The sequence below is a fragment of the Toxotes jaculatrix genome, chromosome 10 (genome assembly GCF_017976425.1).
Source record: "Toxotes jaculatrix isolate fToxJac2 chromosome 10, fToxJac2.pri, whole genome shotgun sequence".
In the NCBI taxonomy this organism is placed as follows: Eukaryota; Metazoa; Chordata; class Actinopteri; family Toxotidae; genus Toxotes; species Toxotes jaculatrix.
Genome location: NC_054403.1, coordinates 12,481,120 through 12,592,789, shown reverse-complemented (window position 1 = coordinate 12,592,789; position 111,670 = coordinate 12,481,120). Strand labels below are relative to the sequence as shown.

Below are 111,670 nucleotides of genomic sequence, written 5' to 3'. Positions count from 1 at the left end.
GCCATGCCAACCCTGAAAATATAACCCTGTGCAGACATGCATGTCTGCATGTAGTGGAATTCACTATTTGATACTAGACTGATACCATTTATAAGAAATGTGCTAAAAGCCATCTCTTAAAGTTTAAATATAATTTCAAAGCTAAAATTCTTGAAGGGAAACATTAATGAAAAACTTAAGAAAAATAATAAACTATAAATGTTCACAAACCTTTTCAATTAAAATAAATGAATATTATTGTTAACATCATCAAATTCTTATCACTGAAAAAGATTGGATAATTTTTTTTTCATAATAATAAAAACACATTCCCATGGACCCCTTGGGCAATACAGAGGCTCCCTGGATGTTTACTTTTTGCCAAAAGAAGAAAAGAAAAAGAAACTGTTATCTTTAACAATATATTTTAAACAAAATGTTCTATCAATTATAGGGTGACAATTAATATTCTGATAATTTTATAGGGCCCTTACAATTGTCGTCAGAATTTCCAAGATTAAAGTGGTAAATTTACGTGAACAAAACTCACACATTTACAAAAAATAAAACTCAAATATTCTCTGAGATGAGAAAGTTATACATTTGTGAGAAAAAACAGAAATTCTCAGAAATTTTGTGATTGAAGTCGCAAAAAAAGGAAATGTAGTGTTTTCTTGTTTTTTTGTCAAGGAACTAGATTGCTTCTCTTTGCATGGTTGCATCACACCATAGATGCCAGACAGATTTTTCTTTTTCTTTACCTACAAAGACCCTAAAACACTGTCCTAAGTTACACAGTTCACAGTAGGCTATAACCAGTATTTGTGACATTGCCTTTTTTACTCAGAGAAAATGTTACTTAACACTGACTTTCTACAGTATACTGAACAGCAGAAAATGAAATTTTTTCAGTGACTGATTGTATTAACCAAACAAATATGACCTCCACAGATAAATTTTGTTAATTAATGACATGAAAGACCTCTACATTAAATGCTTATCAGACAAAGCTAGCTAACTTCATGCCACAGAGAGGAGGGAGACTCTGTAATCAGTCCAGCAGCAGCCTGTCCTGCAGCCTCCTTCCCCCTCGACACTGGCTCTCACTAAGTTGAAAGAGGCGTTGGGGGGAATGACCTCAGCTTCCTCTCTGCTAGCTCCTAGAGCCACAGTGTTAGTCATCCATAATTCTCATCCATTTAAACAGTCGACAGGGGAAGCAGACCCTACAGTGAAACACTTTCACCATGCTTTTGTCGCTTGATGTTTATAACTAAACGAAAGTTTCCAGCTTTAAAATACAAGTTCATGTTTATTGTATTTAATACTGACACACTGCCAGTCAGTGGTTAAAAAGCTAAGACAATTATATTAAGCCTGAGAAATATCTCCAGTACGATTAATACATGATATTAAACCCATTAACGAGACATGTTTACATTGTAGTGTTAAAGTGAGTTTTTCTTGATTTTGGTGTAATCAGTGATGAGCAACTGAAGTAGTAAACAAATTCAGTGCAGATTTCAGCTGCTTATTTTCTCTACTGTTTTTTTTTTTTTTTTTAATTCCTCACAGATCTGTCTACGTAAAACAGATCACTTCTTATCTGACGTTAGAATTTTCTTGGCAAAGCTTAGCGTTCAAGTGACAAAGCCCTCCAGTGGTTGTGGTAACTATGGTGGAGACACTGGATGAAGTGAGGTGGCATTTTTGCAGATGGATGGGCCTTTAACACGGGATACCACTGTCCCTTTCTGATATTTTAACATCGGTCAACAGTTTTTCATGCAGTAGAAATGCGTGAAACGTTCCTTGGTCTTGACCAAGTACTTATGTTAACCTAAAACTTATCTTTCTTGGTTAGGTTCAGGAAAGGATTGTGGTTTGGGTATGAGGACCTTTGTTGTCATGGTTACAATAATAAACATGGCTGTGCTAAGGTTGTGGAACAGTCATGGAAAAGAAAAACAATATCGGTTTCACATAACAAACTCATCATCCTCCCCAACCCCTAACTTCTGATGTAGACTTTTTGCTTTATATACTACATCACCTGACTTCCTCCATTGCTCCTGTCAGGAACAAAGGTCACCTGACAGTAAAACATAATAACCTGCTTGCACAGACAACCGGGCGACAGAAGGACTGTCTCAAATGGACTACGCCGAAAATTCATCGTCACTGTTTTTTCTCACAAACTCATGAACAGTTGAAATTGAAATACGTGGGTTTCATAGGACATCTCTGTTTTACATGTCTGAATTTCTATTTAAACCTGCAGGAACAGCTTGAGGTAACTCGTAAACATAGTGAGAATAAATGTTATAAAGTGGTCAGGAGATTAAGCTGTTCATGTCCTGAAATGTCCTGGAGGAGCATTCAGAAGGATCTCCCATCCTAGCTGTCATTTTCTCCACATCTCTTTCACCATCACTGAGCACGAGGAGAGAGGATGTGAAATAGGATGTTGCCCGTGCACGCAGCCATTAATCACAGGCCCAGAGGTAGTAAACACTCTTTGATGGTCATTAGAAAACAGTTCTATTACAGAGGTTACTGTGTCTAGCGGTTAACCTTCTCCTCTTTGATGTATAGCAGCGTGGGTTTTTAGAGGGGGAGGAGGAGGAGGAGGAAGATGGGGGAAATATCCTCACCTAGACTGGAATGTCCCCTTCAGCAGCTTTTTGAATCGTTGTGCAATCATCGTGCAACCTTTTGTTTCCCCTCCCCTAATGCCCCACCACCACCACCACCACCCCGCCATCACTTGCTTCCTCCCCTTTTTTTCCCTCCCCCCTGTCATCTGAAATGTGCCCTGCATAAGTGGAGGCAGCTGCTTAAGTGCTGAGAGAGGGAGGAGAAGGGGAGAGTGGAAGTGGAAGGAGCAAGGTAAGGGCCAAAGAGAAAGAGAGAGAGAGAGGGAGGGAGAGAGAGAGAGAGAGAGAGAGAGGGAGAGTCTGACTCATAGTTAGCTTTGCTTTCCCTCCCTGAATGCTGCAGCATCTACTCCTCCCATTGCACTCAAGGTCTCTCTGTCTCTCCCTTTCTCTCTCTTACACACACACACACACACACACATACATACTCTCACATACGCATACACACACATGCGCGCCTTTGCAAGCATAAATAAGCTGGGTTCAGTGTTTTGCTTGAGGTTTCTGGGTTGTTGAAAATAATTTTGTGTTGTACTGCCTTGGCGCATTATTGACTTGAGAGCCTTTATTGTCATCTTGCTTTTTTTTTTTTTTTTGTTATGAAATTTTAATGTGAACCCTCATAATTAGGGTGACTGTGTTTGATGCAGTTACCAGCCTTATCTCTGTTGTGCTTCGGTGTTGGTGGTGGTATATCCTGGGCTACTGATGCAATAACACACAGTTAGAATAGTGACAATTGTGTCTGTCAATAAAATGTCAGATGAAATGTCTCTGGAGCTTAAGGGCAATTTGGCGAGGGTTTGTGCCTGTGTCTTTAGTGCTCTTGTGGCAGTGGGCTTCATAGCTAAAAGCACACTCCCCTGCAGTGGAATTACATAGTGGCGGTGATGCCAGCAAAAGCCCAGGGCTTTTATCAGCTGTCATTCACACAGCAGAAGCTGGATACAGGCAGCAAGGCCACCACGGTATGGCACAGGACAAAAGCCTAATACTGGACTGTAATTGTCAGGGGAAAAAATGGCATCTAACAAGGTCAGAGAGGCACTGTGATGAAGCTGACACACTGTTCCAATGATAAAGCTGTACTGTAGCCTTGATTTGGATCGGCAAATGCACTTTCAAAGAAAATGCTGATAATAATCTCACATCCATCACATAGGTTGGTGGATAATGTGTGGACTCATCTAAAATGTTGTTTGATATATGTGCAAAGCCCTTATACCAACTTATATAATATTATATACGTATATATCCTGATTGAAACAGGGTATTATGAATTATAATAATAAAACTGACTTATGTGGAAAATACCAACAAAATGCTGTATTTCAATACTTATTGTGATACACTAAGTACTTATAATAGTAAGGGATTCTCTGCATTGACAGGTACTTCCTGTCAATAATAATAATATGTCATATTTTATTTTTGGATCAAAGACTGTAACAGGAAATTAATCAGCAACAACTTTGAGAATCGATTTGTTCTTTGATTCACCTTCTTTTTGTAGTTGTGAGACTGAACTGAATTCCTTTGGCTGGACAAGACACACTTCAGCTTTATATAACTGATAGGTTTGTTTTTTTTGTTTTTTTTTTTACTATTTCCAGACAATTTTTAAGGCAACTGATTAATCAGTTAATCAAGAAAATAACTGTGAGATTTATCTATCATGGAAATAATTGTTAGTGGTAGCCCTACAAACTGTTTATTTTGGATGTTAGAATTAATTTTATCACCTGAATATGTATGTCATCTGTTATTATCTGTCGTATTGATATCAGTTACTTTGTAGAAGAGAAGCATTTAACTCTGAGTTCGCAGAAAAAAGACAGGTTGTTGTCAGTCTATGGCTAGAAAACCATATTTTTTGTTTTGTTGGTCGGAGAGTGAATGTGTGTTTCTCCTCACTCACCACAGTTTGGCACAGAAATCTCATGTTTATCACTAGATAATAAAAACAGGCTCCACATGCGTTTGACCTCTTCAGCCTGCTGGTGTCCTGAATCGCTGTCAGTGTTCACAGGTCTGCAGCTGTAAACCATTTAATTATGCCATTCATTAAAATAAGCCAATCAAAATTGTCAGCTTTTATGTCTTTAAAAGTTGTTGCCGTGAAGTTGACACCACAAATTCAACATGACTGTGTGGAGTAGCTCTGTAGAAACTCTTTGCTGAGCATCTTATGAAAAATTCATTTTTACAAACTAAATATGCAACAATCTAAAATCTTTTCGATATAGATTCAGAGGAGCAGAATTTGTGGATGTGGCATGAGTGTTAAACCCAGTTTGGGAACAGTATCATGGATGTTGCTCTGTTCGAACTAATGTGTTGTGAATGTCTGTATTCAAAGTGTATTTCCTTATGATGATCACATGCTAAAAGAAAAACTTACAACTATATGAAATATAGTGATCGTTTCATTGTAGGTTTATTAAGCTCATATTTTTTTTTAGGCTAAAGGTGAATTTAAATTGACAGGCTGACATTAACATTAATGTTTTGACCCAAGATGATTAGGGTCAAGGTTTCTGACTATACAACACTCAAACAGACATCCAAGCTCTGTGTGATATTGTTGTGGATGCCTTTCCTGTCTTTCTTTTCTTATAAATATTAATGATCTGGGGGCGGGCCTGCAGGTCAATGTGGGCTATGAGGTTCTTCTCTGAGATCACTTAGAAAGAAAATTCATGAAGCAGATGGAGAAAACTGTAAATATTCATTCATTTTCATCATTTTACATGCCAAGGACTGTGACACACAGTCATACACCTCTACAGTACAAAGAGATTTTTATTATTTTTTTATTATTATCAGTACAGAAATTCAGTTTTAAAAAATATACAGAATTCCTGGCAGCAACCCTGTTTTCTTGAAACTGTGTATAATTGCAAAAATACAAGAGCAAACTCCAGGTATCCATGGGTGTGGTCCAAATACATCAGTGCTGCAGAGTCTGGAGATGGGGTCTGCAGCGGGATGAATGCAGTGTTAGTTAGGAATAAATTATCAGCAAGGCAGCTTCAGTAATGGCCAATCAAATCAGCTCCTCTTGTCCCATTCAAAAGCAGGCAATAATTTCCTGATGAGCCCTGAGGGCAGTACAGGTTGTCTTCTCCTACGAGGAATAACCCAGATATACTTACAAGGACAGATGATGCGTCTTTCCATGCGTGATGACGTACAATAAGCTATTTCGAGAGAGGGATGCTTGCAACGTGTCTGTCTGTAGTTTTTTTTTAATTACTAAACCGGTTAATAAGAAGGCTGCATTCAGTTTGTACTGTCATATATTCCATATGTTTGTGTGTTTAGATCCCCATTAGCTGTTGTCTGCTGTATCACAGCAGCTACTCCTGCTCGGGTCCGTTTACGATATGGCGATGATACAAATAAATGTTTATACATAATTACATACCAATATTTGCAATACGAGGCTCACCTATATCCTGTATCCCATGAAATCGGTTACTTGTTTTACTGTAATAGTTTGCATTCTGTGGTTCCCGTAACAATCATGTTTTCATGTTGGAAAAATTATGTATTATTATTAATAGTCTGAATAGTTTTATTCTTTAAAAATAATGTTTACAGTTTTGATTTAAGAAAAAAAAAAGTCCTCAGATCTTTTGTGAAGCTCAGGACCCCTCTAATACTGTTTATCTCCATAAGAGCTTATGTGGAACAGTTTATCACTCTGGTGTGTAGAAAAAGTTCATTGGTTTGTGTAGTTGTTTTCCTAGAGCTCTGTGCCTTTTTGCAAAGTTTTACTGAGCGAGGCCTGTATAACCGACCTAGCTTTGAAAACCTACAGCCCATCCTCAAATTATAGACGGTATAATGTACTCAAAACAGTCCTGCTGCTGCCTGGTTTCTGTAATCAAGTCAAAGAATAAGGTCCTTTACTGTGAATACTTGACATACATACAATAAGAAGTCTTTATGTGATTTTGGAGGGGGTTTTATGTGTCTACCAGCTAATGCCATGGAAATTTCTCTTCAGCCTTGCGTTAACAATAGTAAAATGATAGAGCAGGCAGAAACATAAGTGCAGTTTCAAAAGTGACCAATATGGCACCACTGTGGATGTGTCACTTTGCTCAGTAAAGGTATTACAGTCGAGACTAACTGGTCAGAGCTCTCTGGCTTGAAGCCCTTCAGAACAACTGACTTGCTGTTTTCTGGTTGGCACTGACCTGTGTTATTATCAGCCTTAGTAATGAGGCTGATTGGGACAGCCAGCTGATTAGATGCTTCTGGATGTATTCTCTCTCTTTTTTTCTCAGCAACTATAGTGATCATGGTTGTATTCGGCTCTGTGTGTTTTGTGTAAGATTTTCTGTGGCACTCACTCACAGACACTCAAATACTCACTGACACGCCCCCTCCCAATCTTGAATTAAAATATAATTTGTGACTGTGACAACAGGAATTGAGATGTCTAAGGTAACATTAAAAAGCCGCATGCTTGTGACTCTGATATATATTAGGAATGCAACAAGCACACAATCGATACAATTGAAATACAGGAAATTAAAAATAGACAGCATCTTACATTCAAATTAGGGAAGGAATCCACAAAATACAAATCTGCATCTAGACATGTAAAGTTTCAGTTGAATATTTAAGGTCAAATAAATCCACAAATAAAATGAATTGTATTGATTCCTTCTCTAATTTGAATCTAAGATATTGTGTAGTTTTGACTTTTAGCCTGGATTTATCGAGGTTGTGCTTGCTGATTCCTTGGTATGTGGACGTTTTTGTTTCAGACCCTGTATCGGTTTCTTAAGTTGACCACCGTGATTTGAATCATCTGTTATAGTCGGATGACTGTGGAAGTGAATAATTGCATCCTTTTATTGAGTTTGCCTCATTTCTATTCTATTCTCCCTTTTTTTTCCCGTCTGTCAGTGAGTTTGTTTTTTTTGGCAGATAAATTGTAAACAAAATGGAGATTAGAGAAAGAATGGAAGGTTAAAAAAGAATTAAATTAACAGAGACTAACTGCTTGACATATTCCATTTGCAAAAGAACTCGCCGACAGCAGTGTTTCTACAAGTGCAGCGTGGAGAAGATATATTTTCATATCACTGCTTCTGCTATTACTATCACCCTGAGAAAACAGTGCACAGAATTACTATCAAATAGACACCGCCCCAGTGACAAAGGTTTTTGTACCTTTTTGACATTGTGCCACCACCATTACTGACTGAATATATTCAATGCTAATATTAGTAATCTGTTAGTAATCTATATTTACATGCGCATTTTAACCCAATTAATGAGTAAAACAGAATCAATTAAAGCTTTTACACAATTAGTAAAAATGTTCCCCAGTAACTTTACATGATTTTTATTTCTTTATGATGAGGATTGGTGACGGAAGGGTTTGTTGTAGCTTTATTAGTGCCACAAATTAAGAGACGGCTAAAAGAGAGGCCATTGTTGTTGTTCATTGTGTTTGCCGTCTCTCAAAGAAGGCTATTAGTCCTCCTGCCAATACCTGTGCAAGTGTTGTATGGAAAGTCACTTTTTGAGATCATGCACATAATCAGAAAATATACAAGGGTTAGACTAAGCTCTATACATGTTACAATAATTTACAAGATTGACAAGTAATCCAGGTTAATCGGGTTATTCCTACCTTAATTTGACTAACATGAGCCTGGATGTATACATGACAGTTGAGGTAATTGTAGTATCGCCTTAATCTGGTTATAATGATAATGGAAGGAGGCTAAGAAGGAGCAATTACCTACTGCCCTACATTTTTACATTATAAATAATTGTAATAATAGCAAAAATATAAAAAGCCAGCTGGAAATGCACTCAGAAGGGCTCACTGCTAATGACAAATAATGTCGCAGTGAAGAAAAATGTGAGCCTTCTTGAATTTCTTTACCCTGGGTGTTTTTTTTTTTTTTTTGTAAGGGCTCATCAGCAACAGTGCTGTTATGTTGCAGGACCTCTGTTATTTGGGATATGAGAGTCTGTGCTGCTACTGGGGGAGCGTCTCTGAATGGCTGCCCTGGGCATTCAGCAAAACAAGGCACAGAGTGAGCTGCAGCAAGCAGCTCTGGAGAAACAGCAACACTGTTATTCAGCCCTTGGCCTGTGCTCCAGAACATTGTGTGTACATCTGTAATCTTACCTACCCCCTGGGCTCACAGAGGACCCCCCCCTCCCCACTTCTCTCTTTCTCTCGCTCTCTCTCTGTGCCATCACCACCATGTTCTCTCTGCCTCCCATTCGCTCTCAGCCCTCGTGTCCATATTCTTTCGCTCCTTCTCGCTCAGTCGTTCTCATCATCGCGTCATTCCCTTTTTCTCTTACACAAAGATATAGTCAAGCAAATACACCCACACACTTTCTCACATTGACACCCATACACAAACACACCAAGGGCCTTGAAGATACACCCATGTGTGAAGATCATACAGTCTTAATGTGTCAGAGCCACTACAGCTTGCTCCATGTTTCTGTTAATTAAAACGAAACAATGACGTAAAGTAAAATCTTTCCATTTTGGGGTCAGTCGCGGCTTCGACTTTCCAGCTCACTGCTATGTGAGGCTCATCCTGATCGTTCATATATGTTTATGTGTGTGTATGTGTTGAAAAAGCAAACGTTTTTAGCTGAAATTGAACTGGAGTTGCGAGTGTTTAAATATACATGAAGGAGAGGGCTACATGAATGCGATCCTGTCCTGGATGGTGAGCAGTTATGAGCTGTGTCATGTGTCGGCGCTTTCGACTGCTCTGTGCAGGGCTTTCATCAGCCTCTGCCTCTGTCACTGAGACATTCCCCTCTCCCTCCCTGCTCCCAGCTCCACTTTACACACTGTAATAAGGCATTCATACTCTCTCTCTCTGTTGCCTCGGCTGTTTTGCTGCACCACTACATTGCAGTCCAAGTGTAAAAGCCTGCTGTTGTGTCAGTGAACGTGTGCAGCTCTTTGATGTGCACTGATGTTTATATATATATATATTTACATCTATCTATATATATCTATCTATATCTATCTATATCTATCTATCTCTATATATAGATATAGATATAGATATAGATATTGCATTTTAAAGATTTGATTAAGATGTATTTGTTTGTCTTTCAGTCCTTTGTCTTTTCTTTGACACTCCAGCTGTACAAGGTGATCGGCTTGTAGCAACAAGGATATCTTGTGCATTGACATGTTGTGATAATCCATGTGATATATTGTCATCTGCTGGTTAATACATACTGCTGTTTCCTTGGGGATTAGATATGGCTGTCATGCTCCAGCTTGAAGATATCATAAGATCACGCTGCTGCCTGCACTTTAATAAATCTTTATTGTTTTCATTACATTACCAATCAATCATCATTTGATGCAATTACTGTTGCATTTTTTTTTTTAATTTCAGTGTATACCAAGTGTAATGTTAACTATTTGTCTGCTTTTAGGGTTTGTGTGTTTACCTCTAATGGGAGGCATTATAAAACACATCTTTTAAGCTCCCACAGAGTTCAAAACAACAGGAATGTATTTTTCTCTCACGTCTTTTTCTTTTCTCAGACAGCAGCAGCTTTCACAATTGAATTTGAATGCCATGCTTTTAGCGCCAGGGTTGTTTGATTATCCACAGACAGGGAGCTGTGCTGGATTCCATTCCTTTCATCATGCTTTAACCAGTGTGAGCTGGCTCCCCTGTCGTATTTTATGAGAGGTGATTTTAGTGCCTCTCCTTTATGCAGATGATTTTGGCTGCCTCTCCCCAGTCTAGTCTTCAAGAGGTGGATATTGGTTTTGACAAGAGAGCTAACCCTGCTACCTTCGCTCTCACCAGGCTGTCTTCCTGACTGCTTCACCAGGCTGGATATTCTGGTCCATATGCTAATGCGAATTACTCTTAGTGAAAGGGAGGATGCTGGATGCATCTACAGGTGTTTTCAGAATGAGGCTCAGTGACAGGAATATTACACCGGGCGAGAAACCTCATTGACCCTTCGCACTCCCACAGGGATGAGAGTGGCTTTATATGCTGCCACTGAGCCATATATGGTCTTTATGTGCAGTAATACTCACAGTTAATATCCACATCAGATGACAGGGGTTCAGTGTATTCATCCAAATATATGAATTACAGGTGGGGGCAGAGTCTCTATATGGGATCATGTGCTGTCATTTACAGGATTTTTTTCCTTCCACTGATAGGTGTTCATGCTTCCTTTGCCTAAAGCCACTGAATGTGCACACGCACACTATGCAGGGCTTGCTCCTATTAGACATAGCCCCTGGTAAGCTGCACATCTCCTTCATGTCATTACACAGGAGGCACCAATGGCTGGATGTAAGTTTAGTGAATGGGGATAATGAGGAATGTTAATGGGGTATTTCTGGTCCTGGCTCAGCTCTGCTATGCTTAAAGCCACATATGCAAACTCTTACAAAAGTGTATTAAATGTACTGCGGAGCTCTTTTATACAGCGACCGAACTTGCAAAGTCGCGTTTGCATACTTGTGCCTCTAATTCAGACAGCATTGTTGAAGAATAGACAGCATTCACACAGGACGGCGATCATGTTTTTGAGTTGATGCTGAAGCTTGAACTATGAAGTCAGTCGTACAGCGTGTGATAATCATGTCTCTCTTTCACTCTCCCTCTTTCCTGTTTCACTGACTAAGTAGAGGGCTTTGCATGATTGTCTGGATGAGTGTTTCCCCTCAACGCTGCATTGCTATTGTCCACTTGTCCCTCCTTCATCTGTGTAATTGTATGCATGAAGTTTCAACTGTAAATCCCAGCTGTTGGCAGGTTGTCTGCTCCTGCAGTGCTGGGTATTCTGGTAAGCCATTGGCTGAGGGCTATTGGTTTTTCTTAAGCTGGCAAACATCATGAAAGATAACACAAAGAGGAGCTAGGTAGGTCGTTTTTTTTTTTTCCCTCTGCTTCTCCAGTCGAATAGATTGGAAAAAAGCAGGCTGCATTTGTCTCTCCTCTCTCCCCACTGAAACAGATAGAGTAGCTGTGTAGAATAAAGGAGATGCTTCTCTCTCTATCACACTCCATCAGCATTATTTACCAGACCTGCCAGTTGCTTTGTACAGCACCTCTCCCTGCCAAGTAGGCGACTGGCGTACGACCAGGGGCTAGTGACAACAGGCTACAGTGGAAAGCAAGGAGAGCTGTGTGGATGAGCCAAGTCTATTCATTCCCCTAGGCCGCTGAGTGAAGCACAGAACTCTATCTGCTCTCACTGCAGAGAACATAGCACTTTATGGATTTTTTTTTATCATAGTCTATGCTAGAAATGATCATAAACCTGGCCTATTTTTTTTTTAATCAGAGTAGAAATGCCACACAGTGCAGGGTTGTAACATTAATAGGTTTATAATGGCTGCGAATAGCCATATTTATTAACCCTGAACTGAAGTTAAAAGGCTTAGAATAACCACGAGGCTCTGAGCGTGTTACGTGTAATGTATGTACTGTACTGGAGGTGAATCACACGTGTCAGAGAGGCTGTAATAAATGCACGTTTTGTTTGTCATTCCCAGGAACACTCCCATCAACCCTCCTCACAGAACCTATGGAAACATCAGCACTCGGGGCTTGGAAACAGAAAAGTGATTTTTTTCCACTGTGTGTCACAGATGGTGGGAAAGCCTTTGTAATGCTAATATAATATCACACTGTGTCGGCCTAGCTCTGCAGTTCGCTCTGTGCACCAAGCAGCCTGGCTGTGGAGTGATTTACCAGTATGGAGAGAAAAAGACCTCCCTCGGCTCACACTGAAAAGGCTGCGTGGTTGGCGGGTCCTGCCGCTCGGCCTGCTGCGACTGGGCCCGCCTTGACTTTATTGATTCCGTGGTCCGTCCAGCGCTGCATACTGTTAATTAACTCTGTCTCCGAGTGTTTGTCACATTGCGTACGCTTATGAAAAAGGATATTACTAAGAGGACTAGGCATTAAAAACAGCAGGAAGGATATAGTGGAGGATTTTTCAAGGACCAATGCACAGAAAGGAGCTGCATATTTGGGGCCGTTATTTTAGACAAAAAAAAAAAAAAAAAGCACACCGTATCGTAACATAAATACACAAATGTTCTAAGATAAAATAAGTGTGCCCTCTCCTATGAAAAGCAGCTGTTAGCAATAAAAGGAACCTGACTGTGTAATATTGTGCCTCTTACTACCACTGTTATGCCACCTCCCAACAAACAAGCCAATAGGAGACCACTTCCTTTGGTGTGAACCAATGACTTTGTGCCTCCTTCCGTGGCAGCGAGTCAGCTGCCAGAGAGGAGGAGACAGGGACATTGATGTCTTTCTCTAGCTGCGCCACGTCACATTGTTGTCTATTCGATTTCCAGCCCTCATCCTTGGTATTTGAATCACAAGGGGGAGCGTTTCATATCCTTGCTGGGAGAAGAAGGGGGATCTTGTCTATCTGAAAGAGCACGCTGGATTAAGGGGGTTATTTCCCCAGAGGGGGGGATATGAGAGTGAGTGTCACTCAGACAGCACTCACTCTCACACTGCCTCTGCCTCTGCATGTTGCCAGGGAGCCCCGGCTTTGACTTCTTCCCCTCTCCTCCCCTTCCTCTCCTTCATCATGTAATGCTTAGCTTTTTGCTTTCTCTCCCTGTCCTCTCCCTCCGTCTCATATACATCCGCTTCCTCATTGTCGCTACCATCTCGTCACGCTCCCTTCCTCCTTCCCCTGCTGGTTCAATGCTACAGGGAATGGAGAATTGCGTGGTTCGGAGGATGGTTGTTATTCCAATCACACCTCCGATGCAGCGAGGGTCCAGTAAAGTACAGAATAATTGGCAGGTTCCAGCAGCTACAGACAGCCATTCTATTCTAGTGTGTGTGTGTGCATGTGTGTGTGTCTGTGTGTGTGTGTGTGTGCATAGCTGTGATGAGAGGTGGCTGCTGTAGGTGCAGCATTCAGAGGTCATTTCATTAATTACTAGCTCTTGTGTTACGTGCGTGTTCTCACATTCTGTTTGTCAGTCTGTGTAGTGATGACATGTACGTGCTGACAAAAGAGCTGATAAAAAAAAGCGAAGTATGAACCAAAGGATAAACGACCGCTGATGTAATAACTAAACCCACATTTGCACTGTTTCAGTTAAATGAGCCAGTACCGTAACATATTGAGTAGTTGAAATTTGGCTGCAGTTTTTGTCTGTTTTTTTTTTTTTTTTTAATCTTGCTCAATATTTAGCCCACCTCTGCGTCATAACTCACTAATACTATTTGTGTCTGTGTTGTAAATACGATTCCATATTTGGTGCAAGAGGAGCAGATGTTTGGTAAACACACACACCTAATTAACTGAGGGTCATCCTGGGTCAGAGGGCAAAGGGCAGAGGTTGTATGTGTTCACCCTCTGCCTTCTGAGAGCCACTGAGTGATAGGACTCCGGGGGTGACCAGTGATACACATCAATGGAGTCAAGCAGGGCAGCTAATCAAGCATGCGGGGTGTGGGACTGGGGACAAGCGTCAGGGAAAATAAGCCAGTGCTATCTGCTGGCAAACACATTGACCCGCAGACTTAATGGAACATGTCTCCCATAGGTGCTCTGCTCTATTGATTAGCCATTGATGGCAGTTGTAGCCAACACTGATATTGAGTGTGATTTTGCTTTTTTTCCTCCACCGTCTCTGCTGTAGGCGAGTCTGTTCTTGCAGAGGTTGAATTAAAATGGATACAGTATAGCTCTGTGTTGGTACATGTGCTGTTTTTTTTTTTCTTTTCTCAGCTGTGATTGGCTACCGTGGAGGCCAGCACCATAGCGACCATCATCACTTCTTGTTCTGATGCCCTTTCCCTGTGATCCAGCCTCACCTTTAAGGGCTTCTCATTTTGAGACTCTAACTTTAAGCTCTTCCACGAACAGACAAGTGCGGCATGCACACGCTCGCACACAATGTATACACAATATCAAACACAGACACACGCGTGCACAGATCGACACACATGCGTCTGACTCCTGCACAGTCAGACGCATAACTGTCTAATACATAATCAGAGCCAAATGCTGCCACATGTTCGTTTATAGTAGGGAACACACACACACACACACACACACACACACACACACACACACACACACACACACACACACACACACACACACACACACAGTCACACATATGCTCACTTGAGAAGAAAAGAAAGGCAGTGGCCCCGAAAATTGCATAAATGTCAATTATTCTGGAGCTTATGTGAGAGAGGTAGAACAAAGTGGTGGTAATAAAAAATATTGATCACTTCAACCCATAATGTGTCTGACAGGCATTGTTGTGGCAGAAACAGGCACTGACAGAGTGCCTTTGCAGGCATGTAAACCTGCAGGACATTATGTCACTGTACTAGCACTGATCACTGCAGTGTAATGTGCCCCCCGCCTAGATTCAGCAAAGCAAATGAAGCATAGCTCTAATAAATGCACCTGTTGGAAATATGATAATTACATCTCTGATGGCTGACCTTTTTTTCACTATTGCAGTAAAGATTATTTGATGCATGCAATGCAAGTGTGTGCGGCTTTGTGTGTATCAGTCAGGAGTTTGTAGGGCTGGTCATGATCAGTAGTTTTGGCTCCGTGTTTCTGGGGGGTGGATGCATCTTCTGTATTTATCAGCACTTACTCATACATCAGCATCTTTTTAACTGTACTGAGTGGGAGCGCTGTGTACGTAATGAGTGTGTATGGGAATGTGTGTGTGTGTGTGTGTGTGTGTGTGTGTGTGTGTGTGTGTGTGTGAGAGAGAGAGCTTGTGCAGAGCTGCTTGTATGCAGAGCCTCATTAAATACGCAATCGTTTCATAAGACTGACCCTTCATGAGCAGTGGGTGGACCAAACATAGATTTGCTCAAATGAGCAAATGAATCTGTAATGTGAAAGTTTATGGTGTGTTAGCCCATGTACGTGTGCGTACGTGTGGGTGCGTGCTGTGTGTATAAGCATGCATAGACCTACAGTGTATTTCCAATTTCTGTGATCGAATAATTAAGCTTTACATGCCTCACCCAGTCTTCCTCTGTTCTGTGTGTTCTTGTGCGCGGCTTGTTATAGCAACCTCAGGCTAGTTCAGATGTGTTTTTGTTAATGTCATCACATTAACTGGGTACTGGCGTGTACTCTCATGTACCATAAGAAGATTGCGGTACATGGGAGCGGGATATATCCATATGTTAGTGAGGATGCCATTGCTTCTGTCTCATTAGCAGCTGTGCTGAGGCCCCGAGCTGCTTCTCGTGCTCCATTGGGACAGCTGATGAAGCCTGACTATGTGACCTTTAACAACCTAATCAACTTTTAACACCTTGCCTACTGCCTGCCTTATTGCCATTCTTCTCTCTGCCATTCACCGGCAGGGCCCCCGTCCCCATTTAGGCTCCATCACTTTTTTTTGTGTGTGCATGTTTTAAGCAGGAGCCTTGTTTTGACTGATCGTCTGTACATGTATGAATGAAGCAGTCCTGTAAACACATGCAGCAGCAGCCTCTGGAGGCATGCAGTGATGTATTGCAATCGTCTGTCTCTCTCCTCACTCTTGACCTTCCCTCCGCTTATTTCTCTCCTCTCCTTATCTCTCCCTGTCCTCTTCTCATCGCTGTTGAAGAGCTCAGGTTGTGCAAATGATAAACAGAGACACACACACAGTTATCAGGCAATATATAGCAATTTAAAAGATATATGCCATACAGTATAGGCTTGTATCTGCACATAGGTTATTATTCATTAATTGTTGTGCCTGCATGTGTGTAAAGTATGTAACTTTGAGAATAACAAATTTAACTGCCCTCTTCTCCTGTTAGAAAGTGCATATTTTTCATGATAACAAATATCACCATGCAGTGTCAGAGGCACGATATCTTCTCCAGTCTGAACAGTTGCAGCAGCTGACTGTGCATTGATTAATCAGATGGATGCACTGCAATTTTAAAATAACAAAAACATTTTTTATGTGTTTAAAGCACACAGTGTCTCACTTCTAAAAAAGGGTCATGCAAAGGATTTTTTTATGTTAAATGTCTGATAACCAACAAATACAGACCTGAATTGGAGCACTAACCTGACATGACTTTCCCCCAACACAATAACACAAACACTTGTAAAATACGGTTGTTAAATGAAATGCGTGTTAAAAACCTTGCTATATCATGCTGGTCCAATGACATATTCAACAAAACATTATATGTGTTTCAAAGGTAGCATTTTCTCCAGCGATATTGCATTGTATTGTATTGTATTGAGTCATATTTTACAGGTGTTCATGTTTTAGTGTCTTGCTAGCTGGTGTACTGAAGACACAAGTTACACTTTGTTTGCAGTGACTTAATGTTGTTACAGCCAATTACAATGTCATTAAAAAGTTTATCAAGTTATTTGCATTTGAAAACCTCAGTTAACCCATAAAGTGTAGCTTGAACCACTGAATTTTCATTTTCTCGCAGTCTTGTGATGTTAGGGATCATAAGTACTAGAGAATTCTCAAGGTTGAAGCTTTAATATTGAGCTTGGAAACAGCAGCTACAAGAGAATTAGGGGAAAATTTTCCTGTTATCACATGACTGAAATTCTATATTTACAGCATGATTGATTCACATTGTTGATTTGGTTAACGTCAATATCCAAAACAACTGACAAGACCTCAAAAAATAAGGTGACGAAATGCTCCTTTAAATAGACATAAAATGGAGAAAATATCTGCAGATGTGGGCTAAAAGATAAATGAAAGCAGATGAGAGAGTTTAAAATCCACTCGTCTCTGAAGCCACACACTGAGCTAGGATTAAATGCTGCCAGAGGTGTCACTCATATACTATATCTCAGCAGTCGTACGATCTCATTAAGAGCAAAACACTAATGGACTGAGCAGTCTCCTGAGAAAAAGTGGGATTCTGACATACATTCAGAGGCCTTTATTCTGAGGCAGACAGAGGCCTCAGAGGTAACAGCGGTTACAATTGTCCAGGTCTGGCTCTGCAGGTTGTGCTGTGGCGATAAAGACCCAGCTCTATAATCCTGATTCATACTGAATCTCTACCTATCAGATGCTTCCTGGGCTCTTCAGCCGCCTGTGATTGACGATGATTATCTCAAGCAGATACCATATCTTTGCCATCACCGTGGCCATGTCAGGGATTTTAGGTGAGGATGTTCGATCAAATACAGCACCAAACATCTGGCAGAGAGGGCGTAAAGTTGCAGAAGCACATGTAGACGGCAACACTGAATTAAGATATACAGATAAAGATGTGTTTTTTTCTCTCTCTCTCTCTCTCTCTCTTCTCATGTGTCAGAGATGAAATCATTGAGGTTTGTCTTCAGCTGTGGCACAGATATTACCTGACAAGCAATCTTCATGACAGTCAGCCAACTGAAGCTTTGTGTTGAGAGGCTGCTGAAACAAAAACACAGGCATGATTCAGGAAACACCTACAGACTGTAATGGCCCTGACACACTAAGCCACCAATTATTTGGATTATGAAGAGGGTCACAAATAATACAATTCAACAATATTGTTAATTCACTGCTTTTGTATTACTGTATTACTATTACTCACAAAGGAATTATATCAAATTCTGTTTGAACATGATGTTGCCCAAATTACTGATTATAAGTCTGAGCAAACTGTAATTATAAAATAATAATTTAAAGCTGCTATAATCTATATTTTTATAGAAACAGTTGATGAAATTACATGTAATATGAAAGGGGTCAGTGATGGTGATGAACCCACAGAGAATTATCACCCAACAAATCCCCTCAGCTCTGTGGAGCTGTACAGTGACTATTAACTCGATGTTTTTGTTTTACAGCTGCAGCTTTAATGTTTTGGTGCAGTCTCACCGCTGTGTCCAGAGTCCGCAGGCAGCTGTATTCAGCTAAAAAACCCCTCTGAAAACAGACTATATGCTTCCTGCCCAGCACCAAACAGCAGACAGACAAAGTTCACAAATAGCTGGTGAAGGTAGTGGAGCATTTAGCAGCTAAAGAGTGATATTCTTTCCCTCAGGAGCTAGTGGAGAGCAAAACAGAACAAAAAGAGAGTGAGTTATGGACTTATTGTCTTCAGGTGGACACAAACATGACTTCAAGTAAATTATAATTTTGCTCTGCTTCTGCTTGAGGTATAAATAAGCGACTATTTGCTAACATGTGCAGCAATTTGTTGTGTTTATGGATTGTTATGCTTCTTCCACGTGGCCAGAATTACTGAAGACAGATTTAAGTTTGTGTTTTATATGTGTGAAGCATTTCAGATTTATGCCTTATTGGGATAAAATATACTGATATATATAAAAAACTTATGTCTTAATATTTTGAGAGTGATTTCAGCTGTTTCCATCTGCCCTACTACCAAACACTGACAGCTCACTGTTGTTTTTCCACTCAGGCACAAAACATATGTACATGTTGATGGTCAACAGGCGGTCAGCTGTGGTCTTTGCGGTGGGCCCAAGAGAAGCATTTACTAGAGGTGATGCAAAGTGTTTGATCTGTGGGCCATTGACAGCACTGCATCTTTGAGGCTGGCTTGGTGAGTCAGGGCCCTCAGAAGAGGAGAGCTCTGACATATCAGTTGTAAGGAGAACTGTTGACCTTCGACAGAACAATGCTCATGTTTGTGAGAGAGAGAAACAGCGGGAGCGGGAGGGAGAGAACCAGAGAGCTTCTTCTGCAGCACAGAAGGAACAGAGACATTAACAGGAGAGGACTATGCAAGAGCTCTGTGGTACACCTATCAATTAACAAGAGACTACCAACAGTTAGTTAATGACAGGGATGGACAAACAAATGAAGTGGCATGACGGCTTCGTGGGCATCACTGTTGCCTGATCTGCAGACAGCAGAGTTTGCATGTTCTCTCTCAGTCTGAGTACTGTTCTTAGATCTGCAACTTGTGCCTGGGTGCAGAGGAATGGTTGCTCTCTTCACCACAGAAGGACAGTTTAAATTCAGAGACCTGGGCCTGTGAAAAATGTACTCGGCATTGAAGAGTGTCTACTTCTATTAAAAGGAGCACAGACCCTTACTACCATTCGCAATGTGGTTTCCAGTGAAAGTTATTCTTTTTTTTCCAAGATATAGAAGTTCTACCCTTTAAGATGAAAGACAAGTTCTTCTAATTCTATGTATTCCGGTGTACCTGTGCCTGTATTGGATTTGTGTTTCTCTGTACTCCTACCACGCACTGCTGCAAGCTCACAAGCACAGGAGTATTACCATGAGTTGCGTGTGAGGCAGGTTACTCAGCCTGTCTGCAGCCAGCCCGTGAACCTGCTCTGAAACTGTATACCTGTGCTGAAAAGAGGAGTCGCCATTTCAGCGCTGTCTGTTTGGATCAGTGTTCCCTGTGGCGCTATGCCCTCTCTGTTGGGGATCTATTCCTTGGCCCCTGACTCTCTCCCTCTGTTGAGACAATGGGCCTTTTGTACCTACATATACCACTGCTGTGGGACCTTGCTTCGTACTTACGGCAATTATACACGATCCCATTCCAGCTATCCCTCTTTTTGCCGCTTCACTGGAGAGAAATGCAATCGAATCGAGGAGAAACGCAGTGAAACGAGGGCCCGGGAAGAGGCTTGCAGGAATTTGATTGTGGTGCTGATAAGTTCCATATAGCGCTAGTAAACATGTGCTTATCTTGTTATCCAGCTTGCACATTAACACATGGTGTGTGGAGGAGGTGGAGGAGGGTTTTAAAGGATAAATCAAATCCTAATCATTCTGTTTGGCTTTTCCCACTCTCTGCTCTTTGTCTCTATTTCTGTGTCGCATCGTGCAAAGAACCCAGGGCGCACACGCAAGAACAATGGAGAGGTCAGAAGTACTAGCCATTTTCCTACACCTGCTGAATGCTCCAGAAATGAGTGCACAGTGATTACGTGCCCTAATGTGTGGTGTTTAAAGAGCGGTTTCCTGCTGCAGAGTTAAATGGTGGTGCCCTCTGTGAAGTATTAATGATGTGGATGGATGAATCAGGTCGGCGCGAACCTGTTGACGGCAGCCGCGGCGCTCTCTTAAAGCTGCACCCAGACATCAGGCTTAACCGCTTGGCAAATTGGACATGCTTGTTGGCTGTAGCTCCAATTTATGTGCACTCTCTATTGCAGTTAGTCCATCTTCATTATTGAAATGGCCTCTCGTCAGGTCTTGACGGAGTGGCGGAGATGGTAAAGGGAGGGAGAGAGGGGGGAGCATACAGGAGAATCATGAATAATGTGGAAAATAAACACATTTGAGGTATTGGAGCCGGCTGGCAGGAGGGGTGGTGTTAGTGTTGTGAAATGCCCGGCTTTCATTTTCCTCCTCTCTCTCTCTCTCTCTCTCTCTCTCTCTCTCTCTCCATGTGATTGTATGTGCAGCTTCTGCCAGTGGATGCTGATGCCGTGGATCCTCACCCTTGGGGCTTTGTCTAACACACATGCAATTGGGCATAAACACACACACGCATGCAGAAACCTCGCTACACATCCACAAGCAGCTCCAGGCGCTGAGCTCTGGCAGGACCTCTGTAGCCTGACCAACATCCCAGCTGTGTGTTGTGTCGCTGCCACTCCGGAGACACACTGTGGCTACAGCCTATTTTTAATAGGGTGCTGCTGTGACTTCCCTTTTTCAGAGTCCTTGGGATTGTTGCGTTGATAAGGCCGGGCTTAGCTCATCTGGGTCAGCCAGTTCAGTAGGGGATATCCAATTCCAATTGATGCTTTGTCAAAGAAGATGTGTTTATTGCCAGATGCGGAATTTCAATTTCTCAGTGTGCTGAATTGGTACAAGATGACCTCAAAACCATCTCTTAGCTAAGCCTCGGCTTTAGGAGTAATAGCGCTTCTCTATGAAGAGAAGAACAGGTTCTGGCTGGGCCTACCTACAGGGTCCCTGTACCTGCTGCACACATGAGCAGATGTGATGGCTCATGAGGTAATTACCCACTGAGCCGGTGTGTCTGCAACTATAAGCTGAAGCAGGGGTTCCCTTCAGGTAGCTCTCTCGCTCAGGTCAGTGAACAGCTAATGACATTTAGAAGCAATAGGATGAAAGAGATGGCAGTTGTTTGTAGTCAGCCGCACACTACCTTTGTCTTATTGTCTGCCGTCTGTCTTAATCTCCCAGCCACCCTTTTCTCACCACAAGGAGATCATGTTATTAGATCCCCTCCCCTGGCTCATTTGTCATCCTGCAGCAACACTCCTCCAGAGCAGGACTGCAGCAGCCAGAAAAAAGAAAACAATATAAACAGGCAGGAGGCCACAGCATCAAATGTTCATCATTTACTGGCCCATAGTCTCTCGTACCATCATTATTCTTTCAGGAATCACACTAGATTAACATTCTTTTTCTTGTGCCACCCCACCTGATTTCAGGGGGCTGACAAACTTCAGCCTCTCTTCTCTCTACCTTTAACGTATTGTTTTGTATAACATCGTACCTACTGCGCTGAATCCTGCTACATATACACTCAATCATCCCCACCCCCACTCTCACAATCACTTGCTCCAGTAAAAAGTATTGTTAGTGTTCACAGTTTGCTGTCACCGCCTCAGTCACATCTCTTTAATCTCTTCTCTTTGAGCCAGGGTTGGTTTTCTTGCTGCTGAGGCACACGGAAGGGAGGGAGTCAGCTAATTACAATAAACAAATATGCTCAGAGCCGCCTATGTAAGGTTCGCATAGGTTAACAACTCTGCTATAAATGTTAAATGAAGCTTAAAATAGGATAGTATGGCATACAGTTGCCATAGTGATCTTGGCTGTGATTCTTTGTGTACTTTCTTGGTTGGCAAAGTTTAAATTAATTTTAGACACGAATCTGTGATACAGAGAAGAAATGAGTGATTGTTTGGTGCCCCAAGGGCCTCTTTGATGTCTCTATCATGTTTGGAGCTTTTTCTACAATTACTGCAACTTTGTGTTTGTCTGTGTCTGGTGTCAGTCTTTGTTGTAATGAAATCTAATGTAGTGCGGCTCATGTTATCCTGCATTAAGACACGTGGCAGTCACCCTTTCACGATTCCCTTCGTACTCACGTCTCTTTCTATTTCTCTCTGTCTTCTCTGTCTCTCTCTGGCTTTCTCCTTCAACAGGTGGGACAGTCACAATGATGCGTAGGAGGTGCAGCGTTGAGCCGTATTGATGGATGTGTTAACAGACAGCAGTCTCACACTGATTGTGAAGACTTCAGAACCAGAGAATGCAAATGCACTTGAGAACACAGGTGAAAACTATTCACTTTTTCCCCCCTAAGTTCCATAGCTTGTAAACATATTATTCATTGCTTATAACTCCTTTTTTTTTTTTTAAAGGAGCAATGAAGATGAAAATACTAATTTTGCCTTTTAATTCTTTGAAAATTTGCTTTGAACATTTACAGATACTCAGTTGTTGACCTAAGAGAAGAAATTTTAATTTTCCCAAGAATAATCAAGCATGCGTTAGAATAAATGAAGGCTTAATGGCAATAGTTTCTCTCACAACAGCTTGAAAACTTTGAAAAGACAATTAGTATTACCGCATACCACAGAACTAGCTTTCTTGAATTAGCTTTTCACACTCGGTTTTAAGCTGTTTGACAAGATATGGGGAACGTGAAACACGTCCTGTCTTTTTTAAATGAAAAGTGGAAAAGAAACATTGAATGAAGCTTTTTAAGCTATTGTTAATCCTCTCTCCCGATGCTCCCACTACTCAGGAATATGACATCTACCTTTTGGCATAAAAAGGTGCAAATGTGAAAGAGGGTGCAGCCGTTAATTCTTTCACACTCATTCACATTCATTAGCACGGGCAAATGAAGGTTTCTGTGTAAAACACCATTTATTCAGATTTATTTGTTTAGTTTTTGTTTTAAGCTGCACCTGCAGCACCTCTGTTAATTCTCAATAGCATAAACCCCGCATCACAATAATATTTCCATGATGTGGGCTCTTGATAAATATTTAATTCAGGTTAATCCAGAAACATTTGCAGCACAGTCCGTTCCCTTTTCTGGACTAAAAGCCCCACTGTTGTTTTGCATTTTTCAAGACTCCTTCAGCCACTACCTACTGCCCCCTATAGTTTACTGTTACCAAGCACCACTGATCCTTAGATGAGGTTTATCTTAGTGTTTCAGCTCTGGTCAGGCTCAGTGGGGACTGACTGGTTCCCACTGTGAGAATCACACAGATTATCCCCATCTCTAGTCTGTTCCTTGAGAGGCACTGAGAGGAAAAGAGAGAGAGAGAGTAAAATAGAAGGCGAGAGAGGATGGAGAATGAGAACAGAAAAAAAGTGAAGTAGAGAAAAGGGTGAAAGCAGCTCCATTGAGCAGGAATAGGGCAGCTCTCTGAGGAGGATGGGCATGAATCATGCTGCAGTTACTCACCACTTATTATGAACATCCTGTACTGGCTGGATTGATTTCCCCCCACCATTCACAAAATGTCATATAGTGAAGATGGAGCAAAAGGTGGCAAGCGGTTTCTGTGGCTGGCCTACCAGCTGGATGAGTGAACGCCCCGGGTGGCTGAGCTGCAGAACGGCTAGCTCTGCATTTTACCACTGTAAGAGCCTCCATATAACAGGGATAAGGAGCGAGGAAGTTGGAAGGGAAGGAAGATAGCGAGCAGAAAAAGGAAGAAGATGTGATGGAAACGGGGGATGGGCGTGAGGAATGATTTCAAAAAGCCATTAAAAGGAGAAGAAGGCCATGTCAGCTGTTTTCATTTGCATTGTACTTCATATTGTGATATTTGAGCTATTTCACTCCTCTAGCCACATGGAAGGGATGTATGAATTTAACCATGCTAATATCAGGGACAGATGGTCCTCACATAGACAGTGTCTTATATTTTATGTCCTATTTAAGTGTGTATAAAGAGAAAAAGTATGGATATGTGTGTATATGTGTGTGGGTTTGCTGTGAGTGCATGTGTGGCATCTGACACACTAATAGATGAGGCCACAGACGCCAACTTGTCTCTCTCCTCATGTCCATGAACATGTCCCTCTGCATGGGCTCGTCTCCCCGCGGAGCCACCTGGCACAGGGCAGCCCGGGCTTACCTCAGGTGGATGAAGCCCTGAATGTCACTGCTAGAAAGCGAGGGGAGAATCTGAGAGCTCTGAGTGCTAACTGGTCCGGTCTGGTCTGGTCTGGTCTAGTTTGGCGGTGCTCGGGCTGTCTAGCATGGCTGGGCTTGGCAGGGCTTGGGATCAGAAGATCACCACCACCTGCCAGCAGCCGGGGTCCTTCCATATGTTCAGTGGTGAATGTCCATGCCAGCTTGCACGAGCTGTGTCACATCCAGCCTCAGTTTCTATTCAAGGAGCACTTCTCCTGATAACACAGTTATAAAACTACAACTGTGTTAGACTGATCTCAGAGTGCACGAAGCTTGTTTTCTTTTTTTTTATTAGTATATGAGCTGCTCTTTCTGTAAGCTAGATATTGAATTCTGGCAGCACTGAGAATTTGGATGTTTATCTTGTTTACATTTGCCAGCCTAGATGCAATAGTAACATTATGCTGCACCGTATCAGTGAATATGAGGCTGCCGATCCCCCTTTGACCTCTAATGTCAAACTCAATTTGTCAGCTACAGTCATCGTTGTAAGAACCCGTGTGTGTGTCTGTGTGTGAGTGTGTGTGTGTGTGTTTGTGTACCTGTCTGACTGACTGATCTGTGGCACATTCTGAACAGCTGAAGAGCTAATGGTCCAGCTGGAGACAGATGGCCTCTCGATAACACTATACCCCCAAGCCAATACTCACACTCTATCACTCTCTCTCTCATACACACACACACGCACACACACACATATGCATCCACGGATGCACACACACTCTCTCTCTGTCACACACACACCCCTGAAAATCACATGCACGCACACATTGGATAGGATAGATTGTTAATCCATTATAAACCCCGAGGAAACACATTTCTCAGTATGAGTTTAATGTTTCACAGCAATTTTGAACAATCTTTTGGCAATATTAGGTGGCAGCTTAGGTTTCATGTGAGCATGGGGTGGGGGGTGGGGGAGGAAGTTAATTTCTCCCCTTTTTTGTAATTTCCTTCTCTTTGTGGCCTTGCTTTTTTTTTGTAGGACTAATGAAAGAGATAAGTAATCATTTCTTTATACTTGTCCTGTCTGCAAGAGCTGGAAAATTACTTGGTAGATTTCAAATACTGGCACTGTTTACATATAATACCAAACAAATCCAAATGAATTGTGTCCACGCCTGGAAAAATGTAATTGTGGTCTTGCTATGCTCCTGTCTTTGCAATCAGTGCCACACAGTGCAGTGTGGCTGGTAATGCAATGCTAAATGGAGAAAAGGATATCTGTCCCGACTCTCCACAGAGAACATGTGTCAGTAACATGCTTTTGCTCTGAGGTCATTTTGGCTCACAGATTGAAGGGAACTGATGGCAAACGCCTCCCTGTGTTGCTTCTGCAGCCTCTGACAAGTTGCTGCTATAACAGTTTTCTGACTCTGAGAGGAGGAGAGAGGATGCATGTTTCTCCTGAGGTTTTCTTCATTAAGGACGACAGTAGCGCAGTTGTATGCTTTTAGTAGGCGTTCTGGTTGCTCCAATGTGTCTGCAGGCCGCAGACCCAGAGAGACCTGCTCTCAGAAATTTCATTACCTCATTAAATCACTCTCAAATCATATCCATATTCAAAGATTTACTCACCACCAATACAGCCATGCTGAATACTGTTTGTTGAGCAGTCTTCCCCTCAAGCATCTATCACTACCTCAATAATGATTAGGCGCATCCATTCTAAAATGGGGGACGTTGCTAGTTAACCTCTATGAACACGTTAATTGCTGTGGTATGTTTTTCAATTTTAATTTTTTTTTTTTCTGGCATGGTTTTAAAGAATATGTGTGAGGCAGCAGCTTGGGATTGTAGAGGGAGGCAGGTGTAGATGATATTGGTTATACAGTCTCCAACATATGGGCCTGTCGTGTCCCATGTGTACGTACCTGCCTCCTCTGCTGTCATCTAATTATGCAGAGCAAACAAAGCTATGTGCCTGCTGCTACACGCCCGCTTCTGTGGGTTTTGATTGTTACTCATCAGATGGATGTCTTCAACTGATTAAGACATTGTCACAATCGACCTGTAGAAAATCACCAAAACCTACTTTCAATTTAGTCATTACTGCTATTGTTGCTGCCAATCTGTGTAATTTTGTGGTATCTTGTTACTTAAGAGCTAAGTTGTATTTGCGTCTGGATGAAAAATACTAAAAGGAGGGGGAGGTAAAGCAAGATGACTGCATTATTTTCATCTCATATGTTGCTGTTGGGCTGGTAAAGGAAGACATACAATACCTCAGTGCTGTTGTTGTACGTTGTTTCCATAAATTAGATCATTTTTGAACTAACATTATTTTTAGTAACCCATTTAGTAACACTTTCCTGCTCTCTGTCTGTGAATGAAAGGTTTAACACAAATTTCAAACCATTTAGTAACTATTATCTCATGAAATAAATGTTGCATAATTGTACAAGTCATTCCATTGATCACTAACACCCACTTTCAGGACACTCAGAGAGAGTTTTTGTTTCGGAGAACTTTATAGTGCCTCCTGTAGGCACATGATAAAAATGATCATTTTGTTCTAATAAATAGAACAATAGAATTTCTAGCAGCTCTTTATCACTTTCACATATTAATTTAACAGGATGCAGGAGAATCCATTTGTGATTGCTTTTCTTGTGTTTTATGTGTTCTGAGAATTCGGTGTGAATTATTATTATTATTTTTTATGGTTGTATTTGGTCTTGTCTAGTCTAGACTTTTACATTTGAAGATCAAGCAGTAATGAGTAAGACATTGTCTTTTCCCAACTTGACATTGCTAATACCTCTTACTGAATCTGGTACCAAAACTGAATTATTAATGTTTAAAGCTGGCATCACAAAATGACATTTTGAGCTCTGGGGGGTTAATTGACACTAATTGCATTTCAGCAGCCTAGAAGAAATGTCAGTGTAACTACAGAACAAAAACAATGTAATTTAACTTCAGACTTATGCTTTAAAGAATCGAAAGAGCTGAAATCTTTTCTTTCTTTTTTTCCTGTAGGGGTATGTGAGCGTGGTGGTGATCTGAGTCTGTGCGGGCTCGTTGATGCTGCTCTCCCTCCATCTTCACCTCCTCCTGCTGCAGAGACTTCACAGCAGGCCTGCCCAACACACCAGAGGACCACAGCTGCATCGCCAACCCTTCCCCTGCCCATTGGCACTGACCCCGCTCTGGGCCTCACAGCGGCCCCCTGCCCTCCCTCCAATGACTCTCCAACTGTAGTCCCCCACCTTCACCACACTCCCACTCCCACATCACTTCCCGCCCCAGCTGTAAGCTCCTGGTGCTCTACAGGAGACGCCCAGAAGACTCCCCTTCCACTGCCCGTTGCCCTCCCTCTGTCAGCTACAATGATGGAGCCTGGCACTGTGTCTGCCCTGACAGAGGAGTGTCTTCTCCAGCCTTCCCGCACCTGTCTCGGCTGCTTCATTGAAACCCGTGATGCTACTGACCCTAATTCCATCCAGAACCCGCCCCATGACCCTAATGCCAACACTGACACAGAGGCTGGGCTAAGTGTAAGGATAGGCGATGTGAGCCGGGAGGACTTCTCCGACATCAACAACATCAGCATCCAGTGCCTGAGCCATGCGGGGGAGGCAGTGAGTCATTATGGAGAACAGCTCCTCTCTGACCAGCTACTTAGCTTTCCTCTGCCGAAAGCCCCAGGTGAGGGCAAGAGAGTGGATGGAAACAAAACAACAGAGGATTGTGATGACCCAGAGGATGATGCAACAGCTAAGAACTTGTATGAGGGACTGTTACTGGACAAAGTGAGTGGAGAGGAGGTTCTGCTGGCTAATGCCGGCCAGGACTGGGGATACTTTGAGTCCTTCATCAGCGAGAGTAAGATGGAACTGTTGGACCTTTGTTCCAAGAATGAACTGTCAGTCAACCTCTTCTCTGAGGAAGATGTTGACAATCTATTTGATGATGAAGATGATGATTCAACTTTAAGCAGTGATGTCTGTTCGCTGAAGATTCGTTATGAGTCTTTCCAGGACAACATGAGGGAAAAAACGAATGTGCTCCAGGAGGAGACGCAGTTCAACTTCTTCCCCAGTGTCCTGGCCAACTGTGCCAAGAAAGAGGAAGGAGCGGGAGTCTTGAGGAGGAGTGCTGAGGAGCTTCAGCCCAAAACTGATGAGCTCATCCTGGAGGCAGGACAGGAGGGAAAGGCTGGGGACTGCAGTGGCAGGAGCCCCCTTGATGGCTCCCAAGGCTCACCGATGTCCACTCCCAAAGTCAATTACCTAATGGACTTCAATTCCACAGAGGAGTCTGGAGAATTCAGTGATGACAGCTCCTGCACGGGCTCCTCCTCAGACACCCTGCAGGAGGGCAAATTTAAAAAGGGCCACTCAAAGAGATTCCTCAGCCCCTCCAACCCTCTCAACTATGGCTTGCGCTCCAAGAGAAAGGTTCGATACAGTGATGATTACTTATATGACGTTGACTCGCTCGAGAGTGAGAAGAATGCAGAGAAAAAAGACAAAGCTCCTGCTGGTCAGAAAGAGGAGGAGGATGTAGACTGGTGCCCCAAAAAACGTCGGAAATCCTGTCGTAAAGAGCCACCCGTGGTCATCAAGTACATCATCATCAACAGGTTTAAAGGAGAGAGACTCATGTCAGTGAAACTGGGCAAGTTGGACCCTGTGGATGCTACTGTGAGCTTAAACGCCGACACAGTAAGCAAATATGAGACACTGGCTCCTCTGAAGGATTTCTGGCAGGAGAGGCAAAGAGAGAGACAGGAACAGCTTAAGCTGGCTGCCAGAGATAAACAACAACGCGGTTTTCATCTAAACGGACGCCATCATCGCCCTATTAATTCTAGTCATCCCAAAAGGAAATACAAGATTGCAAACAGGCTTAAGGTTCAGAGGATTCACACTGTGGAGCAATCAGCAACAGCACATGGCTCCCCTCTCTCTGATCAAGGCCAGGGAGGTGTCACTAAAGAGGAGGCCACCCCCATGGTAGGGGGAATAATAGCGGCTTCAGGCCTCCCAGTCACATTAGACACAAACTCCATCACGCATACAGTCACAGCCAAGAGCCGCTCCCAGGAGAGGGAGGAAAGGGAGGGGAGGAGATTGGGAGGAAATAAAACAGTCAGGATAAGGAAATTCAAAAGTGAAGCCAGGCTGAGGAGCAAGAAAATGAAAGAGGCAGAAGGAGAGGAGGGGAGGAGCGTGACAAATGAAACGGATGCCTGTGTTGCTGCGGCACAGATTGAGGACCCTACTGCTGGGTTAGAAGAGGCAGGCATTAGCTCAACTACAGTCAAACCACATTTCTCTGACAATACCACCACTGCTCACACATCCGAGGAGAAATTCCCCTTTGTTTCGTCCAGCTGCTCTCCTGACAAAGCTCCCTCCTCAGAGGGGGTAGAGACGGGTGTCCCTGTTATCCCGGGGGGCTACCTACAGACCCTGTTAGATGCTACAGACTCCTCTGGTGGAGCAACTATCTCTTATTTCCCCCAGCAGCCCTCTAGGCAGCAGTATCCTCTGGGGCTGTCCCTCGAGGAGAAACAGTTTTCTTCTTTGCAGCTCGCTCAGAGCTGCGTCCTCTCGCCTCCCTCCGAGTCCGAGCTCCAACAGTCTCCCCAGAACTGCCCCAGCTTCCCCCAGATGTGGCACCCGCAGCTCTGTGCAAGTCACAGCCAGAGCTTTGGGCCCGAGACACCCGAGACTCCCATCTTACCCAACAACTTCCCAGCTGCTGTGCCCCTGAACGACAGCCTGCCAGTGTCTAACTACAGCCAGCTGAGCCCTGAGGCTGACAGGCTGCTTTATGAGAAGAGTTACCTGACTGAGGCTGGGCTGCAGCCTGGGGCAGACCTGCAAGTGTGTCAGTCTGCCTGTGTGGAGGGCCAGGTGCAGTACCAGAGAGGGTCTCTGTGCACAGACAATGGCAGGCTCATCAGCTATGACTCAGTGGGCTCTCTGTCAGCCTCCTCCAGCAATTACAGCTCCCTCAGCCTCAAGTCTTGTGAGCGAGAGGGTGAGGAGGAGGGCCGAGACAGCTTCTTAGCTCATTGCAGTCCTAAAGTGGTGATTCAGCAGAGTGTGGACGCCCTTACCCCACTCAGGGAGTCCTCAGACCTGCTGGATATCTCCAACTTCACCCCTGACAAGTTTAGACACTCATCACTGTCAGAGCTTTCCCCTCCTGAGACCCCCAACCTGTCCCCCCAGGTGGTGGGGCGTGAGATGAAGATGGCAGGGAATGTTGGAGAATACCAGGATGCGAATGATATGACTATGGACTGCAATAGGGAGGTAAAGTGGAATTGTGACGTTATGCAGCAACAAGAGCACACAGCAAATGCATACACAGTGGAAGACAGCCAGTTTCCACTGCACAACTTCAACAGTCAGGATGTGTTATGTTTAGATAAAAAGGAGCTGGGAGTTACTGAATTTGACGAACAGACTGGTGAGATGCTGGCTGGTGCGAAAAGCATAAAGTCAAAGAGGAAAGGCAATTGCAAACAGACAGCTGCAGGACAGAGCCCAAAGAAAGTCCGGGCTCCCAGAGCTCCCAAGTCAGAAAAGGTCAAGACCCCTAAACAGAACTCACGTTCCACCAAAAAGATAAAGGCCATGTTAGAGGGTAAGGCAGCAAAGAACCAGGCAGGTGGCTGTGGCGCAGGCCTGACTGACAGTAGCAGCACTGGGGACTGGTCTGGCACCGGCTGGTCAGAGAGCAACAGTCTGGTAGGGGACGACCAGAGAGAATTCGAGGAGCCCTCCAATATTCTGTCTAACATTGTTTCTGGCATGGCTGAGGTCCAAAGGTTCATGATGGCCTCCATTGAGCCACTGTGGAATCCCATGTCGGAGGCCTGCATGCCCTCTGAGGCCAATAGCCTCAACCTAAAGACCCTCAAAATCTTGGCAGGCACAGAGGCTGACCTGAAGAAAAAAGGAGCCGTGCTAACAGGGGCTGGGAGAGGCAGAAAGGCTGGGGGAAAGGGAGGAAAAAACCAGGCCAAATTCAACCCCTCACATCCTTTATTCCCTCAACTAGCTCTGGGCTGTAACATGTTTGATAAACCCAACTTTATTAACCCTGGGCCAGCACACAAAAAGCTCTACCGCCACAAGACCAGTGCAAAGTTCCCTCGGATTGAGACACTGAAGGGGAAGCGAGGTGAGAGAGACCCAAATAAGGACATAGCACTGATGACCTCTTTTGAGAAACTGAGGTAATATTTTGTTATCAGCTGCTGTTGCACCCCCTTCTCACTTTACCCCACTACCTGCTCAGCCCCCCCCCCCACCCCTCCCAAGCATACCTACACTGACGCTATGCCAGAGCTGCATGAGTACTACGTTCCCCCTGACTACTCCCACTTCCTTTTAACCCCCTGAAGAGGAAATTAATATCTGCATGAAAAACTTCTTGTACTTTGCAAACTACCTATTGAGTGATTGTGTCAAGCTTGATTGAGATTTGAAACGACCATGGCTGCATTTTTCTTGCTTTTGTTGTTTCTGCTTTGTTTGTTCTTCTTATAGTCGTTTTTTTGTTTTATTTTTGTCTGAAAAAAAAGAGAATAAGCCTTGAAAACAGTTCTGTCGCCTTTTTGAGGAACTTTGTTTTTGTATTTTCTCAGCAGAACTAGCTCCCCTGAATTATGTATTTATTCCCCCTTTTCCCTAAAGATGTAGCTATATACACAAATGCATTGAGTGACATCTACGCACCCCTCCTCCTCATCTGTTTTTGTATGCAGAATATGGATGTCCTGTTGTTGCTGTCCTTCATACACTGCCTGGCTCATTTCAAGAGGGAAACCTACGATTAATGAGCTCTATTTAAGCCCAAGACATCTTGAAAACACAAGATGGGACCATTTTGTATTGATGACATATCAGACATTGTCTTTTTTTCCCCTCAAAGTTGGAATGACTCCCCATTTCCTTTTATCAAGCATTTCTTTTTCTTCTGGAGTTTAGAGGAACTGGTTATCTAAATTTACATTTTTACGCCTTGCAAATTCATAAAAGCTCCACCCTCAGAGTATTTTTGTCAATGTTGTTGTACAGGGACATGCAATATTTGCAAAAAAAGATAATTATAATCTTAAAATCAATGTGCCAAAAGTAACAATGCTGTGTAAATGACCTCTTATATATGTGTGAATATTGGCTGTTCCTCTTTTCTATCCATTGGAATATTGGCTGCTCGGGTTGGAGACTCCTTACAGAGACTTGCCACTACAGGAATTCTTTATTTGGGACTTTTCTCTCTCCTCTGATGAAAGGCACCAACAGCTGGCAGTGGTACACCACCACTCACTAAACCAAATCAGAAAGACTCTGAATTCTCCTTGTTTCCCCCACTTTGTTTGCCAAATTCAATTTACCTCAACATCGCCTGGCACTGAGAAGCAACAAAAGAGAGGCAAAGGGGAGATCTGCTCTGAAGGCTACTGTAGAAGAAGAAGATGAAAAAAAAGAGCTGTTCAAACGAGCTTTCTCCAGACCAAGAAGAGTATAATGCAGATGTTTGAGGGTAAGCAAGGAAATTATTTGTCAGTTGGGGCTGTGCCTCACTGAATAGCTGTTTTGTACTGGAAATTCAAGGTGGTTTATTACTCATAGGGATTCTGATGCACGCATCAGTCGTAAATGGACATTACATTTTTGCAGTTAGAGTTAATGTGAATGTGAAAGCAGTTTTCAGTACAAATGGAATCAGTAATCTTGTAAATGAAGGAAAGCATGTCTTTGCATTAGCTCCACATGGGAATCTTACTTCTATCTTACCTGAAATGGTGATTTAAACAGTAATTTTTCTTGACATTCTCATGTAATTTATTTCTTAACACTGCCATACTTAATAAGTTGCACCAGTGGTGTATTCAGTCTCAGATTTTTTTTCTTTATTTGATCCATTTTTCACATAATGTCTAAATTTAGCTTCTTTTTTTGAAGGTACTTTTTTTTTAATATTTTGTCTTTAACTGTCATCTCAGTTTTAATGGGTCAATATTTTGGCAGAAAATATTGTCAAAATCAAGGCCAAATAAGGGCACAAATTTAAAAAACAAAACAAATGTATTGGTCCTGTTTGATCCAGTGTATTTCCAGGCCATTTATTTGAATTACTTTGAGGTCATTCACCGCCTCTCTACCCTGAAATAAATCCACCTTAAAATGGACCTTACAATCATGCTTAATCAACAATAAAATTGTTTGATTTTATATAACAAGTGAATTTTGGGAGAAATGAGGAGCCTCTCTTCAACTGGTTACAAGAGTATCTTTTACAAATAAATACTAAAACAATAGGCCTATATTTTCTCTTTCTCTCTCCATTGAACATTAAATTATGCTTTTTTATGATATTTACATGAGACTGCATGGAGATGTGCGAACAAATTGAAGCTTGATTTAAAAACAGGCCTTGTCACACTGGATATGGTAATTCTGACGCACAGGTGATAGTAATTGATTGCTTGCATATGGCAAGATTCATAATCAATCTCTCTCTGTCTTTTCTTTCTCTCCTCTCTGCCATGATCATTTGTTTCGTTTCTCCAGTGTATCAGGGTTAGGACCAAGACAAGCTGCTGATGGGAAGCTCCACATGGGCTGCAAGCCCATTTAGTCTGCCTTCTCTCATTTCTGCCTATTGTCAAATTGAATGTACTTCTATGAGTTCATAGTTTTTTCTCTCTTTTCTTCTTTCTGTTTTTAAAATGTGCCACTGTTGAGCTGCCTCATGTTAATGGTGCTAAGAAAGCTGACAATTGTTTTGTTTTCTTTCTTTTGTTTTTCCTTTCTTTTTTTTTTCTTTTTTTGTTTTTTGTTTTGGTTTTTTGTTTTCCCAGAGTTAACAAAAAAAGAAATGCAAAATAGATTAGGTACCTAACCCTCTTTATGAATGTATATTATAATGTTATGTTTGATGTATTCACTTCATGATTCTTTGACAATGATTGGAATTACTTTTGCTCTTTTCATTAAAAGATTACCGAGCTTTATATATACTGTCTAGAGTTGTTACCAGAAGGAATCTTAATGAACTCTTGACACTACAAAATCTTGTATATTTTTTGTGTGCCAATTTGTAACATATTTTGTAAGTGTATATTTTTCTTAGAAAGTGCTGTGAAGTATTTGTGTGTGTGAGTAACCTTTTATGCGCCTCTATGGGCAGTGGAAAGGATATACAATGACAAGTTTCTGGTTTTAAAAACCAAAATATGAAAGTATCAACAGAAAACTAGAAATATTTACATTTTGTTGGGAGTTTTGTAATAAGACCATGATCTTGTTGTGAGAGTGTTGTGTTACTGTGCAAAACACAAATAAGCAAAGAAAAAAAATGAAAACTTGGAAAAAAATATAATTTGTGAACAATTTGCTGTTTTATAGATTTTCATGTAAATTATTTGAGTATTATTTTGTTTTTTGTTTTGTTGTAACTGTTGCAAAGGTTTTAAATATTTGTGATCAAGCCTGTATGGTGATAATGTAATATTGGTAACTTGCTGAGTTTTGTAATAATGTTTATGGAGTAAATATACAAATTAAAATAAGATTTTGAATGCTGCTTTCTGAAGAGAGTTGGGTTGTGTTTTTTACCACCCACCTTTTTCTCTAGCTAGTAACTATAGTATGAACAGTAACTTCTCTGCAGACACATTCAATCCATTCAAACTAACAGATCACTGGCATGTCAGGAGTGAAATTTAAGTAGCATATCTGTTAAGCAAACCCCCCTCCCACCATAGTGGTACTACTATAATAGTGATAGGGAAGAAAAGGAAGAATATGGTCTTTTATATTCATCATATTCATTGTTTGGTCTTGCCACAAAATGTGTAAGTATAAATACAACCTTAACAATTCCAATTAGCCTGTCCCTATTCGTTACATTGGGAGATTCTTAGACGAAAGGCATTTTAATTTCTGCACAAGTATGGCTTTAGCTCATGTTATTTTAATGTCATATCTAATTAGCACTCAGGGTCAGGCATTACTAGAGTGACTGCTCATCCATAACTCTGAGCTAGGCTGCAGTGGTCCACACTGCAACTCATTCTGGCATGCTTAATTGGAGCTGGAGATACTGTCTCAGACCATAAACAGATCCTGTGATGTATGCCTCCAAAATTGTCAGGTGGTATTAGCATTGTTTTTGTTCTTTAGTCACCCATAGCAGATAAGGGAGCAAGCAAATTATAAGATGGATCGGCTAACGCGAAGGATGAGGTACACCTGTGGTAATTAAATTAGATCTGAGTTGTTTTGTCAGTGTGTGTTCACGTTGCATAGGCAGTCATAGGCGACGCTCTCATTAGGACAATTGTTTGTGTTTGTTTTTTTATCAAAAGATTCTAAAATAACATTTTAAAAGAATGTCTTTTGGGCAATGTTTTGTAATGTAGGCATATACTTGTTCAGTTGATTTTTTATTTATATATTTATTTATTTATTTTTTGGCCGGCAGATTTGTTCTAAAAAAGAAACGTATTAAAATACAAACCTTTACAGACTCATCTGATGTGTTAAATTTAGTCAGATGTCATTGTACTAATCCTATGTAAATCCTTTTTTGTGTCTTAAAACAACAGCTTTAAGCCACTGGAAAGGCTGTCAACCCCTGCCCAATAACCTCTCATAGCTTTACTGACAGTTGTGTATTTACGGGTGTTAGATTAAATGGAGAATAATGCCATTTTCCAAAACATGTGTCTGTGATAGCTGCGACTGTGGCTGCTAGCTAGTTTTTTGCACAATTGTTTAAAAATTGCCTGTAAGTAGATGCCACCCACTGCCAAAGGGTCACTGCTGTGTCTCTGCTGGCATGCTGATGTATTAATGCTGTCCCACCTCCACCTATGCAAAAGTCTAGGGCCTGCTATTAGTGTTTGGTGTTTCTTCCTCAAAAAAGAGAAGAAAAAGAAAAAAATAGAGTTCTTTTATTTTTTTTTCTATGATAATTTTAATGATTAAGGGAAATTAATCCAACTATACCCCCTGTCTTTGACTTGTTACAATGCTGTTTGTGAATTCTGCAGATATATTGGATGTTTTGACATATTTTGACCTGGATGTTTTTGCCTTTAATTTTTATTTATGTGTGAAGACAGAGAACACTGTGGGGTAGTGTTTGTAGATTTATATTAATTTCCCAATTTAGTTAATAAATAATAGCATATGAATTATTACATAAATATAATTTATGTTTTGGAAACCAGTTATGGTGGGCATATGTCACATAATATGATATATGCTATACTATACATACATCTCCTTCAGATACAATTACTTACTATTTATTGCCACAGTTAGATGCACAAAAATATTCTCTCAAATTGCAGTACTTTTACACTATTTTGTGTGCTCGAATGAATACAGTGAGTTTACTTTTAATAATAATAATTACTTGCTAACAAAATACAAAGCAACAACAGACAGGTAAGATATAAAGCTAATAACTTAGTAGATAATTGACTAAGCAAAAGACAACATTTTCTAGCAGTGTTCAGATCAAGCTAAACCTCAATGGCAAAAGTGTAAATGCCAAGTAGCTGTATGCAATGACCTATCATTTAAAATTAAGAAATGTTACTATTCTTGATTTTAAAAGGGATATTTTTTTTCTTTTTGATTTGCCTTGATAAGCCTTGTCCTTTCTCTGGCAATGTGTTGTAAGCAGTAGTAGATGCTGTGGCTGTAGATGTGAGAAAAGGGTACCATGAATACATACAGTCTGTCATCTTTAGAGCATCACCACATTAATGATGCAGAAATAGTCAAACAGGACTTTGTTTCTCCTTTTTTCACTTCTTTGAAAAAAAAATCGTTTGATGATCACTACCAGACATTGTGCCTGTGGATAATTGATATTGGTGTGCCTATATTTTACAGATATTTGTCCTCTAGTCTGGACTCTGCAGAAGGTAAGAGCATTTGCATTTACAACCGCATCGTGACGCTACAGCTAAACAGCGGCGCACTGTCCAAAACAAACATCGTTTTTTCTAATACTCTTCTCAGACGAGAAAGTTGAGTTTTGTTGCCCTGCGCTCAGTCTTTCAGGCAGCTCCACTTGTCGGGCTGCGCACGGCTCACCTCGCGTCCTCCGGCACGATTGGCAGCCGTAAACTCAAACCGTTTAGCCTGTGTTAGTGGCCTGTGGTTAGTGCGGTGCCTGGGTCTACCTGGGAGGTTTTACTCAGGGAAAAAAAACGTTGGTAAATTCTCAGTTTCCGGAAGATCATTGTAGCCTTCCTAAAAGAAAGAAAATGGAATCCTGAAATCGCACTTAGCTTAACAGTCAAGCGTTTTTGAGAGAGTATTAGAAGATCAACTGGGCAGTACGGTGACATTGCTACTAACATCAGTGAACAGGTAATGTATCAGTGATTTGGTGACAGACGTGTATTCACTCTGGTTATCTTTATTTTCATTAGCTAGCTAATTTTAGCTTGTTTGCTCTGGTTAGGTACTGGTTGTGAACGTCATTGATTGACGTCGTTTGCTCAGTTAGCTTGCGTGTTGCTAACAGGCTAACGGTAGCGTCAACGTATTTTTAATGACACCCGCGTGTTTTGTTTGTGAATTTTCACTGACAATAAACAAAACAAATGCCCAGTTCATGATATGTGTCCTGGCATCAGCGATATTTGTGCTAAATAAGTATTTACGTACAGTTTGTGTAACGGAGGACACTTACCACGAAGTTACTGGCTAAATTAGCGTTAGCTAATGTTACATTTCCTTTTGGCAGTGTGTGTGTAGTTAGTCACTCGGCTAGTTAACATGGAAGCTAACTAGCTTTAGCGTAGTGAAAGCTTCACATAATTGGGGTTGCTTGGTCATCTAAGAAGCTGGCTTTGAACTTGCGATGAAAATGGTGTCACACTTACTAGGTAATCAGTCGCTTTTGTTAAGTACACAGATATAGTGGTTTCTTTTTTATAGCTAGCAGTGGTTGAAGTTGACAGTGTAAGCAACCAAGTACAACGCTAATAGCTAGCTAGCTAACGTAAGCTAGGCTAGATGATGCCATTTTGTTTTTATCTCGACTTTGACCAACATACTGCTTTCCAATGGAACTCAGAAACACACAAGCTATCAAGTTATTCACTTAAATTATAGCCATTAAACGGAACAGCCACGCCTTTTCTAACGTGTTCAGGAGAAGTGCGTTGTATGTTACGGTAAACGCAGCGCCTCAGCTAGCTAGCTAGCTAGCTAGTGTTGCGTTGATAGTACGTTTTCAGTTTTCTTTGTAACCAGTGGACGCAAACCATGTTAACATTAGCTTCTGGGTCGCTTACATATTGAGTGTTGCATTGTGATGCTATATGTTGACCTAGATTTTATCATGACAGTTTTCTTGGTTGATAGTAATGCAGCGATTCGGCCATGGCATTCATTATAGATGAGGATGAAGTACAAATACTTAAAGGGGTCAGATAAGACGGTTTCATGGTGTCTTTGGTAGTGAATCCATTTTGCACAATCCTAGTCTACATCCGAGGAGTCTCATTACCTTTCTAGATGTAAAGTCAACTAGTTTGGCACATCCAACTGTTCTCGATAGACATCTAAACTTTATGTTTTTGTTTGCGCTCTAGTAACTGGATCTTGCTGAAGATCGGAGATTATCCCTCAGCCTCCCTTCCTTCTGAATCAATGGAAGGGTCAGACAGTCTAGAGCAGAGTGGCAGTGACCAGCCAGAGTCACAGCGCAGAAGGCAGCTGGACCGCCTGGACAGGGAGGAGGCCTTCTACCAGTTTGTCAACAATCTCAGTGATGAGGACTATCGTCTCATGAGAGACAACAATCTCTTGGGTACCCCAGGTAATAAACCTTTAACCTAGTTACACTAGCCTTTTGTTTTGTTGAATTAAATTGTGGCTGTGGAAATGTTGACATTTGTATGATTTTAACTGAACAGGCAATTAGTTTTATTATTAAACAGGTAGCAATGGGCATTGTTACTGAATATATTACAGGTGTTCAGAGTGAAATAAAATTATACCAAATGAGGTCACACAGATGATTGTGAAAAACTGATCCTACTAAGCGTGTGTGTATCATGGGATTCAGTGATTTTGAGTCTGGTTTCACATTTGGTTTTGGTTACTTTTAATAATTAAATCCTCATTTTATTTTCTTTCAGTTTCTATGCTTAGTCTGAGGTGTGCCAAATTCCATTCCTCCCTGTCAAAGTTTCAAGCTGTTGTTAAAAAGATTTTTTTTAAGTGTTGTTAAAGGGTTCAGCAAACTTAAATCATAATGTTTAGTATTAGTTTAATACCCTGATATATGTTACATCATGGTGCTGTGATGTCACATAAACCATAGTACAACACACCTGTTTCAGCATTGTAAGTTGGTTAATTATAACATTTTTATACTTTATATATTACATTTTTAAATGTTTTTGGTCAAGAGGACTTTCACATATACAAGTACATACTTGGTGTTGGTATTGCTTCAAATGTGCTGCTCGTCGGAATTGGTATTAAAGGCCAGCGCTACCTGGCCAAACAGCAAGTGCCTCTAGACAGTTTAGAGGCTTGACTTTGCAAACTTTTCAGTCATGATTTAGTTTATATTGATATTTTATATTTTTTATGATCTATTGGTAAAATCTATGTCCTCCTCCATCTGTGCACATTTCCTACTTGCCCAGTAGAATGAGAAGTTTTCATAAAAGTAAAGCAGAGGTACCTTTAGTTTTGGGATTGTCAGTCTGCTCAAAATGCAACAGCCTACGGACTACTGAAGAAGCCCAATCCGTTTCTGTCCCAGGACAGTGGGAAGGGGAATGTAAGTTTGGAACGTCTTTTAGTGGAGCACCCTACAAGGAAAGGGCATTGAATGGACAGTGGCATGCCCTGGTAAGTCTGGAGGTTTTCAGTATTGTCCTGTTGATGTGTTTAAAGACAACCAAACATATCTATGGGCCAATAGAATAAGAAATGAAACACCAGTTATTTTCTTTTTTGTCACATGTACAACACTTCTACATTATAATTTCAGATTTTTTTTCTTAGTTCTGTGCTTGCCAAATATGTAGCTGTTACATTGTGTAGCTCTACTGATGTTTCCTCTTTCTCTGCATTAAATTAGAAAACGTGTTTTCTTATTGTATAGAGTTAAACTGTCAATTCCTCCCAGCCACCTGCAACATCTTTTCCCACCTCACGCTGATGGTCAGATTTATGAAGAGGAACCAAGCATAATAATCTTCAGTAAAGGAAAATGTGGGTTACCAAGAGTTAATTTTTCTTTTTTAATATCAGACTTTTGTTCTGTTTTGTAATGTCTCTTTCAGGAGAGGTAACCGAGGATGAACTGTTTAATAGACTTCAGCAAATCAAAGATGGTCCAGAACAGCAGAATAACACCCCGAGTACAGAAATCGGAGAAGATCCAGCTGGTAAGTTTTGCATTTCTTTTCTTTTTTGACCATTTAATTTACTTTCAGATATGATTTCAGATATGATTTTTCACTTGTTAACTCTGCTGGTTTTCAGTTCCACCAGAAAGCTCTGAAGATCCTGCTAGTGGGGATAGTCTCCTGGACTGGCTGAACACAGTAAGGCGCACAGGCAACACAACCAGAACTGGTCATCGTGGAAACCAGTCATGGCGGGCAGTGAGCCAGACCAACCCAAACAGTGGCGATTTTCGCTTCAGCCTTGAAATCAGCGTGAACCGTAACCTGGCTGAACAGCAGGCAGCTGCTGAAGGGGAGCAAGAGTCTCCAGAGAGTCAAGATGTGGTGGCAAGTGCTGAACCACCGGTCCCCATGGAGTCAGAAGTGGTGGAAGAACCAGTTGTAGAGGAGTTGGCTGTTATAGTGGAACCAGAGCCTGAACTAGAAGAGGTTGTTTCACAAGAGATTTTAGAAGAACCTCCCAGCCCACCTCCTGCCCCACCAGTACAACCCCCACTTTCTCCACGCAGAGGACAAAGGAGAGCCCGGAGCCGCAGTCCAGAACCACGCAGGACCAGGGCCCGTACAGCGAGGAGCCGCTCTCCTCTCAGCTTGGATCAGCTGGATGGTCTCGCTAATCCACGTCAGGCTCACAGCTCTCAAGGCCCCAATTCTGCCACCAGTGCTCCCCCTGTGCCTCAGGTGGAGGGCAGTTCACGAACTCGACAACATGTTCTTTCCAGGCAAAGCACTGCTGACAGTGATGTACAGCCACCTAGGGCTGGTGCAGAGTCGGCCCCAGAGGCCCAAAATGTTGAATCTCAGGAAGGAGAAGGGGGTGGAGAAGGAGGTGCAGCAGGGCGCCGGCCTCCTACTATTATGCTTGATCTCCAGGTGCGTCGCGTGCGTCCGGGTGAATATCGGCAAAGGGACAGCATTGCCAGTCGTACCCGCTCGCGCTCCCAGAACTCAAACAACACATTTCTTTATGAGAGTGAACGCGGTGGATTTCGTAGGACTTTCTCACGCTCTGAGCGTGCTGGTGTGAGGACCTACGTCAGTACTATTCGCATACCTATCCGAAGAATCTCTGATGCAGGTTTGGGAGAGGCAACCTCAATGGCTCTCCAATCTATGATTAGGCAGATTATGACTGGTTTTGGTGAACTTGGCTACCTCATGGATTCAGACTCTGATTCTTCAGATTCAAACCGTGGAGCCAACACACCTACAGATCTGGGTGAAGCCCTCAACAACCCAGATGCTCCTCCTGCTGCTGCTGCTCCTCCTGCTGCTGATGTTGATGAACCACCTGTGGCAGCTGGAGTCAGAGCAAGGACAGTTGAGACCGATATGGTTGAGGGTCTTGCCACTGGTCCACCTGCCTCAGGTGGCAGGGCTCGACCAAGGCCACCTATCAGCCTAGAGGAGCCCAGCTCACTGCCCTTCCTGAGGCTTGCCCACTTCTTCCTCCTAAACGATGACGATGAGGACCAGCCCCAAGGACTGACTAAAGAGCAGATTGACAACCTCTCCATGCGCAACTTTGGTGAGAGTGATGCCTTGAAGACTTGCAGTGTCTGCATAACAGAGTATGCAGAAGGTAACAAGCTACGTAAGCTGCCCTGCTCTCATGAGTATCATGTGCACTGCATTGATCGCTGGCTGTCCGAAAACTCCACTTGCCCCATCTGCCGCCGGGCTGTCCTGGTATCGGCCAATCGAGAGAGTGTGGTGTAGCTCATCACAGACTGGAGGCCTTTTGTCTCACCCTGAATAATCTAATAGCCCAAGTCCATGAGAGGCTTTTGAGGAAATGTGTCTCCGCTGTTGAAATGTATTTCCTTCATACCATTTGTGAGTTTGATTATAACGCAGTTGCAGGTTTGGTTGAGGTGCTCCATACAGTGACATCGGGACATATTCACTCTCTAGTAATACATTTATTAAAGCAGTCCAAAGTTATACACAAGCAATGCATGCTGTTTGAATCAACCTGTTGTGACCAAGCAGTTTTTTGCACTGCGTCAAGCCATGCACACAAGCAGACCTGTATCTAATAAAGAATCCCCTGGTTTTCAATGCTGCACACCCGCAGGTAGTTCAGGCACTTCAAATCTGCTCTTTTGTATTAGCTCCTAAATGGCGCCTTTATATACCATAAGTTGGGTATTGGTACAATTCTTAGTTACACCAGTTCAAAGTATTAGCTGTAAATAAGCTTGTAAAAATAATTTTAAATCATACTTTGTATCACTGAATTGGTTCTGGATTGTAAATGATCTCATGAAGATTAGGGTCGTGTCGGCCACAATTACTCTATCATAGCATCTCTAAATTTGGTGTTAAACAAATAGGTGGTGTCAGTGTACACGGCAGAATTATTTAGAGTTTGTGATGTCCAAAGGATGTAGGACATTAATTGGTTTGCCATTTACAATGTGACTTGTACTCTCCTTTTTTTTTTTTGTTCACCTGAAAGGAACAAACTACTACTTTGGAGTGGCATATATGATGGGAATTCTCCATGTGCTGAATTGTAAAAAAAAAAAAAAAAAAAAACAATGTTGTACAGTAGTAACGGAACAATAAATTCAGCTAGGTTACTTTTGCAAAGCACAAGTTTATTTTGGAATCACTGCATCTTCTTGATCATTAAAATGATTGAGTCATCCTCATACCAGAAATGAGGGATGTCTCAATATTGGTAGTAGATATTGGAGTTGCTGGCATCTGAATTTCCCCTCCTCAAAAATATTATACTAACAGGCATGACATTTCAGAAATTTAAATATAGTTGCTTTTGCTTTTTTCCCCTAAACATGTAAAAGGACATTTACTTCTTAATGTGCAACAATTTCATAGTCAGTTTGTGCTGACTCCCTTAGTTACTGGTCTGATTCTTAATTTTGCCACTAACATAATGGATTGCCCTTATTAATTGACTGATGAATTGAGTTCTCTAAGCTGGTGCTGGCGTAGACTGAAATGACCAGAAATTGACCTAAACTGAAATGTAGACTTGCCTTCTCCACTCCACCTCCGTGTACAAGTGACACGTTATTAATCCAAAGGTTCAAGTGTCGGACGTTTACCAAGTCTGAAAAATCCACATCGTTGTCCTTCTGTCTCAGTAAGGCTCCCAAGTAGAAAGTCGGGATGCTCGCCCACTGTGCTCTCCTTCTGCCTCATGAGCAGATGCTCTCCATATCAGTGTGCAATACATGCAAAAGTGAAAGTAGGGGATTACAAACCATGATATAAATGTATGCTATTCTTAAAAACCGTTGTTAATGGCTAAAATCTTAATGAAGACTTATTACATTTTAAAATGTGTTGAAGTTCATTTTATTTTATTTAGAAGTTCTGTAGGTTTTAATAGCACTGTTGATGAACAGGAACACTGGCAGACGGAAGAAAAAGGGCATCGCTATTAATGCCATCCTGTCATGTTTCTTGTTTCACTGTTTGATGTCTTTACCACAATTATTACTTCCCTTCGTGGGGACAGAGTCTGAATGCAAGACGTTGTCATTGTTGAAAACCATAAACATGTAAATGAAATGTATGTTTCCTCTTAGGCCATACTTTAGTTTTGGCCTTGTTCTGTGACCCATCCAGTGCAGTATGTTAACTGGGTGTTAAATGAAACTAACCGCTGAATTAAAGAAGTTGTTATGCTACAAAATGCATCGCCGTCATGCATTCTGTATTCTTAACTGTGCTGTTAATTTTATGCTGCATCCAGATGCACACATACTTCATTATTACTTATACAGTCTAAATATGATTTTGTTTCCATTTTTTCTCTGGTTTGATCATTTATTGCTATTTTTTTCCTGACTGTTTATATTTGGGGTTTTTTTTTTGAAAATGCTGTTTATTACATGTTCCTTTTAAAGCTGATCCTAACAACTTGAATGAATGATGATGATTGTGTGAAGAGCAAGTAGAAGATGTGGTGTGGATGTTTCCCCCCACCACTGCACGGGTGCCCACTTTATTAGGTACACTTGTCCAATAGTACAACAACTGTGTTACAAGTTCAGCTTCATTAAGTTTATAATTTTGTTTTGCTCGGGTTTCAGTGTTTGTGGACATTGTCAAAAATGTGTGAACTCTTTTTTTTTTTTTAAGTGTTTATTACTGAGGTCCTGGTTAAAGATGTTATTGGTCCTCATTATAAGGAGAGATTTTCTTCATTTTGTTTCTTTTCCTTTCCCAGTTACATTCCTTGGGGGTGGAGTGAACATAGTACCTAAATGCTAAAACATTAATTAATTAACACCTCTACGACAGTGTAAGTAAACCTGAACATGATATGATTCTTAAAATGACACAGCAGTTGTATTGGATGACATTAAACCGCACAGGTGAACCTACTTCTGTGACCATTGAGTGTGTAATCAGATATGATTACACACTCAAGACAGAGGTATTATTACTGGCACCCCTACACCTTTATAAAACAAAAAACAAAGAAAAGCATTTATGAGCATGCACTTTACTAGAGTCGCGGGGTTTGACAAGATCTGTTACCAATAATCAAACTTGTTAAAAAAAAAAAAAAAGAGAGGACTTGAAACTAACGCTACAGTCACACAAACCCTGAGGGAGAGTAATGTTGATGGGAATATAACAAACCACGTTCAGCCATTTTAATACTGTGTTTGACGTTGCAGCAGCGGGTGCAGGCGCCGGTGAAGTCTGGCAGACTACATACAGTTCACAGTCCACAGAGGAGGAACAAGGAAGTGTGGGAGTCAGAGCTCGGTAAGGATGGCGCTGCGGGCTGTCGGGAGCCGTTTGTCGCATTTTCAGAGGAACTGTTTGAAGGTAATTCGTGTCATAAAACGCTCATTTATCGTTACGTCTGTTCTCAGTATCTTTACTGCTCCGTCTTAAGTTTGTCAGGACTGAAACAGCGCAGACCCTCGCTTAGAGAAACCACAACTAGCTCAGTGACCGACTTCAGGGAAGGGCTCGTTTTATTTAGACTTTCTCAGCTCAGCTATTGTGGACTAGAGGTGTTGGTTTGCTGCATCGGGCTTTTACATCAGTGATTCTGCTGCTCTGCATAACTACACTTACCTTTTCGAGAGCTCACGTTTGCTTGTGTATCGTGTTCATTCACCACGCGGCGGCGCTGTTGACACTGAAATACATTTGCTTTCCTTCACTTTCATTTCGTAAACATGTCGTAACTCCTCTCTCCTCTTTCAGGTCGTCTCCATTCAAACATTAGGAGATGTCAGATTCAAGAGGACCTGCCCGGTTGAAGTGAGCCATCTGGACCATTTGGTTCTCACAGTGAAAAGTGTCCCAGACACTGTCAACTTCTACACCTCAGTCCTTGGCATGGAGGTCATCACCTTCAAGGTATTACAGGTGTTTGCACATTAAATGTATTCTCCTTCTTCTTCTTCTTCTTTAGTAGTAGAAGTGGTAGTAGAAGTAGGAGTAATTAAGTATTGCTAAAAAACTATGCCCATCAAGCATTTATTAGAGTCATAACAATTATTTACCAATCTATTTATTAATAATGTCCACAATAAATATAGTTGCTACATGTTAAAGGACATTTACTTTTCATTGGACAACAGTGCTTTTACATAATTTTGTCCTGCCATGCACTAGCTGTGGATTATGTTCAGTTAATGACTGATGAATTAATATAGATAAATTAAACGTGATCTCGCCTTCACAACTCAAACCAGAATAGAACTCTTTACCTGTAGGTCCATGTCAATGTAGAAGGGACAGCTTGTGTCGGACATTTACCAAGTATGAGAAAATTCACATCATTGTCCTTCTGTCTCAGTAATGCTGTAGAAGAAAGTCAGGATGCTCGCCCACTGTGCTGTCCTTCTGCTTCATGAACAGATGCTCCATATCAGTGTGCAGTGCATACAAAAGTGAAAGTAGGGGATTACAAACTGAAATGAATGTACAATGAAAAATTGTTTTTAATGGCTAAAATCTGAAATGAATGCTCATGAGCAGATTAAATAAACAGTGATATTATCATTATATATATGCATTATTTACACAGGGATCAATCTGAAAAAAAAAAAAAAACTTTTGTACTTTTGGTGTGAGAGAAAATCCACTAGGTGGCACTCTTTGATTAAAAGTCAGCCACTCAGTCACTTATGTGGGACCTGAACATTCAAACACTTCTCAACACCCACACGTCATCTCTGCATCTTCAAGGGAAACCGTAAAGCTCTGGGTTTTGGGCAGCAGAAGTTGAACCTTCATCAGCTGGGTCAGGAGTTTGAGCCAAAAGCCAGGCAGCCAACGTCAGGCTCTGCAGACCTGTGCCTTATCACCAAAACCCCTCTGGCTACTGTAGCTGCACATCTCAAGGTACTTCACCCAATACTATAGAATGTCTTGAATTACTAATGTCAGTCTTAATCCTTTAAGATGGCTGCCATTTTAAAGCCACTTGACCTCTAGTTGACTTTGTGTGTCACATTTCTTTAGGGATTAAGGTGCCACTGCAATGCTCAGTGCCTGTTATCTGCTCTCTCCTCTCCTCTGCAGGTCTGTGGAGTCAAAATAGAAGAGGGTCCAGTGGAGAGGACTGGGGCCACGGGGACCATCACCTCTCTGTACTTCAGAGATCCAGACCACAATCTCATTGAAGTATCAAACTATAATCAGTCAACATCAGAGGGATCTTCTTGAGACCTCTTTGGGCTTAATTTGAGAACACATGAGAATACATCCAAACTCTGCACTAACTATTTCTGTTGGGCCTACTTTGCACCGTTACTGTTTCAGCTTTGAGGTTTTGAGACCAAAACGACTGTAGTTCAAACAACAATCTGCTAGATTTAGATTGAGGTTGATGACTTCAGTTGTCTGTATAGAAACACTGCTCCTGTGTGGTTCTGACATCCATTGTTTGCTATTTTAATTATGTGTGGAAGAAGGCTGGATCAAAAACACCTTAGCTATAGTTTAGCTATATAATCAAATTAGCACCTACGAAGATTTATTTTCTCTATGAAACCAAAAAGTAATAAAAGGTTCTTTATTGTGCAAAAGGTTCTACTTTTGTCTTATGTCTTCACAGTGTTCCCAGAATGTTTACTAAAGCTTTATAGAAATATACAATCAAAAATCCATATGTTATGGTACTGCCTTTTTTATAGCACTTTTTATGTAAATAACTTAGAAAAAGTACTAATTTCCCATGCTTGTAAGGTTCATAACATTTTATGGAAATAATATGAATGTTATTACATAATCAAGATAAACTTAATTTTCCAATTTATTATATATTACAAAGACAGTACTAAAAACTCACAAGTTCAGTACAAGACTTGCAATACACAACAGTTCATTTAATTAAATTCTGCTGTGGATCTGGTTACAGGGGCAGATCCAAGATTTTTTTCTTTTTTTTAATCACTTTTTTAAACATTGCAAAACAGGGCATTTTTCAACATGTTCTTCAATTTCTCAGGAAATAATGTGTTGAACAAAAAACAGCTATTCACTGATACACAGTGATATACAGAGATTCCTAATGTTACCAAAAATGATATCGACAACATAATTCTTAGGTAATTCTGATATCAGTCAGATACCAGTACTCTTTTTGTTTTGTTTTTTCTTTGTTAAATGTACTCACTTTGTGTCAGTTCTATACATTATATACCCTGACAATATAAAACTGACCTAAATTCCTTAAATGTTTACCAACCCAGTTTATCAGTTTGTCAGTTAGACAAACCTGATATACTAGTTTTGTTTTTGTTTTGTTTTTTAACTTCATGTCATATGGGTTTTGCAGACCACAAGTTGATTCATTGCAGTGTGGATTCTGGTGTGTTGTTCCCAATTAGTGTTAAAATATTTCCTTTTCAAGTATATGTCACATTGATTTACAGTTGAAAACCACAGCTTCCTCATTCATCACACATTACAGTTGGATTGGTCTGTGACTGATTTTGCTTCTTCTCTGTTAAGTTCAGTTGAGAAGATAGGTAAAGGCTGGCTTGCAGATAGTAAGGGCTTGCTTTCTTGGGCTAGAGATGTGAATGGTCAACCTTAATGTCAAAACAACCGATGCAGGCAACAGGAAGGACGACCCAAACACAGACTAGCAGGCAGGAACAATTGAGACACTTTATTGGGAAATGTGATGATGACAACAAAAACTTACAGGCTACATTTAGGAATGACTCAGACGGGGAATTTGAAAGAATCATTGGGCTTACTGATGATGTAATGAAGAAAAAGTATGTGCAGAACCCACTTGACCTGGTGGAAATATTTAGAGCCGGCATTATGGACTTGAAGTGCAAGGGCATGTACTGACAGTATTTGGGCAGCATGTCAAATGAAAGGTTAATGGGGGTCACGAGTACCTGTCTGAAATCTTACACTCAGCTGCTAAAGACATAATGACATACCCAGCTATCACCTGTCTTATCATGATTAGCATGTCAATACAAGGAAGTGGAGCATGACAGATTTCTTCTGGCATCAGATAATATCAGTGCCAGTAGATCTGTCCTCAGGCATTGCTGATTTCTATTATGACAACTTGAATGGAATTTTGGTTTAAAACTTGTCTTATTACTTTCCCAGCATATCTTAGATTTTATACAGGTGATGTTATCAGAAAATGGGACTGGATTAAAACATACCTCTAGATGCAGATAATAATGTGAATTTACCCAACACTCCTGTGAAATACTTCTGTCAACTGACTGTGGTGGGGGAGTTGTGACGGTTTCGAGTGTCAGTCTCCAGCAGGCACACAAAAACTTTTGTTCCCAGGAAAGGCCATTGTCTCACCTCTTACACCTACCTTGATCAGATTTATTCCATGTATTCGCCTAACACTGACGTGCAGGGTCTTTCAGTTGGTAGCACATTGAATGATGAGAGGAATAAACGCCCAGGTGGATTGAATGAAAGAAATGGCTTAAGGAATGTTTTCGCTGTTAACTTCTGTTTTCTTTTACCACTGCTTTCACAAGATCATTCCAGGAAACTTGAAAAATGTTCCTTCTCATTGTAAATTGATTTAGGAATGAAATACAGTATTATGCACATATTTTATTGTAATCCTTTGCAATTGATCAGCAATGTTTAAATACATCCACAAACAGGCAAATAATATGTTCAAATCAAGACAATTTTATTAAGGCTTGTAAGAGAATACAGAAAGAACTATAAGATCATTTGATGTAGATGGTATAATTAACAACTACATTTTAATATAGCTTAAATAAAATATAGCACATTATATAAATTATAGAGCAGAGTACATTACATAAATATTTACTGCAGACTGAAATAAAAGAATGTTTAAGTTTAAAAGTCAAGTAATTAATGTGTAAATATGGCATACAGTGTAGTGGCCTACAGCTGATTCCCATGAACTTCAAGTGCATCAGGGCAGAGTGTTATGTTGTATGTTGGACATATGATATTTTCAAGTGTTGTGGACAAATGTGTCATATGAGATCTTTAAATTCATTTTAGTTTAATACTTTTAGTAAAGTGTCTTTAATGTATTGACTGTGGTTTGAAGATGATTTTTCATTTTCATTTATGTACAATATTTTTTGTTTTGTGGTTGTTGTTCATTGCAGCTGTGAGAGAAGGGGGGTGCAGTTCCCAAGTCTGTCCAGCTCCTCCACCACTTCAATCAGCCTCTCAACCTTTTCTGAAGGAAGCACCGCCCCTGCGTTGTTTCTGAACTTCTTCCTCAGGCTCTCATCAGACAGTGGGTTGCGCCAGTGACCATAGAAGGTGTCACAGCGTCCCTTCAGAACGTCTCCTCCAACAAGCGTCACCTGGACTTCGCCATACATGTGGTTGAAATTAGCAGGGTTGTCGTGGGGATGCTCCACATGAACACGGCTCAGCAGAGTGAGCAGCTCAGGGCGGTTCATGGCAGCGGGAGTGAAGGACTGCACAGTCACCTCGCCATCCAGGAGAGCGCTGCAAGCATTGAACTGGAAGGAGTGGCGTGCTTCATGCTCAGACTCAGGGAAAGGCCTGTTGATGTACTTTGATTTAGGGACTCTGAGCTGAATCTCTTGGACATGAGCTGGGGAGACAGTGTCAGGGCCAACTCCCACAAGAAGCTTATGGACTGAGGCTGCAGCATCTGCCACCCAGTGCATCCCCAGGTGGGCGGGGAAGTGCTTGAAGCCCATGTCCTGCTCCTCTAGCAGGAATGTATGGCCATCATTGGGTGATTCTAAGGGCTGTGGCACGTAGTCTTCATAAAAAGCACTGAAGCCAGCCACCCCTGCAACAGCATCCAAGACCAGGGAACTTGCCTCTAGACCTCGGGAGGCCAGCAGAGCGGCCTCCAGCCCCAAACGTGAAGCGTCACCAATGTGCAGGGGTTTAGACTGAGTGGCAGCATTAGCCATTGGAGCTCCAGACAGAGAAGCAGCTATGGCCAAAGCATGACTGCACTGGGAGTGATCCAAGGACAAGAGGCGAGCACAGGCAGCTGCACTTCCCATTGTCCCTACAACACTGGGAGGGTGAAACCTGGTGATGAGAAAGAAGGAGAGAAGAGACACTTCGATCAGTTGTTTTGGAGCTTTCTATTAAATAGGTGCTTCCTACCCAAGCCCTTGTGACATGTGTTTCCAGCTACTTCACAGCAGCAGATAGTCATGCTGAGTCATGCTGCTGTGGCCCTGCTTGGTAGCAGGGCCCACCACACGCAACCCATGATGGTCCATTCCCCTCATCTGCAGTACTGGAATTTTTAAGTGAGTTTTTTTATATGCTTAAAATACCTAGTATATTTTATAGGAAGCACAATGATGCTTTGATTGTGAAGAAATTATTGAAAATGTAATGTGTTTGTCACCAAGTCAGTGGAGCTTTATAAGTAGTGCTCTTCTTCTTATGAGCAGGTAAAATACAAATGAGAAATCTTCAACAAGGAACTGCCTAAAGTGAAAACCACACCAAATCTTGAAATCACTGTAATATTGTGATCTTAACTTAAAACAGGGTCTATTTTCAATCTGGCTCATGGTCTGAGGCACTCACCTCTTGGGGATGTTGTGGGCCTCGTTAGAGAACCTCATCAGTCGACCCTGGATCTCGATGCCGACATTGAAAGCCAGCAGGAAGTCCAGGCCACTAGGTTTGCTGTTAGACGGCATCATGTCACTTAGTGCTAACACAGCAGGAAGGACCACTCCTGAGGGATGAGTGGCAGGGTGCCACGTATCATCAAAGTCCATGGAGTGAGTCTGAAGCAAGAGGACAACTTTTTAGCAATGCAATAATTGTATATCTAAGAGTGAGATAATTATTCATTAATTTGCACACTGCTTGTTCACAGACCTTCTTTAAAGGTGTTTGCAGACATAAAAATAGACATTTTTTCAAACAGGTAATATGTGGTCATATCAATATTTTAACCCCTCCTGTGATCGGCTGCTCAGACTGGACCATTGCTGAGAATGAAATAGCATTAGCACAGATTGTGGTAAAGGCTTTGGTGTATCTGAGTTTGACTGGTGTACTTGGGACAATAATGACACATCTTTTCCACTTATTCATACTCACCGCCACTCCATTGACAAAAGCTGCCAGTGTCGGGGAGAGCCTGGTGCCCCTGCGTCCGTATACAGAGCTGATGTTATGAGGAGCATACATGTGCTGAGGGGAAATGACAGAGACAGGTAAACAGGGAATCATCACAAGGGCCTTTAAATACAAATTGTAAGTCACAGTCTGCCATCATCTGCACACACAAACACATTTGAAGTGAAGTTAGCTCACCACTCTTCTGAGAAAGAAACAAAGCTGAATATATTTGTGAGTCATGTCAGTCAGGGGAATTCAAGGAGAGAATTCACAGACATGGAGTAACAGAAAGAAAAGAAACTGTGTGTAAATTCAGCATGATAATAAATAGGTTTTTCATCATCTCATCCATCAACGTGTAGCATTTGACTTATGACTACTGTTCATATGTGTGTGGCAAGGCATTTTCTTCCATCTGTTATGTTATCTTATCAGATAAGACCTACATTTGTCTTTTTTCTTTCCCCTCTCCCTCACCTGGCAGTGCTGCAGGACCAGTTCAAACACCTCTGTTGTGCTGCCGATCAGACCAACTCCAATGCTGTCCAGCACCATTCTTTTGCTGCGGTGGAGGACTAAGGAGGACAAGTGCTGGGGCTTTACTTCACTGATGAACTTCCCAAAGCTGGCTGTGACTGTATCCTCAGGGGTTGGGCATTTAAAAACTGCCGGGGAACAGGAATGATGTGTGGAGAAAAGCATTGAGGAGAAAGAAGAAAAGAACGGAGGAGGGAGTGGCAGACAGAGTCAACATTTACTAGGTAGGTACAGAGTTTGAAAATAAAGTGAAATGGTTTGTTACAGCATGACCCAAAAGAGTAACATGTCTCCATTATCCTTAAGTCTGTGTGACAGTATTTAGACAGCAGGTTAAAATAGAGCTGAATATACAAGAAGTCTAATGAGCTAAACTCAAGGTCCCCTCAGTAGCGTTTTTCTCCAGGGCTTTCAACTGCATCTTACAGTGTTACCAAGAAAACTGAAGATGCCTCACATGTAAAGGAGTGGGGAAAAAACTACTAAGTGGAAAGGAAGTCAAGATGACTTAATCACAATTCAACAAGCTAGTGTTCCCAAGGTTACGAGTGACCTCAGTCATGCTCAACCAGATGCTGGTTTACCTTCCACTGCAGAACTGTGTATTCCTCTGACAGCAGAAAGTGCTCCCATGGTTTTCTGTGGAACACAAGAAGGAGGTTGAATACAAATGTAAGCTACTGAGGGGAACATTTAGTGCATTACCTCTTATTAGTTATTGGCTGTGGACACGCAGTCATTTTGTGGCTGAATTTGTCTATACAAATAAAGTTACATCTGCCTTGTTTTGGAATTTCTACTATAATATTCCTCTGTCAGGCTCTTTTGAAAGGTATGTTGCTGGTGAGGTGGAAATGTAACAGGTGTGGTACATCATATATAATCTGTTATTAATGAAAATAAAAACTCTGTGACATTCCCACCTACTGTGCACTGGCAAATAAAAAAAACACAAATAAACCACACAATATATGCTATTTAATTATCTTAAATTTTGTGTTAACTCTTTCAAACAACTTCTTGTTAAGCGGTTTTAATGTACCCATGAATCTTCTTTATTCCTTCTCGCAAAACTAACATTTATAGCCTTCATTACTGTCTAACCCTAACCCAAGGGGATGTGTTCCCCTATTCATTAAAAGATCTCTAAAAATAATGTGAATATTTACCTGCAGTTTGGACATCATAGTTTCACAGTGGTGTTTTTTGTCACGTTACTGTTTTTCTTCTTCCAACAAACTTCTTTTTGCTTCAAGGTTTCACCGGCGTTTTCTGTATTGATGATGTAGATTTGCTGTCAAGAGGTTGTGAATGATGCTGGTCTTAGTTTGGGAGTTGCCTGTCTTATATAGCCTGGGACTTGGCAATGATGACCAATTCATACCTTTCTGAAACAAGGAACGGCAGGCATATGATTTCAAGGAAGGAATTTCCATTGTACTCATCAACATAATCAAGATTATCGTCAGCTGAAGAGGAGGGTGACAGGTGTGAAATTTATGTCATAGAGGTGAGAGATAGTAATGTAGGTTAAACTCCTCCTACAACCAGACAAGCCTTATTTATGACAAACCCACATTCTTGCTTCAGGGCAGTTCAACACTTCATCTGTGCATGCATCTTGACCAAGTAAGGCTTAATTCCCACATTTGACTATTAGCTAATGATAATAATAATAATAATAATCATTTATTAGCTATAACAGAAAGTATTATTTATGCAGACAGCTGCTGTATTTCAGTCATTTTAACTGGGAATTTGCATACACCTTCTCTGTCTCTTGGGCTTTCATTTCACCACATAACATGTAGCTCAGGCATTAACTTTTCTTTTAAAATTTTAAAAATTGTGTTTCTATTTTAATGTATACTAGTGTAGTAGTATCGATGACAGGTCCTAAAAAAAGATAATCAGAAACTCATATCCTTAAGTTTACTGTGATTAGCTTCCTCAGCATTGGTATTTTAGTCAAGTTGTTATTTCCTGCTACATACATTAGAGTCTCTTTCTGCATGTTACAGTACTCACAATACTATAGAAAATAAATTGACGCAGTAAATGAGTCGAATATTCCTTGAAGATGTTGCCAATTGTATCCGTAATTAATATTGTAAAGAGTATAGTCTTGACTAAACTGCTGTATATGAAAAGTGCCCTTTGAAAACTGTTATGAATTGACTTGTCTTGAGTTATTGCATCTGTTCTGTATTATATTGCTGTACATTTCAAAGAGGCACAGGCTATTATCTTGTCTTTGTTATTACATTTTAAAAAAACATTCAAAAACATTATTACATTGGTTACCAGTTTCAGCAAAACTTCGTAGTAACAGCAGAGAAACAACTATGGCAACATCAGATGGGTTTCCAGCCAGTTTCTATGGTGAGCCAGGAGTGCTGGGCATGTTATCCAATGGGATCAGTGCATTCCTTGTACTTCTGCAGAACTTCAGTACAGCGCGTACTGGCATTGCACCAGTAGGAGTGGAGAACATCCTTGCAGGTAAAGCCTGTAGTAAATGTGCAAGGAAATATATTAAAAAGTAAAATAAAACTGATTTGTACTAATTCACAACAATTGTTACAGGTGTCCATCTGATCCTAATTGGTGGTATATGCCAATTGGTGGCCGGACTGCTTTCCTTCAGAAAATATGATCATCTGAGTGGCACTGCCTTCATTGGCTATGCTGCTCTTTGGGGCAGTTATGGTGCCACCCGAATCTACTTTGGTGCCTTAGATGAAACTCGAACCCCAGCTCTGATACCACATCTAATGATAAACAATATGTCCCTGTCCACTAATGTGACGAACAACACGTATCTATTTCTGTCCATAAAAGAATCAGCAATTGCTGGTCTGGTCCCCTATATTTTTCTGTCCTTCCTCCTAGCCTTCTGCTCCGCCACAGTCAACTACATCATGCCTTTTGTTTTTGGGGCCATCACAGCCACCTTAATTTTTGAAGCAGTAGGTCTGGTGGCGAGCTCTTGGGCTCTTGTGGTCTCTGGGGTCCTCGAGTTGCTCATTCTAATGTTTGCCATTTATGGTTCAGCTGCACTGCTCCTCAAAGGTCTGACTCAGCGTCTGGTCCTCAAAGGCTTTGGTACCCCTCTCTTTAATGTTCTCCTGCTAGGGACCGCAAACTCAGCAAGTGCCCAGAGCATTGGACAAGAGAAAAAGAAAAACACAAAATACGCAGAGCCCATGGCCTTGGGTTTCTTCTGTGACACTGTTGCCCCCTTCATCCTCGCTTTCTACAGCTTTGGGTATGTTAAGTCCTTTGGCCTAGGTGCTGCATGGGTCTCAATCATCTCAGCCGCTCAGCTGTTCTCAAGTTACTACGCCCATCTGCGCCAAGATTGCTACCACACCACCAAGTTTGGTCTTCATGCTACATATTGGCTGATTAAAGCGTGGGATGAGTTTGTGGTATCTGTTCTGATTGTAGAGGACAGTAAAGTGGTCTCAGGGAGGGAATCAATGGTGGGGGACTGGTTCTTTGTGGTAGCAGGCTTGTTGCTCTGCGTGGGAAGCCTGAACATGGATGTCCTTGAACTGATCCACAACATGCTCTTTGTCCTGCTCACTGTCTCAACAATCCCTCAGATCCCTCTCCAGGGTTACTACATCTTCTTTGGTGTAGCTTGCTCCCTGTTCACTGCAGCCTCCTTTTATGGTACTTTCTCACGTCTCATCAACACAATAGCAGAGAAGTCTCTCATCCCTGTTGGCCCTCAGCCCATCTCCACTGAACAGCTACAGAGAGCCTTCAAGTGCAGCAGATCTAATCAGGGAGACGAGGAGGTGTTTCAGGCTTCAGATGCCCTGTTCTACCTTTCAAATGGAGTTGCAGCTCTCTCTGCCCTGCATACAAGCGTGTCAAGCTCAAATCTCTCCTTCCTCAATCTGACAGTCCCTTGGGTCTTCATCTCTGGAGCCATCATCCAGGTTTATGTCAGCCGGCTGCAAGTTACAGGAGGTGGCCATTTTGGATCCGTCATCTCGGCCCTCTATGTAGCAGTGTGGGCAACCTGGACTTGGTTTAGGTTTGCAGGTATGTTGGTACAAACTAGGGCTGCCCCCAACCAAAGATTTTCCTAGTGGACTAGTTGTTAATTCATGGCTGAGAATGTTAAAAGTAACATTGTTAACCATGTGCTACATTACACAGAACTACAAAACCATAATAATGAGTCTTCAAAATATCACATTTACAAGAGCATGGCAAAAGCAGTGATGATTCTGGATATCTGTACAGCCAGCAAAGACACTGATCATTCTGTTGATGTATTTCAGCACATCACACAACCTATTAACTTGTAACTGTAACACAATAATTTCTTATTATGCCTTAATTAAATTAAATTTTACAAGCGTACAATACATGATACAATCTGCAGCAACACCAGCAAAAGTGGTAATGATTGTGAATGTGTTGGAACAGCCTGTAAGGAGACATTTACATGCGAAGTGGCTAATGTTAGATTACTTACGTGTTTCAAACGATGAGCCAGTTTTTGAAGTTAAAAAACGATAGGCAAAGATTTGCCTGCAGAGTTTGCATGTCACTGTCTTGGGGTCATTCTTGACCCTCTTGAAATGATCTGCCACCTTGGATTTCCTGCCCAACATAAGTCATTTGTACCTAGTAAGTGCAGAGAGTAGCTGTGTAAACAATGTCTGTCCACCCTAGTCTGCCGAGTGTTGGCATTTACTATGTAGTTTCATTTTTTTCCCTGTGACCAAATGTGAGATCAAAGCTTCCTTGATGAAGACTCTTCTCATCGACTTTGTTAGGTTGACCATTAGAGAGCAGCCCCGGTACAGTGAGATTAGATGGAGATTTGTTTCAACTGAATCACCAGATGTTTTGTTTCCAGGCAATCTACTACAACTTCCCACAGACGACTCCAATGGTTTTACAGCAGGAGCCATTGCTTTCCTGGTCATTAATGCTTTCCTCGTGCTCATAGGTAAAGTTAATAACAATAATTTTTTTTTTTTTTTAATATTACCAGTCGTAGAATTGTTACTACCTGACCCAGTTGTAATTCTTTCCACAGCTGCCTACAAGAACCTAGTTTTGCTGTTTCTAACGACAGTCATGGAGGTTGTTCTGGTCTGTTTCCTGCTGTCCACCCTGCAGCGACTGCCGTACGAACTAGAAAGTAAGTGTAAATTACAATGTTTTAAAATTATAGGTGTGTATTTACATTTTCTCTACAAACTATGGTTCTAATTATTTAAACATCGTAACAACTTGTTCTTCACAGTGGCCATGCTTGCTCTGCTTTCAATAATTTGTGTATATGGAGCTCTGGCATCACTGGTCAACTGCATCTTCTCACAGAGACTGCTGCCTGTGGGACCTTCCTTATTGAAGGTAAGCAATGAATAGACTACTTTTGAGTTGTATTCTTCACAGTGTTGTTTTGGTCTGTTCACCTGATGAATAATGTACTTGTTCTGTGGTCTTCCTTAGAAAGAAGTGAAGCAGGAAACCTCTTCAGAGCTGCCCTGTCCTGTGGCAAATTCACGACTCACCAGTGGTCTCCTGAAGATCGCTGGTCTTCTGGAGAAAGGTGGAGTATGTGGTATCCCCACAGACACAGTCTATGCCCTGGCCGCCTCCTGCAAGAATCCTCAGGCTATAGAGAAAATCTACAACATTAAAGTAAGGATGAAACATGAGGTTCTAGTTGAAATGTAATATGGGACAGATCATTAAATCCAGTTTCCACATTGCGTGTTTCCTGCTTTCTGTGACCTGCTCCAGGACAGACCAGCAGAGAAGCCCATCTGTATCTGCATCTCTAGTGTGGAGCAGCTGGTAGCTGCCAAGCCTCCCTTCAGTCCTCTGCTCTGGGAGTTTATGAGGAATGTGTATCCAGGAGGAATCAGCTGCATCGTCAGCAAAGGAGACTGGCTCTTCAGGCTCGGTGAACAGTCTTTGGCAGCTTCACTTAAACATTAATAACTCAGCTGAGCTTAAATAAAGTACAGATAGGAGTGTTTGCCTTACCTTTTAATTTATCATGTGTAGGAGTGGGCCCAGCTTATGACCGTGTTGGCACCAGGGACAGCATCATGATCCGCGTCCCTGACCACACTGTGACCAGCCACCTTTGTGACATCACTGGGCCCCTTGCTATAACCTCAGCCAATCCCAGTGGAGAGGCAGACAGCACCCACCACAGCATGGTCATCAAGTAAGCATCTTTTAAACAGAACTTTACTGTTCTCAAGTCCTCATGCACATCTTCTGCTATTCTTCTGACCTACTACACATTGCTTCATGTTTCGTTTTTTGTTTATTCTTTTTTCTACTTTTGTCTGTTTAATTTTTAAAAATAAATTTTATTGTTTTTGTTATTTCACTTTGCTCAGTTTTGTTTATTTCACATTGAAATGTTCTGTCTATGTATACTTTGTTCTTTTTTATTGTGTGCATTGGTCTCCAGTTGTTTTACTATCTTATCATTAACTTGTCAGTCAGCTGTAAACCGCTTTGAATTTCACTTATCAAATGAAGTTTTAAAAATTTTGAAATGCAATTTGTTTTGCCACAGTCGACTAGGACACAAGATCCAAGGGGTTCTTTGCGATGGGGACTCAAATGAAGTAGTTGCTTCCACCGTGATCAACTGCCTTAGGATTGATGAAGGTAAAAATCTAAATGTCCCCAAAAATGATTATTCTTTTCATTTTTTTAAACACTCAAACTTATCTTACTCTTTTCCCAGGGACCATCACCATTATGAGGGAAGGCTGTGTCCCTGCAGTAAAGGTCCAACAGATCTTTGACAGAGTGAAAAGCACTATGTTGTGAACAGTAATCGTTTCTTACAAGGTCTGCTTCTTTGACTTCTGCATTTCCAAGGGCTAATTTATGAAAACTATGAACAAGATTGAGTTGAAATCTAATGTAGTGTTGGTTATACCGTTCTTTTCTGGGGGTGTCAATAAAAATTTAGCTAGCTTACAATTGCAATACACAGTGCAATTTTACATTCTCAACAAAGGATTTATTTCATATGATAAAGACATGCAAATTTATCTTCTGTTGCTATTTGTGTTTAAGCTTATTGTGCATTAGTGTGTTACTTTTCTCTGCAAATAAACCTTTAAATTATGTGCATAAGTTTTATAAGCATAATGCAACGGATTCATCAAACAACAAACCATCTTCAATATTTATAAAAATGTGTTTAATCATACACCATATAAAAATGAAACTCAGTACATAGTGAAGACTGCTGAAAGCTGTGCTTTCATTTGCAATAAAATCTTGCTTGTGCTGAATGCATGATATATAAGATGGCAAGACAATACATAGTTACCCCATGACATGGCACACACACAACACAGATATAACACAGAGAAATGAAAGGGACATGGAAAACAGTATTCAAGCAATGGGACAAGATGACTGTTACATGAATTAGAGAACACTGAGTTACACATACAATGTCTTGCTTGTGGTGTTTAAAGTCATAAACCATCCTATGCCTTATCCTTTAGTTGCCCACAGCTAACACTACCTCACAAACTGTGTTGTGATGATTTGTGCTAGCTGTCCTGCTTTTGCAGATAGGGTGTCTCTGCTAGAAAGACATGTCCATCACCGAGGACACTCTCCTAACATGACCTAGAAGTGAAGGCAAATATTGTTACCCGGTGACCTGACAGTGAGCCTGTTAGTGCTAGCACAAGCCTCATCGAAATGGTTTCACCAGTATTTAATGGACTCTGAGAGCAGGAGGAAAAGGACTCTCTGGTCTAATGAGAGAAAAACTGAACACTTTCAGTTCCAAACACTATCCCTGGCAAACAACAGGCTCTGCTCATCACCTGGCTAATTCCATGCCTACAGTGGAGCGTGGTGATGGCAGCATCGTGCTACAGGGGTGCTTCTCATTAGCAGGGACAGGGATACTTGTCAGACTTGAGGGAACAGTGAATGAAGCCAAATACAGAGAAGTCCTTCAAAATAATCTGCTATTGAGTGCACCCGACATGAGACATGGCAGTTCCACCACAACAACATCCCAAAACATACAGCCAAGACAATATAATAACATAATGTATGACAGTTGGTCTGATTGTCAAGACTGTTTTTTATGCCAACATTTGCATGTCCTACACATTAGAAAATAACAGAGCGATACTTGCTGGAAATGAACAATGATGGTATTATTAATAGTAATTAGTGTTAGTGCAGTGCCTGCCAAACTTTGATGATTTTATCAGTGATATCATCAAAATTATAATTTTATTCAAGATTAAAAAAAATATAAAATCAATCAAATATACTGAATTAAATTTATTGAACAATACTGGATTAAATATACTCAATAAATTGAATCCAGTCCAGGAGATTAGCAGGAAAAGTGGGTAGGGCACATACCACAAGGTTTAACTGCTCTGAGGACCTTGTCATGATGCCATCTGTGTATCCCCTGGGTAAGTACGGTCTTGAACCCTACCAGTATGTGTGCCAATGTGTCTCTAACTGCAGAACTTGCACATCGGGTCCTCCCTCATTCCCCACCTTTTAAGGTTTGTTGGGGTTGGAAGAGTGATGTACACTGATGTAAATATGAATGTACCATTGTCTGTTGCCAAGAAATGATCATGTGCATATAAGATTAACATTTTCCGTGTTTAAACAATGCAAATAGTCTTGTGATGAGCAAAATGCAATGAACATTCATGATGAAACAGAAACTTGTCTTAGTGAATGACTCATGAACAGGAAAACAGGATGTATGAAAAAGACTAAAACACTGCTGAATACATTTTAGAGAAATAAGAGATTAAAATGGTCACATAATTTATGACAGTTTTTCCAAGTTTCATTACATGTGAAGACTTATATATGCTTGGATGTAGATTTGGGTTTGGACAGTAAGGACATGTCACTACCAATGTTAAGGTGTTTCTGAATTGTTCTTGCTAATATTTTTACCCATCTTCAATGATCTTAAATTTTTGATGCCTCTCTGAGTTACCTGTAATATTTATGAGCAACTATGAGTTTATATCAGCTTCCTACAGTTGATATAAAATGGAACCTAGTTTTGCTGTTTCTAACCAGTCATGGAGACTGGTTTGTTTCCTGCTGTCCACCCTGCAGCAACTGCTGTACAAACTAAAGAGTGAGGGTAAATTACAATATTTTAAAACTATATGTATTTAAATGTTCTCTACAAACTATGGTTCTAATTGTTTAAACATCGTAACAACTTGTTCTTCACAGTGTCCGTGCTTGCTCTGCTTTCAGTAATTTGTGTATATGGAGCTCTGGCATCACTGAATCTTCTCCAAGAGACTGCTGCCTGTGGGACCTTCCTTATTAAAGGTAAATAATGAATAAACTACTTTTGAGTTGTATTCTTCCTACTGTTGTTTTGATCTGTTTACCTGATAACAGACTAACTTGCTTGTTTTGTTGCCTCCCATAGAAAGAAGTTGGAAAGAAACAGGAAACCTCTTCAGAGCTGCCCTGTCCTGTCGCTGATTCACGACTCACCAGTGGTCTCCTGAAGATCGCTGGCCTTCTGGAGAAAGGTGGAGTATGTGGTATCCCCACAGACACAGTCTATGCCCTGGCCGCCTCCTGCAAGAATCCTCAGGCTATAGAGAAAATCTACAACATTAACGTAAGTGTGAAAAATAAGGCCCTAGCTGGAATGTAATATGGGACAGATAATTAAATCCAGTTTCCACACTGAATGTTGTTTAAACTGCTAATGATGAATTCTCAGACCAGCAGAGAAGCCCATCTGTATCTGCATCTCTAGTGTGGAGCAGCTGGTAGCTGCCAAGGCTCCCTTCAGTCCTCTGCTCAGGAAGTTTATGAGGAGCGTGTATCCCACCATCAGAAATTCAAGGTCAACGACCTTTGGTTTGATTTGATTTGGAAATGTGTATCAAAGACGCACGTAAAAACAACTCTCTTTGGAAATAACCTTGGACGCTCTTTCTTTGCAATGTACTAATGCCCGTTTACAAGAAATGATCTTGTGCATATAAGATCAGAAATGACGCCCATAAAAAAAAACAATCCTTGGCATTTTGTTTAAGCAATGCAGATAGTCTTGTGATGAGCAAATTACAATGAACATTCAAAAAGAAACTGAAACCTGTCTTAGTAAATGACTCATGAACAGGGAAGGATGTATAATAAAGACTAAAAGACTGCAGAATATATTTTAGAGAAATAAGACATGGAAATTGTCACATAATGTATGTCAGTTCGTCTGATTGTCAAGACCATTGTTATGCCAACATTGGGAGACATATATACTCACCGGCCACGGACGACCTGCTGAAGTTCAAACTGAGCACAAGTATGGGGAAGAAAGGTGATTTAAGTGGCTTTGAAAATGGCATGGTGGTTGGTGCCTGGAGGCTGGTAGGAAACTGGTCAGAAACTGCTGATCTCCTGGGATTTTCCCACACAACCATCTCTAGGGTTTACAAAAAATTGACCAAAAAAGAGGAAAATATCCAGCGAGCAGCAGTTCTCTGGATGAAAATGTCTTGCTGATGCCAGAGGTCAGAGGAGAATGACCAGATTGGTTCGAGTTGGTAGGACAACACTGATAACTCAAAGAGCCACTCGTTACAGCCAAGGTTATGCAGAAGAGCATCTCTGAATGCACAACACGCCGAATCTTGAAGCAGATGGGCTATAGCAACCCAAGACCTCACCAGGTGCCACTCCTGTCAGCTAAGAACAGGAAACTGATGCCACAATTCATATGAGCTCACCAAAATTGGACATTAGAAGATTGGAAAAACATTGCCTGGCCTGATGAGTCTCGATTTCTGCTGCACCATTAGGATGGTAGGGTCAGAATTTTGCGTAAACAACATGAAGGCATGGATCCATCCTACCTTGTATCAAAGTTGCTGGTACCACCAGCAGCTTTGATACAAGGTAGGATGGGGTGAATGGTGGTAGTGTAATGGTGTCGGGGATATTTACTTGGCACACTTTGGGCCCCTTAGTACCAATTAAACATTGTTTAAATGCCACAACCTGCCTGAGTGCCATTGCTGACCATATCCATCCCTTTACGACCACAGTGTACCCATCTTCTGATGGCTGCATCCAGCAGGATAAATTGCCATGCCACAAAGCTCAAAGCATCTCAAACTGATTTCTTGAACATGACAATGAGTTCACTGTAGTCAAGTGGCATCCACAGTCAGCAGATCTCAGTCCAATAGAGCACCTTTGGGATGTGGTGGAATAATTTTTTATAAATGTATAAATATAAATATATTTATGAATTATATAAATCAACCAAATATACTGAATTACCTTTAATGAACAATACTGGATTAAATTTACACAAATAAAATACATACATAAAATACATTTCTTTTAAAAATAACCTTTGCAGCATGTTTATGCCTTTTATTTGAAGACTGACAGGTCTTTACGTGAAGATTAGCAGGAAAAATGGGTAGGGCACATACCACAAGGTTTAAATGCTCTGAAGACCTTGTCATGATACCATCTGTGTATCCCCTGGGTAAGTACAGTCTTGCACCCTACCAGTATGTGTGCCAATGTGTCTCTAACTCTGCAGAACTTGCACATCGGGTCCTCCCTCATTCCCCACCTTTGCAGGTTTGTTGGGGTTGGAAGAGTGATGTACACTGATGTAAATATGAATGTACCATTGTCTGTTTCCAAAGAGATGATCATGTGCATATGTTATCAGGAGACACATTTTCCGTATTTAAACAATACAAATAGTCTTGTGATGAGCAAAATACAATGAACATTCAAGAAACAGAAACTTGTCTTAGTGAATGACTCATGAACAGGAAGAATGGTCACATAAAGCATGACAGTTTGTCTGAGCTTGATACATACAGTAGATGCTTGGGCGTAGATTTGACAGTAAGGACATGCTGCTACTAATGTCAACATGTTTCTCGCAAAATGTTGGTAGTTATGATAAAGAACAAAAGACTGGGATATGGGGGATGCCCGATTATGATCTGGCCAGAGAAATTGAAAATGTCTACATTGGAAAAAATTAACATCAGTGGATATTATATTTTTATTTCAGTGGTTAAGTGTTAATTTGTGAGTTGAAAAGACCCGTCAAAGTGACATCACATCCTTTTTTAAAGAAGATAAAAGAAGATAAAATTGTCATTTTCTCTGGAAAATCTATCACATCAAAAAAGTAAAAAAAAAAAAAAAATCATAAGTCCAGTTTAAGGCAAGTAATATCAGCAAACATGTATTCAGATGAACTTTCTGAGAAGTTAGGCTCTTTACGGGTATACCTGTGCGCGCCTGTGCTTGTGAATAACAAAAGAGTTATGCAAAAAAGCGCCCATGTTGCTATCTAGTATCTGACAAAAAAATGTCCCCACCAAAGACAAAACCAGACATATGCCCTTAAGCAGATTAACAAATAGTTAGAACCCTCATGAGAATTCATCATTGGCAGCTTAAGCTTTTGTGTATTTCCTCAAGCATCACGTCAAGAAAGTCACGTAGACATAACATTTGAACTTACATTCAGACATTTCTGTTTCCTACATCTCTAGAGATTGTGTAAGCTTAATGCTTAACTGGGATCATGACAAAGCACATTTGTAAGCAAATTACCACCTCAAACCACATGAAATCAGCAGCTTTGATATAGACATTAAGTTCCTGTCTGTAAACTCTATCTGCACAGTCACACTAAGCTCTGCTTTGTGACCACTTCACAATGGGATTTTATCAAGTCTTTACAAAAACAGTTAATAATCTTAAGCGAAATGTACACATTGAACTTCTCAACAGCTTGTAGAAAATTTATATAAATAAAACCCACAACATTGTGAGCATCACCTGAAACTCAGTGGCAATGTCTAGTTTTACTTCTGTACGTTCGTTTTAATTTCATTTGTTAGCTTTAGTTTCTCAGACCACTTTAGAACTTACAAACTCGAGGTGTTCTAACTTAAGGTCTTTGACTTGAAATGATGAGTTGAATGAATGAACTGCTGAGAGTTCACTCAACTCATTAAATGAAGTTTTTAAAGAAACAAAACTGGCATAATAAAAGACTTCCCAGCATGCGTTGCTTGAGTTAAAACTCTCCTTTTTTGTAGTTTAGAAAACAGACATGAGGTAAGCTTGCTCTGTGTGTCCATTTCATGTGAAGGCAAGTAATTATTGTTTCTTTTCATGATAATGTAAACAAAGCTAATCATGATGAAGGGTCATACTGAATTCAGTCTGTGCCTCCATCCATTCAAAGTCTAAGTCACTGGGAGCAGCCTTGCAGGAAGAAATGATGTATGGAGAAGACAGATTCGACAGACACTGTTAAAATGGTGACAAGATGTATGACAGCTTGTCTTGTGGAGAGTTATATACATATGTAGAGGAGATAAACAAGTAAAAGAAAAACCTTGTGAGAATTCTTCATTAGCAGTTTAAACAAGTTTGAAAGATAGTTAGCACCTCCAACCATCTGAAGCCAGACCTTAAGGAGAACAGTTAAGGCTGCAAACCTAAACTCTATTGCCATGCATCTTTCCTTTACGATAAAGCGTTTAGGGCTGGTTCAGGCTTTCCTTGAACCATCCCCTAGCTAATCTGCTGTAGGCTTAGACTCCCGGGGTATTTCCCATGATGCATTGAGCTCCTCTCTTCTCCTCTCCCTCTCCTTCTGTTTCCATTCATATCCCATTAATGCCTGTTATGAACTTGGCTTGTTCCCTTTCTCATAGTTTTGTGCTTTCTCATCTCTCTTCTCTTCTTCTGTCGTTCTCTGCAGGGACATCTGCACTTGAAGCTGTTGTGTCTGGATCTGTGGCTGCTGGCCATCTACTGCCCCCATAATTTGTCTTAAGTATCATTATTAATCCTATTATTACCCTTACTATAATTAGTATCATTAGTTTTACTATTGTTATTGTTTGTAATATCATTTGTCCCATTACTACTCCTATAACCTTCTTTTTATTATTTTTAGTCTTGCTATTATTATTATGTGGAACCTACACTGTGCTATGTTCTCTTTCCCCCCTCTTCTCTCTTTTCATTTAAATGTAGTCATTTCAGAGATGCAGCCTTTAGTTATTCTAACTTTCTGTTCCCTCACCATCAGGTGCACTAAGCTATTTTATTATTTAGGACATTTTATTTCTTATGTCTGCTCAAATCTTTTAACTCTATATAAACATTTCACAGTCCAGCAGTCAATGTGATTACATTTCATGACAGCAGCTGATGTGACAGAATAGGTATACTTTGAATGATTTTAATCTTTTTAAAGCATGTAATTTATTTATTTATTTTTTTGTGTATAGTATATAGTATTTTATTTATATACATATAGGTTATTTGTGTAGAAGTAGTGCAATTTAATCCAGTATCCCAAAAGTTTACCAAGAGCACTTATGTTGTTATACTACAATATTGACTCAATGCTCTACAGACCACACAGATAAAAAACACACTTTATTAGCTTGATATACACTATTGCCCATAAAGTTGGAATAATTTTGTTTTCAGACACATTCCTCTTTTTATTCCTATTTATACACATCAGTAATCACATTGTAAGAGATTGATCAATCAAGAGTTGGGAAGATATAACAATCATTTCATGAGAAGAGGTAAAATATATTTTATTCCAACTTTATAAGCAACAGTGTATTTATGTTACAGATGGCAGCATTTTTAAGCAGTTCATTGATACAATGATCCACTTTTGAGCACTGGATTTTGCTCAGGATGTGTGTGTGGATGGTGTTGCGCTTCCTGTTCCTCTTCCCGACTCTGTTGTGTTGTCCTCATCTGAACTTACGTCCTGGTGTGTTTCTGGTAGATGCAGATCATACTCAAAAGCTGAATTGGTGTGCCCCTGTCTGTGTCTCCTCTGAACCTCCTCAAAGATCTGAAGAACCTTTGAAGCAGGCAAACAGAGGCAGACATTAGTGTGAGCATGTAATAAAGTGAAACTGTTTCCTCAGGATGAACAGAGCAATATATTTATATTACCTTGGATTTAGGAATGAGACCCACTCTGAAGAAACCAATGTGTCCTGTTTCAATCTTAGTGCAGTCAACCACAGTAGATGCAATGTTCTCTGGGGAGGGGCCATCACATAGTACACCATCCACCTACACCAAGAAAAATACACACATTTACTGTAAAAATAAAAATATATATATATAAACAACAAGTGCCTCTTATATTTACAGAAACTAAATTATAATCATTACCTTGTTTCCCAGTTTGGCATAAACTTGGTTGTGATGAGTTGTGTCTGCCTCGCCTGTAGGGTTGGCTGAGGTTACTGCGATGGGCCCCACCTGCCAGAAGAAGGAGTATTTGTATTCACTAAAGCTCTGCTGACAAGTTTCACTCAGACCTGCAGTGTTCCTCATACGCAGCCTTTACCAGATTAATGAGGTGAGTGGCCACAGAACAGTCTGGGTTTCTGATAGCAATGCTTTGTGGAGTCCCTATGTGTTGTGCAGCATCTCCCAAACCAAAAGTGTCCATCCATGGACCTGTGTAAGACAAGAGACCAATATAATGCTCAAAATACACTCACCATGCAACACAAGGCACCCTCACAGCAATACACACAAAAATCTTACACAGTCAAATGAGCAAACGTCCAAAAACACACACCTACCTCTGGGTATCACCATGCTAATGGACGAGGGCCATGCAGCCTCCATGAAGTCCAGCAGCAGAGGGCTCAGCAGGTGTCGCACCGGCTCCAACTGCTTGATAGAGGAGATCCACATGGACATGGGTCGGTCCTGCGCCTGCCTCTTCACCCTGAAGTCAAACACAGCAATTAGAGAGTAATGAGAGTGAATCAATAAATGGATTCTGATAAAGGCTTTCTCTGGAAAACAGAAACTCACCTGTAAGCTTTAACAACTGCATCAGGCCTGTTGCAAGCTGCCACCAGCACATAAACAGTGTCAGTAGGCATTCCACATATCCCACCGTTTTTCATGATTTCTGCAGAAGGGAAAAAAAGATTCATATCATGTACAGAAATTAATTTATTTTATAAATCAATATCGTGCTGTCTTTTATGTCTTACCTGCAATCTGCTGGACAGATGTAGCCTTGCGGGCTGGTACATGAGGACAGATATGTGCGCCTCCCCCAACACCACTCAGCTTGACTAAAGGTTTCCCTAAGGGGATCTGGGGGGACTGGAAGGTGCTGTTGAAAATGTGGCAAAGGAAGCAATAAAAACTGACGAGACCAAAGATGATAGTGACTCCTATGTCATAACCATAAGGCAGAGCACCCACTGCGTCCAGCAGGAAGCTAATGAGGATGAGCTGGAAGGTGAGGGCGTAAGCAAACCAAGTGACATTTAGAAACAGTGCCGCAGCTGTCACTAAACAGTTAAACAGCATGAAGCTAATGATCCCGACAGCCACATTAAAGCCTCTGGATTCACCGTACAGGCCGCCGTATCGTGTCAACCCCCACACTGTCCACATCACCCCATACAGGATAAAAACTGTGCTCTCAAAGGTTTTACCCCGAGCAAAAGCTACTGAGCCACAGAGCAGCTGGAGGGCCCCACCAGCCACCACCACCCAGGGCAGAACCAGCACAGACAGAGGATTTCTGTTACCAACTGTGGCTGTGACAGCAAAAGCAGCCAATACACTGCAGGCGTGGCCTAACACCTCTGCATCTGCATATCTGGAATAGCCCAGGTGAGGTGAATGCAGCTCTTTATCTTGTGCTCTGAGAGTAAGACCCCGAATCCTGGTTACTAAAGCTTTGAAATGGCCCTTTCCTGTGGGAATCGCGGTGCTGGAGACCATATTGAATGTGGTAATTAAAAGCATGATGGCAGAGACTACAAATATAGCTGCCTGTACACCCTGAGTGCCTGCTTGGAAGAAGCCTTGAGGCTGGGTTGCGATGGCAATACAATAGGCTACAAAGAATAATTGGTAGAGCCCCTCCAGCAGGTTCTTCTGACAACTGAACAGAGCCAGGATGAAGAAAAGCACAGAGAAGACGACGGGGAAGGGAACAGGGGAGAAAGGCTGGATTGAGTAGAAGGATAAGAGAGCACTGTAACCTTCAGCAAATTTCAACAGAGCAGTGAACCCATAAAAAGTGGCAGCTAGTGTGTCCATGGTTCTGTAAAAGAGCACACACATGCCAAGCTGGAACACTCCAGCTGTCCAAAGCCAGGGGACATGACTAGTGGAGAGCCGGGGGACCACACCTAACAGAGGACAGGCTAACACCGAGGCAGACAACAAGTTCATTACCAAACCCACTGACACTGCATCACCACACCCCTGGTTCTGCTCTGTTCTCAGCTCAGCTTTTCTCTTCTGGCCGGTTCCTGGAAGTTCCACTTTACCATGAGTGATAGCTGACAGCAAACGCCCAAATCCGAAGTAAGCACCGACCAGACAGACAAAGAGGTAGTTAGCAGCTGTGGCAGACTGACCAAAACCTGCAGCTGACAGACCAGCGATTTGATGGGCACATGCTAAGCTAATAGAGACAGCTATGACAGACAGAACTGTTTTATTTACTATGAGCGCCACGCTGCCTATGATGAGCAAAGCTAAAGTAAATGCTGCCAGACCAGGGACCAGAGAGGATCTCTGCTCTGTGGGCTGCAGCACTCCACGCCCCACCAGGATGTACACCAGACCTGAACCACACCACAGAGCAGAGACAGTCAGACACAGAGACGAAAACAGCTGGGCGTGGGACAGACTGCGACGGACACCTAAGAGATAGAGAGTAAACAGAGCAGAGGGACCAGGGAGAGGATTTTGAGTTTTACACACAAAAACAAATCAACAACCAGTTAAGAAACAAGTTAAACAACTCTTGTGACATGCAGTCATCAAAAACCAACCTGCATAAGCTAAGAGGGCTGCAACGATGAGGAGAAGAATCCCCAGAGCGGTATGGGGGATGGAGTCTTCTTGAGGAGAACCAGCATAGCTGTTCACCAAAAGCAGGAGAGAACCTGTAAGTTGGAACAAAAGCCATTGCTACAAAAGTTATTGAAGTTGTTTCCTACAACAGCAAGGCTGCCTGAAACATTTCATTGTTTTGTTTTCCTCACAATTACATATGGTATGTAATTAGTTATTAACTTCATAACTAAATCATTATTGTCTTGCTATAACAATTAAATTTGTTCAACTATTAACAGTGGGCAAGGGCATCAATTTTGTATTTGCAGTTAGTAGTCAACAAAGGTTTTAGTGTTATTGTCTACAGCTTAAAACTTACAGAACATCCTTACAATTAAAAAGTTGATTTAAATTGATTTTTGACCAGCATTTCCTAATATTATATTTTGAAGAAAAAACCCTGGAGAAACAGCCTAAAAAATATATTTGTAAATAAGATCTTACCGCTGGAGATTCCTAGTATGCCTACGGACCTATCAAGTGCGCCGAGTTGAGCCATGACAGGAGTGAACCTCTGAACGTAAGGCTGTCATTTATACGGCTGCGTGTGACGTCATCACGCAAGCGAAACCTCGAAGAAACAGCTGAACAGGTGAATCCCACGTTGAGATAGAGTACTATACGGAGAGTGCTTTGGATATTTGTAATGTAACCGATACCGCCGACATATAACGAACCTAATTCACTTATACAGACTACTTAACCCTGTGAGCCCGTACGTATCATATATGATACCCACATTTCTGGGACTCATTGCATCACCATCAAGCATAAACTTTGCATTTAACCCTTTTAGATGAACTCTTATGCTCGTATACTAACTCCTGGTGGACACTCCTCACTTTCCAAATGTTTTGACATGTGTTTTTTCTTTCTTTCAAAATGGCTGCCTCGCACTAGCACACATTTGTGTTTCTCAGGGTCAAGAAAGTTGATCATTTCATGGTTTATTGTGAGAATTTCTTTGAAACACTTACAATATTTTTTAAATGAATAGTTAGTTTGTCCTTAAAACGTTGTATTACTCAGTTTTATAATTACAGTTAGTAGTTATATCGAGCAGAAAATCGGTGTATAAAATATAAAATATACTTAGAATTTATTTTTTTAATTATTTTTTTTTACATTTTGTCAAAGGGACAAATAAAGAGTTCATATCTGAAAAATTTGAATTTTCTGACCATTCTTTCATAGTTCAGGTCTCACAGGGTTAATATTTGTTTTTTGTGTTTTGTTGGTCCCAAGCGATATTATAATATCTAATATGTACACACATAAAGCCACGGCGGAGGAGGTGGTGAGTTGGTGGTGGGGGTAGGGGTGCTCTGCATGAAACTATGCTGAATGAATATGATTTTATCAGGCGAAAATAAACGAGTTTGTTGATGCTATCGTACTGATCTTTATTTCACTAAAATTCAGCTGAAATCTTTGTTGCATCCCCTATCTGCATCCCCTATTAAAGAAAAAAATTATGGGGTGGGGGTCTGAAATTTTACATTTAAAACTAATTTACTGGGAGGATTAATTCAGCATTTTATCTTCCTTGTTTCCTGTAAGGAGCACGACGTCAGCCTTTTGGACAGCAGTTTGGAGTGGGAGGAGGCAGGGGAAACAGGTAGGACTACAAAACGTCTGCTTCAGAGCTCAGCCAGCACACCTCTACTGAACAGCTCGATCAAAAACACACTCGATCAGGCCACCTGCATATACAAGGTGAGATCCACTAAATCTTCAATGTCTTTACTTCTGTTATCTAAACTTAATAACTTCTTTGTTTTTATAGTTTAGGGGCAACATTTCTAGTTTAAGCAGTAGTCTAACGGAGTATCTGTGGAGTATCAGCGCACATTAATTTTCCAAAACTGCACATTTATATATACCAGCAGAGGATTGAACTGTAGACTCAAGCCTTTTCCTGTAACTTCTCTTTACTGGTGTCAGCACTGTTACCTGGCAGCAACAGCAGCACACCTGAGACTCCTTTCTCACCTAGCTCTGTAAATCTTTAATGTAAACACCCAACAGGTGGCACAGGCACACTGCTTAGTTAATCAAATGTTCTTCACATCTGATGGTGAAACAAATAGGGGATAAACATTTTAAGATGTCTGAGTAAGAAAAGTTTTGTTGTCCAGATAGTCTACATATCTTTTGAGTTCATAGTTCTTTTTGCACGTGTGTTTTACAGGAATCATGGCGAAGCGTGTTGCAGTTATTCTCTCAGGCTGTGGCGTCTATGACGGCACAGAGATCCACGAGGCCTCCGCTGTCCTCGTCCACCTGAGTCGTGCTGGAGCAAAAGTAAGGGCAAGAAAAGAAGAGAAGTGAACATGTTACACTGTATTTATCTGTTATTTTTTTTAAGACTTCGAAATCCAGTCCCATTTCAGTGCTCACGTCTACTTTTCTGTATATTTGTTTAGCAACACAAGAGCTCAGTTCAGCTCTATCATAATCCTGACCCACTGAGATACAGTTACAACAATTTAAGTTTAATAACATCTCTAAAAAGATCTGAAATAGAACATTTTACATGTTAGTGTTTCATTTCAGGTGCAGATGTTTGCTCCGAATGCAGATCAGATGCATGTGGTAAATCACTGCGAGGGGAAACCTACAGAGGAGAAAAGAAACATCCTGCAGGAAAGTGCCCGTATCGCCAGGGGTGATGTGACTGATCTGGCCAAGTTAGATGTGTCAGCATTTGATGCTGCAATCATCCCAGGTGAAACAGAGTCAGCCATAAATAAACACTATAAAGTAAAATATTTAACTTCTTTTTTTTTAACCTAACTTTTGGTGAAATGCTAGCTATATCCTCCCTGTGTGTGTTTCTGTTCAGGGGGTTTTGGTGTGGCTAAGAACCTGAGTGACTGGGCAGTGAAGAATAAGGACTGCACCATCCAGCCACAACTGGAGAAGCTCATCAAAGCTTTCCACAAAGCTGGAAAGCCTCTGGGCATGTGCTGCATCTCCCCAGTCCTGGCTGCCAAAATCCTGCCTGGCTGTGAGCTCACCGTGGGGCAGGACAAGGAGTGTGAAAAGTGAGTGAAATAGTTTTGTCCTCATTGGATGTCTATTGATATGTAAAAATAATAATATTAATAATATAATGATTCTACTGTCAACAACTAACTGTCTCTCCGTTGCCCTCTTCAGCTGGCCCTATGCTCAGACAGCAGGTACTCTGAAGGAGATGGGCTGCAAACATGTGAACAAGGATGTGGAAGAAGCTCATGTTGATGTCAAAAACAAGCTGGTCACCACCTGTGCCTTCATGTGCAATGCTCCCATTCACAAAGTTTTTGATGGAATAGGGGTCTTGGTTAAAGAGACATTGAAACTGGCTTAAGAAGTTAAACTACATCCTGCATACTGTTTGTATTCACTGACTTCAAAACTGGTTTTCTGTGACTTTACTAGACAAGCAGGTTTTAGATCAAGTTGCGATATCTCGTAAATTCATCTCACTTCACTGATGTGATATGATATATTGTCAGTCATATTTTGGTGTGTTTAATAAAATCTGAGTTGTCGAGCAAATTACAGCACTGAATTTATCTATCTATCTATCTATCTATATATCTATATATATCTATATAGATATATAGATATATAGATATATATATATATATTTTTTTTTTTTTTTACAAAAACTAAAAAGGAAATCATAAACCTTTATAAGAAAATCTACAACATAAATACGTTCTCACATAAAATGTATGTTTTTGTGTTTGGACCTTATTTGAAAGACGGTGGTTTATTCCACAGGTCATCTGATTCTTAAGCCCACTGAAATGTCCCTGTAGCCGGTGTTGCCCTCGTCCAGAGAGATGTCTGCCTGTACGTTAGCCAAAAACACCACCATGTGAAGGGGTGGTTACATATTTCTGTATACCCCCAAAATCTTTGCATAGTTCAGTCTTTAAGTGGTTTACACATCTAACTTTGGAACACCACTGATTATACATTTGCTTGAACTACAACTATGGAGCAGGAAGTTTAAGTTATATCAGCACTCCACATTCTCTGAGACTGCACGTTCAGGTCTGCACCGTACTAACACATACACAGTTCTTGCTTTTGCAGTTACAGTTCTCTAATTTTACTTCCTTTGTTGCTCAAAGTTATGATCACGTTTTATTGATTGGTGGTTTTAACATCCATGTAAACCACCCTCATAATCTCCTCACATCTGAATTTTCTAACCAATATGTGAAACTGAGACAGCACACATCATCTCCCACACATGAACAGGCCTCACTCTGGATTAAAATTTTCCTTAAGTTTTCCCCAAATTATTACTTCCTCCTTCTTGAAGGTTTTTTCAGATCACAAGATGCTTTTATTTGATAACTGATAACTAAAAGTATTGAAAAATTTAAAAGAATGTAAAAGAAATATAATGGAGCCCCACCACCCATGACGGGGACTCCATTACATTTATGATCCTTTTTCTCTATGAGGATCCAATGATCATTGAAAACCAGACAAAGAAAATTGAGGGTTTTTTTTTTTCACACTGTGACACTTTTAATACACATCATGTTCACACATACACAGTACACATCAAGACATGATGTTGACAGTTTTAAAACTGAATCTCATCAAGAAAGAAAAAATAAATAGATGATTTGATATGTACTATACAAATCTGTAGCTACAGTTATTTTGATATACTGACTTCTGGAAACATAGAGTAGAAATTTTTAGAGATGCATTATAGTGAAACGTGGAAGTAATTGTTGGTGCAAATAGAACAAATCCAGGAAGTATTCATGTGCTTTTGTTGGAGAAATGATTGAACTGATCTGTTCCACAAACCAACGCTGTGGCATGAAATTTCCTGGGACGATCAGGATCCTAACAGGAACAGAAAGTTGGGATCATTACAAATGTCAGACTTAACAAAATTATAATGGGCACAAATAAAGTAATAAATATATAGTCATGTTTGTCTCACCTCTATGGGGTAAGCACAGGTGGGAACATAACGGATCACAAACCCACAGCGCCTTCTCTGGGATGTGTTGGCATCACTGGCATGCACAAGGAGTCCATCATGGATCTAATTTAAAAAAAATATCCCAAATCCTGATTAACTGAGTTTGATTGTACTCAACTCTATTGATAATCATCTCATCATAAATAAAAAATAAACTCACAGACATCTGCCCGGCCAACAGAGGACAAAACACAGCTTCATCAACCTGCACCAGCTCCTCTGGGATCTCCTGGTTGACTGACAGCATGTTTCCAGGGCGGATGGCCTGACGATGGGGCAACATGCCAGAGCAGTGGCTGCCTATAGGAGGAAAAAAGTTAACCTATGTGATCAGTTTGCAGATTTTAGAGAGTACATTTTATTGGCAGACAAGATTGTCTTTATAGTTTTGGCTGGGAGTCAAGAAAAGCTTTTCATTTTATTTAGCTAAGGTTCAAACGGGACAGTGACTAAAAGATATAAACTTGCAAGACAAGTGAAGATGTAGAGTAGCTGAGGTACCTGGGATGACCTGAAGGGCTCCATTCTCTTTCAGTGAGTCATCTAAAGCCAGCCACACAGAGAGAACAGGGCCACCAGCAATACCCCAATACCTGTGAACACAATTACAGTTAGACAAAACAAAATGAAGCAAAACAAAACCTTTAAATGTTTTTTCACTACTTAAAATCTACCTCATGTCCTGATGCCAGGCCACGTATGGAAGTCCATTCTCTCCAGTATTCCCATCAGGTTTGGTTTCTCCTTCTTCACTCTCCTGGATGTTGGCTGGTTTGAGTGCTGGGTATTTGCAGATGAAGCGGGAGTCCAGCAGGATGACATCAGGACCCAGGACGGCTTTGACCGCTTGCAGGACGTGGGGGTGTTTGATCAGGCCCATCACCCACGGATACTGAAGGTGAACATTGTGGAGGCTGTACTGGGTGTACTCTTCACCTGGATGTACAGACAAATAACTTACCAAAAAACTGGAAACACATAAGCTGCATAATCTTTATCATACAGCTCATCATTTTCATTTTTAAGAGCAAGATATAGATACAACATATAAAAATGAAAGGCCAGTGAACATCAAGCTTGCATATTACAGATATGTACTGTGCAGATATGAATTAGGCTCATTGTCTATATTGAGCAAGTTGTATTTTTTTTTAATCCTTTGCACTCCTCATTTTCTGACTAACTTTGTCCTTTGTCATTCCTTCCTTCCTCATCCTCATTTTCCTTTATCTTCCAGTGATACTTACCAAATTCGTTCTCCAGCTCAGAAAAGGCACGCCTGGCTTCCCTCAGCTCCGTCTCATTTAGTACAGGCAGTGGTGAGAGGAAACCCTGCTGGTTGTAGGTCTCTCTGAGCGATGAGCTCTGCTGTTTATCCATGGATGTAGTCATCTCTACTAGACAGTTTCACTGCTGATGCTTCAGGATCTTCTGCTTCCAAAATGTATGAGTTGGAGTCTGTTGTGGTCAGTGATGAAGACAAAGTGAGAGAAAATAAAATTGGCAAATACTTTGGTGCAAGGGTGAAGTGTGAGAGAAATAATCTTATTTTATGTCTAGTTTTTGAGCTAATTTTGAACTTTAGCTGTTCAATGAGACATAAAAAAGCTGTGCCAAGAGTTTCTTTCTCTTTCTATCTCACACTGCAAAGTAATTATTTCCTTCTGTGTTAACTGCAGTACTTATTCATTTTCTCCATACCTGTCAGCCGTTCAGTCTCTTCTTGCTTTCTCTGAGTCTGAAGTTTGGATGGTGCCAAGCTCTTGCATGGCAAGCTTTATATACTCCATACAAGGTATGGTGGACACACCTCTCCCTTTGTCAGCATCATACTCGTATTGTTTTTCCAGTTTTCAGATGTTTCCCAAGAAATCAATATGATAAGGAAGAGACAGACAAGTGACACCAATGATGCAACGCTGTTTTTCTTTGCCATCCAAGGGATGATAATCACTTAAAGAATTTACAAAGAATGTACAACCTTTGTTGCTATGAACTACATGCCGGGACTGTGTTTGCTCCATTCTCAGAACTGTGGTCATTTTTCAGCACCAGGAAACACATACTGTGTTTCACGTTTCGTCCACATGGTTATGACTAATACTTTTTAAGTTCACAATAACTCATTATTCTGTTAGATAGCCTTTCACAATCACATCCTTGTATTCAGTGTATGTGAACAGGGTTGAGTAAAGAATAAATAACAGAAGGGAAAACCCTAATGGTCCCCTTTCAATTTATGGGAAACATTTAGACCATTTTCTTCTTCTTTTAGTTATCATTGCAGTTGATGTTCTGTTATTTAAAGTGAAAGTTTATTTTAACTGTCTTCACAGGAGCTGGAGAAATGTACAAACACCACTGTCTGGTGTCAACATCTGTTGCTTTGCCACCCAGCCGCTGGCACACAGCCTCAAGTCGTTCTCATTTCACGCAGTGTAAGTATGTGTGTGCATCAGATCACCCAGTAAATAAAACACAATAAACAACCTGTTCATTGGGCCAGTGACACTTGTAAGTGTTATTAGACCTTACTAGCAGCCCTACTGGTAAGATTTGTGAAAAACCCCAGTCATTTCCCAATACATAGATAAATAAGAATTTCCTTTAGCTAAATCAAATGGGTTTTATTGTGATTTGAATACATCAGGTGCATTTAATTACGGCAACTTGATGGTGAACTAGATTTAAACTTCAGTTAAAACAAGCACTTTCAGAGGAAAGTAATTCATGTCATAATCTAATATACATATACAGTTAATCTCACTGTGGTTGGTTTCATTTCAATATGTGATAGCAGCACTTTTTTTAAATTTATATTCACAAAACAGAACTGGATTATTTAATTTTTTGATTTTAATTAATTTTTAATTTCCCATGTCTTGGGTTTTCAAACATTGCACCAATGGAAAAAAAAAGGCATGAACTATACTTTCACTAACTTTCTGAGTTTGTTTATCTTAAATATTAGCTAAAGTGAATCACCTGTTAGACACTTGTGTAGTTCTGGCCCAGATTCTGCTGAACCTTGTTTCCAGATGGCAGTGAACAGTCTACTGGAGGAATGAGAGGGTCTTTGGTAATGCTGATGGCGCTGCTGGTGCAGTCTTTTGTAAGTGTCCTGAATGGAAGACAGGGGGCAGCAATGATCTTTTCTGCTGTTCTCACCACCTGCAGCTGGGTTGTTCAGTTGGAGGTCTTGCTGTTGGCATACCAAACAGTAATACACCTTATCAGAATATGTTCTCTAGTGTTCCTGTAGACTGTGGTGAGAATGGAAGGAGGGAGTTCAATTTTTACTGAAACTGGACATTATAAGGCAGGTTTATTTAAAATAAATTTGTGTACTATGTGTATTGTCTGTATGAAACACAAATAATTCTCTGAATGTTAACTGTTCTTAATATCTGCTACATCAGATCATAACAAACCAGCACAATGTTCTCAGAGTCCACAGGACACAGTGTATTGTTTAAAATGAACAAAATTAGCAGAGACTGTGTTGTACTTAGTGTTCTGACATGAAGCCATATTTATTTCAGCTAGCACAGGGCAGCTAAAAAAATCCGCTAAGATGTTATGGTGTAACAGAACCAGTTGTTTTGAATTCTGCCACAATGAGCATGAATTACAGGTGAATAGTGTTCATACATTCTAGTGCAATCTCAGACGTCCAAAGGAAAGAGCCTCTCTACAGCTATAGCTTTTGCACAGATGCAGTTTCCATACAACAGCTGTTGAACAGGTTACTGCTGATGCTGAGGTTTATGGTCAGGAAACAACCAAAAGTGTGACTGTGATTTGATGGTGTGCCTTGCTCTTTTGTATGTGATATTTCAACATTCAGGAAAGAGGATGAATTTGGGGAACTGTGCAATGACAATGGAAACATTCAGTACTGAGCACGATTAAGAGGAAAAAGTATGATGCTGCCAACACTATGCAATACCATAGGAATGATATTGTTGAGGTGTTGAGCAGTGCCTGGTGTTTGTCAGACATTTTGGGTGCCCACAGAGTTCATTTTTTGTCTCATCAGACCAGAGAATCTCTTTCCTCCTTACCTCCTGAAGATGGAAACATTCAGTACAGAGAAAATACCTGGAAGCAAAAGAAAATTATCATTGGGGACTATTTAGATCATTGCACTTTATTCACACATTACTGTGTTGTAGATTTAATTCTAAGTGGATAAAACTGTCATTTTTGCCCATCAATCTACACTCAACAATCCGTAATGACAAAATGAAAGCATGTTTTAGACATTTTGCCAATTTATTTAAAAAAATCAAGAACTGAAATCTCTTATTTACAAAAGTATTGAGTCCATATTTTTTTTGTCTCATCAGACCAGAGAATCACTTTCTCTTGCTGGAAGTGTCCTAAGATTTTTCTTGCTGTTAACTTCTGTTTTCTTTTACCACTGCTTTCACAAGATCCTTAAAGGAAACTTGAAAAAGTTCCTTCTCATTGTAAACTGATTTAGAATCGAAATGAAATACATCATTATTCACATATTTTATTGCATTCTTTTGCATTTGACCTGCAATGTTTAAGTGCATCCAAAAACAGGCTAATAATCAGGGCTATTTTTTAAGGCTTGTAAGAGAATACAGAAAGAAGAACTATAAGATCATTTGATGTAGACAGTATAATTAACAACTACATTTTAATATAGCTTAAAATAAAATATAGCACATTATGTAAATTATAGCACAGAGTACATTACATAAATATTTACATGAGACTGAAATAAAAGAATGTTTAAGTCGTGTAATTAATGTGCGATTATGGCATACAGTGTAGTGACCTTCAGCTGATTCCCATGAACTTAAAGTGCATCAGGGCAGAGTGTTATGTTGTATGTTGGACATATGATATTTTCAAGTGTTGTGGACAAATGTGTCGTGTTTGATCTTTAAATACATTTTACTTAAATACTTTTAGTAAAGTGTCTTTAAATAATGCATTGACTGTGGTTTGAAGATGATTTTTCATTTTCATTTATTTACAATATTTTTTGTTTTGTAGTTGTTGTTCATTGCAGCTGTGAGAGAAGGGGGGTGCAGTTCCCAAGTCTGTCCAGCTCCTCCACCACTTCAATCAGCCTCTCAACCTTTTCTGAAGGAAGCACCACCCCTGCGTTGCTTCTGAACTTCTTCCTCAGGCTCTCATCAGACAGTGGGTTGCGCCAGTGACCATAGAAGGTGTCACAGCGTCCCTTCAGAACGTCTCCTCCAACAAGCGTCACCTGGACTTCGCCATACATGTGGTTGAAATTAGCAGGGTTGTCGTGGGGATGCTCCAGGTGAACATGGCTCAGCAGAGCGAGCAGCTCAGGGCGGTTCATGGCAGCGGGAGTGAAGGACTGCACAGTCACCTCACCATCCAGGAGAGCGCTGCAAGCATTGAACTGGAAGGAGTGGCGTGCTTCATGCTCAGACTCAGGGAAAGGCCTGTTGATGTACTTTGATTTAGGGACTCTGAGCTGGATCTCTTGGACATGAGCTGGGGAGACAGTGCCAGGGCCAACTCCCACAAGAAGCTTATGGACTGAGGCTGCAGCATCTGCCACCCAGTGCATCCCCAGGTGGGCGGGGAAGCGCTTGAAGCCCATGTCCTGCTCCTCTAGCAGGAATGTATGGCCATCATTGGGTGATTCTAAAGGCTGTGGCACATAGTCTTCAAAAAATGCATTGATACCAGCCACCCCTGCAACAGCATCCAAGACCAGGGAACTCGCCTCTAGACCTCGGGAGGCCAGCAGAGCGGCCTCCAGCCCCAAACGTGAAGCGTTGCCAATGTGCAGGGGTTTAGACTGAGTGGCAGCATTAGCCATTGGAGCTCCAGACAGAGAAGCAGCTATGGCCAAAGCATGACTGCACTGGGAGTGATCCAAGGACAAGAGGCGAGCACAGGCAGCTGCACTTCCCATTGTCCCTACAACACTGGGAGGGTGAAACCTGGTGATGAGAAAGAAGGAGAGAAGAGACACTTCGATCAGTTGTTTTGGAGCTTTCTATTAAATAGGTGCTTCCTACCCAAGCCCTGATGACATGTGTTTCCAGCTACTTCACAGCAGCAGATAGCCATGCTGAGTCATGCTGCTGTGGCCCTGCTTGGTAGCAGGGCCCACCACACGCAACCCATGATGGTCCATTCCCCTCATCTGCAGTACTGGAATGTTTAAGTGAGTTTTTTTATATGCTTAAAATACCTAGTATATTTTATAGGAAGCACCATGATGCTTTTATTGTGAAGAAATTATTGAAAATGTAATGTGTTTGTCACCAAGTCAGTGGAGCTTTATAAGTGGTGCTCTTCTTCTTATGAGCAGGTAAAATACAAATGAGAAATCTTCAACAAGGAACTGCCTAAAGTGAAAACCACACCAAATCTTGAAATCACTGTAATATTGTGATCTTAACTTAAAACAGGGTCTATTTTCAATCTGGCTCATGGTCTGAGGCACTCACCTCTTGGGGATGTTGTGGGCCTCGTTAGAGAACCTCATCAGTCGACCCTGGATCTCGATGCCGACATTGAAAGCCAGCAGGAAGTCCAGGCCACTAGGTTTGTTGTTAGACGGCATCATGTCACTGAGTGCTAACACAGCAGGAAGGACCACTCCTGAGGGATGAGTGGCAGGGTGCCACGTATCATCAAAGTCCATGGAGTGAGTCTGAAGCAAGAGGACAACTTTTTAGCGATGCAATAATTGTATATCTAAGAGTGAGATGATTATTCATTAATTTGCACACTGCTTGTTCACAGACCTTCTTTAAAGGTGTTTGCACACATAAAAATAGGCGTTTTTTTCAGACAGGTAATATGTGGTCATATCAATATTTTAACCCCTCCTGTGATCGGCTGCTCAGGCTGTACCATTGCTGAGAATGAAATAGCATTAGCACTGATTGTGGTAAAGGCCTTGGTGTATCTGAGTTTGACTGGTGTACTTGGGACAATAATGACACATCTTTTCCACTTATTCATACTCACCGCCACTCCATTGACAAAAGCTGCCAATGTCGGGGAGAGCCTGGTGCCCCTGCGTCCGTATACAGAGCTGATGTCATGAGGAGCATACATGTGCTGAGGGGAAATGACAGAGACAGGTAAACAGGGAATCATCACAAGGGCCTTTAAATACAAATTGTAAGTCACAGTCTGCCATCATCTGCACACACAAACACATTTGAAGTGAAGTTAGCTCACCACTCTTCTGAGAAAGAAACAAAGCTGAATATATTTGTGAGTCATGTCAGTCAGGGGAATTCAAGGAGAGAATTCACAGACATGGAGTAACAGAAAGAAAAGAAACTGTGTGTAAATTCAGCATGATAATAAATAGGTTTTTCATCATCTCATCCATCAACGTGTAGCATTTGACTTATGACTACTGTTCATATGTGTGTGGCAAGGCATTTTCTTCCATCTGTTATGTTATCTTATCAGATAAGACCTACATTCGTCTTTTTTCTTTCCCCTCTCCCTCACCTGGCAGTGCTGCAGGACCAGTTCAAACACCTCTGTTGTGCTGCCGATCAGACCAACTCCAATGCTGTCCAGCACCATTCTTTTGCTGCGGTGGAGGACTAAGGAGGACAAGTGCTGGGGCTTTACTTCACTGATGAATTTCCCAAAGCTGGCTGTGACTGTGTCCTCATGGGCTAGACATTTCAAAAGGTAACAGGAATGATGTGTGGAGAAAAGTATTGAGGAGAAAGAAGAAAAGAACGGAGGAGGAAATAAAACAGAAGATTTAATATGATGTGGCAGACAGAGTCAACATTTGCTAGGTAGGTACAGAGTTTGAGAATAAAATGAAATGGTTTGTTACAGCATGAGCCAAAAGAGTAATATGTCTCCATTATCCTCACAGTCTGTGTGACAGTATTGCAATGACCTTTAGACTGCAGGTTAAAAGAGAGCTGAATATACAAGAAGTCTAAGTTTCCTCAGTTGTAAAGGAGTGGGGAAAAAGCTAGTAAGTGGACAGGAAGTAAAGATTAATTAATCACAATTTAACCAGCTATTGTTCCCAAGGTTATGAGTGACCTCAGTCATGTTCAACCAGATGCTGGTTTACCTTCCACTGCAGCACTGTGTATTCCTCTGACAGCAGAAAGTGCTCCCATGGTTTTCTGTGGTACACAAGAAGGAGGTTGAATACAAATGTAAGCTACTGAGGGGAACATTTAGTGTATTTAATGCATTAAATTTAATGCTAATCTTATTAGTTATTGGGTTTTTTTTTTGCATTATTATGGTAATATTACTCAGTCTGTCAGGCTCTTTTGAAAGGTGTGTTGCTGGTGAAGTGGAACTGTAGCAAGTGTGGTACAGTATACATATTTGCCCCTACTGTGTACTCACAAACCTATATATATTGTGCATATGTTGTGCAAACTCTGCACAACTTCTTGTCAAACAGTTTTAATATGCACAAAAATCTTCTTTATTCCTATTCCTTAATCTCCTTCATTACTGTCTAACCCTAACCCAAGAGGATGTGTTCTCCTGTTCATCTAATTAAAAGACCTGCAAAAATAATGTGAATATTTACCTGCAGTTTGGACATCATGGTTTCACAGTGACACTGTGTCACGTTACCGTTTTTCTTCTTCTTCCAACAAAAGTCGTGTCACTTCAAAGTTTCGCCATTGTTTTCTGTATTAATGATGTAGATTTGCTGTCCAGAGGTTGTGAATGATGCTTGTTTTAGTTTGGGAGTTGCTTATCATTATATAGCGCAGGACCTGGCAGTGGTGACCAGTTCATACCTTACAGGAACAAGGAAGGCAGGCATATGAATTCAAGGGAGGAATGTCCATTGCACTCATCAACATAATCAAGATCATCGTCAGCTGAAGAGGAGGGTGACAAAGGCATGGAATTTGTCATAGAGGTGAGAGACAGTAATGTAGATTAGTGTCAGAAATATTTCATTAAATTCCTCTTACAACCAGACAAGCCTTATTTATGACAAACCCACATCCTTGCTTCAGGACAGCTCAACACTTCATCTGTGCAAGCATCTTGACCAAGTAAGGCTTAGTTTCCACATTTGATTATTTGCTTGTAATAGTCATCATCATTCATTAGCTATAACAGAAAAGATTATTTATGCAAACAGGCCAGACATTATCTTTTCATTTAAAATTGTGTTTCTATTTTCTTTTACTTTACAGCTTGCACCCCAGTAAGACTAGTAAAGTCACATCAATGCGGGCTCCTAACAAAAAACGCAAACTCATGACTAGTTTCTCCAGCATTGGCATCTAATTTCTCTGCCTGAGACACTTAGCCAATCAAGTTGTTTCCTACTACAAACATTAACAACTTTTTCTGAATGTTACAGTAATACAACACTATATCTCTAGAAAATAAACTGCAGCAGTAAATCAATCAGCAGAGCTCCTGGGCTCTTGTGGTCTCTGGGGTTCTCGTGTTGCTCATTCTAATTTTTGCCATTTACGGTTCAGCTGTGCTGCTCCTCAAAGGTCTGACTCAGCGTCTGGTCCTCAAAGGCTTTGTTACCCCTCTCAGTCCTCTCAGAGTCAGAACTACTTTCCCACAACAGAGCAAAACAGATAGCAGCCACGGACTGTGCTGAGAGGGATGAAGAAGATGAGTCCAACTCTACTACAGATCTTAAAAGTAGAAAACATATTGATGCAGAATAAATCTGAGGCACCACAGTGTTCAAATTACAGCATAGCTTTCCATGGGGTCTCTCAGTTTACTTAATTTTCCATGGACTGATCAGATCTCCAGTTTTGGAAATGATACAATGGGCTACAAAAACCTGTCAGAACCCAAATGTTTTTACTTCTGGGGAAGCTAAGAATTTCAACAGTCAGCCACCATCAGAAATTCAAGGTCACCAATATCAAAGATGCTCTGAAACAGCTCTCTTTGGCATAATGAATACAAGTGGACACCATAGTAAACATTCATCAGAAGAACAGAAATACATTCCATGCCAAGAGAAAAAAAACAAACAAAAAAAACATTGGATGGCCTTCTTCATAATGTACTAATGTCTATTTTAGAAATTATCTTCTCCATATAAGATCAGGAACGACGTCCTTGCCAGAACCTTGGCATTTTCCTTGTGATGAGAAAAATACCATGAACATTCATAAAGAAACAGAAACTTGTCTTAGTAAATGACTCATGAACAGAAATGAAGAAATGATGTATGGAAAATACTAAAGAAAAGATAAGATAGGACTGAAACACTGTTGAATACATTTCAGATAAATAAAACATTAAAATGGCCACATAATGTATGACAGTTGGACTGTCAAGACCATTTTTATGCCAACATTTGCATATCCTACACATTAGGAGATAACAGAGTGATACATGCCTGCAACGAATGATGATAGTATTATTAATGATAATTAGTGTTATTACTAGCGCAGTGCCTGCTAAACTGGAGCGTGACCTTTGATTATGCCATCAGTGATATTATCAAAATTATAACTTTATTCATGATTAAATGATATTAATTAAATTTAGAATTGAATAAATTTTACTCAATTAAAATAAACTGATTAAATCAATTGAATAAAATGAATCAAACTGAGTTTTTAAAAAAAAAATTTAGTTCCTTTTAGAGCATTTTTATGACTATTTGACAGTGACAGTGAAGACTGACAGGAAAAGTGAGTAGGGCACATACCACAAGGCATAACTGCTCTGAAGACCTTGTCGTGATACCATCTGTATCTCCCCTGGCTAACTACAGTCTTTCATACTGCCAGTATGTGTGCCAGTGTGTCTCTAACTCTGCAGAACTTGAACATCGGGTCCTCCCTCATTCCCTACCTTTGCAGGCTTCTTGGTGTTACCAAGAGTGACATACACCGATGTAAATCTAAATGTACTATCATCTATTTACAAGAAAAGATCTTGTGCAAACGAGATCAGGAGTGACACACTTGACATTTTCCTCATTTAAACAATATGTGGTGATATACTACGAGGGGGAGCAACTGTACAAAAATTTAATATTTGCTAAAAAAAAAAAAAAAAGTCAGCGACAGCTTGGGAATTTCGCCCAAGGAAATAGAACTGATAGTACCAACTGCAAGGCACTCAGGTTCATCATACTATGAGGCAGGAGATGTGGTTCCAGGGCAAAAATAAAAGAATATATTTTATTAAACAATTAAAAACACACAATAAAACACCATACACACAGGGATGTGAGAGAAAGGGAGTGGTGGGGGGCAGTCAGGGCTGAGGCTTACCGGTGGAGAACTGGGTCGATGAGAGGTGTAAGGAAACACCCCCCCACAAAAAAAAACCCCCAGAAAGTAGAATCTTAGCGACCACCACCTAGCGGCACTAGGAACACCTTCAGCTCTCTGCTACTGAAGAGGGATATGGGAGTAAAATCAGTAGGGTTCCACTCAACAAAAGATAATAAAATAATAATAATTAAAGGAATAACCAAAAACACTATTAACTAAGTAAGAGATGGGAGTTAACCTTACAATCCATTCATCCACCTTAAAAACTGGGCCCAAGTTAAAGGAACTCACAATCAGTTCAACATACACAGATGACTGTACGTCCACATCCAGCTGGCCCTACGAACAGCAGTAAATCCATCACTAAACTCTCTGTGCAGTAATGAAGCTTCATGACTCTCAGCTCTTTATTTCCACTGACTGAAGTCCCTGCTGCTCTTTATACTGGATGTGCTGATGAACTGAGTCTCTGGAAACACTGATTTATCTCCTCTGTTCTCTGTGTCCTTCTCTCTACAGATGGAGGCTGTGATCTTTGTAAAGGAGAGTGAAGTGTGTGTGTGTGTGTGTGTGTGTGTGTGTGTGTGTGTGTGTGTGTGTGTGTGTGTGTGTGTGTGTGTGTGTGTGTGTGTGTGTGTTAGGAGAGGATGAGCTGTGTCCTGATGATCCAGAGGTTGAAGCAGCAGCAGCTTGTGTGTAGAGAGGCTCTGACTTGTCCATGTTACTGGAAGGTAGAGTGGAGAGGAGAGCTTCATCCAGCAGAGACTCACAGAGGAACAAGAGGAGGTTTTTATTCAGTGTAACTGAACTTGATAAACACTGCTGTTTTCAGCTCCAGCTCCACCTTGTGGAACAGCTGAGTACTGCAGTTAACTTCTATATATTTTTACATTAGAAGGTGATGTTGCATGTTTATGCATATTTAAGGTCTCTGAAGTCCTGCTTATTACCACCTGTATCAGCTTTATCTCATATTGTCACAGATCCAAGATAAAAGCAGATACAACCTGAACAATGTCTGCATTTAATCTTCAATCAAGTTCTCTCAGCTGAATACAAACAGATTACATCTGGATTTTGATGTAAACCTTAATATAAGCTTAATATTATTATATTATTTTAATTTATTTTTGGTGAGTTTGCATGATGGGTTTTAGTATTTAACATTTTTATTTTAAAAACAAAATTATAAAATTGTGCGTTCAGGCCTGTTTGTGTTTAGTGTTTCTGTTTTTCCCCTTTGGAACAATAAAGCTATAGTTGAGGTTGAAACAATCATAAATGGGAAAATGAGCCTAAACAGAGCTGTGACACCAACATGCAGATCTGCATTTAACTAAGTTGAACAGTTTTCTTTATTATCTGGTTTGATTTTCTGCCCTTTAAATGGACTTTTATTCAAACTTGACCAGGTAAAGCTTCACTTATTAATTAAAGCAGCTTGACTGTCAGATGTGTGTTTTATATTTTCTCTGGTTTCCCAGCCTCCGTTCTGTTGTACAGTGAAGAGTACAGTGTTTTGGTGTAAAAAAAAAATGAACTCAGCTACAATCAATGACAGAAAATGGCAGCCTGCTGAAACCACAAATGAAAATATCCTTTTCCATCTCATCATCTCATCACTGGTCTGTAACTCTCTCATTTTATTGCAGTTTGATGCACAGTCCCTCCGCCGCCGTGCTGTGTTCTGGTTCACAGTCAAGACTCTGGAGGCAAACACGTGGTGTTGAACTCAGTTTTACTCCTGGCTTGAGTCCAAAGAGAACTAAACACTGTTTCTGGCTTCACAACAGGTCTCTCACAGTCAAGTTCAAGTTAGACCAAATGAAAACATTTAAATAAAATTCAATAAAATATGAACAAATTGCTTTGTGTCTCTAATTAAATCCCATAGCATAAGAACCTAAACCTATTTTCTTCTTTTGGTGGTAGTGCAGTAGTTAGCACTGTCGCCTCACAGCAAGAGGGTTCCAGGTTCAAACCCCGGTCTGGGCTCTTCTGTGCGGAGTTTGTCTGTTTTCCTGCGTGGCTTTTCTCCGGGTACTCCGGCTTCCTCCCACAATCACAAAAAACACGCACATTAGGTTCATTGGCTTTTCTAAATTTCCTGTAGGTGTGAATGTGTGCGTGTGTGGTTGTCTGTCTTTGTGTGTCAGCTCTGTGATTGGCTGGTGACCAGTCCAGGGTGTACCCCACCTGTTGCCCATAGTCAGCTGGGATAGGCTCCAGCTCCCTGCAACCCTAACTTTGATTGCACTCATATTGATAACCATGTCTTAAAGAAAAAAAAACTCAGGACAGACATCTGCCCGGCCAACAGAGTACAAATCACAGCTTCGTCAACCTGCACCAGCTCCTCCAGGATCTCTTGGTTGACTGACAGCATGTTTCCAGGGTGGGTGGCCTGACGATGGGGCAACATGCCAGAGCAGTGGCTGCCTATAGGAGGAAAAAAGTTAACCTATGTGATCAGTTTACAGATTTTAGAGAGTACATTTTATTGGCAGACAAGATCTTCTTTATAGTTTTGGCTGGGAGTCAAGAAAAGCTTTTCATTTTATTTAGCTAAGGTCCAAATAGGACAGTGACTAAAAGATATAAACTTGCAAGAAAAGTTGAAAATGTAGAGTAGCTGAGGTACCTGGGATGACCTGAAGGGCTCCATTCTCTTTCAGTGAGTCATCTAAAGCCAGCCACACAGAGAGAACAGGGCCACCAGCAATACCCCAATACTTGTGAACACAATTACAGTTAGACAAAACAAAATGAAGCAAAACAAAAAACCTTTAAGTGTTTTTTCACTACTTAAAATCTACCTCATGTCCTGATGCCAGGCCATGTATGGAAGTCCATTCTCTCCAGTATTCCCATCAGGTTTGGTTTCTCCTTCTTCACTCTCCTGGATGTTGGCTGGTTTGAGTGCTGGGTATTTGCAGATGAAGCGGGAGTCCAGCATGATGACATCAGGAAACCCTGCTGGCTGTAGGTCTCTTTGATCAATGAGCTCTGCTGTTTATCCATGGATGGAGTCATTTCTACTCGACAGTTTCACTGCTGATGCTTCAGGATCTTCTGCTTCCAAAATGTATGAGTTGGAGTCTGTTGTGGTCAGTGATGAAGACAAAGTGAGAGAAAATAAAATTGGCAAATACTTTAGAGCAAGGGTGAAGTGTGAGAGAAATAATCTTACTTTATGTCTAGTTTTTGAGATAATTTAAACTTTAGCTGTTTAATGAGACATAAAACAGCTGTACCAAGAGTTACTTTGTTAAACTATCTCACACTGCAAAGTAATTATTTCCTTTTGTGTTAACTGCAGCACTTATTCATTTTCTCCATTCTGTCTCCCATTCAGTTTCTTTTTGCTTTCTCTGTGAGTCTGAACTTTTGTCAGCATCCTACTCATATTGTTTTTCCAGTTTTCAGATGTTTTCCAAAGAAATCAGTATAACAAGAAAGAGACAGACCAGTGACATCAATGATATGAGACTTTTTTTCTTTGTCATCCATTCAAGGGATGATAATCACTCAAAGAATTTACAATGTACAACCTTTCTTTCCATGAACTACGTGCCGGGCCTGTGTTTGCTCCAATTAACAAAGCTGTCGTCATATTTAAACACCAGGAAACACATTCTCTGTGATACAGACACAGGCCATATTTTAGTGATGTCTTTCACGTTGAATTTCGTCCACATGGTTATGACTAATACTTAGCTCACAATAACTCATTGTTCTGTAAGGTGAACTTTCCCACTTTCCCGGCTCTATTGTCTGCAGTGTTTTAAAATGTGTTATAATTCCGTTTGGTCTTAGAGTTGAAATTATTTTTTATCATTTTTGCTGCCAGCCTGTCTGAAAATAAAGCGCGCGCACACACACACATATACACAAATATATGTGTGTGAGATATGACAAGAATGGTTGAAAACCTGCACATCCAGGAGTGAAAAGTTTGTAACGTCATACCCAAAAAGAGGCTGTAATGCTTCAGCTAAGTACAGATTAAAGCAGGGGTGGGCAAACTGTTCCACAAAGGGCCGGTGTGGCTGCAGGTTTTTGTTCCAACCAAGCAGCAGCACACCAGACTTGACTCATTTAATCAACTGATCTCAGTCTTCAGACAGTTGATTGGTCAAACTGTATGCTCTTCATTGGTTGGAACAAAAACCTGCAGCCACATCGGCCCTTTGTGGAACAGTTTGCCCATCCCTGGATTAAAGGGTCTGGATATTTGTGTCAATGTAATATTTTCAGTCTCAGTCAGAATCATTTGTAAGTGTCCTGAACGGAAGATAGGGGGCAGAAATGATCTTTTCTGCTGTTCTCACCACCTGCAGCTGGGTCGCTCAGTCAGAGGTCTTGCTGCTGGCATACCAAACAGTAATACACTTTATTAGAATATGTTCTCTAGTGCCCCTATAGACTGTGGTGAGAATGGAAGAAGGGAGCCTGGCTTTCCTGAAGAGACACAGGAAGTGGAGATGCTGTTGAGCTCTGAACCATGTCACCTGCAGAGTCTGTGATGAGAAATGTGAAGTAATTAGGGCCCGAGCACAAAATTTGTGCGTTCGAAGCCCTGTTGTAACTGAAAGGATTATTATTATTCTCCTCTTTTATTTTTCTTCCGCCACTTTGTCGGCTAATTTGACCCCCTGAATGTGCTCAAAAAGTCACAAAATTTTGCCCCAAATTGTTCGCAGATGAAAATTCTTTTTCTTTAATTAACTCCTCCTAGGGAAGTGATCAAAAGCTTTTCTCTACATTACAAGATGTGGGTGGAGCACCACTGCAAACTCACCCTCCGATTTGTGAAAATGAGGATTTTGGGTTTTTCCCACTTCCATATCATCCATTCTGGCTAATATTTCGCCTTAAAACCTATAATCCCCTACAAGTCTTGCCACAGAGCACCGTTTTAGCACAATTGGGCGTGGTCACTCAGCTCAGCAAAGCCTCCTGGATTGTGAACACAGCCCCTGTGAGGCCTACAGACATGAAATTTGGTGCACAGATAGATCTCTTCAATACAAGAAAAAACGTTTCTTGGAGGAAAATACTACAATGTACAAGAAGTCCGCCATTTTGCAAAAATGCCGTCATTTGGCGTTTCGGATTGGCCATACATTAACGAACTTGTCCTAGGGGATTGGTCCGATTGGGGTGAAATTTTGTCTGTTGAATCTTAAGGCATTAAGGACAAAAAGTTATCAAAAGTTTTGGTGTGGGTTACGTGGTCTACCCGTGGCGCCGCCACAAACTTGACCCTTCGCCTACACAGAAAATGAATATTATTGTGGCTCTATCTCACCCCTACAGCCGTATGACACTTTATGTGACATTTTAAAGTCTTGTTAAAATATGAGTTTTTTGGCATATTTTGTAGCCTTACGGCCGTATGAGACTTTTCATGCCATTTTGAGGTCCTACTAAAATATGACTTTTTGGCATATTTTGAAACCTTACAGCCGAATGCCATTTTTTATGAGATTTTGAGGTCTTACTAAAATTTGAATTTTTTTGGCCTATTTTGACGCGTTACGGCCGTACGACTTTTTTTGGCCTATTTTGACACCTTACGGCCGTATGATGTTTTTTGTGACATTTTGAGGTCTCACTAAAATAGGACTTTTTTGGCCGATTTTGACGTCTTACTATACTATGACCATTTTTATGACATTTTGAGGCTAAAAAATTTTTTTACTTTTTTTTGGCCCATTTTGACGCCTTACTATACTATGACCATTTTTATGACATTTTGAGGCCGTTCTAAAAAATGCCTTTTTTTGGCCGATTTTGACGCCTTACTATACTATGACGTTTTTTATGATATTTTGAGGTCAAAAAAATTTTGACTTTTTTTGGCCGATTTTGACGCCTTACTATACTATGACGTTTTTTATGACATTTTGAGGTCAAAAAATTTTTTGACTTTTTTTGGCCGATTTTGACGCCTTACTATACTATGACGTATTTTATGACATTTTGAGGTCAAAAAATTTTTTGACTTTTTTTGGCCGATTTTGACGCCTTACTATACTATGACGTTTCTTATCACATTTTGAGGTCAAAAAATGTTTTGCCTTTTTTTGGCTGAAAAAAACGCCTTACTATACTATGACGTTTTTTATGACATTTTGAGGTCAAAAAAAATTTTGACTTTTTTTTGCCCGAAAAAAACGCCTTACTATACTATGACGTTTTTTATGACATTTTGAGGTCAAAAAAATTTTTGACTTTTTTTGGCCGAAAAAAAAGCCTTACTATACTATGACGTTTTTTATGACATTTTGAGGTCAAAATTTTTTTTACTTTTTTTGGCCGATTTTGACGCCTTACTATACTATGACGTTTTTTATGACATTTTGAGGTCAAAAAAAATTTTGACTTTTTTTGGCCGATTTTGACGCCTTACTATACTATGACGTTTTTTATGACATTTTGAGGTCAAAAATTTTTTTGACTTTTTTTGGCCGATTTTGACGCCTTACTATACTATGACGTTTTTTATGACATTTTGAGGTTAAAAAAAATGTTGACTTTTTTTGGCCGAAAAAAACGCCTTACTATACTATGACGTTTTTTATGACATTTTGAGGTCAAAAATTTTTTTGACTTTTTTTGGCCGATTTTGACGCCTTACTATACTATGACGTTTTTTATGACATTTTGAGGTAAAAAAAATTTTTGACTTTTTTTGGCCGAAAAAAACGCCTTACTATACTATGACGTTTTTTATGACATTTTGAGGTCAAAAAAATGTTTGACTTTTTTTGGCCGAAAAAAACGCCTTACTATACTATGACGTTTTTTATGACATTTTGAGGTTAAAAAAAATTTTGACTTTTTTTGGCCGAAAAAAACGCCTTACTATACTATGACGTTTTTTATGACATTTTGAGGTCAAAAAATTTTTTGACTTTTTTTTGGCCGATTTTGACGCCTTACTATACTATGACGTTTTTTATGACATTTTGAGGTCAAAAAAAATTTTGACTTTTTTTGGCCGATTTTGACGCCTTACTATACTATGACGTTTTTTATGACATTTTGAGGTCAAAATTTTTTTTGACTTTTTTTGGCCGATTTTGACGCCTTACTATACTATGACGTTTTTTATGACATTTTGAGGTCAAAAAATTTTTTGACTTTTTTTGCCCGAAAAAAACGCCTTACTATACTATGACGTTTTTTATGACATTTTGAGGTCAAAAAAAAATTGGACTTTTTTTGGCCGATTTTGACGCCTTACTATACTATGACGTTTTTTATGACATTTTGAGGTCAAAAAATTTTTTGACTTTTTTTGCCCGAAAAAAACGCCTTACTATACTATGACGTTTTTTATGACATTTTGAGGTCAAAAAAAAATTGGACTTTTTTTGGCCGAAAAAAACGCCTTACTATACTATGACGTTTTTTATGACATTTTGAGGTAAAAAAAATTTTTGACTTTTTTTGGCCGAAAAAAACGCCTTACTATACTATGACGTTTTTTATGACATTTTGAGGTCAAAAATTTTTTTGACTTTTTTTGGCCGATTTTGACGCCTTACTATACTATGACGTTTTTTATGACATTTTGAGGTAAAAAAAAATTTTGACTTTTTTTGGCCGAAAAAAACGCCTTACTATACTATGACGTTTTTTATGACATTTTGAGGTTAAAAAAAATTTTGACTTTTTTTGGCCGAAAAAAACGCCTTACTATACTATGACGTTTTTTATGACATTTTGAGGTCAAAAATTTTTTTGACTTTTTTTGGCCGATTTTGACGCCTTACTATACTATGACGTTTTTTATGACATTTTGAGGTCAAAAAAATGTTTGACTTTTTTTGGCCGAAAAAAACGCCTTACTATACTATGACGTTTTTTATGACATTTTGAGGTAAAAAAAAATTTTGACTTTTTTTGGCCGAAAAAAACGCCTTACTATACTATGACGTTTTTTATGACATTTTGAGGTTAAAAAAAATGCTGACTTTTTTTGGCCGAAAAAAACGCCTTACTATACTATGACGTTTTTTATGACATTTTGAGGTCAAAAATTTTTTTGACTTTTTTTGGCCGAAAAAAACGCCTTACTATACTATGACGTTTTTTATGACATTTTGAGGTCAAAAAAATTTTTGACTTTTTTTGGCCGAAAAAAAAGCCTTACTATACTATGACGTTTTTTATGACATTTTGAGGTCAAAAAAAATTTTGACTTTTTTTGGCCGATTTTGACGCCTTACTATACTATGACGTTTTTTATGACATTTTGAGGTCAAAAATTTTTTTGACTTTTTTTGGCCGATTTTGACGCCTTACTATACTATGACGTTTTTTATGACATTTTGAGGTCAAAAAAAATTTTGACTTTTTTTGGCCGAAAAAAACGCCTTACTATACTATGACGTTTTTTATGACATTTTGAGGTCAAAAAAATGTTTGACTTTTTTTGGCCGAAAAAAACGCCTTACTATACTATGACGTTTTTTATGACATTTTGAGGTTAAAAAAAATTTTGACTTTTTTTGGCCGAAAAAAACGCCTTACTATACTATGACGTCAAAAAATTTTTTGACTTTTTTTTGGCCGATTTTGACGCCTTACTATACTATGACGTTTTTTTATGACATTTTGAGGTCAAAAAAATTTTTGACTTTTTTTGGCCGAAAAAAACGCCTTACTATACTATGACGTTTTTTATGACATTTTGAGGTCAAAAAAAATTTTGACTTTTTTTGGCCGAAAAAAACGCCTTACTATACTATGACGTTTTTTATGACATTTTGAGGTCAAAAATTTTTTTGACTTTTTCTGGCCGAAAAAAACGCCTTACTATACTATGACGTTTTTTATGACATTTTGAGGTCAAAAATTTTTTTGACTTTTTCTGGCCGAAAAAAACGCCTTACTATACTATGACGTTTTTTATGACATTTTGAGGTCAAAAAAAATTTTGACTTTTTTTGGCCGATTTTGACGCCTTACTATACTATGACGTTTTTTATGACATTTTGAGGTCAAAAAAATTTTTTACTTTTTTTGGCCGAAAAAAACGCCTTACTATACTATGACGTTTTTTATGACATTTTGAGGTCAAAAAAATTTTTGACTTTTTTTGAACGAAAAAAACGCCTTACTATACTATGACGTTTTTTATGACATTTTGAGGTCAAAAAAAATTTTGACTTTTTTTGCCCGAAAAAAACGCCTTACTATACTATGACGTTTTTTATGACATTTTGAGGTCAAAAAAAATTTTGAGTTTTTTTGGCCGATTTTGACGCCTTACTATACTATGACGTTTTTTATGACATTTTGAGGTCAAAATTTTTTTTTACTTTTTTTTGGCTGATTTTGACGCCTTACTATACTATGACGTTTTTTATGACATTTTGAGGTCAAAAAAATTTTTGACTTTTTTTGCCCGAATAAAACGCCTTACTATACTATGACGTTTTTTATGACATTTTGAGGTCAAAAAAATTTTTGACTTTTTTTGCCCGAAAAAAACGCCTTACTATACTATGACATTTTTTATGACATTTTGAGGTCAAAAAAATTTTTGACTTTTTTTGGCCGATTTTGACGCCTTACTATACTATGACGTTTTTTATGACATTTTGAGGTCAAAAAAAATTTTGACTTTTTTTGCCCGAAAAAAACGCCTTACTATACTATGACGTTTTTTATGACATTTTGAGGTCAAAAAAAATTTTGACTTTTTTTGGCCGATTTTGACGCCTTACTATACTATGACGTTTTTTATGACATTTTGAGGTCAAAAATTTTTTTTACTTTTTTTTGGCTGATTTTGACGCCTTACTATGCTATGACGTTTTTTATGACATTTTGAGGTCAAAAAAAGTTTTGACTTTTTTTGAACGAAAAAAACGCCTTACTATACTATGACGTTTTTTATGACATTTTGAGGTCAAAAAAAATTTTGACTTTTTTTGCCCGAAAAAAACGCCTTCCTATACTATGACGTTTTTTATGACATTTTGAGGTCAAAAAATTTTTTGAGTTTTTTTGGCCGAAAAAAACGCCTTACTATACTATGACGTTTTTTATGACATTTCGAGGTCAAAAAAAATTTTGAGTTTTTTTGGCCGATTTTGACGCCTTACTATACTATGACGTTTTTTATGACATTTTGAGGTCAAAAAAAATTTTGACTTTTTTTGCCCGAAAAAAACGCCTTACTATACTATGACGTTTTTTATGACATTTTGAGGACAAAAAAATTTTGACTTTTTTTGCCCGAAAAAAATGCCTTACTATACTATGACGTTTTTTATGACATTTTGAGGTCAAAAAAATTTTTGACTTTTTTTGGCCGATTTTGACGCCTTACTATACTATGACGTTTTTTATGACATTTTGAGGTCAAAAAAAATTTTGACTTTTTTTGCCCGAAAAAAACGCCTTACTATACTATGACGTTTTTTATGACATTTTGAGGTCAAAAATTTTTTTGACTTTTTTTGGCCGATTTTGACGCCTTACTATACTATGACGTTTTTTATGACATTTTGAGGTCAAAAAATTTTTTGAGTTTTTTTGAACGAAAAAAACGCCTTACTATACTATGACGTTTTTTATGACATTTTGAGGTCAAAAAAAATTTTGACTTTTTTTGCCCGAAAAAAACGCCTTACTATACTATGACGTTTTTTATGACATTTTGAGGTCAAAAAAAATTTTGACTTTTTTTGCCCGAAAAAAACGCCTTCCTATACTATGACGTTTTTTATGACATTTTGAGGTCAAAAAATTTTTTGAGTTTTTTTGGCCGATTTTGACGCCTTACTATACTATGACGTTTTTTATGACATTTTGAGGTCAAAAAAAATTTTGACTTTTTTTGCCCGAAAAAAACGCCTTACTATACTATGACGTTTTTTATGACATTTTGAGGTCAAAAAAAATTTTGACTTTTTTTGGCCGATTTTGATGCCTTACTATACTATGACGTTTTTTATGACATTTTGAGGTCAAAAAAAATTTTGACTTTTTTTGGCCGATTTTGACTCCTTACTATACTATGACGTTTTTTATGACATTTTGAGGTCAAAAAAAATTTTGACTTTTTTTGCCCGAAAAAAACGCCTTACTATACTATGACGTTTTTTATGACATTTTGAGGTCAAAAAAAATTTTGAGTTTTTTTGGCCGATTTTGACGCCTTACTATACTATGACGTATTTTATGACATTTTGAGGTCAAAAAAAATTTTGACTTTTTTTGCCCGAAAAAAACGCCTTACTATACTATGACGTTTTTTATGACATTTTGAGGTCAAAAAAATTTTTGACTTTTTTTGTCCGATTTTGACGCCTTACTATACTATGACGTTTTTTATGACATTTTGAGGTCAAAAAAAATTTTGACTTTTTTTGCCCGAAAAAAACGCCTTACTATACTATGACGTTTTTTATGACATTTTGAGGTCAAAAAAAAATTTGACTTTTTTTGGCCGATTTTGACGCCTTACTATACTATGACGTTTTTTATGACATTTTGAGGTCAAAAATTTTTTTTACTTTTTTTTGGCTGATTTTGACGCCTTACTATGCTATGATGTTTTTTATGACATTTTGAGGTCAAAAAAAGTTTTGACTTTTTTTGAACGAAAAAAACGCCTTACTATACTATGACGTTTTTTATGACATTTTGAGGTCAAAAAAAATTTTGACTTTTTTTGGCCGAAAAAAACGCCTTACTATACTATGACGTTTTTTATGACATTTTGAGGACAAAAAAATTTTTGACTTTTTTTGGCCGATTTTGACGCCTTACTATACTATGACGTTTTTTATGACATTTTGAGGTCAAAAAATTTTATGACTTTTTTTGCCCAAAAAAAACGCCTTACTATACTATGACGTTTTTTATGACATTTTGAGGTCAAAAAATTTTATGACTTTTTTTGCCCAAAAAAAACGCCTTACTATACTATGACGTTTTTTATGACATTTTGAGGTCAAAAAAAATTTTGACTTTTTTTGCCCGAAAAAAATGCCTTACAATACTATGACGTTTTTTATGACATTTTGAGGACAAAAAAAATTTTGACTTTTTTTGGCCGATTTTGACGCCTTACTATACTGTGATGTTTTTTATGACATTTTGAGGTCAAAAAAAATTTTGAGTTTTTTTGGCCGATTTTGACGCCTTACTATACTATGACGTTTTTTATGACATTTTGAGGACAAAAAAAATTTTGACTTTTTTTGCCCGAAAAAAACGCCTTACTATACTATGACGTTTTTTATGACATTTTGAGGTCAAAAAAATTTTTGACTTTTTTTGCCCGAAAAAAACGCCTTACTATACTATGACGTTTTTTATGACATTTTGAGGTCAAAAAAAATTTTGACTTTTTTTGCCCGAAAAAAACGCCTTACTATACTATGACGTTTTTTATGACATTTTGAGGACAAAAAAAATTTTGACTTTTTTTGGCCAATTTTGACGCCTTACTATACTATGACGTTTTTTATGACATTTTGAGGTCAAAAAAATTTTTGACTTTTTTTGAACGAAAAAAACGCCTTACTATACTATGACGTTTTTTATGACATTTTGAGGTCAAAAAAAATTTTGACTTTTTTTGGCCGATTTTGACGCCTTACTATACTATGACGTTTTTTATGACATTTTGAGGTCAAAAAAATTTTTGAGTTTTTTTGAACGAAAAAAACGCCTTACTATACTATGACGTTTTTTATGACATTTTGAGGTCAAAAAAAATTTTGAGTTTTTTTGGCCAATTTTGACGCCTTACTATACTATGACGTTTTTTATGACATTTTGAGGTCAAAAAAAATTTTGACTTTTTTTGCCCGAAAAAAACGCCTTACTATACTATGACGTTTTTTATGACATTTTGAGGTCAAAAAAAATTTTGACTTTTTTTGCCCGAAAAAAACGCCTTCCTATACTATGACGTTTTTTATGACATTTTGAGGTCAAAAAATTTTTTGAGTTTTTTTGGCCGATTTTGACGCCTTACTATACTATGACGTTTTTTATGACATTTTGAGGTCAAAAAAAATTTTGACTTTTTTTGCCCGAAAAAAACGCCTTACTATACTATGACGTTTTTTATGACATTTTGAGGTCAAAAAAAATTTTGACTTTTTTTGCCCGAAAAAAACGCCTTACTATACTATGACGTTTTTTATGACATTTTGAGGTCAAAAAAAATTTTGACTTTTTTTGAACGAAATAAACGCCTTACTATACTATGACGTTTTTTATGACATTTTGAGGTCAAAAAAAATTTTGACTTTTTTTGCCCGAAAAAAACGCCTTACTATACTATGACGTTTTTTATGACATTTTGAGGTCAAAAAAAATTTTGAGTTTTTTTGGCCGATTTTGACGCCTTACTATACTATGACGTTTTTTATGACATTTTGAGGTCAAAAATTTTTTTTACTTTTTTTTGGCTGATTTTGACGCCTTACTATACTATGACGTTTTTTTATGACATTTTGAGGTCAAAAAAAATTTTGACTTTTTTTGCCCGAAAAAAACGCCTTACTATACTATGACGTTTTTTATGACATTTTGAGGTCAAAAAAATGTTTGACTTTTTTTGGCCGAAAAAAACGCCTTACTATACTATGACGTTTTTTATGACATTTTGAGGTCAAAAAAAATTTTGACTTTTTTTGCCCGAAAAAAACGCCTTACTATACTATGACGTTTTTTATGACATTTTGAGGACAAAAAAATTTTTGACTTTTTTTGGCCAATTTTGACGCCTTACTATACTATGACGTTTTTTATGACATTTTGAGGTCAAAAAAATTTTTGACTTTTTTTGAACGAAAAAAACGCCTTACTATACTATGACGTTTTTTATGACATTTTGAGGTCAAAAAAAATTTTGACTTTTTTTGCCCGAAAAAAACGCCTTACTATACTATGACGTTTTTTTATGACATTTTGAGGTCAAAAATTTTTTTTACTTTTTTTTGGCTGATTTTGACGCCTTACTATACTATGACGTTTTTTATGACATTTTGAGGTCAAAAAATTTTTTGACTTTTTTTGGCCGATTTTGACGCCTTACTATACTATGACGTTTTTTATGACATTTTGAGGTCAAAAAAAATTTTGACTTTTTTTGGCCGATTTTGACGCCTTACTATACTATGACGTTTTTTATGACATTTTGAGGTCAAAAATTTTTTTTACTTTTTTTTGGCTGATTTTGACGCCTTACTATGCTATGATGTTTTTTATGACATTTTGAGGTCAAAAAAAGTTTTGACTTTTTTTGAACGAAAAAAACGCCTTACTATACTATGACGTTTTTTATGACATTTTGAGGTCAAAAAAAATTTTGACTTTTTTTGGCCGAAAAAAACGCCTTACTATACTATGACGTTTTTTATGACATTTTGAGGACAAAAAAATTTTTGACTTTTTTTGGCCGATTTTGACGCCTTACTATACTATGACGTTTTTTATGACATTTTGAGGTCAAAAAATTTTATGACTTTTTTTGCCCAAAAAAAACGCCTTACTATACTATGACGTTTTTTATGACATTTTGAGGTCAAAAAATTTTATGACTTTTTTTTGCCCAAAAAAAACGCCTTACTATACTATGACGTTTTTTATGACATTTTGAGGTCAAAAAAAATTTTGACTTTTTTTGCCCGAAAAAAATGCCTTACAATACTATGACGTTTTTTATGACATTTTGAGGACAAAAAAAATTTTGACTTTTTTTGGCCGATTTTGACGCCTTACTATACTGTGATGTTTTTTATGACATTTTGAGGTCAAAAAAAATTTTGAGTTTTTTTGGCCGATTTTGACGCCTTACTATACTATGACGTTTTTTATGACATTTTGAGGTCAAAAAAAATTGTGACTTTTTTTGAACGAAATAAACGCCTTACTATACTATGACGTTTTTTATGACATTTTGAGGTCAAAAAAAATTTTGACTTTTTTTGCCCGAAAAAAACGCCTTACTATACTATGACGTTTTTTATGACATTTTGAGGTCAAAAAAAATTTTGAGTTTTTTTGGCCGATTTTGACGCCTTACTATACTATGACGTTTTTTATGACATTTTGAGGTCAAAAATTTTTTTTACTTTTTTTTGGCTGATTTTGACGCCTTACTATACTATGACGTTTTTTATGACATTTTGAGGTCAAAAAAATTTTTGACTTTTTTTGAACGAAAAAAACGCCTTACTATACTATGACGTTTTTTATGACATTTTGAGGTCAAAAAAAATTTTGACTTTTTTTGCCCGAAAAAAACGCCTTACTATACTATGATGTTTTTTATGACATTTTGAGGTCAAAAAAATTTTTGACTTTTTTTGGCCGATTTTGACGCCTTACTATACTATGACGTTTTTTATGACATTTTGAGGTCAAAAAAAATTTTGACTTTTTTTGCCCGAAAAAAACGCCTTACTATACTATGACGTTTTTTATGACATTTTGAGGTCAAAAAAAATTTTGAGTTTTTTTGGCCGATTTTGACGCCTTACTATACTATGACGTTTTTTATGACATTTTGAGGTCAAAAATTTTTTTTACTTTTTTTTGGCTGATTTTGACGCCTTACTATGCTATGACGTTTTTTATGACATTTTGAGGTCAAAAAAAGTTTTGACTTTTTTTGAACGAAAAAAACGCCTTACTATACTATGACGTTTTTTATGACATTTTGAGGTCAAAAAAAATTTTGACTTTTTTTGCCCGAAAAAAACGCCTTCCTATACTATGACGTTTTTTATGACATTTTGAGGTCAAAAAATTTTTTGAGTTTTTTTGGCCGATTTTGACGCCTTACTATACTATGACGTTTTTTATGACATTTTGAGGTCAAAAAAAATTTTGACTTTTTTTGCCCGAAAAAAACGCCTTACTATACTATGACGTTTTTTATGACATTTTGAGGTCAAAAATTTTTTTTACTTTTTTTTGGCTGATTTTGACGCCTTACTATGCTATGACGTTTTTTATGACATTTTGAGGTCAAAAAAAGTTTTGACTTTTTTTGAACGAAAAAAACTCCTTACTATACTATGACGTTTTTTATGACATTTTGAGGTCAAAAAAAATTTTGACTTTTTTTGCCCGAAAAAAACGCCTTCCTATACTATGACGTTTTTTATGACATTTTGAGGTCAAAAAATTTTTTGAGTTTTTTTGGCCGATTTTGACGCCTTACTATACTATGACGTTTTTTATGACATTTTGAGGTCAAAAAAAATTTTGACTTTTTTTGCCCGAAAAAAACGCCTTACTATACTATGACGTTTTTTATGACATTTTGAGGTCAAAAAAAATTTTGACTTTTTTTGCCCGAAAAAAACGCCTTACTATACTATGACGTTTCTTATGACATTTTGAGGTCAAAAATTTTTTTTACTTTTTTTTGGCTGATTTTGACGCCTTACTATACTATGACGTTTTTTATGACATTTTGAGGTCAAAAAAATTTTTGACTTTTTTTGAACGAAAAAAACGCCTTACTATACTATGACGTTTTATATGACATTTTGAGGTCAAAAAAATTTTTGACTTTTTTTGCCCGAAAAAAACGCCTTCCTATACTATGACGTTTTTTATGACATTTTGAGGTCAAAAAATTTTTTGACTTTTTTTGGCCGATTTTGACGCCTTACTATACTATGACGTTTTTTATGACATTTTGAGGTCAAAAAAAATTTTGACTTTTTTTGCCCGAAAAAAACGCCTTACTATACTATGACGTTTTTTATGACATTTTGAGGTCAAAAAAAATTTTGACTTTTTTTGGCCGATTTTGACGCCTTACTATACTATGACGTTTTTTATGACATTTTGAGGTCAAAAAAATTTTTGACTTTTTTTGAACGAAAAAAACGCCTTCCTATACTATGACGTTTTTTATGACATTTTGAGGTCAAAAAATTTTTTGACTTTTTTTGGCCGATTTTGACGCCTTACTATACTATGACGTTTTTTATGACATTTTGAGGTCAAAAAAAATTTTGACTTTTTTTGCCCGAAAAAAACGCCTTACTATACTATGACGTTTTTTATGACATTTTGAGGTCAAAAAATTTTTTGACTTTTTTTGGCCGATTTTGACGCCTTACTATACTATGACGTTTTTTATGACATTTTGAGGTCAAAAAAAATTTTGACTTTTTTTGGCCGATTTTGATGCCTTACTATACTATGACGTTTTTTATGACATTTTGAGGTCAAAAAAAATTTTGACTTTTTTTGGCCGATTTTGACGCCTTACTATACTATGACGTTTTTTATGACATTTTGAGGTCAAAAAAATTTTTGACTTTTTTTGAACGAAAAAAACGCCTTACTATACTATGACGTTTTTTATGACATTTTGAGGTCAAAAAAAATTTTGACTTTTTTTGCCCGAAAAAAACGCCTTACTATACTATGACGTTTTTTATGACATTTTGAGGTCAAAAAAATTTTTGACTTTTTTTGCCCGAATAAAACGCCTTACTATACTATGACGTTTTTTATGACATTTTGAGGTCAAAAAAAATTTTGACTTTTTTTGGCCGATTTTGACGCCTTACTATACTATGACGTTTTTTATGACATTTTGAGATCAAAAAATTTTTTGACTTTTTTTGTCCGATTTTGACGCCTTACTATACTATGACGTTTCTTATGACATTTTGAGGTCAAAAAAAATTTTGACTTTTTTTGCCCGAAAAAAAACGCCTTACTATACTATGACGTTTTTTATGACATTTTGAGGTCAAAAAAAATTTTGACTTTTTTTGCCCGAAAAAAACGCCTTACTATACTATGACGTTTCTTATGACATTTTGAGGTCAAAAATTTTTTTTACTTTTTTTTGGCTGATTTTGACGCCTTACTATACTATGACGTTTTTTATGACATTTTGAGGTCAAAAAAATTTTTGACTTTTTTTGAACGAAAAAAACGCCTTACTATACTATGACGTTTTTTAAGACATTTTGAGGTCAAAAAAATTTTTGACTTTTTTTGCCCGAATAAAACGCCTTACTATACTATGACGTTTTTTATGACATTTTGAGGTCAAAAAAAATTTTGACTTTTTTTGGCCGATTTTGACGCCTTACTATACTATGACGTTTTTTATGACATTTTGAGGTCAAAAAAATTTTTGACTTTTTTTGTCCGATTTTGACGCCTTACTATACTATGACGTTTTTTATGACATTTTGAGGTCAAAAAAAATTTTGACATTTTTTGAACGAAAAAAACGCCTTACTATACTATGACGTTTTTTATGACATTTTGAGGTCAAAAAAAATTTTGACTTTTTTTGGCCGATTTTGACGCCTTACTATACTATGACGTTTTTTATGACATTTTGAGGTCAAAAAAAATTTTGACTTTTTTTGCCCGAAAAAAACGGCTTACTATACTATGACGTTTTTTAAGACATTTTGAGGTCAAAAAAATTTTGACTTTTTTTGCCCGAATAAAACGCCTTACTATACTATGACGTTTTTTATGACATTTTGAGGTCAAAAAAAAATTTGACTTTTTTTGGCCGATTTTGACGCCTTACTATACTATGACGTTTTTTATGACATTTTGAGGACAAAAAAAATTTTGACTTTTTTTGCCCGAAAAAAACGCCTTACTATACTATGACGTTTTTTATGACATTTTGAGGTCAAAAAAAATTTTGACTTTTTTTGGCCGATTTTGACGCCTTACTATACTATGACGTTTTTTATGACATTTTGAGGTCAAAAAAATTTTTGACTTTTTTTGTCCGATTTTGACGCCTTACTATACTATGATGTTTTTTATGACATTTTGAGGTCAAAAAAAATTTTGACATTTTTTGAACGAAAAAAACGCCTTACTATACTATGACGTTTTTTATGACATTTTGAGGTCAAAAAAAATTTTGACTTTTTTTGGCCGATTTTGACGCCTTACTATACTATGACGTTTTTTATGACATTTTGAGGTCAAAAAAATTTTTGACTCTTTTTGGCCGATTTTGACGCCTTACTATACTATGACGTTTTTTATGACATTTTGAGGTCAAAAAAAATTTTGACTTTTTTTGGCCGATTTTGACGCCTTACTATACTATGACGTTTTTTATGACATTTTGAGGTCAAAAAAAATTTTGAGTTTTTTTGGCCGATTTTGACGCCTTACTATACTATGATGTTTTTTATGACATTTTGAGGTCAAAAAAAATTTTGACTTTTTTTGCCCGAAAAAAACGCCTTACTATACTATGACGTTTTTTATGACATTTTGAGGTCAAAAAAAATTTTGACTTTTTTTGCCCGAAAAAAACGCCTTACTATACTATGACGTTTTTTATGACATTTTGAGGTCAAAAAAATTTTTGACTTTTTTTGGCCGATTTTGACGCCTTACTATACTATGACGTTTTTTATGACATTTTGAGGTCAAAAAAAATTTTGACTTTTTTTGGCCGATTTTGACGCCTTACTATACTATGACGTTTTTTATGACATTTTGAGGTCAAAAAAAATTTTGAGTTTTTTTGGCCGATTTTGACGCCTTACTATACTATGATGTTTTTTATGACATTTTGAGGTCAAAAAAAATTTTGACTTTTTTTGCCCGAAAAAAACGCCTTACTATACTATGACGTTTTTTATGACATTTTGAGGTCAAAAAAAATTTTGACTTTTTTTGCCCGAAAAAAACGCCTTACTATACTATGACGTTTTTTATGACATTTTGAGGTCAAAAAAAATTTTGACTTTTTTTGCCCGAATAAAACGCCTTACTATACTATGACGTTTTTTATGACATTTTGAGGTCAAAAAAATTTTTGACTTTTTTTGCCCGAATAAAACGCCTTACTATACTATGACGTTTTTTATGACATTTTGAGGTCAAAAAAATTTTTGACTTTTTTTGTCCGATTTTGACGCCTTACTATACTATGACGTTTTTTATGACATTTTGAGGTCAAAAAAAATTTTGACTTTTTTTGAACGAAAAAAACGCCTTACTATACTATGACGTTTTTTATGACATTTTGAGGTCAAAAAAAATTTTGACTTTTTTTGGCCGATTTTGACGCCTTACTATACTATGACGTTTTTTATGACATTTTGAGGTCAAAAAAATTTTTGACTTTTTTTGTCCGATTTTGACGCCTTACTATACTATGACGTTTTTTATGACATTTTGAGGTCAAAAAAATTTTTGACTTTTTTTGAACGAAAAAAACGCCTTCCTATACTATGACGTTTTTTATGACATTTTGAGGTCAAAAATTTTTTTGACTTTTTTTGGCCGATTTTGACGCCTTACTATACTATGACGTTTTTTATGACATTTTGAGGTCAAAAAAAATTTTGACTTTTTTTGCCCGAAAAAAACGCCTTACTATACTATGACGTTTTTTATGACATTTTGAGGTCAAAAAAATTTTTGACTTTTTTTGGCCGATTTTGACGCCTTACTATACTATGACGTTTTTTATGACATTTTGAGGTCAAAAAAAATTTTGACTTTTTTTGGCCGATTTTGACGCCTTACTATACTATGACGTTTTTTATGACATTTTGAGGTCAAAAAAAATTTTGACTTTTTTTGGCCGATTTTGACGCCTTACTATACTATGACGTTTTTTATGACATTTTGAGGTCAAAAAAATTTTTGACTTTTTTTGGCCGATTTTGACGCCTTACTATACTATGACGTTTTTTATGACATTTTGAGGTCAAAAAAAATTTTGAGTTTTTTTGGCCGATTTTGACGCCTTACTATACTATGATGTTTTTTATGACATTTTGAGGTCAAAAAAAATTTTGACTTTTTTTGCCCGAAAAAAAACGCCTTACTATACTATGACGTTTTTTATGACATTTTGAGGTCAAAAAAAATTTTGACTTTTTTTGCCCGAAAAAAACGGCTTACTATACTATGACGTTTTTTATGACATTTTGAGGTCAAAAAAAATTTTGACTTTTTTTATGACATTTTGAGGTCAAAAAAATTTTTTGACTTTTTTTGGCCGATTTTGACGCCTTACTATACTATGACATTTCTTATGACATTTTGAGGTAAAAAAAAATTTTGACTTTTTTTGGCCGATTTTGACGCCTTACTATACTATGACGTTTTTTACAACATTTTGAGGTCAAAAAAAATTTTGACTTTTTTTGCCCGAAAAAAACACCTTACTATACTATGACGTTTTTTATGACATTTTGAGGTCAAAAAAATTTTTGACTTTTTTTGCCCGAAAAAAACGCCTTACTATACTATGACGTTTTTTATGACATTTTGAGGACAAAAAAAATTTTGACTTTTTTTGGCCAATTTTGACGCCTTACTATACTATGACGTTTTTTATGACATTTTGAGGTCAAAAAAATTTTTGACTTTTTTTGAACGAAAAAAACGCCTTACTATACTATGACGTTTTTTATGACATTTTGAGGTCAAAAAAATTTTTGACTTTTTTTGCCCGAAAAAAACGCCTTACTATACTATGACGTTTTTTATGACATTTTGAGGTCAAAAAAAATTTTGACTTTTTTTGCCCGAAAAAAACGCCTTACTATACTATGACGTTTTTTATGACATTTTGAGGTCAAAAAAATTTTTGACTTTTTTTGCCCGAATAAAACGCCTTACTATACTATGACGTTTTTTATGACATTTTGAGGTCAAAAAAAATTTTGACTTTTTTTGGCCGATTTTGATGCCTTACTATACTATGACGTTTTTTATGACATTTTGAGATCAAAAAATTTTTTGACTTTTTTTGTCCGATTTTGACGCCTTACTATACTATGACGTTTTTTATGACATTTTGAGGTCAAAAAAAATTTTGACTTTTTTTGCCCGAAAAAAACGCCTTACTATACTATGACGTTTTTTATGACATTTTGAGGTCAAAAAAATGTTTGACTTTTTTTGGCCGAAAAAAACGCCTTACTATACTATGACGTTTTTTATGACATTTTGAGGTCAAAAAAAATTTTGACTTTTTTTGCCCGAAAAAAACGCCTTACTATACTATGACGTTTTTTATGACATTTTGAGGACAAAAAATTTTTTGACTTTTTTTGGCCAATTTTGACGCCTTACTATACTATGACGTTTTTTATGACATTTTGAGGTCAAAAAAATTTTTGACTTTTTTTGAACGAAAAAAACGCCTTACTATACTATGACGTTTTTTATGACATTTTGAGGTCAAAAAAAATTTTGACTTTTTTTGCCCGAAAAAAACGCCTTACTATACTATGACGTTTTTTTATGACATTTTGAGGTCAAAAATTTTTTTTACTTTTTTTTGGCTGATTTTGACGCCTTACTATACTATGACGTTTTTTATGACATTTTGAGGTCAAAAAATTTTTTGACTTTTTTTGGCCGATTTTGACGCCTTACTATACTATGACGTTTTTTATGACATTTTGAGGTCAAAAAAAATTTTGACTTTTTTTGGCCGATTTTGACGCCTTACTATACTATGACGTTTTTTATGACATTTTGAGGTCAAAAATTTTTTTTACTTTTTTTTGGCTGATTTTGACGCCTTACTATGCTATGATGTTTTTTATGACATTTTGAGGTCAAAAAAAGTTTTGACTTTTTTTGAACGAAAAAAACGCCTTACTATACTATGACGTTTTTTATGACATTTTGAGGTCAAAAAAAATTTTGACTTTTTTTGGCCGAAAAAAACGCCTTACTATACTATGACGTTTTTTATGACATTTTGAGGACAAAAAAATTTTTGACTTTTTTTGGCCGATTTTGACGCCTTACTATACTATGACGTTTTTTATGACATTTTGAGGTCAAAAAATTTTATGACTTTTTTTGCCCAAAAAAAACGCCTTACTATACTATGACGTTTTTTATGACATTTTGAGGTCAAAAAATTTTATGACTTTTTTTTGCCCAAAAAAAACGCCTTACTATACTATGACGTTTTTTATGACATTTTGAGGTCAAAAAAAATTTTGACTTTTTTTGCCCGAAAAAAATGCCTTACAATACTATGACGTTTTTTATGACATTTTGAGGACAAAAAAAATTTTGACTTTTTTTGGCCGATTTTGACGCCTTACTATACTGTGATGTTTTTTATGACATTTTGAGGTCAAAAAAAATTTTGAGTTTTTTTGGCCGATTTTGACGCCTTACTATACTATGACGTTTTTTATGACATTTTGAGGACAAAAAAAATTTTGACTTTTTTTGCCCGAAAAAAACGCCTTACTATACTATGACGTTTTTTATGACATTTTGAGGTCAAAAAAATTTTTGACTTTTTTTGCCCGAAAAAAACGCCTTACTATACTATGACGTTTTTTATGACATTTTGAGGTCAAAAAAAATTTTGACTTTTTTTGCCCGAAAAAAACGCCTTACTATACTATGACGTTTTTTATGACATTTTGAGGTCAAAAAAATTTTGACTTTTTTTGCCCGAAAAAAACGCCTTACTATACTATGACGTTTTTTATGACATTTTGAGGTCAAAAAAATGTTTGACTTTTTTTGGCCGAAAAAAACGCCTTACTATACTATGACGTTTTTTATGACATTTTGAGGTCAAAAAAAATTTTGACTTTTTTTGCCCGAAAAAAACGCCTTACTATACTATGACGTTTTTTATGACATTTTGAGGACAAAAAAATTTTTGACTTTTTTTGGCCAATTTTGACGCCTTACTATACTATGACGTTTTTTATGACATTTTGAGGTCAAAAAAATTTTTGACTTTTTTTGAACGAAAAAAACGCCTTACTATACTATGACGTTTTTTATGACATTTTGAGGTCAAAAAAATTTTTGACTTTTTTTGCCCGAAAAAAACGCCTTACTATACTATGACGTTTTTTATGACATTTTGAGGTCAAAAAAAATTTTGACTTTTTTTGCCCGAAAAAAACGCCTTACTATACTATGACGTTTTTTATGACATTTTGAGGTCAAAAAAATTTTTGACTTTTTTTGCCCGAATAAAACGCCTTACTATACTATGACGTTTTTTATGACATTTTGAGGTCAAAAAAAATTTTGACTTTTTTTGGCCGATTTTGATGCCTTACTATACTATGACGTTTTTT

At 39.0% G+C, this 111,670-nt stretch overlaps 9 protein-coding genes and 1 long non-coding RNA gene across 12 annotated transcripts; 6 read left to right on the top strand and 4 right to left on the bottom strand.

Annotated features, from left to right (window-relative positions):
* The first annotated feature begins 22,800 nt into the window (after nucleotides 1-22,800).
* Nucleotides 22,801-34,381, top strand: nexmifb (neurite extension and migration factor b). The gene is made up of 3 exons (XM_041048515.1): nucleotides 22,801-22,882; nucleotides 27,752-31,970; nucleotides 34,315-34,381. The coding sequence occupies exons 1-3, from the start codon at nucleotides 22,801-22,803 to the stop codon at nucleotides 34,379-34,381; spliced, it is 4,368 nt and encodes a 1,455-aa protein (XP_040904449.1).
* Nucleotides 34,382-37,870: 3,489 nt separating this feature from the next.
* Nucleotides 37,871-44,747, top strand: rlim (ring finger protein, LIM domain interacting). The gene is made up of 4 exons (XM_041047594.1): nucleotides 37,871-38,136; nucleotides 39,369-39,595; nucleotides 41,079-41,183; nucleotides 41,281-44,747. Exons 2-4 carry the CDS (start codon nucleotides 39,427-39,429, stop codon nucleotides 42,921-42,923), a joined length of 1,917 nt encoding a protein of 638 aa, XP_040903528.1. The 5' UTR covers nucleotides 37,871-38,136; nucleotides 39,369-39,426; the 3' UTR covers nucleotides 42,924-44,747.
* A 1,112-nt stretch (nucleotides 44,748-45,859) lies between these two features.
* On the top strand, nucleotides 45,860-48,238 carry glod5 (glyoxalase domain containing 5). Its single transcript, XM_041047596.1, has 4 exons — nucleotides 45,860-46,019; nucleotides 46,407-46,562; nucleotides 47,397-47,552; nucleotides 47,733-48,238. The coding sequence occupies exons 1-4, from the start codon at nucleotides 45,963-45,965 to the stop codon at nucleotides 47,874-47,876; spliced, it is 513 nt and encodes a 170-aa protein (XP_040903530.1). The 5' UTR covers nucleotides 45,860-45,962; the 3' UTR covers nucleotides 47,877-48,238.
* Nucleotides 48,239-50,278: 2,040 nt separating this feature from the next.
* LOC121188053 (cis-aconitate decarboxylase-like) lies at nucleotides 50,279-54,634 on the bottom strand. The gene is made up of 6 exons (XM_041047595.1): nucleotides 54,485-54,634; nucleotides 53,900-53,954; nucleotides 53,256-53,443; nucleotides 52,758-52,850; nucleotides 52,233-52,438; nucleotides 50,279-51,719 (listed from the first exon to the last, which is right to left on the bottom strand). The coding sequence occupies exons 1-6, from the start codon at nucleotides 54,500-54,502 to the stop codon at nucleotides 50,795-50,797; spliced, it is 1,485 nt and encodes a 494-aa protein (XP_040903529.1). The 5' UTR covers nucleotides 54,503-54,634; the 3' UTR covers nucleotides 50,279-50,794.
* On the top strand, nucleotides 53,406-60,517 carry LOC121188051. 2 transcript variants are annotated; one of them, XM_041047592.1, is made up of 11 exons: nucleotides 53,406-53,539; nucleotides 55,623-55,817; nucleotides 55,902-57,371; nucleotides 58,198-58,290; nucleotides 58,381-58,485; nucleotides 58,591-58,700; nucleotides 58,800-58,991; nucleotides 59,094-59,256; nucleotides 59,361-59,526; nucleotides 59,887-59,981; nucleotides 60,061-60,517. In XM_041047592.1, the coding sequence occupies exons 2-11, from the start codon at nucleotides 55,661-55,663 to the stop codon at nucleotides 60,144-60,146; spliced, it is 2,637 nt and encodes an 878-aa protein (XP_040903526.1). In that variant the 5' UTR covers nucleotides 53,406-53,539; nucleotides 55,623-55,660; the 3' UTR covers nucleotides 60,147-60,517. The 2 variants fall into 2 exon arrangements, with proteins under 2 accessions (XP_040903526.1, XP_040903525.1); XM_041047591.1 differs by lacking the exon at nucleotides 53,406-53,539 and adding an exon at nucleotides 54,494-54,944.
* A 7,144-nt stretch (nucleotides 60,518-67,661) lies between these two features.
* LOC121188999 lies at nucleotides 67,662-71,790 on the bottom strand. The gene is made up of 9 exons (XM_041048978.1): nucleotides 71,736-71,790; nucleotides 71,228-71,341; nucleotides 69,419-71,095; nucleotides 69,234-69,333; nucleotides 68,996-69,144; nucleotides 68,755-68,867; nucleotides 68,577-68,666; nucleotides 68,352-68,474; nucleotides 67,662-68,256 (listed from the first exon to the last, which is right to left on the bottom strand). Exons 1-9 carry the CDS (start codon nucleotides 71,788-71,790, stop codon nucleotides 68,080-68,082), a joined length of 2,598 nt encoding a protein of 865 aa, XP_040904912.1. The 3' UTR covers nucleotides 67,662-68,079.
* Nucleotides 71,791-72,858: 1,068 nt separating this feature from the next.
* LOC121189000 (glutamine amidotransferase-like class 1 domain-containing protein 3A, mitochondrial) lies at nucleotides 72,859-74,847 on the top strand. The gene is made up of 5 exons (XM_041048979.1): nucleotides 72,859-73,007; nucleotides 73,483-73,595; nucleotides 73,848-74,019; nucleotides 74,137-74,338; nucleotides 74,454-74,847. Exons 2-5 carry the CDS (start codon nucleotides 73,488-73,490, stop codon nucleotides 74,644-74,646), a joined length of 675 nt encoding a protein of 224 aa, XP_040904913.1. The 5' UTR covers nucleotides 72,859-73,007; nucleotides 73,483-73,487; the 3' UTR covers nucleotides 74,647-74,847.
* A 954-nt stretch (nucleotides 74,848-75,801) lies between these two features.
* LOC121188526 (L-proline trans-4-hydroxylase-like) lies at nucleotides 75,802-78,110 on the bottom strand. Its single transcript, XM_041048331.1, has 7 exons — nucleotides 78,001-78,110; nucleotides 77,547-77,757; nucleotides 76,974-77,235; nucleotides 76,801-76,892; nucleotides 76,460-76,599; nucleotides 76,258-76,362; nucleotides 75,802-76,157 (listed from the first exon to the last, which is right to left on the bottom strand). Exons 2-7 carry the CDS (start codon nucleotides 77,689-77,691, stop codon nucleotides 76,071-76,073), a joined length of 831 nt encoding a protein of 276 aa, XP_040904265.1. The 5' UTR covers nucleotides 77,692-77,757; nucleotides 78,001-78,110; the 3' UTR covers nucleotides 75,802-76,070.
* A 2,841-nt stretch (nucleotides 78,111-80,951) lies between these two features.
* On the bottom strand, nucleotides 80,952-85,097 carry LOC121188983 (cis-aconitate decarboxylase-like). Of its 2 annotated transcripts, XM_041048955.1 has the most exons (6): nucleotides 84,869-85,097; nucleotides 84,392-84,446; nucleotides 83,800-83,972; nucleotides 83,302-83,394; nucleotides 82,776-82,981; nucleotides 80,952-82,262 (listed from the first exon to the last, which is right to left on the bottom strand). In XM_041048955.1, the coding sequence occupies exons 1-6, from the start codon at nucleotides 84,884-84,886 to the stop codon at nucleotides 81,338-81,340; spliced, it is 1,470 nt and encodes a 489-aa protein (XP_040904889.1). In that variant the 5' UTR covers nucleotides 84,887-85,097; the 3' UTR covers nucleotides 80,952-81,337. The 2 variants fall into 2 exon arrangements, with proteins under 2 accessions (XP_040904889.1, XP_040904890.1); XM_041048956.1 differs by lacking the exon at nucleotides 83,800-83,972.
* Nucleotides 82,231-85,193, top strand: LOC121188984. The gene is made up of 3 exons (XR_005894756.1): nucleotides 82,231-82,489; nucleotides 83,807-84,101; nucleotides 85,093-85,193. It is a non-coding gene; the product is annotated as an uncharacterized LOC121188984 (long non-coding RNA).
* The last annotated feature ends 26,477 nt before the right edge of the window (nucleotides 85,194-111,670 follow it).

What these genes read in the sequence shown, in the direction of transcription:
- nexmifb (XM_041048515.1), top strand. Translation starts at nt 22,801, where the DNA reads ATGGATGTGTTAACAGACAGCAGTCTCACACTGATTGTGAAGACTTCA. An exon ending in AAATGCACTTGAGAACACAG is followed by an intron (nt 22,883 to 27,751) that starts GTGAAAACTATT and finishes TTTTTCCTGTAG; the next exon opens with GGGTATGTGAGCGTGGTGGT. An exon ending in ACCTCTTTTGAGAAACTGAG is followed by an intron (nt 31,971 to 34,314) that starts GTAATATTTTGT and finishes TCGTTTCTCCAG; the next exon opens with TGTATCAGGGTTAGGACCAA.
- rlim (XM_041047594.1), top strand. Translation starts at nt 39,427, where the DNA reads ATGGAAGGGTCAGACAGTCTAGAGCAGAGTGGCAGTGACCAGCCAGAG. An exon ending in CAATCTCTTGGGTACCCCAG is followed by an intron (nt 39,596 to 41,078) that starts GTAATAAACCTT and finishes TGTCTCTTTCAG; the next exon opens with GAGAGGTAACCGAGGATGAA. An exon ending in AATCGGAGAAGATCCAGCTG is followed by an intron (nt 41,184 to 41,280) that starts GTAAGTTTTGCA and finishes GCTGGTTTTCAG; the next exon opens with TTCCACCAGAAAGCTCTGAA.
- glod5 (XM_041047596.1), top strand. Translation starts at nt 45,963, where the DNA reads ATGGCGCTGCGGGCTGTCGGGAGCCGTTTGTCGCATTTTCAGAGGAAC. An exon ending in TTCAGAGGAACTGTTTGAAG is followed by an intron (nt 46,020 to 46,406) that starts GTAATTCGTGTC and finishes CTCCTCTTTCAG; the next exon opens with GTCGTCTCCATTCAAACATT. An exon ending in TGGAGGTCATCACCTTCAAG is followed by an intron (nt 46,563 to 47,396) that starts GTATTACAGGTG and finishes TGCATCTTCAAG; the next exon opens with GGAAACCGTAAAGCTCTGGG.
- LOC121188053 (XM_041047595.1), bottom strand. An exon ending in ACACAGTTCTGCAGTGGAAG is followed by an intron (nt 53,444 to 53,899) that starts GTAAACCAGCAT and finishes GTTCCCCGGCAG; the next exon opens with TTTTTAAATGCCCAACCCCT. An exon ending in GCCCACAACATCCCCAAGAG is followed by an intron (nt 51,720 to 52,232) that starts GTGAGTGCCTCA and finishes TCTCATCACCAG; the next exon opens with GTTTCACCCTCCCAGTGTTG.
- LOC121188051 (XM_041047592.1), top strand. Translation starts at nt 55,661, where the DNA reads ATGGCAACATCAGATGGGTTTCCAGCCAGTTTCTATGGTGAGCCAGGA. An exon ending in ACTGCCGTACGAACTAGAAA is followed by an intron (nt 58,486 to 58,590) that starts GTAAGTGTAAAT and finishes TGTTCTTCACAG; the next exon opens with TGGCCATGCTTGCTCTGCTT. An exon ending in AGAAAATCTACAACATTAAA is followed by an intron (nt 58,992 to 59,093) that starts GTAAGGATGAAA and finishes GACCTGCTCCAG; the next exon opens with GACAGACCAGCAGAGAAGCC.
- LOC121188999 (XM_041048978.1), bottom strand. Translation starts at nt 71,790, where the DNA reads ATGGCTCAACTCGGCGCACTTGATAGGTCCGTAGGCATACTAGGAATC. An exon ending in ATGCCAAACTGGGAAACAAG is followed by an intron (nt 68,475 to 68,576) that starts GTAATGATTATA and finishes TTCTTGGTGTAG; the next exon opens with GTGGATGGTGTACTATGTGA. An exon ending in GTCTCATTCCTAAATCCAAG is followed by an intron (nt 68,257 to 68,351) that starts GTAATATAAATA and finishes CCTGCTTCAAAG; the next exon opens with GTTCTTCAGATCTTTGAGGA.
- LOC121189000 (XM_041048979.1), top strand. Translation starts at nt 73,488, where the DNA reads ATGGCGAAGCGTGTTGCAGTTATTCTCTCAGGCTGTGGCGTCTATGAC. An exon ending in TGAGTCGTGCTGGAGCAAAA is followed by an intron (nt 73,596 to 73,847) that starts GTAAGGGCAAGA and finishes GTTTCATTTCAG; the next exon opens with GTGCAGATGTTTGCTCCGAA. An exon ending in CAGGACAAGGAGTGTGAAAA is followed by an intron (nt 74,339 to 74,453) that starts GTGAGTGAAATA and finishes TGCCCTCTTCAG; the next exon opens with CTGGCCCTATGCTCAGACAG.
- LOC121188526 (XM_041048331.1), bottom strand. Translation starts at nt 77,691, where the DNA reads ATGACTACATCCATGGATAAACAGCAGAGCTCATCGCTCAGAGAGACC. An exon ending in GCCTGGCATCAGGACATGAG is followed by an intron (nt 76,893 to 76,973) that starts GTAGATTTTAAG and finishes TTGTGTTCACAG; the next exon opens with GTATTGGGGTATTGCTGGTG. An exon ending in AGCCCTTCAGGTCATCCCAG is followed by an intron (nt 76,600 to 76,800) that starts GTACCTCAGCTA and finishes TTCCTCCTATAG; the next exon opens with GCAGCCACTGCTCTGGCATG.
- LOC121188983 (XM_041048955.1), bottom strand. An exon ending in ACACAGTGCTGCAGTGGAAG is followed by an intron (nt 83,973 to 84,391) that starts GTAAACCAGCAT and finishes TGAAATGTCTAG; the next exon opens with CCCATGAGGACACAGTCACA. An exon ending in CTTTTGTCAATGGAGTGGCG is followed by an intron (nt 82,982 to 83,301) that starts GTGAGTATGAAT and finishes CTCTTGCTTCAG; the next exon opens with ACTCACTCCATGGACTTTGA.